Source organism: Pseudorca crassidens, chromosome 8 (genome assembly GCF_039906515.1).
Source record: "Pseudorca crassidens isolate mPseCra1 chromosome 8, mPseCra1.hap1, whole genome shotgun sequence".
Classification (NCBI taxonomy): domain Eukaryota; kingdom Metazoa; phylum Chordata; class Mammalia; order Artiodactyla; family Delphinidae; genus Pseudorca; species Pseudorca crassidens.
In genome coordinates this window covers 83,636,683-83,777,649 of record NC_090303.1, presented here as the reverse complement: position 1 = coordinate 83,777,649, position 140,967 = coordinate 83,636,683, and the positions used below count along the sequence as shown (strand labels likewise).

The window sequence follows — 140,967 nt, the reverse complement described above, 5'->3', positions numbered from 1 at the left end:
TCAAGAACCTGAGTCACTGCAAGGAGTATCTGGTCTAATTTTGTTTTCATTCCATCCTAGCACCTAGCACCATGTTGGAGACTTTCAATAAATATTTGTTGATAAAAGGAATAAATGAACAAATGATTATCTTGCCCAGCATCTTCAGGGAGTCCCCACTGTTCCACCAAAGAAGGGTGGATAGAGCTCCAAGGCAAACCCGCTTCAGGGTCTACCTCCTCCTTGGAAACTGCTAACCAAGGAAAGCTCCATGTGAGGTGTATCCTTATCCCCAAGCCCCTCAAAAGAAGTGATTCAATAGTTGGCTAACACAGGAGTACATACTAAGAATACATTAGCTTCAGAAATTTGATCTTATGCTCCTGGGTCCATTTAAAGAACATGTGTCCACATTGCTGATGAGTATAAATTGGTACACTCTCTATGGAAATCAATTTCGCAATACCTACAAAAATAAAAGAATGCACATGCCCTTTAATCTAGAATTCCACTTCTAGGAATGATCATTACAGGCAACTCCTGCATGTGAAGAATAGAATATGAGGCAGCCATTGCAGAACTTTCTGTAATAACAAAAGATTGGGGGGAAAAAATAGAACAGCGAGCTTATCAGTAGGGGACTGGTTAAGTCTATGACCAGTAGCAGAATTGCATATTCATACAATGGGTTACCATGAAGCCAGCAAAAAAGAATAAGTAGTTTTGCACATATGAAAATGATTTCCACAAAATTCAATGGATAAAGCAAGTGTATATGCTACAGTTTGTGTTAAAACAAACTCACAAGGTAGGATGTACAAAATGAGATACCACCTCCTACCCACTAGGATGGCAGAAAATAAAATTACAAGTGTTGATGAGGATGTGGAGAAAATGGGACGCTTATACGTTGCTCTTGGGAATGTAAAATGGTGCAGCGGCTGCTGAAAACAATTTGACGGATCCTCAAAAAGTTAAACATAGAGTTACCGTATGAGCCATCAATTCCACTGCTAAGTATATACCCAAGAGAATTGAAGACATGGGTTTACACAAAAACCTGTACACAAGTGTCCATAGCAGCATTATTCATAATAGTTAAAAAATGGAAGTAACCCAAATGTACATCAACTGATGAATGGGTAAATAAAATGGGGTACAATGGAATATTACTTAGCCATAAAAAATGAAGTATTAATACATGCTACAATATGGAGGAACCTTGAAAATGTTATGCTACGTGAAGAAGTCAGACACAAAAGGGCACGTATTGCATGATTCCATATACAGGAAATGTCCAGAATAGGCAAGTCCATAGAAACAGAAAGTAGGTTAGTGGTTGCCAGGGACTGGAGGGAGAGGGGAATGGGGAGTGACAGCTTTTTGGGGATGATGAAAATGTTCTAAAATTAGACAGTGGTGATGGTTGCACAACTCTGTAAACCACTGAATTGCACACTTTAAAATGGTGAATTTTGGCATGTGAATTATATCTGAATAATAGGTGTTATTCTTTAAAAAGAAGGACAAATTAACGACATCTTCACAGACTCAGATACAGAGAACAAACTAGTGGTTACCAGTGGTGGGGGTGTGTGTGCAGTATAGGGGTGGGGGAGTGGGAGGTACAAACTGCTGGGTGTTAGACAGGCTCAAGGACGTATTGTACAATACGGGGAATATAGTCAATATTTTGCAATAACTGTAAATGGAAAGTACCTTTTTTTTTAGCTTTTTATTTTATATTGGAGTATAGCCTATTAACAATGTTGTGATAGTTTCAGGTGCACAGGCAAAGGGACTCAGCCATACATATGCATGTATCTATTCTCAGAAAGTAACTTTTAAATTGTATAAAATTATTTAAAAAGATATCTTCAGGGCTTCCCTGGTGGCGCAGTGATTGAGAGTCCGCCTGTCGATGCAGGGGACGCGGGTTCCCGCCCCGGTCCGGGAAGATCCCACATGCCGTGGAGTGGCTGGGCCCGTGAGCCATGGCCGCTAAGCCTGCGCGTCCGGAGCCTGTGCTCCGCAACGGGAGAGGACACAACAGTGAGAGGCCCGCACCCCAAAAAAAAAAAAAAAAGATATCTTCAGATGACAAACAAAAACAGAATTAACCATTATAGAGCCTTTAAATTTTTTTTATTTATTTATTTATTTTGGGCACGCCACACATCTTGTGGAATCTTAGTTCGTGCCTTCACAGGGAAACAGAGTCCTAACCACTGGACCACCAGGGAATTTGCTATAGACCCTTATTAGGGAAACTTTTGAAGCATGTATGTAAGAAGAAAACTGAACATTAGAAGGAAATAGATGCAAGAAAATGTGAGTAGTCATTTAGAAAACATATGAATAAATCTAAACAAATAATGACTATTTAAAACCTTTTTTTTTTTTTTTTTCCGGTACGCGGGCCTCTCACTGTTGTGGTCTCTCCCGTTGCAGAGCACAGGCTCTGGACACACAGGCTCAGCGGCCATGGCTCACGGGCCTAGACGCTCCGCGGCTTGTGGGATCCTCCCAGACCGGGGCACGAACCCGCATCCCCTGCATCGGCAGGTGGACTCTCAACCACTGTGCCACCAGGGAAGCCCCCTAAAACCATTTTTAATGATAATGATTACTTTGGCAAAATAAAACCAGCAAGATGAACTAACAAAAAAAAATGGTAAAGGTTTAAGATAGAACTGGTGAGCAGAGAAAGTTGAGCATGTCTTCTGTAAGAGGAAGGTAGATACTGATTAATTTTAGACCTTTGAAGTCTGTATTAAAATGTTAAGTGTGGCTTTTCTTCAACCTTCCCTTCCTGAACAATTCAGTCTTCAAGCCATTGGGTAGAATAGAGCAGGTGTCTTGCAGTAAAGAGAAGGACCATGGCCCAGGGTGGAAAGTCTGTCTTATTTTCTGCTGTATACTCAGTGTCTAAAACATCATTTGATGTATATCTGTTGAATGCATGGACTCACTCTCTCCCTCCCTTCTGGACCCCGTCAAATGTCATTTCTCAGAGAGGGCTTCCTAATCACCCTACACAAAACAACACTCCTCACCCTCTCCATCTCCCTGACTCTGCTTCATTTATTCTTCATAGTACTCAACACCACCAAACCTATTTTATATTTCCTAGTTAATTGTCTATCTTCCCTCACTAGAAGGTAGCTCCTTGAGGACAAGGACTTGGACAATTTTGTCAGTTAATATATACCTAAACCCAGAGCAGTGTCTGGCCTATAGTAGGTGTTCAATAAATATTGAATGAATGAATGAATAATAATTTTTGTATATCAGATATTTGACATTTTAAAAAAAAGAACAGCTGCTCAATGATTGGTTGTATTTATTTGTATTTATTGTGCAACAACATTTTAACAATGATCATTTCTGGGTGATATGGTTATGGGCTTCTTTTTTTCCTCAAATTTTCTCCCATATGCAACTGTTATTTACACCATTAGAAGAAAAATTTTAACTTACTAACATTTTGTAAATTAATTGCTTATGCAACATTGTGACAATGACACATACGCAATGAGGGGAAAATAGCCGAGTGAGTTTGGATGGGGAAATCAGGGCAAGAGCCCTGGGAGCTGTGGGAAGTGGGAGGACATGGGAGGGCTATGGCAGTGCAGAGCACCAGAGCAGGGTGCCCATGGAGGGGAGAGCCAGCCCTAAAGCATGGGCAGAGGGCACCCGAGGCAAACAGTGGCTTCTTCACCCCTATCTAGGCCAGGGATCTCAATTCGGAGTCAGCTTCTGGCACTGACTACCCACTGACCTGAGGCAAGTCACTTCACCAGGCCTCAGTTTCCTCTTCTGTGAAATGCAGGACTAAGGGAAATGAGCTATCTCTACGTCTTTCTGCCTCACAGGTTTGTGGTTCTAGAACCTGCACTCAGAGGCTGCAGCCTGCATAGTGTGTGTGTATGTGTGTGTGTTAGAGAGAGAGAGAGAGAGAGAGAGGGAGAGTCCTAAAGGCACAATAGACCTCTGTCCCCAATCTCCATTTGGGAAATGCTGGATGAACCATTCACAGTAGGAAAAATTGTATTTAAAACTACAGGGCTTCCCTGGTGGTGCAGTGGTTAAGAATCCACCTGTCAATGCAGGGGATGCGAGTTCAAGCCCTGGTCTGGGAAGATCCCACATGCCACGGAGCAACTAAGCCCAAGCGCACAACTACTGAGCCTGCACTCTGAAGCCCATGAGCCGCAACTACTGAGCCCGTGAGCCACAACTACTGAAGCCCGCATGCCTAGAGCCCATGCTCCTCAACAAGAGAAGCCACCACAGTGAGAAGCCTGCGCACTACAACGAAGAGTAGCCCCCACTTGCCACAACTAGAGAAAGCCCGCGCACAGCAATGAAGACCCAATGCAGCCAAAAATAAATAATAAATAGAATTTATTAAATAAACAAATGAATAAAACTATAGGACTTCCCTGGTGGTGCAGTGGTTAAGAATCCGCCTGGCAATGCAGGGATGCTGGTTCAATCCCTGGTGTGGCAAGATCCCACATACCGCGGAGCAGCTAAGCCTGTGTGCCACAGCTACTGAGCCCACGTGCCACAACTACTTAAGCCTGCGCACCTAGAGCCCATGCTTCGCAACAAGAGAAGCCACTGCAGTGAGAAGCCTGCACACTGCAAGGTAGAGTAGCCCCTGCTTGCCCCAACTAGAGAAAGCCTGCACAGAACAATGAAGACCCAACGCTGCCCAAAAAATAAATAAATAAACAAACAAACAAATAAGTAAAACTATATGGGCCATATAAGTTAACAGTGAAAAATTTATATATGTTGAGAGACTGATAGGATATACTCTTAAATATTAACACTAACAGTATTTTTCACTAAGCAGGGCCTTGTATCCATTAGTCACAACAGGCACAGTGCCTGCGGCCTATAGACTTTACAACAACTCTCAAAAATATTTCAGATGTGAAAATTGGTTGAAGATGGTGGAGTAGAAGGACATGAGCTCACTCCCTCTTGTGAGAGCACCAGAATCACAACTAACTGCTGAACAATCATGGACAGGAAGACACTGGAACTCACCAAAAAAGATACCCCACATCCAAAGACAAAGGAGAAGCCACGATGAGACAGTAGGAGGGGTGCAATCACAATAAAATCAAATGCCATAACCACTGGATGGGTGACTCACAAATTGGAGAACACTTATACCACAAAAGTCCACCCACTGGAGTGAAGGTTCTGAGCCCCACATCAGGCTTCCCAACCTGGGGGTCCGGCAACGGGAGGAGGAATTCCCAGAGAATCAGACTTTGAAGGCTAGTGGGATTTGATTGCAAGATTTTGACAGGGCTAGGGGAAACAGAGACTCCATTCTTGGAGGGCACACACAAAGTGGTGTGTGCATCAGGACCCGGGGGAAGGAGCAGTGACCCCATTGGAGACTGAACCAGACCTACAAACTAGTGTTGGAGGGCCTCCTGCAGAGGCTGGGGGGTGGCTGTGGCTCACTGCAAGGACAAGGGGCAAGGACACTGGCAGCAGAACCTCACAGAAGTACTCCTTGGCGTGAGCCCTCCCGGAGTCTGCCATTAGCCCCACCAAAGAGTCTGTAGCCTCCAGTGTCAGATCGCCTCAAGCCAAACAACAAATAGGGAGGGAACTCAGCCCCACCCATCAGCAGACAAGCAGATTAAAGTTTTACTGAACTCTGCCCACCAGAGCAACACCCAGCTCTACCCACCACCAGTCCCTCCCTTCCTTGTGCAAGGAAGCTTGCACAAGCTCTTAGATAGCCTCATCTACCAGGGGGCAGACAGCAGAAGCAAGAAGAACTACAGTCCTGCAGCCTGTGGAACGAAAACCACATTCACAGAAAGATAGACAAAATGAAAAGGCAGAGAACTATTTACCAGATGAAGGAACATGATAAAACCCCAGAAAAACAACTAAATGAAGTGGAGATAGGCAACCTTCCAGAAAAAGAATTCAGAATAATGATAGTGAAGATGATCCAGGACCTCAGAAAAAGAATGGAGGCAAAGATCGAGAAGATGCAAGAAATGTTTAAAAAAGAACTAGAAGAATTAAAGAACAAACAAACAGAGATGAACAATACAATAACTGAAATGAAAAATACACTAGAAAGAATCAACAGCAGAATAACTGAGGCAGAAGAATGGATAAGTGACCTGGAAGACAGAATGGTGGAATTCACTGCTGCGGAACAGAATAAAGAAAAAAGAATGAAAAGAAATGAAGACAGCCTAAGAGACTTCTGGGACAACACTAACGCAAAAACATTCGCATTATAGGGGTCCCAGAAGCAGAAGAGAGAGAAAGGACCTGAGAAAATATTTGAAGAGATTATAGTCGAAAACTTCCCTAACATGGGAAAGGAAATAGCCACTCAAGTCCAGGAAGCGCCGACAGTCCCAGGCAGGATAAAACCGAGGAGAAATATGCCGAGATACATAGTAATCAAGTTGACAAAAATTAAAGACAAAGAAAAATTATTAAAAGCAACAAGGGAAAAACGACAAATAACATACAAGGGAACTCCCATAAGCTTAACAGCTGATTTCTCAGCAGAAACTCTTCAAGCCAGAAGGGAGTGGCACGATATATTTAAGGTGATGAAAGGGAAGAACCTACAACCAAGATTACTCTACCTGGCAAGGGTCTCATTCAGATTTTTTTTTTTTTTTTTTTAGCGGTACGCAGGCCTCTCACTGTTGTGGCCTCTCCTGTTGCGGAGCACAGGCTCCAGATGTGCAGGCCCAGCGGCCATGGCTTACAGGCCCAGCTGCTCTGCGGCATGTGGGATCTTCCCGGACTGGGGCACGAACCCGTGTCCCCTGCATCGGCAGGCAGACTCTCAACCACTGCGCCACCAGGGAAGCCCCTCATTCAGATTTGATGGAGAAATCAAAAGCTTTACAGATAAGTGAAAGCTAAGAGAATTCAGCACCACCAAACCAGCTCTACAACAAATGCTAAAGGAACTTCTCTAAGTGGGAAACACAAGAGAAGAAAAGGACCTAAAAATACAAACCCAAAACAATTAAGAAAATGGTAATAGGAACATACGTATCAATAATTACCTTAAATGTGAATGGATTAAATGCTCCAACCAAAAGACACAGGCTTGCTGAATGAATACAAAAACAAGACCAATATATATGCTGTCTACAAGAGACCCACTTCATACCTAGGGACACATACAGACTGAAAGTGAGGGGATGGAAAAAGATATTCCATGCAAATGAAAATCAAAGGAAAGCTGGAGTAGCAATATTCATATCAGGTAAAATAGACTTTAGGGACTTCACTAGTGGCGCAGTGGTTAAGAATCCGCCTGCCGATGCAGGGGACATGGGTTCGATCCCTGGTCCAGGAAGATCCCACATGCCACAGAGCAGCTAAGCCTGTGCACCACAACTACTGAGCCTGTGCTCTAGAGCCCGCGAGCCACAACTACTGCAGCCTGTGTGCCTAGAGCCTGTGCTCCACAGCAAAGAGAAACCACTGTAATGAGAAGCCTGCACACCGCAACAAGGAGTAGCCCACGCTTGCCACAACTAGAGAAAGCCCGCACACAGCAACGAAGATCCAATGCAGCCAATAAATAAATAAATAAATAAATAAATAACTGAAAAGAGGGAGAGGGCTCAAATCAACAAAATTAGAAATGAAAACGGAGAAGGTACAATGGACACTGCAGAAATACAAAGCATCATAAGAGACTACTACAAGCAACTCTATGCCGATAAAATGGACAACTTGGAAGAAATGGACAAATTCTTAGAAAGGTATAACCTTCCAAGACTGAACCAGGAAGAAATAGAAAATATGAACAGACCAATCACAAGTAATGAAATTGAAACTGTGATTAAAAATCTTCCAACAAACAAAAGTCCAGGACCAGATGGCTTCACAGGTGAATTCTATCAAACATTTAGAGAAGAGCTAACACCCATCCTTCTTAAACTCTTCCAAAAAATTGCAGAGGAGAGGACACTCCCAAACTCATTCTACGAGGCCACCATCACCCTGATACCAAAACCAGACAAAGATACTACAAAAAAAGAAAATTACAGACCAATATCACTGATGAACATAGATGCAAAAATCCTCAACAAAATACTAGCAAACAGAATCCAACAGCACATTAAAAGGGTCATACACCACGATCAAGTGGGATTTATCCCAGGGATGCAAGGATTCTTCAATATACGCAAATCAATCAATGTGATACACCATATTAACAAAATGAAGAATAAAAACCATATGATCATCTCAATAGATGCAGAAAAAGCCTTTGACAAAATTCAACGCCCATTTATGATAAAAACTCTCCAGAGGGGCTTCCCTGGTGGCGCAGTGGTTGAGAGTCCGCCTGCCGATGCAGGGGACGCGGGTTCATGCCCCAGTCCGGGAAGATCCCACGTGCCGCGGAGCGGCTGGGCCCGTGAGCCATGGCCGCTGGGCCTACGCGTCTGGAGCCTGTGCCCCACAATGGGAGAGGCCACAGCGGTGAGAGGCCCATGTACCAAAAAAAAAAAAATTAAATTAAAAAAAGGCAAAATTAAAATGAAAAAACATTTAATCAAAAGTCTCCAAAATATGACATTATCTCAACTAGACAATTTCAACTCATCTCGATAACCATCAATGTGGGATGTGGGTGTATTTTAATGTGATGGGGGCATCATATGATAGGCATGTTGAGGGCCTGTGGAAGTTCTTAAAGTGGGTGGATGGTAGATTATGGATTCATTTCATAGTTTCCTATAGTTTCCAATTTTCTACTATAAGCATATATTGTATAATAATAAGAAAAAAATCAATGAATGTTTTGAAAAAATGTTAATGAAAAAGCTTAGGAAGGATTTGGGGTGAAGAAACCCTGTTTCCTCATCTCAGTAAAAGCTTGTGGACGGTCTAGTCTTCTCTTCTGTAGGTAGTAAGCATCAAAGGGGAAACTCACTCAAAACATGTATTTAAAAGTGTTTTCTCTTTCTGTGCTATCTACCAAATTATGTCCATCCAAGAGTTTGGGATAAATCTGTGTGTTGACACTCTGCTCTCTCCTTCCTTCATGGAATCATAAAATTATTAAGCGTTAAGACGAAGTCTTTCCCCCTCCTGTCCTCTTGTCTTGCAATCAAGGTGGGCTCTCTGAGAGCAGGGGAGCCCAGGCCAGCTGTGACCAAGCCAGGCATGGAGTGAGCTTCATGCCACCTGGCAAGTGGCAGCAGGAGCCACAGGGGGTGGCAGGTGTCCTGCCATCTTATCAGGGAGCTGGCCGTTGGGATAGAGAACTTGGGAGGCAATGGGGTTCTCCTGATTTCTGTGCTGTTTTCATTCATAGTTACAATAACACTTCCCCCTCTTCTGGGTGTGGCTACACACACATGCCCTGTATTGACATATATGTGCACACATGGGCGCATTCTTCCTCTTCCTGGCTGGCTGGCACCTTTCCCCCAGACACAGATGCCCAGCCATTTCTACTGCCAGCTGACTAACTCCTTGGCTCTGTTCCAAGTCGGCTAGTGAAGATGCAGGCTGCCCTGCTGCCTCTTATCCCAGCCAAGAAGGGCAGAAGCTGCCGTGGGGAAACACTGTCCAGCCAGAATCTGCCCCTGCATTCCCCTCAACCAGGATGGCCCGGTCCCTCCTGAGCCTGCCCCCACCAACCCACTGGCCTGACGGATCCGGAAAGGCAACTAAAACTACTCAGTATCTTAGGCTCCCAGCTCTCTTCTTTGGCCCTGGAAACCTCCCCAGACCACCACCAGTGGTTCTTTTGCATATTCAAGTATTGCTTCCTGATGTCATAGCATTCACTGTTTATGCCTCTCAATTGATAAGCATGTTCCGTCTAGAGAACCTCTTGTACTGTTCCTAAAAATTATCACAAACATTTTGCTTATTCACTTCTCTCCACTGTTAGATTGTAATCACTTTGAGAGGAAGAGTTATTTTAAGACTTAAAGGTGTATTATCTCCTTAGTCTACGCCTTGTGCAAACCAGATGCTCAGTGGTTATCAGTTGATCAGTCTCCTATCACGTGCAAGCACTGAAGATCAGTAAGCCCCCTGAGCTCACCAAACCCTTTAGCTAGACTGAACCTGTACCCTCTCTGCCCGTCCCACGCACGCACGTCACCAAACTCAGGCTCAGCCCTTCCCAGCCCAGAGCAATGGGCCAGTCTCTTTCTCCTTTCAGCCTCAGGGTCCTCACCAGTAAAACAAATGGACCGAGCTCTGTAATGTTCCTTCCAGCTGATTAGATTCTATAACTCAGTGCTTTTATGAGGTCCTGGCAGCCTCCCATTCTCAGCCTTCTGGAATGAATTCATAGCTGTCCCCTGCCTCTTCTCTCTCTGCTAAACAGGGAGAAGTCAAGAAGAAAGAAGAGCAGAGGGTTGTGGAGAATCTCCTTTCACAGCAAAAGAACCAAGCAGCTTTGGCACTTCCTCAAAATGGGGGCTACCCAAAAGAATGAGCTTGGTGTGTAGGGGGATGTAGAGCTCAGGGGGCTCTGAGTGTGCACACCAAGATGGGTGTGTGTGCTTCAGGGCAAGCATGTGCACACTAGGAACCTTTGTACTGTCAGTGGCTCCAGGCCTGTGGATGTTCTCATTGTCAGTGTGACTCCTGATGCCCGGAGTGCCTGGGCATGTAGCTTTCACAGCCTCCTTGTGCAGGTCACTTAGTCAAGGGACATGTGACTATTGGTGATCTGTGTACCTGAAACTATGTGCTGGGCTCATCACTGCAGGAAGTTGAGGTTCTTTAGTTGGATTAGTGAATCACCTGGTAAATAGTGGACATGGGCTGCCTGAAGCTCCCTTACTTCTTCCAAGCCAGGAAAGGAGGGAAGTCCCCCAAGCTCCAGAGGCCAGCACACCTGAACAGCCCCTTTCCCACAAAGGGTGTGCACTGTGAAAGTCACCCTTATCTCCTGGGGATGAGTTCTCAGCTATGAGACCCCTAATGGGAAGGGCATGAAGTCAAAGTCATTACAGGATCTGGGGACAAGACTAGGGCCTGGAAGCAAGCCCAGTAACCAGTCCTGCACTTGCTAAGCCCCTGAGTCACATCGCTTCACCTGGTTTCTCACAAGGAAAAGACATTTTCACATGCCAGACATGTTGCTACTATCATCAGAGCCCACGTTCCGACTCACCCTGCTCCCAAGGCTGGGCTCCTGTGACCTGTCAGGGCAGGACAGAGCTGGCCCTGCCCCTCCCCAAGCACTCTCCCAAAGACTGCTGTCCACCTGCTAGAGTTGAATTTCGTCCCCAGAGGGTGAGCTCACCCTCCAACCTCTTCCCAGTAAAGCCACATTCCTGCTTCCAAATACCTCTGATTTTTCTGGCTGCTTTCTCCAACTTGGGACATCTGATCACCCAGTCAGTCCCCAGAGCAACCCCTCTCCTGCTCTCTCTGGCTTGTCTGAAAGAGGTCTAACCCAGCTCCCCTGTTAAACTCCATGCATTTTCTGATTACTTCCCTCTTCTCACATTCCTGAAGTCCGCTTGTCGTCATATGGTCCCCAATGCTCTCTTGCAAAATTAAGGTGCTGACTTCCAGGAGAGGCATCTCTCCAGTAGCTCCAAGCCAACCATTCGTTCATTCTTCATTTATTTGGTGTTTTCATTTTTCTATTAAAGATTTCATATTTTTTGTATCAGTTTTCCAAGTTCTTGATATATTTGAGCCCTTCTTCATATATTGAGCCCTTTCTTATTGTATTTATGAAAATATTTCCCCATCTATTTGCTTTTAATTTTGTTTATGATTATTTCCTCCTTTTTACACACATTTATTCAACAACTATTTATTAAATGTCACTACGAATAAGCATTGGGTGAAGCATTTTGGAGACTAAACTACTTGCCTTTAGGACTCTACCTCCCTCCTACCCCAGTTATTCAACTTATAGATCTAGAAGTTTAATAGTATAGGCATACTTTTAGTTGATAAGGCTCTGATTTTCTTTAAGGTTTATCACTTAAATTTATATATAGCTCACTTATATCATTAATAAAATTTTGGAACATTAACTTAAAATATAAAGTTAGTTATTATAACTCAATATTAGTAAAACTCACATGAAATTGACATTAAAATACTTATTGACTGATTTCCATTTATTAAATCACAGTGAGGAGTGCTTTCTTTCCTCTGTACGAAAGTCCATTTGGGGATCCAAAACATGACAGATGGTAGCTCGGGGCAGTAGAATCAGAGCTGGGGGAGCTGGTGGGGCATCTCGGAGGTGAGTACCGCCAAGCTCCACCAGCCTGCTGTCCTCACTGTGCCTCCACGAAGAGATACAACAGGACTGGATTTCTCATGTGGGTGTTTCAGGGTTAAGAGCAGTGGCCTCCAGGAAAACTGGACGTGAGTTGAAACTCAGCTCCACTACTCAGTGACTAGGTGACGTTGGACAAGCTCCTTAATCGTTCTGAGGCTCAGTTTTCTCTCAGTGGGATTAATGCTGCCTACTCCAATAAGACTGGGTTTTTTTTGTTTTTCTTTTTTTTTAGGCTGCACCATGTGGCATGTGGGAACTTAGTTCCCCACCCAGGGATTGAACCTGTGCCCCCTGTGTTGGGAGTACGGAGTCTTAAGCACTGGACCGCCAGGGAAGTCCCACGTTTTGAAGAATAAATGAAATTTATGCAGACAAAGCATTTGGTACAGTGTTTGGCACTGATGTGCTCAACTGATGTTAGTTATATTTTGTTATTATTATCCTTATGTTATGTGCCTGAGACTGTACTGGGTGCTGGGGACGCAGCAATGAACAAGACAGGGTGCCTGCCCCATTCTACCCCCAGGGATCTAATACCCTGATTCAACTCCCACTGCCACACTTGATCAAATGAGATTTGAGTTTTCCACACTAAACTCAGATAGCCTCAATTATACACGTGGCCTCGTATCCCTTCCTGCACTGCCTTGTTGAGAAAAGTAACTTTAAATCAAGTAAAAGCTTGAATTATAAGTTCTTTGAGGGCAGAAATTTAAATTACTTGTTCCACTGAAGAGCACAATACATGTTTGGAAAATTAATGAATTGTAATCATCCCTTACATATGCAGAGGACTGTTAGTTGTCAAAGCACTTTCTTTTCTCTTTTTTTTAAATTTAAAAAAAATTTTATTTATTTATTTATTTATTTTTGGCTGCTTTGGGTCTTTGTTGCTGCACGCGGGCTTTCTCTAGTTGTGACCAGCGGGGGCTACTTTTCGTTGCGGTGTGTGGGCTTCTCATTGTGGTGGCTTCTCTTGTTGCAGAGCACGGGCTCTAGGCGTGTGGGCTTCAGTAGTTGTGGCACACAGCCTCAGTAGTTGTGGCATGCAGGCTCAGTAGTTGTGGCTTGCAGGCTCTAGAGCGCAGGCTCAGTAGTTGTGGCACATAGGCTTAGTTGCTCCATGGCATGTGGGATCTTCCCGGACCAGGGATCAAACACGTGTCACCTGCATTGGCAGGCGGATTCTTAACCACTGTGCCACCAGGGAAGTCCTATATCAGGGTTTTTGAAATATTAAAAATAGCCCTGGGGAAATTTTTAGTGTGGATAAGGCTGATTTCCTAATTCTAAAGGGTGAACAGAGAGCAAATTTTTTTTCTAACCTTGTGACCCCTACACAAAGATCACAGACCCTATAATACAAATAAAATAAAAGCAAGATTTATGCCACTTCTCATAGACCTTCAGACCCAGAGGCAATAACAAAACAAAACAAAACAAAACAAAATAAAAAAGAGGATAGCAAGTGTTGAAAAGGATTTGGAGAAATAGGAACCTTCATAAACTGCTGGTGGGAATGTAAGTGATGTTGCTTCTTTGGAAAAAAGTTTGCTAGTTCCTCAAGAAATTAAACACAGTTGCTGTACATCTGAAACTAAGACAACATTTTTAACTATACTCCAATACAAAATAAAAAATTAAAAAAAAGAGTTACTATATGACCCAGCAAATGTATACTTTAAAAGGGTGAATTTAATTGTATGTTGTTGTACCTCAGTAATAAAAACAAGGTTTCCAACCCATCTCTATGCTCTATCCATGAATCTTCCATCTCCAAAGGCAACCACTTTCAACAGTCTCTTGTGCAACCTTCCCCCAAAACCTAGATATCTATGGATATATAGATATCTATAGATAAAGATGTATAGGTACATAGATTTGCAAAGGTGTAATTTAAAAATTCTATTCAAAGGAATATTATTCTGGATATTTCATATGAATGAATCCTGCAGTTGGTGATCTTTTGTGTCTGGCTTCTTTTATTTAGCATAATGTCTTCAAGGTTCATCCATGCTATAGCATGTATCAGAATTTCATATCATTTTTAACTGAAGTATAGTTGATGTACAATATTATATAAGTTACCAGTGTACAATGTAGTGATTCACAATTTTTAAAAATTAGAATTTCATTTCTTTTAATGTCCAAATAATATTCCATTTTATGGATATACAACATTTTGCTCATTCATTCATCAGTTGATAGACATTTGGGTTATTTCCACTCTTTGGCTGTTATGAATGATGCTGATATGAATATTGTGTACAGGCTTTTATATGGACATATGTTTTCAATTCTCTTGAGTGTATAACTAGGAGTGGTAACTCTATATTTACTATTTCCTGGAACTGCCAAACTGTTTTCCAAAGTGGCTGCATCATTTTACAACCCCACTAGCAATGTATAAGGGTTTCTCCATATTCTTGTCAACAGTTTTTTTTTTTTTTTTTTTTTTTTTTGCTGTACACGGACCTCTCACTGTTGTGGCCTCTCCCGTTGCGGAGCACAGGCTCCGGATGCGCAGGCTCAGCGGCCATGGCTCACGGGCCCAGCCTCTCCGCGGCATGTGGGATCTTCCCGGACCGGGGCACAAACCCGTGTCCCCTGCATCGGCAGGCGGACTCTCAACCACTGCGCCACCAGGGAAGACTTCTTGGCCTCTTTTTATTCCATTTTCTCCTTATAGAATGCCAATTCAATGAATATTAGTCCTACTCATTGTGATCATCATGTCCCTTAATTTTTCCTTATTTTCCATATTTCTGTCTCTCTCTACTACATTCTGTGTAATTTTTTAGTTTTTTTTTTTTAGTTCACCAATTTTGTCTTCCATTCTATCTAAATCTTCTGTTTAACTTGCCCGTTTAGTTTTTAATTGTGACTATTATGGCTTTCATTTTTAGATGTTCCATTTGATTTGTTCTTCAAACCTTCATCTTTTTTTGGTAGCATATGGTCCTTTTCTCATGTTTTCAGTTTCTTCTTAGTTTTCTTAAACATTAAAAAAAAGTTTTGGTTTTTTTTTTACTCTGTACCTAATAATTCTATTATCAGAGCTGGAAAGCCTCTTATGCAGCTATTTATTGGGTCTGCTGACATTTGTTCATAGAGATTTTTTCTATGTTTTTTTAGATTTTTTTTGTTTTTCTTTTGGCTGCGCCTTGCAGCTTGTGCGGGATCTTAGTTCCCCAGCCAGGGATTGAACCCTGAGCTCGTAGTCCTAACCACTGGACCTCCAGGGAATTCCCTAGCTTTTTTTTTTTTTTTTTTTTTTTTTTAATTTGAGCTCTGCTTGTCCAAACTTTTTGTGTGGGAATCCTATGTAGCCTGGGGTGAGGGGGAACTCCTCCAGAGAAGCTTTATACAAAGCTCCTTCAAAGAACCACCAATCCATTTCCAATTTTTGTTAATGTTCCCTCTTGTGTCTTCCCAGACCACGTGTAGTATACATTTTACTCTCAAATTCACCGGAAGCGCAAAGTCTCACTGGAAACTGTTTATTCAAGTCAAGAATGCAGGTAGAGACAAACACCTATCACTGACCCCTCCCTTTGCTGGTGGCCAGATTTCTCCTGGCCCACCCTTCCTGGAAAGCATAGCCTTGAGGGCCCTGCTGTACTCCAGGTTTCGGTTATCAGGATTGGTCAGCACGCTCAGGACAGCCACAGCTTCACTGACAACACCTACAACAGCACATGTTTTGTTCTTTGCTTTGTATGTTTGTTTGTCTTTTGCCCCTATAGATTCCCCCCCCCACTTTTTTTTTTCTTCAAGCTCTGCTATGCATGTAAAAGAATCTTTGCTATGTTTTAGGTGTTTTGTATTGGGAAGATTGTCCTATTATCTAATTCTTATGTTTTCTGACATAGAACTCCTAGGGAAAAATGCACAAATTGACAAACACGTGATTTCCAGTGTTCACAGCCCCACCAAAGCCCTTTATGGATCCATTTGCTCCAGAAAATGAGTTATTCAGATAGTGGTCATCTCACTGCTATTAAATATCTAATGTATGACCTCTCTAGGTAGCCTAGAACTTTGACCCACCAGAATGCATCACCTTAAGAAGGGTTTGAAGAAGTGAAATCAGTCTAAATCTTTCAAGCAGTTAGGAGGAGAAAGATTGGAGACAAAGGTTGATCTTTCTGAGACTCTTAAATCAATCACCCTCCACCTAATTCTCCTGTGTGGGGCTCTAGGGGAAGGCATGTGAAACATGATGCCTGGCACATAATAAGTGCTCAATAAATACTTGCTGTCAGAATGTTGAATGTATAACTGAGTCATTGTGTCACAAGACAGCTCCTTGATTTCCTGTAGTAAACTTCCTTCTCTATTGATGTGACCAAGTCCCCAGGATAGTGTTAGAGAATGAGTTTGTTAAAATGTTGATATCCAGAAATGAAGTGCATTTGGGTAGTATGCAACAGATAGGCATTTCAGATTAATCAAAGAGTTTCTTGTATAGGGTGTACTTGGGTTGAATGGTGAAAGAAAAAGATGGGCTGCTCCAAAGCTTACATATGAATTGGGAATAGTAACATCTAACATTTATGAAACACCTACTATGCACCATCACTGTTCTAAGTTCTCTCCATGTATCAACTTATTTAATCATCCCAACAACAACAGGAGCTGGGTATTATTACTATGATTCTATTTTATAGATGAGGCACAAAGAACTTAAGTAACTTGCTAATAAGTAATAGAGCTGGAATTCAAACCCAGGCAGTATAGCCCATGAGTTCATGTGCTACGCTCTTATGCCATAGTGCCTCAGCCGGGACCTAGATTCCTTTACACAGAGCCACATATTATTCCACAGAACATGTCCTGGGAAGCCTCTGAGCCTTGCCTGTGCTCGTCTCAATACTTGAAATGACCTATTCTTCCTTTATCTGATGAACCCTTATTTATCTTTTCAGACTCAGCTGAGATTTTTCGTGCCTCCAGAAAGCAACTCTAGATTAGACAATGGTAAGTTACAAGGACAAATGGGAGGGGAAGAATCTATACTCTATGATTAAAAAACCAAATATCAAGTTCTCTGTTGGCCTAGTGGTTAGGATTCCAGGCTTTCACTGCCATGGCCCGGCTTCAGTCCCTGGTTGGGGAACTCAGATCCCGCAAGCGGCGTGGCAACATAAAACAAATAACAGACTGATTGTAGGAAGCCAACATGGAGACATCTACGTTGCCTCTTGGCTTGTGGCTCTGGGGGACTGGGCTGAGACCTTGTGTGGGGCGGAGGACGGGGGGGGGGGGGGGGTAGGGGTGGGGAGTGGCAGATGGGAGGATTGGTCGTTTTAGGAGTTTTAGGAAGCACTCTAGCTTCCTAGTTCCTAGATGCCTTTAATTAGGACTGTTTTTGTAACCGAACCATACTTAGGTTCGCTTGCCCACGTGCAGTAAAGCCAATCTACTGACCCTGGTTGGTGGTGTAGGAAAGTGCAGCGTTTATTGCAGGGCACCAAGCAAGGAATCCAGGGCCGCTCGCTAGTGCTTAAAAGACCTGAAGTCCCCGAAGGTTTTCAGGGAAAGGTTTTTAAAGACAGTGTGAGGGAGGAGGATTGTGGTGTGTGTGATCAGCTCATGGACAGTCCTCTGATGGGTTGGTGGGAGTGGATATCTTCAACCTTCTGGTTCCAGCCGGTCTGGGGTCTATGTTCTTGTGGGTGGCATACAGTTAACTTCTTCCACAAAGAAGTTTCAGTATCTGCAAAACAGCTCAAAGGACCTGGCTCAGAATATTACCTATTGCCCTTGAGCAGGAACTAAAGGTCCTTGTCTTTCTTTGTCTTGGTTGACAGTTTTTCTTTCTTTCTGCATTTTCTCACCTCTCCGATTAAATTTATTCTTTGACTAGTTTTTCTACAGACGAAAGGCAGGCAGAGGACGTGGGGGGAAAGAGGGGGAGTCCTGTTCTGGGAAGGCCCTATAGGGTCCTGCTCACTTACATTTTATCCAGGAGGGAAACTGAAGTGGCTGGTGGGAAACATGCTGTCGTCTACTCTGTGATTTGGGCGGCCATACAAAACCCGCCTGCTCAAATATATTTTCCTTTTGTGTGAAATCCCCACTCTTTGGGATGAAGTGCTGTCCAATAAAAGGCACATTTTACAACCACGTACTGAGTTGGTACTATGTGCCAGGCACCGTGTTAGGCATGTTCCACGTTTGTCTCCTTTAATCCTCACAGCAATCCTAGAGGAACAGGTGCAATAAGAATTATTATACATTTTGCGGGTGAAAAAACTGGCCTCTGAGAAACAACAGAAACTCACCTTGGGTGACACGGCTCAAAAAATGGCAAAGCCAGGACTCAAACCCAGGTCAGGATGCTAGAAGCCATACTCTTAACTGTCCCTTACGCTCCCTTTCATACTTAAGCCTCAGGTGTCTAGATATCTTTTCCTCATGCTTCTTGAGAGTGGAAGGGGCCATCAGCGGCAACAACTTCTTCCTTTTAGCAACAATAGTTACTTTACTAGGAGAGTCCTGATCGGGGAAATATCACTCGTTAACGCAAACGCCTGGAGGATACTAAGTTTGTCCCAGGTGGGAAGGGAAATCTAAGCAGGGCCCTGACTTGCTGGCGTCAAGGAGTCCCTTCTCTGGCTGGACAGCGCTGGCTTCCGGCAATCCGAGGGGCCCAGGACCCCGCACTCGCCCACCTGCTCCCGACTCCCCTCTAGCAGGCTGGTGCTCGGGGTTCCCCCGCGGCCGTCTGTCCATCCGCCCATCCACCGGCCAGGGGCCCAGGGGCGAGCCAGGGGCCGCCCAGAGCCGGAAGAGGGGAGTGGGCAAATTCCTGCTGGCGAGCCGAGCCCTGAGCTCGCCTGAGCCGCTCTCCCCGCGAAACTGACTCAGCCGGAAACTGCTCTGGGCTGCCCTAAGGGGAAGGAGCCTGTCCTCACCTTTATCCTGAACAGAGACGTCGAGGCGGGGAGAGTCCCGCCCTCACCGACCTACCGCAGGAACCAGTATTCCTGCTTGCTGGGCGGGGCAGGGTAGGAGGGCTCGGAGGTGGCTTGGGGGCACCAGGTCTGCCCTCTTCTGGGGCTTAGCAGAGGGGTCTGTCTGTGAGACCCCTCTGGGTCCAGACTGTCCTTCTCGTGGAGGGGCCTCCAGCAGGCAATGGTCCCAGAGCCCAGTGAGGCAGCTGCTCCACCTTCCTGAAGATGGCCACACAGCTACCCGTGCCCTAGGGAGCCCCCCAAACCTGGGTGGGCCAGAATCATAAATCCCTGTAGGGTGGCAGAGTCCTGTCAAACTCCTGTCCCCTGTCCAGCACACCATCCTCCCCTCCCCCTCTCCAACACACATCAGAGGAGTCAGGCTGTGTGTGACAGGTGTCTGCCTGCACTCTGTAGGGACCTGGCTGCAGCAGGGAAATGAGTGGGCAGGAAGGAGGTGAAAGGTCCTCCTAAGCCTCCACCTGCACCCATGAGGTCAGCAAAGCTGGGCTAGGCAGGCAAGGCCAGAGTGACTCTTTCCAAAAGCTGGGAAGGGCATAGGTCTTTCCTGGCTACAAGTAGGTCAAGGACTGAGCAGCCAGGCCTGAAGCCTTCAGTGGCTTCTCAGAAGCACTGTCTCCTTGGGGACCATTTCTATCCTGACTGATTTTGCTTATAATTTTTTTTTTTTAAAGATGGTGAGTTTGGTGTTTTACAAAAGTGGTGAGGTGTGTGTTTTAGGTGCTTGGAGTCAAGGATGGGGTGGACATCCGGACTGGCCCAGGACATCATGCCAGGAGCTTCCACGTGGACATGAGTTAGCAAGCATGTTGAGATTGGCTGTTCTGACAACACCCAACCTTCTGCCTTGCACAACCTGGGAACGTCAAAGGTTTAAATAGAATAAGCCACGTCCTTTCCTCAGCTGTGGTCAGAATGCTGGCATCCAACCCTCTGCTACTTTTGTAAATATCACCTTTGCCACCTTTCCCTGTGTTTAAGTTTCTGATAGGAGCAATGAGATGTCTCCAGGCCTCTCAAGCTCAGAATGGGTGCAGTGCCACCTTGCTTTGTCCCCTCACTTCTTCTTCTTTTTTTTTTTTTTTGCGGTACGTGACGCGCAGGCTCAGCGGCCATGGCTCACGGGCCCAGCCGCTCTGCGGCATGTGGGATCTTCCCGGACTGGGGCACGAACCCATGTCCCCCGCATCGGCAGGTGGACTCTCAACCACTGCGCCACCAGGGAAGCCTTGTCCCCTCACTTCTGACCCACTGCCTCTGGAAGCTGAGGGGTGAATAAAACAAGCCCGGCCTGAGGCTGGAACTCTCTCATCAGGGCTGCCAGAATGCAAAGCATGTCCATAGGACACATAAGAACCAAGACTCAAACCAGGCCTGCCATCAACGTAGGATGCCAGCCTGGGATCATGAGAGTCTTAAGGAGGTGGTGTCCAGACGTGGCAAGATAGGGAAGGTTAATGTGGGGCTCCTGCTGTCGTGGTGTGTAGGTTTCCTCACATACACACACCCTCCCCACATCAGCGAAGACTCTTTGCACGTGGTGGGAGTTCAGTAAATAGTTGTTACATGAAAATTTTGCCTGGGTTTGGACTTGAAAAGACTCAAAAGCAGGTCATAACCATGTCCCAACCCTTTGCACAATTGTAGGCACCTAATTCCCATTATGCTTTTCTATCCCTGGACCTTATCCTGTGTACTCCTGCTTTCTATACCTGGAATGCTTCCCGCCTTTTTCACTTGGCTAACTCCTTTTCATCCTTTAAGTTTCAATCTAGATCTCACTTCGTCCAGGAAGTCTTTGCTGATTCTCTAAGTCTGGATTCTGTCCCTCTTATGTGCCCCCATATGCCTATACTTCCTTCCTGTATTAACGTATATCACATGGGATTTGTAATTACCTGTTTCCTAGTTTGTGTCCTTTAGACCATAAGCCTTGAGGGCAGTGACTGCACTTTGTTCATGCCCATGCCCCTGTGCCTACCACATAGTAGATGCTCACTAGATGTGTATGAGATGAATGTGTTTGGGACACTGATTCTTCTTTCACTTCCTCCCCAGAAGCTGACGTGAAGTTTAACCACCTGCCAGGTAAGACGTAAGATTTACAGAGAGAGTTCTATTTTATAAAAAGCCTTCAAGCCCAAAGAAATAATATCTGAAGGTGAAAGCTCAGGTACCTCGGCTGGTTGTAGGGTTTTCCTCCTGTGAGTAACATGTTGGGAAGGTGGTCATCTGTTCGGGGGCTGACGCTGCTAAGAACCAATGGCGGGCGAGTGTGTGTGTTGAGATGAAATGGAAGATGTTTTTAGGTCCTGAGCAGCCCTTTGGTCCAGCGTCATGTACAGTGATATACTGGGCAACTGGTGAGGCAGAGTGGCATGGATCTGACTGAGTCTCCATGATACCGTGGGGCTGGCAGAGGATCTCTCCATAGCAGTAGCTATTCATGGAGGCCATGTGGAGAAAGGGGAGTGAGTTCAAGAACTTTATTTGCTTCATTGTTCTGTCAGTTTATTTTGTGCTGATTTAATCGCCAAGGTGCTGTGATTATAGGTATATATGTGTGTATATACAATGTACTTGAGGTTGACGATTGGGCACAGACAGATGGTTAGATTACATGTGTGTGTTTCACACCTCTGTGGACACTGGTGTGTCCCTCTGCCTCCAGGTCTGTCATGGAAGTGAGGAGGGAAGAAAGGGAAAGAACATTTATTGAGTACCAGTTCTATACCAGATGCTTTATGATTTTTATCTTGTTTAATCCTCACAACAACTGTAGTGTAGATGTTGCTATCCCCATTTTACAGATGAGGAAACTGAGGCTCAGGACATTCTGTAACTTGCCAAAGGACATGGTAATAATTTGTGGTCCTGATAGTAATGTTCAATTTATGTCTGTTCTACCATTTCCAGGCTGACTCCTAACTCAGTGTTTAAGGTTTGGCATCTAGGACAGGACACAGAAGTAAAGCACTGACTGAGCCCAGTTAAGAGGAGAGGTTATGGACTTCCCTGGTGGCGCAGTGGTTAAGGCTCCACGCTCCCAATGCAGGGGGCCTGGGTTCAATCCCTGGTCAAAGGAACTAGATCCCACATGCCTGCCGCAACTAAGAGTTAGCATGCAACAACTAAGGAGCCCACATGCCACAACTAAGACTCGGAGAAACCAAATAAATAAATAAGTAAATATTTTTTTAAAAAAGAGGAGAGGTTAAGTGTTCAGGCTCTGGGTCAGTTCAGACTGACCAAATTCAAATCCTCCCTCTGCGTCTTCACTGTGTGACTTTGACATTAGAGTGGATGCCCTTGGTGTGTCAGTGCCTTTTTTCCCAAATGCCACAAATTTCCCTTTATTAAGTAGTCAGGTCCGAACAACTTAATAAATATTTTTGTCCTAACAGCATAGCCATTTGAAAAAAATGACACAAAAGTTGAAAGAGAAAATATTTTAATTCATTCTTAAATTACCACAGTTACTAATGGGATATCTATGACTCTTGGGCATTGCCTTGCTTCTCTAACTTTGGAATCAGAGTGAACACCACCAGACTCATTTCCTGTTTCACACTGATTTCATGTTGAAAAATCCAGTTTTGCAAAAAAAGTGACGTCATTGGAAGGCATGTAGCGCCATCTACTGTAGAAGCGGTGAGTTGCCTTCAGCTAAGTAGTGCACATGATGCCTGACAGATGACGAGTAATTTATCCCTGAAATTTTTCAAATAACTTGTGGAACCTCACTGTGACAACTTGGAGCACCGTGACACACAGTTTGGGAATTGTAGTAATAGGGAATATCCAAGGTGAGTTGGGCAATGGACTTATCCTTTCTGTGCCTTGGTTTCCTCACCTGTAACGTGGGTAACAATACCTAGCTGATGGGATTGTAATGAGGTTTAACTGAGGTGTTTATAAAGTACCTACACAATGGCGCCTGACACTCTACATTGGAGTCACCTGGGAGAGTTAATGAAACTCATGGATGCCTGGAACCCTACCCACAGAGTCTGATTGATGTATTTGGTTGGGGTGGTGCCCAGGCATGGGAATTACTTTTTAAAGTAGCCCAGGGGATTTTAATGTTTAGCCGAAGCTGAGAATCACTGAACTGTCACATCGTAAATAGGCTATTTAAAAAATAAAAGTCATATTTTTATTATGGTTAGGCAGAAAGAACACAAGCCTAGGTAACCAAAGTCCTGGATTCTAGAACTTTTTCCCATTTAGGGGTAGTGTGGTCTTAGGCAAATCACTTGCTGTCTCTTAACCTCTGTTCTTCTATGTAAAATGACAAAAACTTTTGTCCAGTCTTAATTCACAGGGTTATGACGTGTGAAGTAAAGTGCGTGAAACTGCTCTTTAAACTGTACAGCACTACACCAATGTATCGTGGGGAAGTAGAAAATGTGATCGCTTTCTTCAACGAGTAACAAAACCCCAGGAAACTTGAGGGCCACTGTGTCTGCTGTTCTGTGTAGCATGGAGAGACCTTTAGACCCACAGCTGAAATGATGGAAACACATGGGCCCCTTCTCAGCTGGGGTGAAAGGCCCACAGCCTGCCTCTTTTAGGAATCATTACAGTATTGGAAAATTCCAGAAGGGGGCAGCCTTGTCTCAGCCCCAGACGGGTTTGAGTATAACCATCAGACAGATCCATTTTGTTTTGAAAAAGTTGAAGTGAATGTTCACAGATTTTATTTATTTTTATTAGCCACTATACCATAATACATAAAGTTTCAGTAATTACAAACTCGAAAATTAAAACCTGAACAGCAATGTAAAAACTGTAAAAGACATGAAAGCTAATTTTTACTTGCTTAAGGCTCTTTGGCAGTAGATCTTAGAAAAAGTTTCTCTAGATTTCTTTTTAATCACCATTTGGACTTTTGCTAATTACATCTCTATTCATACTGGGCTTATATATCAGCCATGCAAATTAGGTGTGCACATGTAATGAAAACAATAACAGTGAAATAGTTATTTCAATAGTTAGGAGACAAAGCACTAGTTTTAACCAATTAACAATAATACTCCATCCTTTCACTCTAAGCATACCCCAAGGTCAAGGGAAATCAAGTCCCAGGTCGCTAGAACTCACTCACAGCAGAGTCTGACTGAAAATGCACAGAGCTTCTATTTAGCTCTAAGCATCATGGTGATAATAGCTACCTTTATTAAGCAAATACTATGTGCCAGATGCTTCATTTACAAACTATTCCTCATAGCAAGTTAACAGAGGTCATGATCTTCCTCATTTTCCAGATGAAGAAACAACTCAGAGAATTTCTGCTCATGGGCACACAGCTGATGTGGGGGGAATGAGGGAGGCCTTCTGTCTGCCCAGCTCACCGTAATTCACGTGAGCTGTTCTAGTACTCATACTCAGCTGTTCTAATCCCGGTAGCTTTGGCTTGGAGACTGTCTGAGGTCTAGTCCAAGGACTTAGGCAGGACCATGTAGAGGAGGTATCCTTCCCCACAGCTCCCTGCTCTAGCCCACCTGAGCTGCCCTATAGCTTTCTGACCCTGAGGCTCAGAGGGTACCTGGCAGCTACTCTCAGAATGAAGGTCCTTGCCCATAGTCACAAATCAAGGGGAGTTAGGGAGTGGCTGGAATAACAATATGAATCTGAGAAACAAAGTAAGGGGCTGAAGGGTTGGATTTTCAGTCCATTGCTTGGCCTTAATGGAAACTATGTTTATAAGTCATGTGGGCTCTTCCTGAATCCAGGGAAAATATTAGCAGGAGGGCCTGCCTGTGTAGTGGCAGGGCCTCTGCACCCAGCCAAGGCTCTCTGAGGCAACTGTGAAAAGCATGTTGAAAATCTTGGATAAGACTAACCTTTAGAATAATGCGATGCTTTATATGAACCCCTTTTCATTTAGCGTTACCTTGCATCTTCTGAATGATCAACGATTATCTACAATACATACATTAGGTATTAACGCTGTTCACCAGATTTTTCCTCTTCTCTGCCTTCTGACCACATGCCAGGATGGCATTGCCTGGTCCCTGGTCCCTAGTGATTGGGGGTGGCCATAGACTAGGTATGGCCAATCTGGTGGAAGTGGAAGTGATGGTATCACTTCCAGGCTGAAGCATTTAATCGTCTCTGTGAGCCCTTCCGAGCTCTCTTCCCCTCTGCAGAGCAAGTGGTAAAGCTCCAGCTAGTGGCTGCTCCATCAGCCTGAGTTCACAGTAAGGAGGGCATGGAGTAGAGGTCCCATCTGACCCACAGAGGATATGCAGAATGAATGAGAAAGAAACCTTTGTTATTTGAAGTCACTGGGGTTTGGGTTTTGTTGTTGTTCTTACTGCAGTGTGACCTAGGCTGTTCTGACTGGCAGAGTGGGTTTACCAGCTACTTGCTCTGAGTCAAGGTACAGGAACTGGATTATTTAAGGAGCAGTATGTGTAGAGGAAGGGGAATGGATTTTGGAGACAGATAGATTACAATTAAATATCAGCTCTGCCGCTCACTATACGTATGATTTTAAGCAAATTTTAAAACCCTCTTCATACATACTTATTACAATGGCAAAATAAGCAAGCAAGCAAAAACCCCTGACCATACCAAATATTGGCAAGGATACAGAGCAACTAGAACTGGGGGTGCAAAATGCTATGGCTACTTTGGAAAATAGTTTAGTAGTTTCTTAGAAAATTAAACAACACTCGCTGTGTATCCCACTCCTATTTGCCCAAGAGATATGAAGCCTTATGTTTACATAAAAACCTGTAACCCTCGTCCCTCAGTATCCTCAGGGGATTGGTTCCAGGACCCTCAGCAGATACCAAAATCCACAGATGCTCAAATCCCTTATGTAAAATAACATAGTATTTACATGTAACCTAAAGCACATCCTCCCATATACTTTAAATCATCTCTAGATTACTTATGTTACGGAATACAATGTAAATAGTTATAAATACAATGTAAATGCCATGTAAATAGACTCCACATGGCAAATTCAAGTTTTGCTTTTGGGAACTTTCTGGAGGTTTTTTTTTTTTTTCCAACCAAGCTATCTACCGTTGGTTGAATACTGTGGATACAGAAGGCCGACTGCCTGTGAATGTTTTTAGAGGTTTTATTCATAACTGCCAAACGTCCTTCAGATGATAAGTGGATTAACAACCTGTGGTTGAAGCAACTACTGATATAGGCAACAGTCTGGATGAATCTCAACTGCATCATGCTAAGTGAAAAAGGTCAGACTTGAAGGGCTACATATCGTATGACTCCACTTATAGGACACTCTGGGAAAAGCAAAGTTATAGAAACAGAAAACAGATTAGGGGCTGCCAGGGACCAGGGGTGGCAGGGGTACAGCTGGCTACAAAGGGGCAGCATAAAGTAATGCGGGGGCTTCCCTGGTGGTGCAGTGGTTTAGAATCTGCCTGCCAATGCAGGCGACAAGGGTTCAATCCCTGGTCCGGGAAGACCCCACATGCCACAGAGCAACTAAGCCCGTGCGCCACAACTAATGAAGCCTGAGCACCTAGAGCCCGTGTTCCGCAACAAGAGAAGCCACCACAATGAGAAGCCTGCGCACCGCAGCGAAGAGTAGTCCCCGCTCACCGCAACTAGAGAAAAGCCCGCACGCAGCAATGAAGACCCAAAGCAGCCAAAAATAAATAAATAAAATAAATAAATTTATTAAAAAAAAACCCTTCCTCAGACAGTTTCCTCATCTATAAAATGAATATTTCTACCTGATAGTTTGTCGTGTAGAATGATTTAATATAAGTATAGCATAGCGTTGGACGCTCAGTGGACAGTTAGCTCCTGCCAGCATACTAGATCTGGCTGAACCCCTCCATGTGGTCTTGGGAAGACTACTTCACTGAGCCTCACGTTTTTCATCTGCAAAATGAGAGAGTTGGATCACATGAACTCTCAGATCCCTCCGAGTCTGGCAAGGACTCACGACACTCCTTGATGGTTGGAAGCGCTAAGAATAATAACGTGTACGTGCAGCTCTTGACATTTGTCAAACCTCTTTCAAGTAACTTACTTCATTAGTTACCTCACCTTTTGTTTAATATCTTCCGTCACAATGACAATCAAGCTTCAGAAAAACAAATGATGAATTACCGGAAGCAGAAGCCAAGGTGTGATGGGCCGGGGAGTGGACACACACGTGCAGAGAGGCCCTGGTTCAGCGTGGCCGCAGCGGCTCCCACCTGCTCGCGATGTTAGGGACACACTGCCCAGGGTTGGGGCCAGGTGCCAGGAACTCACTCCCCGTGCCAGCCCCATGCCAGGGTGGCAATGGCAGAACTGCCAGTGAGCTCGGTGGTCTTGTCACAGACACCCCGCTCCAGGGTCCCTCCCCCACCTGGCTCAGGTTTCTAGGCTGCAGGTCAGTGGTGATGTAAGCTTTCCGAACCACTTCCTAAATATGCTCTCAGTCTTGGGAGGGTTCTTTTGTTAGCTGGAAGCTAAACAGGGCAGTATCTCCCAGCATTTTAGCACTGCAGATATAACGCCCTTTTTCCTTTCTTCAGTGTACGGAGGGAGAAGGAGCCTAGGGCATCCCAGCACGCTCTCACCCTGGCCTGGGGTCCTCAGGCCCACCTCTGTACCTTTGAGGGGGAGAACTGTTGCCTCCCCACCTCACCCCCAAGCTGCCCTTCCGGGTACTTTGGTGGCTTAGCCTCCCCAGCGGCTCTGGGCTGAGGTCCAGCTGCACCTAAGGGAGGGGAAGCCAGTGCTGTGGGTACAGGGCCTGCCTGCAGGTAACCAGGTGGGGCTGAAGCCTGCAAGGGGCCCTGGGGATTTGCCAAGAGGCCCAAGTCTCCAGCAGGGAGCCTGGGCAGCCCTCACCCTGAGGACGGAGTTGGGGTCAGAGCTGGAGGACTTGGGGGCAGGGGTGGAAACAGGAGAGCAGATGATTCCTCTCCAAGCATCCCCTCATAGTGTCACAGAGTGGGTGGGTGGGGCAGGAGGGAGTACAGCCTGTGGGAGCCAGCAGGGTCTCAAGGCCTGGGAGCAGGGTGGGGAGATGACACTCCCAGTGGTACCCGTGGACGGATTAGGCAAGTGGGAGGCTATGCCTGGGGGTGGAGGGAGGCTTGGGGAGGTGAGGTGGGCCTGGGGCTACCACTCCTGTGACTGGGCCCTCCCCCTCGTCTCCCCGCCTCCCAACATCCAGGCCTTCAGTCCAAGGAGGAGGTGGAGGCCCCATTCACCTCTCTCCACTGCCCTCTGTCCCACTGCCCACTGTGACCTGGCAGGAGGCAAGAGGCAGGGGCTGGCAGGCAGGGAGGGAGGGGGCTCTTTCCAAACTTGGGAAAGTTGATCCCCAATGACCCTCCCTCCCTGGATGGGCACATCATCCCCTTCCCGCCTTCAGTTCCCTCGGAGCACCCTGGGGACTGAGAAGCACCCACAGTAGCCACTCCCCAGGCCACACCATGCGGTGACCAGGGTAGGGGGCCTGCCCTGACACCCTGGGCCCAAACTGGCCCCACCAGTGCCCTGCGTCCCTCTGCTCAAGCCCCGGGCAAGAGGCAGGAGTGGGCTGGGGTGAAGGCCGGGCTTTGCTGTGGCTGTGATGATGTCGGGGCCTGCCTTCGCCCAGGCAGAAGAGTGCAGTCTGCACATCGCTTACATTTTTCTTATGCAGCCAGGCTGGGAAATGGTTGGAACTCAAAGCGTGGGAGGGTGGACAGACTGTTCTCAAAGACAGGATTTTGGTGCCACCTGTGCCCCTGGGGGTGAGGGGAAGGGCATCTCTGTGGGGATCCAGTGCAGAGGATGCTGTGGGCGTGGGCACAAGGAGTTGCTGTGGTCTTGGCATAGATGTTTCCTGGACCAGTGATCTCCACCCACCACCCCAATCCACGCTCCACGCTCACCCATGCACCAACCCTGCATGACCAGAACCTCATCCTCACTGGAGATGCAAAAGCAATCAATAACTGGGCGACACATGGCAAAGCCCTGGAGGCCAGAGCTGGGATAAGGAGGGGTGAGGGAGAAGAGTCATGATGCCGGCACCGGGGTCCCGCTTCCTCCCATGGACCCCATCCTTGGATGTGGATGGCCGGCAGGCGTGGGAGTGAGACCCAGGTTTGGGGCTCTGCCTCCCGCAGGACCTCTCATCTAATCTCCAGCGTGCTCCTTCTCCTCTGACCTCACCCCCCTCCTTCTCAATGTTTAGGGCACGGGTGAATGATTCCTTGACTCTGTGAAGCCTGTAGCTGCCCCTGGCAATCCACTTGGTGCTTTCCCCAAGTCCCAGGCCCCCGCATCATCTCAACTAGCCTAGAACAGCCGCCCTTTGTTCTCCTTTTCACCCTTTTCTGACCCTGTTCCCAGATGCTTTGCCTCTGGGTCTTTTCTTCCCTAAATGTACACTGGAGAGGAAAGACTCCAGGTAGTCAGAACAGACTCAGGAAGGGGGATTTGTGATGGTTCCCCAGGACCCTGGACCCTCCCTCCTCAGATCAGCATTGGCCTTTGTCCTCACAGCACCTTGGTCTAGTCTCCTCGGAGTGTCTGAGTGGGAAACTCCTGGTTCTCCCTTTCCCTCCACCAGGTGAGATTTTCTCCCCATTTCATCTGCTCTGAAGACCTACCTAAGACCTACCTGTCCCCGCTCCTTGCCCCCCGCTTCCCCGCCCCCCCTCTCCCGGGCACGGTGACCATGTGACAGCACCACAGCCAGCGAGAAGCTGCTCTGTTTCTATTGAGCACCTGGCTGCTCTTCCCCCAGCTAGTCTGTTGACTGACTATTAATTTTGAGTTTGTGTTCTTTAGAACGTGATTCCATTTTCTACCAGCCTTTCTCTCCATTTCTGGCTTTAGAAGTGTGTGAGTGTGTGTGTGTTTAGATTTCTACAGGGTGTCCTTTCAGATAAAGAAATAGTGATCTTCCAGAGTAGGACAGCTGGATTCAGGACAGAAGGAAGCTTTTGTTTGGGTGATGCGTCTCATGGCAGATGCCGGTCCAGGGTGGGACCGTGGCTCAGGTGAGGGGGACTACGGTGGAGAAAGCCCAGGGCCTGGGCAACAGGAGGACTGGCTTCTCCAGCTCAGAGACCATCACAGGATCTGCTCTCAAGCTTTCTGTGTTTTGGTTTCCTCATCTGTCACCTGGAGATGTGACACCACCAGCCTGACCCAACCCCCAGACTGTGGAGTGGAGGTAATGCTCCATCCAGGATGGCCTGCTCACTGTTCCCAAAACCTCCTAGTTCACCTCACCCTCAGCACTTTCGCCCATGCAATATTCCCTCCTCAGAATGTCCCCTCTAGGCCCCCTCCCTTCCTAAATCCTAACTCCTTCAGAGACCCAGGCAAGTCCTTTCTCCTCTGTGAAATTGTCCCTGATTCCTCCAGCTGTAGCATTGGGTCTCTTCTTGCAACTTCTCTAAACATAGTTGGCATTACCAGCGAGAATGTAATTGCTTTATATTGGGGATTCTCAGCCTCAGTGCTATTGACATTTTGAGCTGGATAATTCTTTGTTGTAAGGGGTTAGCCTGTGCATTTTAGGGTTTCGGCAGCATCCCTGGTCCCTACCCACTAGATGCCCATAGCACCCCTCTGGCTGTGACAACCAAAAACACCAATTGCATAAGTATTATTCCAGAACACGCAGGAGCATCCCTAACCAAAACATGTCTTCAGACATCTCAAAATGAACCCTGGGGACAAAACTGTCCCCAGCTGGGAACCATTACTTTATATTGTTATTTAGCTTTTAATATTTCATTTTCCAGGCTAGATTCCTTTGTGTGCCCTAATGTGCCTAGCACACTATTATACACCTCAAGTGCTCCATAATTATCTGTTGAACAAATCAATGCACACTTTACAAATGTTAAAAGTGCAAGTAGAAGTTACTATGATAGCTACCTTTTGGCCTAAGTTACGCTTTTATGGGTTGGAGATATTCATATTTGCTTCTAAAAGGTCAGTCCACTTTCTTCCCACCATCAGATCTTGAGGAACAATTGTTGGCAAGGAACTTTGCTCTATCAACTGCAGAAACTTTGTTATAATAAATGGAACCCACAATAAAAATATTTCCACGCTAAACTCCACTTATTTCAAGTGATACTTAGATCAAAATCTGAATCATAAAATAATCTGAACTATCTTTTGAAGTCCCCTGCGATGGGCTATATACCTTGTATTAGATTCTCCGCTGATGGTGTCAGGTTCCCTACGAGGGAAGAGAAGATGAGAGTTACTAGGAAGATATTTAAAGCCTCAGGTGTTGGAGGAAACAGGCCCAGGTCCTTTCCTGGGTCCCACCCATCATTGCTCTCTGCCTGTGGACAAGCTGCTTACCCTGCCTGAGCCTCAGTTTCCCTGCCTGAAAAATAATAAATAATGGGAAGTAGGATTGATGAGAAAAGTATGCCAAGTGTCTATCCTAGTGTCTGATGCATATATACTCAATTAATTTTGGTCTTTGATTTGGTCTTATAGTTATCCTTGCTTTTCCCCCCCTCCTACATTGTAGGTAACTCTAGGGCAAGAGCTGTGTCTAATTCCTCTTTGCACCCCTCTAACACCCAAGCACAGCACCTTGCCCATAGGTGTTCCATACATTTTTTATTTTTTGGCTGCACCGCACTGGCATGCGGGATCTTAGTTCCCTGACCAGGGACTGAACCGAACTCATGCCCCTTGTAGTGGAAGCGCAGGGTCGTACCACTGGACCGCCAGGGAAGTCACATTCCATACATTTTTTTAAAAGATTTTTTTTTATGTGGACCATTTTTAAAGTCTTTATTGAATTTGTTACAATATTGCTTCTGTTTATGTTTTAGTTTTTTGGCCGTGAGGCATGTGGGATCGACCAGGGATTGAACCCGCACCCCCTACATTGGAAGGCGAAGTCTTAACCACTGGACGGCCAGGGAAATCCCTCATTCCATACATTTTTAAAAATGTAATTTAAAAAATTTTATTTATTTTTGGCTGCGTTGGGTCTTCGTTGCTGTGTGCGGGCTTCCTCTAGTTGCGGTGAGCGGGGGCTACTCTTCGTTGCTGAGCGCAGGCTTCTCATTGTGGTGGCTTCTTTTGTTGGGAGCACGGGCTCTAGGCGTGCAGGCTTCAGTAGTTGTGGCACAGGGGCTCAGTAGTTTTGGCACACGGGCTTAGTTGCTCCGCGGCATGTGGGATCTTCTCGGACCAGGGCTCGAACCCGTCTCTCCTGCACTGGCAGGCGGATTCTTAACCACTGCACCACGAGGGAAGGGCAGGAGGATTCTTAACCACTGCTCCATCAGGGAAGCCCTCATTCCATACGTTTTTGATGAATGGACTATGCACCTGACTTCAGGAAGTCTGGAAGGTAAAGAAATGCAGACACACTAGCACCTGGACTGACCACCATCCCTCAATCTTATAGCCCCATGTTAATTGCATCCTAATCCTATAAATGTATTTGATTCATAAACTTTCAAACTGGAAAGGACTTCCTACAAGATCAAATCTAATACTCTCATTTCTCAGATGAGGAGGCCCCGTGAGGATACATAACTCTTTCATGTACAAAAAGCCAAAACAGTCCATTGTCCTGTGGCTTTAGGAAAATTAAGTAGTTTTTCTTTTGTTCCCATTTCTTCAAATAGTTCCTCTGGACCAGAGTCTCTCAATATCAACTACTGACATTGGGACTGGATAATTCTTTGTTGTGAAGGGCTGTCTCATGCACTGTAGGAGTTTAGCAGCATCTCTGGCCTCTACTCACCAGACACCAGTAATATACTCCCTCCCCCACCTTAGTTATGACATTCAGAAATGTCCCCAGACATCACAAATGTCCTGAGAACCACGGTCTAGAAATTACTACAGGTAAAATCCCTTCATATGACACACTGAGGCCCTCAGGTTATGTGATTGTTTTAATGAATAGTTTGCTGGTAAATCTCATTTGTAGCCAACAAACTCTGGAGAAAAGACAGAGCCACTCTGTAAGTGAGACCAGGTCTCAGTCACTGCCGGGGCCCACTCACCATGTATGTGTGTGTCATTTATTTTTCATATTCTGCCTACCTCCAGGGATCTTTGAAGCGGACCCTGACTCATTTATTTCTCAGAACAACTGGCTATGTTCTGTGTGTTGCCCAGGAGTCTGGGCTGTGTGGAGAGGGGTCCTCCCCTGTCAGAACCCTCTGCACATTGTACTCCCACTGCCTGTTTGTCTTCTGCCCCAGGGGACGTTAAGGCCCACGGCAGCAGAGACAATGACCATCTTGTTCAGCATGCACTCCCAGTTGGCACATAGGAGGTGCCCAATGAGCATTTATTGAATGAATATGTAATAGAAATTATAATACATTGCATTTAGTTGTGGGTCAAAAGTGTAGAACTTAGCCACAGCTTACTTAGCTTAAAATAATCATTCTGTTTATTAAGAGCCTACCGTGAGCCGGGAAGTTTACCTGTGTTATCTCACTAATGGCAAAGCAACCTTATGAGATACATATTGTAACTCCATTTGAAAGATGAGGAAACTGAGGCTCAGAGAGAGATTGTGACTTTGGTAATTATATAAGAATTATATATAATATATATATAAGAATTATATATAATATAATATATGTAAGAAACACAGATTTGGACCAAGGCCCACCTAACTGCCAATCCCAGTCATCTTTGATATACTACCTCTCCTGTTTACAGTCATAAACCTGTGTTTTGGCTCTTTCTGTGTCTAGAATGATCAGTTCACAAATAGGGACCAGAAAAATGACTTTATCACTGCATACAATTTAGATTAGTCTTAGTCTGCCCTTGCCTCTTTGCGATACCTGCAGGAACATGGTAATAATCTTTTTTTTTTTTTTTTTTTGCGGTACGCGGGCCTCTCACTGTTGTGGCCTCTCCCGTTGCGGAGCACAGGCTCCGGACGCGCAGGCTCAGCGGCCATGGCTCACGGGCCCAGCCGCTCCGCGGCATGTGGGATATTCCCGGACCGGGGCACGAACCCGTGTCCCCTGCATTGGCAGGCGGACTCTCAACCACTGCGCCACCAGGGAAGCCCAGAAGTGGATTTATTTAGAGAGAAACACACTCCACAGACAGAGTGTGGGCCATCTCAGAAGGTGACGGTGGCCTCAATATATGACTTTTGAGGAAACACAAACATTCAGGCTGTAGCAAAAATAATTGTCTATAATGGCATTCACGTGTGGCTGAGCTGTTAGAGAAATTGTTTTGATCTCGAATCTGGGGAGTGGGTGTGTACATGTATAGGAAAAGGTACCAGGCAGGATAAAATCCAAGATCTTACCATTGTGTAAATTCAATTTCCTTTGTGAAATAGTTGCTGAAAAGTCTGCTCCTTAACTCTGCCTCCTTAAAATGCATCTTAGCCCACAGTCATTTACCATTTGCTCCCTCAGATTGTCAGATTTTTGTGAAAAAAAAATATATAGTATGAGAATTGTCAACTGTTTATTTTCTATCTATTCTGTCTCCTTAAAGAAATTGCCCGAGGGCAAGGACTCTTACTTGCCAACTCTGCTAGGTGCTCAATCACTGTTGCTAGTCATAACAATTATGAAAGAGGAAAAAGTATGCTTTCTAGTCAGTAGATGAAGAAGTTTGAGCACCTGTGTGCTCAACCCCACTCCCTGGTTATGGGGTACCCCAGGCAAGGGAAGAGAAGGCCCTTTTCCTTAAGGAGCCTGCAGTGTTATTTGTTCTTTCCTCACGTAGTGGCAGGTAAGGGCTAAGGAAAATCTGTTTTCCTCCTGTCTAAAGGAGTGTGTTGAGCAGGCAAAGGGGGCAGTAGGCAAAGGAAGATGGATAATCTCCCCGCCTATCTTGCCCTAGCAAGGTAGGTCTGCGGCTGGCCGGTAGGAGGCGATTCAAAGGACCGTGCCTTCGTTCGCAAGAGGCAGAGGCGCCCACACAAGACGCGAAGAAAACTCTGGCCTCTGATAATACTCTGCGCTCTTTTCTGGTTTTCCTTAGAAGAGGCCAGGAGAAACTGGAAGGTCTGGACGGCGGGAAAGGGTGGAGGTCCTCTGCAGTTCCACTTCCGTCTCCCAGTATCCTGTGGCTGATCCGGGGATGGGAGAGACGAGCTGAATCTGGGCAGCCGCGTAGAGTGGCCGGTGGGAGAGCATTGCCAGCGCGGAAAGCCCAGCGGACTCCCTCCCGCGAGCGACCAGGTCCCCGGCACTCGAGTCCCGCCCCCGGCACGCAGGCCCCGCCTCGGCGGCCCCGCCCCTTCCCCGGACCAGACTGGACTGCGCTCACTCCCTAGCCCGGGCCGGGGAGCCTCTAGGCGGAGGGGCTCCCGCCCACCCGCCCTGAGCCGCGGCGTCCGCATGGAGGAGCCGCGCGCTCCGCCAGCCGGGTCGGGGCCGCTCCCACCGCCGCTGCAGGGAGGCGGAGACGCCGATGTTCCGGAGCCCGGAGCCCGGCAGCACCCGGGACACGAGACGGCGGCGCAGCGGTACAGCGCCCGCCTGCTGCAGGCCGGCTACGAGCCTGAGAGGTGACGCCCAGGGCAGAGCGCGCGGGGCGCATCCGGGGCGGGCGCGGCGGCTCTGGGAACCAGGCAGCGCTGCGGGGGAGGGGAAGAGTAGGTCCCACCACCCATGCCTTCTTACCGCCTCAAGCTCTCACTTCCTGAAACCGGGCTCAGATGCCCCGCACCCAGCTTTGGTTGGGGGATGCAGGCGGGCAGTGTGGAAAAGGTTCAGTGCTGTGTTGCACCGGGGAGCAGGTCGGAAGAACAATCCCTAAAATTTTAGTCCTGGATCTGACCTCAACTACACACCTGAGCCAAGTGGCTCCAACTCCTGGGGTTCAAACCGAGCGTATTGGAGTCCATGTCCAACTTTGCTTACTCCTCCTTAGCCGTTTCCTCCTAGAACTATCTTCAGAGTCTTCCTGGCAGGTGTAGGTGTCCAGATGGAGGGCCTCCTCAGAGTCGAGTGAGGACACCGTCCCCTCCTCACCATTCACTGAGGTCTGATGAGGCGGCCAGTGCAGCTCACCCCAGGGTCTCTCCTAAGATTCAAAACCCCCTCTGCCCTTACCCTGCTGGGGTCTGTTAGGGTCACTGGAGGAAGAGTGGAGGTGTTGATCTGGGCCCCAGGGGACTGACTGAAAAGGAGACAGTGGCTAATCTCTGGATTGTATCGCAGCTTGAAATGCAATCCCACTGTCCTTCCGGTCCAGAGGATTTGGACTTCTTTCCCTGTCCCATCTGTTGGTGCTCAGCAGCTTGGGGAGGTGACCTGGAAGCTGGGTTTGGGGGGGTGGGGTGGGCGGTGGTCTGGGGGAATTAGCCCTGCAGCTCTGCCCAGGGGTTGGCCTCTTATGTAAGAACTTTTAACGGCTTAAGGGGCTGCTGGGTGAAGGCTGGCCCCTCCTGCCCCCGCAGGCTGGCTCTCTAGAATTGACAGTGGTTCTGGCAACTGTATCCTTCCTCCCATCCTAGAAATCCAGCTACTGGGGCTCAGGGTCCAGGGCAGTAGAGAGAAGCTACAGGAGGTGAGAGAGTGTGCTGGGGCACACGGGACCTTGATGGAAGCAGTGCCTTGGTTGGAGAAGGTATTGCAAAAGTATCATTTCAGAACACCAGGAGCATCCCTTCTCCAGATTGTACTTCTGCACCTGTACTATCCCCACACCCCCACCAGACTCTGAAGAGTCTGTGTAAAACCTGAGACCCAGCCAGGTGGTGTAATGAGATTCAAAACCTGCTGGCTAGACCTCCATCTGCCATCACTAGCTTAAAGCTGTGGGAAGAGGACAGGGTTCCGTGAGAAGTCTAGGTCTGAGGCCAGAGTTATTGCTCTCTGGCTTGAACTTGGGCAAGCTATGTCCCCTAACCCAGGTCAACAGTGTTATTAGCACTCCCCCACCCCACCTCTCCCCTCGGAAGTGTTTTGAAATCTTGTCCCTTCAAATAGCCCCAGACTAGAAAGAGACCTCTGGGCTCCCTGCCTGGTTATGGCTGCCCCCCCTGTCCTAAGGAAGGGGCTTGAAGGGGCTTGGGTCTGTTCTGTTCCGTTGCCCTCGCAGCTGCTAGGTGTGGAGCCTCAGGGGACCAACAGCCCTTCCTCGAGCTGAGGAGGCCACTGGTTGCCTGGTGTCTCCTCCCCATGGAGGAAGCAGCGGGGGGGGGGGGGGGGAAGATCAGGAAGAGGGAGGAGGAAAGCTGGGGGGGGGATTAACAGTTTCTGGAAGAGGACAGCCTAACCCAGGGCTGAGCTCAGCAGCTTAGAGTAATGAGGAGCCCTGACACAGGTCAAAGCAGGAGGAGACGGGTATGGGGCTGTGAGGTCTGTGGCCGCCAGGAAGAGGACTCTCCCCACAACTCAGCCTGGCAGCCTCCTCCTCTGGTTCTGAGTTCTACGCTGGGGCAGGTGTCATGCTAAGGTCAACTGAGATGGCAGAACCCAGCTGCTGTCCTGGGCCCCAGCCCTGGTGGAACCCTGAATAGTACCCTAGTTGCAGGAGATAGTGGCCCAGGGCAGGTCCCTCAGAGACTCAGGGAGACCACAGGGGTAGCCCGTGTGCTGTGCCTGCAATGCTATCCTAGCCCCATCCTTCTATGGCTAGAAAGGTGCCCAGGACAGCCCTGAGTGGCCAGGTGCTTTCTGTGGCTGCTCTCACTGCTCTGCCTCCAGGTGGCCGGTAGGAGGTCCTAGTGCTGGTCCCCTCAGGATAACCCTCCTCCCCATATGGCTCAGGCCCTCCGGATGAGTCTGTGAGTGCTGAGGGATCAAGTACGTCCCAGGCATCCCTAGCAAGTTGGCCCCAATCCCCACTCAGCAAAGAACCCCAGCAGGCCCTCTCCCCCCTTCTCAACACCAGAGGGCCTCCAGAGGCCCCCATCAGGAGCCTCCTTGGGGCTCCCTGGGTGGAGAGGGAAGGTTGGGCGCCTGTGATTTTTCTGGTCCCCCCCAGTAAGAAAGAGGGCACTGTGGACATCTGTGAGCCCCCTGCAGCACTCTCAGCCTCACAGGCCTCATCACCCCAGCTCTGTGGGAAGCCTCCCCTCCCCTCTGCACACAGATGGAACAGGCTGTGTCTTCCTGGCAGGGTCCCCGAGCGTCACTGGGGGGGCTGGGCATCCCAGGGAGTTTCCCTTGGGCCTGGCTGCCACCACACTGGTGAGAGGTAAACAAACCCAGCCTCGAGGGCTGGGGATGGAAGGAGTACCACAGACAGCCGCCTTGCCAGAGAGAGGACTGTGTCCCTGGCCCGGCTTTCCCTCACTTCACCGAGAAATGAGCCGTAGGGACCATAGGAGGACAGAGGGAGGAGAGCGAGGCATTTGGGCCTGGGGCAGAGGGTGTGGGGGAGGGGTGGAAATCACTTTCTGGCTTCTGGTCAGGCAGTAGCGTTAGTAGTTCTGGTCACGCAAAGAGGGAGGGTCTGCCCGCTGACACCCCACCTCCTCCCATGTGAATCAACTTGCTACCTGATCTTACTACCTTCATGTAGAAATCTGGGTCTTGCTGGGCATCCAGGGCCACCAAATGTCTGCTTTGGGAAATTCTCAAAACTTCCCTAGCCTCTGCCCTAATTTATATGTATACATACTTGCCTAGGCCAGGCCTGTGATCCTCCCTCACCTTCCCACCACGCTACCCTCCCAAATAAAAGCAAACTTTCCCCTCTGGGGTTAAAACCTACGGTATCCACACTACTTTTTGATCTGGGGATGAGACAGGACGTAAGACTGAAGCATTGGATCAGGGGTAGTACCTGTCTCCAACCCCTCCTGAACTGTAGGTTTTGCATCTGTAAAGCAGGGGTGGGGTGGGACACCTAATAATTGGCAATTAGTAGATTGTAGAGTAAATGTGATCATTTATGAAAAACGCCTGTAAACTGCAGAGGGCTCCAAGGCCACCCAAAGGTCAGGGATTGTCATTGTTAAGGGTGCCTGACCCGTAGGACTGATGCCCGGTTGTGGGGAGCACGGGCGGGTGCACTGCCCGGAGGGTACAACCTCAAACTGCTGCGTTGGGGAGCTGTCAGCCCAAACCAGTTCCTCAGGGCTCCAGGCCCTGGTTAAAGTCTGAGCCTTAGTCTTGGGAAAGGTAAACCGTGTGAGAGGTAACCCTGGGGCTGGGGAGTAGGGCCAGGGGAGACTCAGGCCGGCGGGGTCGTATGGCTTGGGGTGGCCCAGGATGCTGGCGGGCGTGGGGGAGGCGCTGCGGGGAGCCTAGGAGGCGGGACGTGGGGCGGTGGAGGGGGCGTGTCCCGGCCTGGCTCAGCCCCCTCCTCCCGTTGGGTCCACACGTCCTCCCCCGCCCCGGTCCCGAGTGGCCGCTGTGCCACTGCAGGCGGTCCTGGGCGTGCGCGCGGCGGCGGCGGCTGGGCCGGGCTCCGCGGGGCTCTTTGTGCTGTTCCGGGCGGAGGAGGCGGCGGGCTCCCGGGGGAGGGGCGGGAGGGGAGGGCGGCGCCCTGGGCCCGCCCCGCCGCTGCCGCAGCCCCCGCCCCCGGCCCTCCCTGCCCGCGGCGGCAGCGTGGCCGTGGCGCGGCGTCAGCAGTAGCAGCAGCGGCAGCAGCGGTAGCGGGGTGGCCCGCGCGGGTGTTTATGTCGGGTCGCGGTGTTTTCTGGCAGCATGGCGGACTACCTGATCAGCGGCGGCACCGGTTACGTGCCCGAGGATGGGCTCACTGCGCAGCAGCTGTTCGCCAACGCCGACGGCCTCACCTACAAGTAAGCGCTGGGGGCCTCGGCCCTACCTGGGTGCGCGCACTAACGCGCCGTGATCCCCCCCCATTCCCGGCCCCTGCCCTGCACGTGCACAGCTCCCTCCTTGGTGACGCCCGCGTCCCCGGCCCGATTCGAGCGACTTGGGCGGGGGGCGGGGGAGGAGGGCTGGGCAAGGGAAGGAAGGCGGCCCGCGCCGAGAGCAGACGGACGTGGCACAGCGACATCGCGGCCCTCGGTGCCATGCCCCGTTTCTGGCTAGATCCGGGTCCGGCCTGCCCGCTTCCTCCTCTCACGGGCATCTTGGCCGCATGGAGGGGCCTTGGGGCGTGTGGGAACGCGAGATGTGGGAGTAATGGAGACTTTTCCCAGACCTTGGTCCACGACACCCTCTCAACTCCCAGCGTCACCACGAGGGCAGAGGGGGCCCTGGAGCCCAGCTAAGGCAGCTGCTTGGGTGTTGCCCCCAGGAGATGCCCAGCTGGGCAGATGGGATGGCTCTTTTTTTCCACCGTCCAGTCCAGCCGTCTTTTCACTTGTGCCCCTGGCTGCCTACAAGTTAGTACTGGTGCCCCTCGGGCATGAGTATTCTTGGACTATCACCCACCCAAGCCCACCTCACCCAGGATTTTTGAGGAGGACAAGACCTATCCATTTGCCTCTGGCGTAACGTGCTTTTCCGTGGGCCCTGGGCCCGTTGTCCTGTTGGCTGCAGGCCTGGCACTAGCTCTTCTGTTGGCTGCAGGACTGTGATGCCAGGAAAGAGCATCAGGACCTGGGACTGGGGTGGAGTGAGGATGCTGGTGAGCCAAGAGCATCCCTGCCCCGTCTCCTGCCAGTTCCTGCCTTTGCCTGTAAGCACTCCTGCTTGGCAGGCGGTTTCCCTGGACACCAGGATACCCAGTCACTCCTGAGGAGTGTCTCCTCCTCCTTGTCAGAGTAGCTGGGGTGTGGGCCAGGTGAGGGGTGTATATAATACCTAGAAAATGCCGAGAGGCCCAGACTCCAGCATTTCTTCCCTGCCTCTAAGTGAGCCACAGAGGCCTCTTCACTGTACAGAAGAAGGGCCGCCAAGGGACAGGGGCAGTGAAGATTCTTTATTTCTTTGGTGGTCTTTGATGAGGGGGGATAGAGTATCTATGATATAGTTTCCGTGGAGTCTCCTAGGGAAATTGTTGTAGGCCTTGGGGCAAATTAAAGACCCCACCCCTCCCGTCCACCCCATAGCTTTTCCTTCCTGCCCTGGGGTGCCCGATGGCTTTGCTTAGTCTGGTTGGGGGTGTTCCTGAACACCATGTGGCATTTGCTTTTGGTTGTGTCTGTCTAGGCCCTGTGATTTCAGGGAAATTGAACGTGTCAGGGCTCCTGGGCAGTGACACTGTGCTTTGCCTTACCCACGCAGGCCTGCATTCCCTTTCCGCGCTAGTGTTGACCACTGCCATGCTTTGGCTGGGCCCCCAGCGTCCTGGTCCTAACTATAAGGCCCCTTCCTCCCCTTTCCCATCCCAGGCCATGTCTGTTGGCTGCTCCCGTCCAACTGGGCAAACCTTTAGCAACGCCTGCTCTGTCAGAACATGCCCCGCACTCAGCCCCTTGGGGTCCCTCTGTGCTGTTCTGAACCGTGTGTGACTCAGCAGCCCTGGCACTGGGCTGTGCAGCTTGTCCTGTGCTGTGTGGTGTTCATGCCATGCTGCCCTACTAAACTGTTCTCAGGTATATTCTGTGTTTATTTATTGTCTCCCTCTCTCAAGATCGAGAAGTTTTCAAGGGCAGGCACCATATCTGCTGTGTGCAGCATTATGGGAACGTCTAGGTTCCTAGACGAACTCTGAGCCCGAAGGCAATGGACATTTGGGGCCCACTGCCTTGGTGGCGCCCTAGGACCACAGAGCTTACGCTGCCTTTGGCTCTAGCTCTCTGGGCTAAAGTCGACAAGATGCTAGCGAGGGGCATGAGGGTGGTTCAGTCCTGACATGGCACGGGGCTCAGAGGCTCTGCCCGTCTCCCCACCCCCGTGCTGCTTCCCCTGGCGTGGCAGGCCCTGCCCTTTTCAGGGACCCCTCCTCACCCAGGAACAGTCACTCTCCTCTCTTCACAGCGATTTCCTGATTCTCCCAGGATTCATAGACTTCACAGCTGATGAGGTGGTGAGTACCTCTTCCACTGATGGGGTAGAGGGGCTGTGTATGTGGTGCCAGAGGCTGATCTCTTGCTCAAGGGCGGGGTGTGGGAGAGACTTTTTCTTTCTTTCTTTCTTCCTTCCTTTCTTCCTTTCTGTGTTGGGTCTTCATTGCTGTGCGCGCGGGCTTTCCCTAATTGCGGCGAGCAGGGGCTACTCTTCGTTGTGGTGCGTGGGCTTCTCATTGCGGTGGCTTCTCTTGTTGCAGAGCACAAGCTCTAGGCGTGCGGGCTTCAGTAGTTGTGGCACGTGGGCTTGAGTAGTTGTGGCTCGCAGGCTCTAGAGCGCAGGCTCAGTAGTTGTGGCGCACGGCCTTAGTTGCTCCGTGGCATGTAGGATCTTCCCGGACCGGGGCTTGAACCCGTGTCTCCTGCACTGGCAGGCAGATTCTTAACCACTGCGCCACCAGGGAAGCCCGACTTTTTTTTTAAAAAGCTACACCTTGCCTCTTTTGCAGCTTGTGGGATCTTAGTTCCCCAACCAGGGATTGAACCCGGACCCTCAGCAGTGAGAGCGCAGAGTCCTAACCACTGGACCGCCAGGGAATTCCCGGGAGAGACTTTTCTTGGGAATGTGGTGGATGTAACCTTCAGTGCTGTCAGAGAAACTGGCACAGTCAGTGGATTATGCCTAATGGGTTAGAGGCAGCTATGGGGATTTGGGGATATCCTGAGAGGTGGGCCTGGCCTGAGGCCAGAGGGCTCACTGACAGAGCCTGAGGTGAGGTTCAAAAAGGCCCAGAGAGGGGCTTCCCTGGTGGCGCAGTGGTTGGGGGTCCGCCTGCCGATGCAGGGGACGTGGGTTCGTGCCCCGGTCCGGGAGGATCCCACGTGCCGCGGAGCGGCTGGGCCCATGAGCCATGGCCGCTGAGCCTGCGCGTCCGGAGCCTGTGCTTTGCAACGGGAGAGGCCACAGCAGTGGGAGGCCCGCGTACCGCGGGGGCGGGGGGGGGGGAAGGCCCAGGGAGGAGGTGGGCATGCACGTGGGTGTGGCTGCTTTATCACTTACTGGATTTTGTCTGAAGTGCTAAGCAAAGACATCATAGAAGCCAGTAAGATTATGGAGACTTTGGAAGAGGTGGACAGACTTGTCTGTGGATCCATGATATATAAGAACTGGCAAGAGGGTTTGAAGAAGTTAGATTGTGGGGCTTCCCCAGTGGCACAGTGGTTAAGAATCTGCCTGCCAATGCAGGGGACACAGATTCGAGCCCTGGTCCGGGAGGATCCCACATGCCGCGGAGCAACTAAGCCCGTGCGCCACAACTACTGAGCCCGTGCACCACAACTACTGAGCCTGCGTGCCAGAACTGCTGAGGCCCATGTGCCTAGATCCTGTGCTCTGCAACAAGAGAAGCCACCGCAATGAGAAGCCCACACACTGCAACAAAGAGCAGCCCCTGCTCACCACAACTAGAGAAAGCCTGTACACGGCAACAAAGACTCAACACAGCCAAAAATAAATAAATAAAATTAAAAACATTAAAAAAAAGAAAAAGAGATGAGGTTTAAAAAAAAAAAAGAAGAAGTTAGGTTGTGGACAAATACAAGGAAACAGTGCCTCCCTTAACTGGAGGGGCTCAGCAATAAACCAGGTGAATGACCAATGTCCTTTACGCAGTTAACATATGACAAACCTACAGGAGCCCAGGGGCTAATACTGATGGGTGTAAGTCGTTTCATGGAAAAGTTAGACTATTCTATCATAAATTAATACACATTAAAAAAAAAGTTTTTCTGTTGCTGTTATCGTTGATATGTATTCAGGTCTGATTCTCATGAAATGCCAGAGGGCCCGAGTGTCCCTGGATCACTTATACGTTGGGGAAGCTCATGTCCAGCCTGTGTAGCCAGTGCTGACCCAGACAGCTTTTTCAGGGGGAAATGAGGACTATTCTGGATATATTCCCCTTGTGACAGCAGCCAGGAAGCCTTCTTGGTTTGGCTGTTCCGTTTCTGAGCACCCTGGCTTTGTGCCAGATCCTGGGCAGGGTGCAAGGAAGAGAGGGATGGGAGAAGCCCCCCTGGCCGTCAAGGGCCTCCCTGTCCTATGGCCTATGTCAGGAGGCTGTGGCTCTTCTCCTGTGCTAGGATCAGAGAGGAAAAGGGGCAGTTTTCTAGACTGCAGGGCCAGGGTTCTCAGCCAGGGTCTGGAAATGGACCGCAGGGGCCTTTGTGTCTCCAAAAAATTACATAGCAAAGTCTGTGTCTGAGAGTTTTGAGGGCTAGGATCCACAGCTGTTGGCCTGAATCTCAGAGGAATCTGTGATCTGGCCTTGGCTGCCACTCACAGGCAAATGCTTCCTGAAACTCCTTGCAGTCCTGAGCTCTCCCTTTAGCTGCAGACCCTTAGTCACCTATTCCCCTGGATTGGATGTCTAATAGACTGCTTCCCACGCCTCCACATTCCCAGTGCCCAGCATCTCCCACCTGGACCTGTCAGCAGCCTCCCTGGTGGTCTCTCTGTTTCAGGCCTGGTCACCTAGAATCCCATCCCCACATCGGAACCCGAGTGACCTCTTTAAATCAGATCATGTCTCTCCTCCGCCTGAGGTCCTCCAGTGGATTCTCATCTCAAAATTGAATGCAGGCTCCTTTCAAGGCTGCATATCCTTGACCTGCCCCCTGCCTCTGAGCCCTCAGCTCCCGCCTCTTTCCCTTCCCTCCACTCTACTAGCTTTTTCTTTCTTAAACGCACCTCAGGGAGAATTGGAATCAGAGGCGGGGTTTCACACACAGCTCCCTCAGCCTGAAACAACAGTCCCTCTTTGGGGACTTTCTCTTGATTAGTTTTCATCTGTCGCCTCCCAGGAAAGAGGTTTCCCTAATCCCCACATTCTTTCTCCAGTGGTCACTTTGCCTCGTTTGTTGCCTTTGGAGCCATCACCCCAACTGGAATCGCCTCGTGCACGTTTCGTGTGTGTCATTTTTTCCTTCCGAGTATAAGCTCTGGAAGAGGTAGCAGAGACCTCAGGCACCTTGCTCACTGCTGTATGCCCAGGGCCTGTCCTGGTGCCAGGTACATATAGCAGCTCAGTAAATGTCTGTCAAATGAATGATAAAACTTTTCACATAGCCTGTGTCTCCACCTTCAGGACCTGACTTCAGCCCTGACTCGGAAGATCACGCTGAAGACGCCACTCATCTCCTCCCCCATGGACACTGTGACAGAGGCTGACATGGCCATCGCCATGGCTGTGAGTTGAGCACCCGGGTGGGGACCCCAGGGCCAAGAGGACCAAGTGGGGTGGGCGTCAGGAGGAATTGGAATCAGAGGCGGGGTTTGCAGAGTGAGGAGGGTTGGCCCCCTGGCTCTGACCATTCTTCCCTTCAACCCCAGCTGATGGGCGGTATCGGTTTCATTCACCACAACTGCACTCCAGAGTTCCAGGCCAACGAGGTGCGAAAGGTCAAGGCGAGTACCAGGCCCGTCATGAGAAAGAAGATGCCCTCTGGCAGCCTCCGCCTCACAGGCCCTCCCAACCTCCCATTGCCAGCTCTGCGGGCCGGTGCGCTCCCTGGCTGGTGGCTGTGGGGTGTTGTCTGCCCTTCTCCACAGTGGGAGCGCAGGGCTCAGCCCTCGTTTCCCCACCGGCCTCTTGCCCCATGGCGGGCCCTGGCTCCCCTGTGGCACAGCCAGGAGACCCTCGGCCCCCTGTGGCCAGACTGTACACACCTCCAGCTTTCTTCCAGCCTTTTCCTTCCCCGTCTCTGCCCGCAGAAGTTTGAACAGGGCTTCATCACGGACCCTGTGGTGCTGAGCCCCTCGCACACCGTGGGTGACGTGCTAGAGGCCAAGATCCGGCATGGCTTCTCTGGCATCCCCATCACTGAGACGGGCACCATGGGCAGCAAGCTGGTGGGCATTGTCACCTCCCGAGACATCGACTTCCTCGCCGAGAAGGACCACACCACCCTCCTCAGTGAGGTACCCGCGGGGCAGGGAGAGCATGGCTGGGGCAGAGAGGACCGCACATCCCGGGGCCTCAGGCCGGTGCCTGTGACCAGGGACCAGAGGGAGGCCTGGCTCCCTTCTCTCTCACCTGCCAACCTGCAGGCAAATGTTCCTTGCCCCACAGGTGATGACACCGCGGAATGAGCTGGTGGTGGCTCCAGCGGGTGTGACATTGAAAGAGGCAAACGAGATCCTGCAGCGTAGCAAGAAAGGTACCAGGGAGGAGGCGGAAAATGCAAGACCCCCCCCCTCCCCCAGCCCGGCTCCCTGTACCCCAGAGCCCCCTGTTCCTTCACAGCCTTGCAGGTTGTCCCTGCAACTAGGCTGGGCCTCAGGGAAGGTTTGAATGATGTCAGGCTGGAGCGTGACTTCTGAGGTCTTTTTCCTGGCTCAGGAAAGCCCATCCCTTATTTGGCATCTTCACAGTATATTTCCCAAAACGACTAGTCCTGTGAAACACTCATGAAAAAAGGGCTCCGTGTTCTTATAAGTCTGAAAAATGCTGCTTTTCTGTATTCCCCATCTTGCATAAAGAATTGTACGTTACTTTATCAAAGGCTCTGAGAAGTCTTGTGGTTAAATTTATTTGACGTTGAGGCTGTTGACATAATATTCATTAGGTCCCTGTGGGACCTACTGGGAAATGCTCCCCTGGCCCGTACTGGATTGTTTTCTGGGGTGGTGTTGGGCAGGACACACGTTCCTCCCTGCAGGATAGCCTCGTGTTTGTGCCCTAGCTAGGAGTTTTTTGACCACTGTGGCCTGTGGCCCTTCAGGGGAAAGGCTGCCAGTGCTCAGGGGCTGCCCACTGAGCCTGGCCAGGCCACAGGGCAGGAAGAGCTCCAGGAACTGGGTTTCTTTGCTTCCTGTTCCTTGGGCAGAGAGCCAGGTCCCTAGGAGCGCTTCCTGGGTGGGTGCTGTCACCTAGTGGTTGGTTTGGGTACTGCAGTGGAATCTCTGGCCTGGTCCATTTTCATTCTCACTATCCCCCTACCCCACCCTCAGAAGCCTGCTCCTTCAATTCACCCCTGCGTTCCTTGTCAGGGAAGCTGCCCATTGTCAATGATCGAGATGAGTTAGTGGCCATCATTGCCCGCACTGACCTGAAGAAGAACCGGGACTACCCTCTGGCCTCCAAGGATTCCCACAAGCAGCTGCTGTGCGGGGCGGCCGTGGGCACCCGTGAGGATGACAAATACCGCCTGGACCTGCTCACCCAGGCGGGCGCCGACGTCATAGTGCTGGTACGGACACTGCCCTGGAGCAGGGGCTGTTCAGTAGAGTTGAGGCTTATGAAGACCAGGTTCACCTCTAATTAAGCCCGGGGTCAGAACTGAGAGGGTCGCTGGTACTCTGACAGCTCAGAACAAACTGGGACCCCTCTGGGGGCCCTTCGCGCTCATAACTTGGCCCTAATAGTTACCACTCACATTCAGTGAGCACCTCCCACTTGCCAGGCGCTGCACTAAGGCGTTTATGCAGATGAACTCAGTCCTCACAACAGCCCCCTGAGGTACGATCACCATGCCCACTTGTCACAGGGGGAAACCGAGGCTCAACAGGTTAAGTAATTCTGTTTGGTTCGTGAGTTGGTGGGAAGTGGATTCGACCGCAGGCACCATCTCTTTGCTGTGAGAACCAGTCCATATTGTGGGTATGAAAAGGCTTTGTCTGCTGTGAGACTGTATGTTAGCGGTGCTTAACCTTTGGGGGAAGGCAGGCCCCTTTGAGACTCGGCCGAGAACTGTCCATTGTCTTCCCAGAAAAAGACAAAGGTGTGTTCTCATGTATCTTTGATACAATTTCAGGATTTGTCCACTTAAGACCCCCTCCCTCAGTGAGGATTATCAGCCCCCAAGCCTAAGCTTTCCTGTCCCCCTTCTCACAGGACTCATCCCAAGGGAACTCTGTGTATCAGATCGCCATGGTGCACTACATCAAGCAGAAGTACCCCCGCCTCCAGGTGATTGGGGGGAATGGTGAGTGCTGGCCCTTGCCCCCTCACTGTGTAACCTTTCTCTGTCCTTTGGCATTCCCTGGTGATGGCATCGCTCTTGGCATGGAGGGGCAGGGAGCTGAATGAATGGGCTTTGGTCACAGTAGGTGAAGGGGAGGTGTAGACTGGGGTCCCAGGAAGCCCCCGGGCAGGGCAGGGGCAACCCATCCTCACACTGTTCCTCCTCTCCCACTCCCCCTCCCCCCCAGTGGTGACAGCAGCTCAGGCCAAGAACCTGATTGATGCTGGTGTGGACGGGCTACGTGTGGGCATGGGCTGCGGCTCCATCTGCATCACCCAGGAAGGTGGGTGTCAGTAGGAGAGTGAGTGACTGCCACTTAGAACACCCCAGTCGCCCTCCACAGGCCCTGGGGCCTCAGTCTCGCTCCACAGATGCACGCGGAGTGCTCACTCAGCCAGGCCCCTTTCTGGGATGGTGGGTTCAGGGGTGACCCAGGCTCAGACTCTGCCTGTCTAGCCCACTGACTTGGGGGGAGGCAGGTGTAAGATGAGGCTACCGTGAGTTTGGGGTGTGTGCCAGTCTGCTTCTCAGATTCTGGTCAAGGAAGTCCAATCTGCAGGCCCAAGACTGGTGTATCTGGCCCCTTGGTCACGTCTGGTCGTGTCTCCCAAACGCTGAATGACCCATTTGGTCTTCTCTGCCCAAAACATCTTCCCACTTTGGTCTCTAAGCCTCTGCTTTTAACTGTCTACCTTCGCATTAGCTGACCCCTGAGGTGAGATGTGGGCCTTCTCCACAAATTAACAGATGTTAATTGAGGACCTACTGTGTGTCGGGCGTTGTTCTAAACCTTGGGGTGCAATAAGAACAAAACAAACAAAGGTACCACCAGAGAAGTCTTCTTTTCTCATTTATCCAGCCTTGCATCCATCCTTAGATAAGTGCTGGTTCCTTAGAATTCTCGCTTAGAAATGTAACACTTAAGGACCTTGGACAATTAAACTTAAAGAAATGCAAGCCAATATCCCAAAGGAGGCTGTGAGTACCTAACTCTAGTAACTTTGTAAGGGAACTAGTGCCTGGAGAGAGGTGAGGCTGAGGCCAGTGCTGATGCTGCCGCCGGAGTCCCCGTAGTGCTCTTGTAGGTGGGGCGGTCCAGGTTCCTGGAGTGCGCTCCCCTGGTGTTATTTGCTGCCACTTATGTTTCTGCCACATTAACGTCCAGCCCTGTCCCTTCTCCCAAGTGGAGGCAGGGCACAAGGAGAAAGGGGCCTGTACTGCACCTGGCTCCCCTTGCTCTTGACGCCTTCATCTTGTGTACTGTCCCCAGTGATGGCCTGTGGTCGGCCCCAGGGCACTGCCGTGTACAAGGTGGCTGAGTACGCCCGGCGCTTCGGGGTGCCAGTCATAGCCGATGGTGGCATCCAGACCGTGGGGCATGTGGTCAAGGCCCTGGCCCTTGGTGCCTCCACAGGTGAGGGGGCAGGTCTGCCGGGGATCGGGCAGGCCGGTGGGGGGGCAGTTGGGAGGGCCATGGGGCTAGCGGCGCTGACCCCCCGACCACTGCAGTGATGATGGGCTCCCTGCTCGCTGCCACCACGGAGGCCCCCGGCGAGTACTTCTTCTCGGATGGTGTGAGGCTCAAGAAATACCGGGGCATGGGCTCGCTGGACGCCATGGAGAAGTGCAGCGGCAGCCAGAAGCGCTACTTCAGGTGCTACTTCGGGCGGATCAGCTCCCAGCCCTGCAGGTCCACCCGAGCCTCTGGCTGCCCCAGGTGGCACCCGGTCTCCATGCCACAGTTCTGGAACCCCAGGCACAGGGCCCGTTGCAGACCTGGGGTAGTGCCGGGGCCACCTGACTCGGAATCCATGCTTATTTATGCTGTAGCCCAGGGAGCGGCGGCTTTGGGGGTCCTTCTGGGTGGTAGCCCCTCTGCTGGTACCCTCGAGAGGTGGGGTGGGGTCCCCTGAGCCATGGTGGTGGGGCTCAGTCTTCCCGCCTTCCGTGCAGCGAGGGAGATAAGGTGAAGATCGCGCAGGGTGTCTCGGGCTCCATCCAGGACAAAGGCTCCATTCAGAAGTTCGTGCCCTACCTCATAGCGGGCATCCAGCATGGCTGCCAGGATATCGGTGCCCGTAGCCTGTCTGTCCTGCGGTGAGTGCTACGACTAGAGGGGCAGCGGGTGGGGGGCATCAGGGAGGCTCCTGGCGCCCCCGTATTTCCCATTTCCTTTCTCTCTCTCTCTCTCTCCTCCACCCTTGGTGCCCCTGACCCGCACCACTTCCCTGCCTGCAGGTCCATGATGTACTCAGGAGAGCTCAAGTTTGAGAAGCGGACCATGTCAGCTCAGATCGAGGGTGGTGTCCACGGCCTGCACTCGTAAGTGTGGCAGCCTCCTTGCCCCAGCTGGCTGGCACTGGGTCAGGCAGGTGGGGCCGTGGTTCAGAGGCTGAGCCGAGGTCTCAGGGACCCCGAGGACCATCTGCACCAGGGATGGAGGCTGCTGCAGGATGACCCCCATCACCCCCTCCTACAGGGCCCAGCCACCCTGAACCCTGTCCTTTAGTCCCCACGCAGGCAGGCCCTCCCATCCCCTCGGGCACCTCCCCCGAGCCGGGCATGGGAGATGCGGCCTCCAGCCCCTCCTGGGCTCCCCAGCCCTTGCTTGCTCAGAAGCTTGGTGGCTGGTGGCAGGGGCTGGCGGTGCTGGGCTCTGGCTGGTGGCGGCACCAGGCAGGCAGGTGGAGGCTGGGGGCATGAGCCCTTGGCGGGGAGAAGGGCAGAGAGACAGATGCCAGGGCCGGCGCTGGGGCGACCGTGGGCGGGGGCAGTGCTAGTTGGCAGCAGTAGTTGCAGGCATGCGGCCCCGCCCTGGTCGAGAGGGCCTGTCCCCCCCTGCATAGGCGGGCATCTAACCTGTGTCTCTTTCTGCCCCATCCTCCCGTAGCTATACCTTTCTGCCGTGTAAGTAACCGCGCTGCCCGGGCCAGGCGTAGAGTAGAGCAGGGGCAGTCTGGGTGGGGCCTGGGCTGGGGCGGGGCGTTGGGTTGGGGGCGTGCTGGGGTGTAATCGTGGGACATGGGCCCTAGTACTAGCATCATGCTGGGGGCAGCTGGCGGTGGCCCCTCCTCCAGAGGAACCGTCCCCTCCCGGGGTGCAGAGAGATGTCCCTGACCACAGGCCTGAGGCTGTCCTGTCTTGGACTGGACCCAGTGACCTCAGGGACCTAGGCCACAGTGCCTTCAGGGGTGGGGTGGAGACGTGGGAAGCAGAGGCTCAGATTGGCCTGACCTTGCTCTGTGAGGATGGGCCGTGCCTTCCTGAGCTGTCTCTCCACCCCGGCACTGAGGACAGTCCACCAGCTGCGGCTGTGGCCAGAAGGAGCATGGCTGTCCCTGGGCCTGGCATGGTTCTTCCGGGAGCCTTGGCCTGAGGCAGACAGAGGCACGTGGCCTGCTTCTCATTCCCTCCCGCCCCCTGTGGCTGACAGGCAGAGGCTTCTGCAGCTCACTGCCTCTCCTGAGTCTGGGGGCCACCCGGCGGCCCAGGGCTGGCCTGGGCAAGGGGGTCTGGGGTGGTGAGGCCACCTTCCCGCATACCCACTCTCAGTTTCCCTCTTGCCTTGTGCCCACAGTTATGAGAAGCGGCTGTACTGAGGATGGTGGTGGAGGCCCAGGCGGCGGAGGGGTCATGCCCCAGGGTCCCCCTTTGGGTACAGCCTCCCTCCATAACTGAGTGGTCCACAGATTTGCACTACTGGTTCCCCAGCTCCTTTCCAGGGAGAGAGGAGGGGAGGCCCTGAGGGTCTGCGGCCCCTCCCTGGGCTTCCCCCACAGAGTCAGGACTGCTCCCAGGCCGGGCTGCCCTGGGAGCCCCCCGGGTTCCCCCTTCTTCAGTCCCCCTGAGCCCAGCCAGCCTGGGCTCTCAGGCCCTGCGCCTGCCTCAGGTCTTTCTTGCTGCAGCCTGCTCCGGCCCGGCTCCCACCCCTGGGACACGTGGCCCCTCCTGGCTTCTCCTGTAGGGCACCTCCCTCCCTAACCCCCACCCCAGAATCGGTGCTCTCCTGGCCCTGCCTCTGGCCCCTTCCTGGGCTGCTGCCCGCTCAGCCATGTGGCACTTCTGGGCTCCTGACCTAGGCCAGAGGGAGGTCTCTGCCCTCTACCCCTGGCCCTGGCCCTGGGGAGGAGGCGGCCCGTCGTTCCTGGCCTGCCCCCACCCCCAGGTGGACCGTCCCTGCCCTCTCCTCTCAGCTGTGGACTATCCGGGCCCTGCTCCTCAGGCCGCCCCGTCCCTGGCCCTGGGGAGGAGGCGGCCCGTCGTTCCTGGCTCGCCCCCACCCCCAGGTGGACCGTCCCTGCCCTCTCCTCTCAGCTGCAGTTGAAGGCTTTAAGTTTGCACACTTTGGGGTCACAGTTGCGTCATTGTATGTTAAATACTCTGAATAAATCAAGAGGTTTCAACGCCTCCGCCATCCTGTCTCTGTCCCTTGTCCGCTGGACAGCGAGCCCCTCCCCTGGTGGTAAGCTGGAGCCCAGAGCCCCATCAGAGCCGAGCCTCCCTGGGAAGGTGGTGAGACTGCTGCGGCACTCCAGGGGGTGCTGGCGCAGGTGGGCCGCGTGGCGCGAGGTCTCCCAGGCCTGCGCCCACACCGGCTTGCCCGGCTGCTGCCAGCTGGCCAGCAGCTCCTGCAGGCAGGCCCTGTCGCAGAGGGGGTCGTCGTGGCTGTAGAAGACTAGCGTCGGGGGCCTCGCGGGCGGCTGCCAGAAAGCGCTCACCGCAGCCTCGTAATGCCGAACGGTGCAGCCCGCGCGCATGGCTGTGGCCCTGACCACCGGGCCCAGGGCCTGCGGTCTCATCAGCTGAGACACACCTGTGGGTACCAGGGAGAGGGGGCTAGTGCCCATTGTCATGTGTGGCTCAGGACCCGCCTTCTGGTGGGGACAGCACTGACACATGGGCTGCTGAGTATCCCTAGAGTTGGGGGTCCTGGGATGTTCACATTGCCTTCTCTGCCTCTGTTGTAGTTGGGCAGCGGGCACCCAGCTGTCCCACCAGGTACAGACACCATTCGGGGCAGAAGCAAGGAAGATGTCCTGGGAATGCTCTGGTGGCAGGAAGCAGAGGGGGCAGAAGGCCCTAGTTGTGGGTAGTGAAGAGCTGGAAACATCCCCATGACTGCCAGGGAGGGGCTCCCTCAGCCCACTCTTGGCATCCTGGGCCAGTAACTGCCCTCTCCCAGGCCCTTCCTAAAAGAGCCACGTGGCCTGGAGTCAGCCTCTCTTTGTGGCATTTTCCAGCTTTGTGGCATCTTCAGGGACAAGAAGGAAAGTGCTGGACTGTTGGGTGGGTTCAGAACTGGTTCAACAATGGCTCCAGGAGTTGTTGCAAAGTGACTGGGTCATCGAGAGTCCCCAGAGGCCTTGTGCCCTGGAATCTGTGGCCTTGGTGAGCACCTAGGAGTCTGAGGTGACCCAGCTGGGTGGGAGAAGGATGTCTGGATACCAGGAGATTGTAAAAGATGCGAGGGGATGGACCAGAACGAGGCCATGTTTCATGGTTTGTCTTGCACACTGCTTTACAGAAACCATCCAGGAAGCAATTTGACCAGGAATTGAGATGGAAAAGATCTAAGGATTTTTAGAGACATTCCCAGTCACTCTGCATGAGTTTTCCTTTTGAACTAGATGTAGTTGGTCAGTTAGAGCTGAGGAACAGAATGGGTTACTTTGTAACAATAACCTTCCTGTACTTGGTATGTTAGCATTAGTTTGGTCCTTCTAGAGGAAGTTAGAGCACAGTGGTCCTCAAATTGTGGTGGGTATCAGAATCACATAGAGAGCTTAAAAACCCAGAGGCCCAGGCTCACTGAAATAGGATGGGCTCTGGGCCTCTGAATCGTCACTCAGCACCAGGTGATTCTGCTATTTACCAAAGTTCGAAAATCACTGTTGTAGAGGAAACCTGTGTGCATCCAATTACAGTTGGCCCTTGAACAACGTGGGGGTTAGGGGTGTTGACCTTCCACGCAGTTGAAAATCGCATATAACTTTATAGTTGGCTCTCCACATCTGCATATCTGTTCCACATCTGCAGATTCAACCAGCCTCAGATCCTGTAGTGCTACAGTACGTATTTACTGAAAAAATCCCCATATAAGTGGACCTGCGCAACAGTTCAAACCCGTGTTGTTCAAGAGTCAACTGTACCCGATTTCTGAGACTCTGCAAAGCCTGTGTCCTAAGAAAATTTCAGGAGGCACAGCACCTACTTCATGGCCTCACTGTGGGGATTATGTGAGTGAGTATGGAAAGTTACAGGCGCTTAGTAAATTAGCCTTGATAGAGGCTGCAGATAAAGGCACGCCAGGCTGGACCCAGACAACACGATCACTCTGCGTTGTAAATTCAGCCACAGTGGGGGAGGCCCAGATGGGACAAAACAACAGATGCTCCGGGTAGGAAGGCCACATCAGGTGGACGGTCAGAGGAAACCCAGAGCCGCATTTGGGACAGACGCAGATCACAGACCCCTTGGTCGGCAGAACTGCCTGTCCGCCTGGAGTCCATCCTCGTTTGTGTGGCCCAGGTGCCCCCTCACCCTTGCCCCGCACACTCACCCAGCGCCATGCGGTCCAGGCTGTCGAAAATACGGCACCTCAGGCACTGGGCCACGCTGCTGTGGCGCCCCAGGTCCTGGCCCACGAGCAGGAGAATCTGTGCAAAGGTGTAGCCACCCAGGGAGAGCGCGTGCATTGCCAGTGGGCGGCTGGCCAGTGCCCCAGGCCCTCACAGCAGCGCCAGCACTCGGGCAGCTTGCCGCAGGCCCCGGTGCGGGCACAGGAAGCAGCTCAGCGTGCTCTCCACGGCCAGCACGTCGCAGCCGCAGGCCAGGAAGGGCTGCAGGTACTTGGCCTGGGCAGCGGGCTGTGCCCCCAGCCATAGCAGGAGCAGAAGCATGGGGCAGGGCCCCCGGGGCCCTAGAGGGCCCGGCTTGCAGTACAGGTGGATGGAGCAGGGGAGTTGGGTCGCCGTCACATCGGTGGGGGTAGCAGCGGGGCCGTGGCTGGTGCACCCTGGAGGACAGGTGAAGAGTGGTGGTTGGCCCTCAACTCTGGCTCCACCTTTCCCCACACATCGCTCTCCGATGGCACGACTGGGTAGCTCAGGAGAGGTCGGATTAGCCCTCTGGGGGCCCTTTAAGCTTCTGTGGTTCTAATGCCAATCAGGAACTGGTCAGCACCCCAGCTGCGTACAACTCAGCTGCCCTCAACCTTTCCCTCCACCCACTCCCCTCACACCCGGAAGTGCAGTCTGGAGAGGAGGCGGGACCAGCCCCGGGGGCTGGTGGGGAGGCAGCGCCCCCCTCCACTCTTATGCAGAGCTTTTTGCTCCTTCAGTATCCCTCCAGGCTTGTAGGGCCACACACGCCCCAACTCCAGCATCTCTGTTCCCCCGCCCTGCTTTACCCACAGGCTGCCCCCCATCTGGAGGTTGAGGGGCCAGTTCTATCCACCCCAGTGCACCCCCAGCAGCCCTTCTGCCTGCAGCTGAGGGGAGTTTGGAGTAAGGGCATCTGGTCAGAGGGTAGTGCCAAGGTCAAAGGATGCAACTTCTCCCGGGCCCCTGCCCTACTACGCCCGCTCGCCGTACCTGTCGTCCTCAGGGCAGTGCCCCTCACCTGCAGGGTTCGGACTCACCTGCATCAGCCTCCTCCTTTACCACCTGGCAGCTCAGCTCGGGAGGGAAGATGGGCGGGGTCAGGGAGACCTTGGTCCCCAGCCTGCCGCTCCACGCCCTCTTAAGCCCATTGGCGGCCTCAGCTTCTGGGCTGGGAGCCAGGGTGTCTGGCTCCCAAGGCATCCACATCCCCAGCTCAGTTGAAGTCAGGGAGGAGGCATGTGGGTTGCAAGGGGCAGTATTACCCTGGGACGGGTAGACACCAGCCTTTCCCTCTCTGTGTGCCTCTGCCTGGGTTTCTCCACTTGTGATCCTAACCGGGGAAAGAGGAGCACCCCCCCCAGGCACCCCAACAGCTTCCTGTCTTTTGACCCCACACGTCAGCTGCTCCACCTCACCCTTCACCTTTCAGGGCAGGATGACCTCAGGATGGCCAAGCACAGGGGCTGCCTCAGGCAGGAATCCAACCCAGGAGACCTTGTCTCTCATAGCAGAGGGCTTTTTGCTTCTCCCTCTTCTGCCCCTCGCGCCCGGGAGTTCCCTCTGAGGCAGGATGATCTGAGGCTCCGAGGGGTTTGTCTGACATGCTGTCAAGGTAGGTAGGGAGGTTCTCCCCAGAGAAGAAAAGATAAGTCAGGACTAGGGCATCAGGGGCTGAGCCGCTGGAAAGGAGGAGGGAGCCAGGAGGGGATGTTGCGTAAGGACCTGGCTGTGACCCTGCACGTCACTCTCCCACCCCCAATTTTAACCTCTTCCTCCCTACTGCTCCCTCTTGGTGGAAAGTGGACTAATGAGAAACAAAACGTGTGTCTGCACTGCGGAGTCCGAGCTTCAGGAAATCAATTAAGGGGAGGGACTTCCTTCGGACCCCGCACTACCAGAGCCCTCCGGCGTCCTCGTCGTTCTCCGGGAAGGACGTGGCTCCCACTCCTCCCTGTGGTTCACAGTGCTTCCAACTCCTTTCCGTGCCTCTGGCCTCTGGGAAAATGTAGGGACAAACAGTAAGAAGGACCTTTTATGGTGGAGATGCTGTGAGGAGAAGAGGGGCGGGGCAGAGAGTGTTCTCTGCTCGGGGATGCGGGACTCCCGGGTCTGGGTGCTTTAGGAGCAGTGCGGCACTGCACCCAGCAGGTGGCGCAAGAACCCAACGACCTGTGGGACCCCAGGGAACCCCGAGTGGGGTAGTTTCCTGGGCGACCGGCAGCCTTTCTGAAAGCCCTGCCCTTGGCAACCATTCCTTGGCTGCCCACGTCCATTGTAAAATTTGGCTTCTGAAGGACAGGATGGGGGTAAAATAACCTAATCTCTCAGAAAGGAGAGAGGCTGGCTGGGGGGTGGGGAAAGGAGTCTGAAAGCCCCGCCACCTGCTGTCATTTATTACTAAGCAACAGCCACTGTGGTAGGTGCATCTTACCCTCAGCAACCCTATAAGGCAGTCACACCTATCCCTTTGCTATGGATGGGGAAAATGAGGCTCAGAGAGACAAAGTGTCCCGCCCAGGTCACCAGCTGATAAGAGGTACACCCGGTTAGGAAGCTGGGTCTGCCTGGATGTCCCCCTCCATTCCACTGCACCTCCTGGCGGGTGTGAAGTGTCCAAGCCCCCAAGGGAAACTGGCATGGGGGGTGCTGGGGGTCAGAACTTGTTGGGAGACCAGGAGAGCATCCACCCCTGCTAGCCCGGCTGTCCTTTCCTGGCCTGGGTGGGGAACCCCTCTGCTCAGGGCTCCCCTCACCTTGCGGGGGCTCCCCTCTGTCAGAGACCACAGAGTTGGGGAGGGGAAGGGATTTAGGGCTTCTGGAGGTTATGTGAACCCTCTGGAGAAGCCAAGGACAGGAGAGCTCTCCAAGCAGGACACAAAGCTGGAGCCCAGGGCTATTCTGGGGAGAAGAAGCAGGAAAGGATTCCACTTTAGCAGTTGTGCAGAGGAGAAAACCGGCCTCAGCTGGGTCAAGAGACAGAGATCGGGAGGATTCAAATTCAGTTCAATGATCGGATCTGGTCTCAGTCCCTGTGATCTCGTGTCTCTGCCTGTTCCATGTCTCCACCAGGACACTGACCAGGATCTCGTGCTGAACATAACCAACACTCGACTTCTGACTCCCTGTGTTAGTCCTCCAGAGAAACAGAACCGGTAGGAGGTAGGCGCACTACATTTATTTATGCCTGAGAACAGGAGAGCCATCCAGTCTGAGTCCAAGTCTGGAAGCAGAAGATCCATGTCCCAGATCAAAGACTTAGGCAAAGAGAGCAAATTCTTTCTTAGCCTTTTTTTGTTCTATTCAGGCCTTCAGCAGATGGCCCACACTCAGGAGGGCAATCCACTTTACCCAGTCTTACAGATTCAGATGTTAATCTCATCCAAAAACACCAGCATGAATACCCGGAATGTTTGACCAAATATCTGGGCACCCCATGGCCCAGTCAGGTTGACACATAAAATTAACCATCACACTCCCTCACTATCCTCCCAGACCTTTCCTCCTTAAATCTACCCTGTCTGGAGAATAGCAATTCCATTCTATAGTAAATTTCCACAGTAAAGCCTGGTAAACTCCAGGCTTTACTATGGCCTGCAAGGCCATGTGTGATCTGGCCCCAACTACGGCAGACCTTGTCTTCTATCCCTCTCCCCTCACCCATTCTGATCCCACCACACCAGCCTTGCTGTCCTCGAATGCTTCCACCAGGCCTGAACCCTCCACTTCCCCAGAAATCCACAGAGCTCACTCCTTCACTTCCCTTGGGTCTCTGCTCCAGCAGCATCTTGTGAGACAGACCTTCCCTGACACCCTGTACAAAATAGCAAACCGCTCCGCTTCCCCCTCCGCTGGCACTCCCTCTTCCTGCTTTGTTGTTTTTCATAACACATCACAAACATACTCTCTGTTTATATGCATACGGTCTGTTTTCCCTCATATGTTTTCATCATCGAAAGCAGTGTTACCCATAAGTACTTGTTGAATGAGTGAATGAATAGGTAAAACACATATTCATCATCTAATACACACCAGTAGTTGTAGCAATGCTGAGATGCAAAGATAGGCAGGACACCGTGTTCCCTGGAGGAACTGGGCACCTAGCAGGGCAGATAAACTTGATGTTCTATCTGTGGGCAGTAGCGTGTATACATGTGATAACACAAAGACCAGCTGCACTTAGAGGGTTTACTCTATGCTGGGCACTGTATTGTGTCATTTAATATAGCCCCGTGAAGTGGAGACTCTTTCCTCAATTCCAGAGGAGAGAACAGGCTCAGAGAGACAAGGAGATTCGCCCAAGGTCACCCAGCTACTCAGCCACTGAACTGAGATTGTGACCCCATCACTTGCTCTCTACCCCCAAGTCCCTCCTCCTCCCACTTTCCTAGGGGAGCCCAGGGGTGGAGAGGGAAAAAGAAGAGAGGAAGGGAGTGCTTCTTGTCCCACAGGAGAGAGGTAGAGCAGGACGAGCTGGCAGAGGGCCCTGGGTGACAGGGCACCTTGCCAACCCCTGCTGGCCTCCCCCTCCACTGCTGTGGCCTCTGCAGCCCCAGGGGCTGACTGAGCTCCCTCCCCTGGCACCAGCCTTCTTTGCTACCACCCCACCCTTGCCTGGGGCCTGGCTACACGGGGATCCCTTTCTGGCCCAGTGAGGCATATAACCTCGGGTTGACAGGCGTCCGGATGCCAGGGCAGCCTGGCTGGCCAAGGGTGAGGTCACGGGCTGAGCACTCCATGCCCAGCCCCTCCTCCCTCCCAATGCAGTCTCACTCCTTGCCCTGCCCTGCAAAACTCCCCCTCCGGCCTCCCTCCTGCACCACAGCCTCGCCCCATCAGGCTCTGGCCTCCCCTGGCAAGGCCTGGTGTATTAGTTTACTGTGGACGCTGTAACAAATGACCACAAATTTAGCCTCTTAAAACAACACGAATTTATTATCTTATAGTCTGGAAGTCAGAAGATGAAAATGGGAACTTCCCTGGTGGTCTGGTGGTTGAGAATCGGTGCTTCCACCAGGGGCGGGGTGTGGGTTAGATCCCTGGTTGGGGAACTAAGATCCCGCATGCCACGCAGTGTGGCCAAAAAAAACAGAAACAAAAACAACCAAACAAAAACAAACAAACAAAAAACCAAAACAAAAAAAGAAGATGAAAATGGATCCTCCAGGCTGTGTTCCTTCTGGAGGCCCTAGAGGAGAATCTTTTCTCTTGCTTTTCCCAGCTTCTAGAGACCACCTGAATTCTCTGGCTCTGGACCCCTTCCTGCATCTTCAAATCCAGCAGGGCATCATCTTCAAATCTCCCTGCCTTTCTGACCTCTGCTTCCATTGTCCCATCTGCTCTGACTCTGACACTCCTGCCTCTGTCTAGTACGGACTCTTGTAATCATTGAGTCCACCTGGATAATCCATAATAACGGCCCCACCTCGAAACCCTTAATGTGGTCTCATCAGCAAAGTCCCTTTTGCCATCTAAGATAAGAGAGTCACAGGTTCCAGTGCTTAGGATATGGGCAGTTGTGGAGGGCCGTTATTCAACTTACCGTGCCCAGCCGGGCCAATGGCACGTTTACCTGAGCCTCGCTCCGCGCTAAAGACCGTTGACACTATCCCACGCCATCCCGGTGAGGCGGTCATTGATCTCCACTGTATAAATGAAGAGACTGGCCAACTCCAGAGCCTGTGGGCTGGCTGTGATCCCAAGGCTGCCTCCTCAGATTGGAAATGAGCCCCTCCTTCCTGGGAACTCCCACATGGGCCCCTCTGCTTTTGCTTTGAGTCCCTTGGGTGTGCATCTTGGTCTGGCCTGCAAGCTCCCAGAGGCAGGGCTTGTGTCTTAGCTCCTGGGGCCCTGGCATGGTGCATGGAGGAGTAGGTAGGTGGGCAATATCGGGATGGGAAGAAGAGAGAGGATTTTGTGGGTTGGGGTTCATGGATGGGCTCTGGCGGACCCCCTGCCATGCGTGTCAGGTTGTATGTCTATTTTTCTGGGCAGCGGGAGCAGAATTTCCACCAGATTCTCAGGAGTTCGACCTCCAAGGATCAAGAAACCCTACTCTGGGGCTGGCCCTCACCCCCCCTTTCCGGGGCTCCCTTCTCTCAACCGGACAGTTGCTGGCGCACTCAGCACCAGGGGCCAAGGCCAAGAAGGCTGTGAGGTGTCGCTGGGACGAGGGGCTGGTCCACGGTGCACACTGTGAATGGCACGGGTTTAGAGGCTCCACCTGCGGTCCCTTCTCCCCTGCAATCAGTCAGTGATTCAGTATTTTTTAATTAATTAATTAATTAATTTATGGCTGTGTTGGGTCTTCGTTTCTGTGCGAGGGCTTTCTCTAGTTGTGGCAAGCGGGGGCCACTCTTCATCGCGGTGCGCGGGCCTCTCACTATCGCGGCCTCTCCCGTTGCGGAGCACAGGCTCCAGACACGCAGTCTCAGTAGTTGTGGCTCACGGGCCTAGTTGCTCCGCGGCATGTGGGATCTTCCCGGACCAGGGCACGAACCCATATCCCCTGCATCGGCAGGCGGACTCTCAACCACTGTGCCACCAGGGAAACCCTGATTCAGTATTTTTTGAGCTTTCACAGTAGGTCTCTCTGCCCTCCTCCCATGTCACTCCCTGCCCCTCCCTCCCACTGGCTGTGAGGGTCTGAGTGGGTGCAGCCCTCCCCTCGGGGCAGAGCGCAGCCTTGCCTGGGGCCGGGATGAAGTGGGCTGTCCTCACCTCAGCAACTTACTGCCCACCTCTGCCTTCCCCTATCGCCTCCCAAGCGCCTGCGTGCCCTGAATCTCCCGGGGGTCTCCGCCCTCCAAGCTTTTCCTGTTCTTGTCCTGCAGACGTGACCTCACCCTCCTATTGGCAGCGGTCAGGCCCTGAAAGAAGAAGGGTGAATGTTCTTCTCAGCTCTGCCCCAGACAGGACTGGAACGCAGGTCTCCCGGTTCCCAAGTGAGGCTGCTTCAGACACATTATTATTACTATTACTGTTATTGGTAGAGTTTGATGAGTGGCTTATTTCACGTAGTAAAACAAGAAGCATGTTATAAGCATCTGCTCCAACCGCCTGAGGCAATAGTGTTTCTGGTTCGCTCCCTCACGCGTGCCCTTTTTCCTAGAAAAGTTTTACAAGGGGCTCCGCCAACCCGCCTCCTACAGGCAACCAGATCAGGTGGGAGTAGGGCCACTGGTACCCATGGCCTGCGCTCCAGGGGGAGGGGATGTGAGGGCGAGGGAAGGGACCCGAGGGCATCCAGAAGGGCAGCCCAGGCAGCGGAGCCCATCCCCTCCCTCATTCCCCGCCCGGCCCAGGTGCTGTGGTAGGTGAGGTAGAAGCGTGTCCCCGGCATCAACTTTGCCATTTACATAACGAAGGCATCAGGTCTCAGGAAACTGGGAAGAGGGCTGAGATGAGGACCGGAGATTGCTGTGAGGTTCCTCCCCAGCCACAGGAGGAGGGAGGCCTGCACGGGTAGCCGGGGGAGCCAGCCCTTCGTTCGGCCTGCTGGCTTCTCCTCTGGCGATAGACGGAGAAGGGGGTGCCTACCCCCACCTACACCCTGACCAGGCCGCACATGGGTGTTGCCGCGGTGGCTTTTGTCATCCTCCCTCAGCCCCGCAGGTCCCTCAGCTGCTCCAGTCTGTCCTTCCAGCACCTGAGGGCTGGGGGCATCACCAGGACGGGGAGGGTGGTGGGCAGAAGCGCTCGGGGCCGCGGGTCTCCGCTCGGCTGCTGCGGGCAACAGCTGGGTTCTCTGGGCACTTGTGGGAAGACGTCAGGTTGTCAAAAGCCAAAGCCCAGCCGAGCTTTGTGTGGGAGGCGGGGCAGGGCCCCCAGTGCAGCCCTCAACCTTTTGCCCCATTCCCCTCTTATCCTGAGCCTGGGTGGTCCAAGGGTCTGGGCAGGATGGGAGGGGCGGGGCAGGGACCTCTGCTCTAAGCAGGGCATGTGCTTTTTCACCGGGATGTGAGAACCAGGACACTTTTCCCTGGGGCCGACTCTGTCCTATAAAACTTAAACAGATCAGCCTTGCAGATGGTATCACAGCTCCTACCAGCCGCAAGCTCTTCACCTCTCTCTACCTGCTGGCTAGAGTGCACCTCGTAGCCCATCCCCGGGTAGGAATCTTCCTCTCCTAGCCACTTCCGTCTCTTACTTATCCCCACCCGCATCCCCTACGAGCCTCTTCTGTACACTGCCCCCAAACTTCACCTCCTCCACTCACCCCAGAGGCTTTATTTGTCACTCCTGGAACCATAATACCGTAGTAATACGGTAGCAGACACTTCCATAAGTATTTCAATGTGCCATTGCTACATATTCAAAGCACTTTGTATATGTGGGCTCATCTAGCGGTCCCAGGGACTCTTTCGAGGAAGGATTGTTATTATCCCATTTTGCAAATGAGGAATCGGATACACTGGAAAACAGTAAGGTAGAGTTAAGTCTCAGGACTGCAGAAAACAAGGAGACAGAGGCCCACAAAGCAGACATTCGGGAACAGCTGCCCTTGTCAAAAGATTAAAGCACCGTTCTTCTTTTTAAAAAAAATTACACAGCAATGTGTGCAGCAGACCCCCCTGACCCTTGCCCTATTCACTCCTAATCTTTGAGCTAAAGCTTTGTGTCTTTGAGCTAAAGACACAAAGAGATGAAACACAGGGACTCCCTGGAGGGACCCTCTGCCAGCCTACCCCAGCTCCCCCACCCCAGGAACCATCAGCAGGAGTGTCCCCATCTCCATTCCTCGAGACTCCTTCCTCTCACCACTCTGCTTCTCATTCACCCCCATTTTTCTTCATCTCTCTTGGAGAGAGCAGGCAGTCACCGGTAGACACTGGCCTTCTGGGTGCTGGGAAGGTGTTCTGACCTCCTGGGAGAGGGCAGCCCCACACAGCTGGACTGAGGAGCCCTCATCCCAGACCTGACGCCTGACTCTTCTCACTGATTCTTGCCATGGCCCTTCCACGCTGCCATTTCCCTCCCTCTGCCTCTCAGGACCAAACCAAACTCCACTCTCAGGTGGCTGGTTCTTGGCCACTAGGAGTATCACTGGAATGTGGCCTCATTCTCAGACCTGGGAGAAGGGGCAAGAAGCCTCAGAGCATGGTTGAGAGGAAGTGAGAGAGAACAGCTGAGCTCAGGAAAGCTAGACAGGGCAGTGGCTGAGGGAAGATGCTAGCCAGGCCACTGGGAGCAGGTGAGGGGGATCCTAGTGTGGGACTCAGGGAGATCATAGGATTCTTGGGTGATGGAGGTGTTTAAGGTGTCGAGGCACTCGCCTGGGTGATGTGTGTTGTGTTGAATCTGAAGAGCTCTTTTTTTTCTGATTAAACAGTAGTATTTGGACAAACCACAGACAGAGAGAAAATACTTGCAAAAGACATATCTGATAAAGGACTGTAATCCAAAATATACAAAGAACCTTTAAAACTCAACAAGAAGAAAATGAACAACTCAATTTTAAAATGGGCAAAAGATCTGAAAGACATCTCACCAAAGAAGATGGTACATAAGCATAGGAAAAGATGCTCAACATCATATGTTATCAGGGAATTCCAAATTAAAACAACAATGAGATACTATTATGCATTTATTAGAATGGCTAAAATCTGAAACACTGACACCACCAAATGCTGGTGATGATGTGGAGCAGTAGAACTCTCATTCATTGCTGGTGGGAACGCAAAACGGAAAGATAGTTCGGTGGTTTCTTATAAAACTAAACATACTCTTACCATATGACCTAGCAATTGTGTTCCTTGGTTTTTACCCAAAAGAGTTGAAAACGTATGTCCATACAATAACCTGCACATGAATTTTCTTTTTGTCCATTGGTTGGTTGGTTTGTTTTGGCCACACCAGGCAGCATGCAGGATCCTAGTTCCCCGACCAGGGATGGAACCCGCGCCTTCTGCATCAAAAGTGCAGAGTCCTAACCACTGGACTGCCAGGGAAGTCCCTGCATGTGAATGTTTATAGCAGCTCTATCAGAATTGCCAAAACTTGGGAAGCAACCAAGATGTTCTTTAGTAAGTGAATGGATAAATAAACTGTGGTGCATCCAGACAATGCAATATTACTCAGCACGAAAAAGAAATGAGCTATCAAGCTGTGAAAAGACATGGAAGAAGCCTAGACACATATTACTAAATGAAAGAAGCCAATTTGAAAAGGCTACAAACTATACGCTGTCAACCAATTGACACTCTGGAAAAGGCAAAACTGTGGAGACAGTGAAAGGATCAGTTGCTGCCAGGGGTTGGGAACAGAAAGCAGTAATCTAGGTGAGACAGTGATGGCGGCAGAGAGCAGTGAAGAGCATGGATGTGAGAAGTCTTTTGGAGATAAAGCTGCCTAGATTTGCTGATGAATTCGATGCAAGGGTGAGAGCAAGAGAGGAATCAGAAACCACAGCTAGATATTTGGTTAGTCAACTGAGTAGGGAAAAGTAGTAGTATTACATAAAATAGGAAAGAATGAGGGAGACTGGAGGAAAAGTTCTTTTGGTGGAGAGGTTGACTGGTTTTTCGTGGGAAATGATTGGGGGAAAGAGTTCTTTTTTGGACATGACAAGTTTGAAGCATCTCTTAGCTAAGCAGAGAAGTTAGGTAGGTGGTTAGATAATATGAGACTGAAGCTTAGAGGTCAGAGTTGGTATTTAAAACCATATTACCAGGTGAAATTGCCTAGACAAGACTATAAGTGGAGAAGGCCAAGTGGCAAAGGAGGGGAGCAAGGCAGGTGCAGTGTCTCCAGAGCCAAGAGGAGTGAGCGATAGAGGAGGGGTAAGTGATGGAGGGCATCTACTGCTTCAGGAAAGTCAAGGAAGAAGATTCACGTCTACTGCAGTTGGCAACCTAAAGTCATCGTGACTTGACACACGGCTTGACAGGAGCTGTTTCAGTAGAGCAAGGGGATGGAAAGCCGGGCTGGAGTAGGGGGTAAAGAAGTGGAGACGATGGTGCAGACAACTGGAGTTCTGCCGTGAGGAGTAAAGAAATGGGCCAGTTGCTTAGCTAGTGCTTCTTCCCACTGCTTTCCCCTCCCATTGATTCTTGTGCCAGAATCACAGTTTAAAAAAATCATTGTGTATCACTTATATGTGGAATCTAAAAAGTACAACACAATAGGGAATATAACGTAAAAGAAGCAGACTCTCAGATACAGAGAACAAAATAGTGGTTACCAGTGGCGGGAAGTGGGAGATACAAACTGTTGGGTGTAACATAGGCTCAAGGATGTATTGTACAACACGGGGAATACAGCCAATGTTTTGTAGTAACTGTAAATGGAAAGTAATCTTTAAAAATTGCATAACAATAGGGACCTCCCTTGTGGCACAGTGGTTAGGAATCCCCCTGCCAATACAGGGGGCACGGGTTCGATCCCTGCTCCAGGAAGATCTCACATGCTGCGGAGCAACTAAGCCTGTGCGCCACAACTACTGAAGCCCGCGCGCCTAGAGCCCGTGCAACTGCAACAAAGAGTAGCCCACGTGCAGCGACGAGGACCCAACGCAGCCAAAAATAAATAAATAAATTTATAAAAATAAAAAAGAAATCATTGTAGCTTTGTACTATATTTTAGTATTTATGTTAATCAATACACACTACCCAAGGAGCAAGTTTTTGCCATACATCCCGTTTGCCACTCTTTCTCTTCCTGTGCCTGTTATTCTTACAGACGGGCAATGGAATAATTATTTCAAATTTTAAAAAATCTCATTGATATTTTCATTGGAATAGTGCTCAACATACGAATCAAGTTGGAAAGAATTAATGATTTTATAAAATATTGAGAGGTTCTATCCAGAAACAAGGTTGGTTTCTCCATTGATCAAGGCTTCTTTTATTTTCTCAGCTTTATTAAGGTACAAATTGACAAAACTGTAAGATATGTAATGTGTGCAATGTGATGATTTGACACATGTATACATTGTGGAAGGATTTATCAAAGTCTCTTATATCTCTCAGTGAAGTTCTGTAGTTTGCATCACATAGGTTCCTTTCATTTTTTAATAAGTTTCTTTCTTTCTTTAATGCATTTTGCCTATATCGAATGGGATATTTCTCCCCATTCTTGTATAGAAAAACTATTGATGGGGATATTTAGCTTTAACCTAATCACATTTTTTTTTCTAATGGCTTTCCAAATGTTTCACAATATAATGATATTTTGGCTTCTCCTTTACTCTTTTTTTTAAAATACATTTATTTATTTATTTATTTAAGGCTGCGTTGGGTCTTCGTTGCTGCGCACAGGCTTTCTCTGGTTGCGGCGAGCAGGGGCTACTCTTCGTTGCAATGCGCGGGCTTCTCACTGCGGTGGCTTCTCTTGTCGTGGAGCATGGGCTCGCGGGCTTCAGTAGTTGCAGCACACAGGCTCAGTAGTTGTGGCTCACAGGCTCTAGAGCCCAGGCTCAGTAGTTGTGGTGCTCGGGCTTAGTTGCTCTGTGGCATGTGGGATCTTCGCGGGCATGTGGGATCTTCACGGACCAGGGCTTTGAACCCGTGTCGCCTGCATTGGCAGGTGAATTCTTAACCACTGCGCCACCAGGGAAGCCCCTCCCCGCCTATATTTTCTATCTCTTTGTATATTTGCTTTACTTTCCAGGGAGATTGTATCAACTTTATCTGCCTATCTCTGTGTTGAATGTTTTTGTTTCTGCTGTCATGATTTTAGACATAATTGTTGCTTTTGCTACAAACATCTTTGGATGTTCCTTTGTAGAGCATCTTGTTCCTGTTTCATGGATGCAGTATCTTTTATCTCTCTAAGGATATTAACTGTGGTCTTTTTGACACTTTCTTCTCCCTGTGTAACCTGTTTCCTCCAAGTTACTTTTTTTCTGATTGTTTTGTGGCTGTCTTCTGCATTAGAAAATTTCCTGGATGTCTGGTAACACTTGGCCGTGATTAAGGTCGTGTAGGTGGGAGGGAGGCTAGTCAGAAACTCTGAGCTCAGAGGTTGGGTTTGCCACCGTAGGGTGGGCTGGCTGGGCTGTTTCTTATGTCAGTATCTTTAGGTCTTTCCTCGTGCACTGGTGAAATACCCCAGAGTGGTGTCTTCCAGTTTCCTGCCTAGGTCCTGCTTCCAGCACTTGCGGACCCTGATGGTGTCAGAAAGCTCAGCATTCAGCATTCCGCATTCCATATGGCGCGATCACTTAATCCCTTTGTTTTCAGTATTTTTCAGTATGGTATCTCCATGCACAACTGTGCTCCAACCCAGACACCTTGTATCTTACATTCTTCAGAGGAAAATCCCCCAGACTCTGGCTGGCATAGGGGAAGGACTGTTGCCCAGAGGCTTGGAGCTGGGGGAGAGATGGAGGGATCTAACTTCTCATCCTGGTCCTTATCTTAGCAACCTCTTCCACCTTTCACCTCTGGGAATCCAGAGGTACCTTGGACTCCCAATTTCTGTGCCTCTGAGAACCTTGCCATGTAGATCAAGTTGGCTCTCAATTTTCGCCACTGCCAGCTGAGATGTCTTTTTCCTTGGGGCTGGTAAGTCAGTAAATAACCAGATGGCTGGTCTGGCATCCTGCTTCAAAAATCTTGTGACTGTTGTCTTTTTCCCTGTTCTGTCTATCCTTGTAGGTTTATCTCTTGATTTAAAAATCTCTTTATGGAAGTTTTAGTGGGGTTTTAGGAGGGAGTGAAATTAGATGTACACATTCAATTACCATCTTAACCCAGAACCCTAGCTTCCCTTTTAAAAAATATAATTAGGGCTTCCCTGGTGGCGCAGTGGTTGAGAGTCCGCCTGCCGATGCAGGGGACACAGGTTCGTGCCCCAGTCCGGGAAGATCCCACATGCCGCGGAGCGGCTGGGCCCGTGAGCCATGGCCGCTGAGCCTGCGCGTCTGGAGCCTGTGCTCCGCAACGGGAGAGGCCACAACAGTGAGAGGCCTGCATACCGCAAAAAAACAAAACAAACAAACAAAAAATATATATATATACATACATATATAATTACTGGGAGGATTGTTATTGGTCATGGAGGATTGTTATTTTAATGTACTGGGGCATGTTTATTTCTGTCTTTTCATTTAGAAGTCTTTAACTGAACATGATTAGCAGGAAATGAGCCTTTCTATGAGGAGGATTCAAGGAAAGCGTCTCTAGTGGGATAACTTTTATTTAGTGGGATATCTTTTATTAAGTATATGAGAGAAACCCAGAGGCTGGATCCCAGTATGCAGCCTCCAGGCAGCCCCTAAATGACTAGGGCGATTTCCTACTAGAGGAGGGACCCTATAGTGATCCCTGAGGGTGCATCCAGGGAAAGCCCTTGGCAATATTTTGTTTAGAGACCCAGAATAAATGCCAGACTTCATCGTTGATGTTTCCTGGAGAGGGGCTCAGTTAGTGGCCTGAGTTTATCTTACATCAATTGGGGGAATTCTGTGATAAGAAAGTGAGTTCTGGATGCCTTTCTGAAATGCAACCCATCGCCCATTTGGGCCCTAGAATCATTCATTCATTCGTTCTTCACTTTGCTAATATTCATTGAGCATGTGCCTGGGCCAAGTGCTGTGCTAGCCATTCTTGAGACAGATCTGCCCTAGGTAACTCTTTTTTTTTTTTTAACGCGGGCTCTGGAGCGTAGGCTCAGTAGTTGTGGCGCTCAGGCTGAGTTGCTCCGCGGCATGTGGAATCTTCCCCGACCACATGTCCCCGACCACAATGTCCCCTGCATTGGCAGGTGGATTCTTAACCACTGCGCCACCAGGGAAGCCCCTGGGTAACTCTTTAAGCACCCTCTCCCCAACCTTGCAGAACAGCAAGGTAGGGGGATCAGGGTAACATCCAAGGCTGTTACCTGGTGACACTCATTTTTCTCTCTGTGTGGCCTATGATGAGGACTAAGTGAGGAGACACCTAAGCATCCAGCATGGTGCTCGGCACACAGTAGAATGTCTGGGATTTTTGGGACAGCTTTGTATGGTGCAAGGAACCGCCTGTGTTTTATGTTCGCCTGATACTTTCAAATACTAACATTTTGGGAGGGATTTATTTATTAGAAATTTAGTTATTTATTTTTGGCTGCATTGGGTCTTTGTTGCTGTGCACGGGCTTTCTCTAGTTGCCATGAGCAGGGACTACTCTTCCTTGCGGTGTGCAGGCTTCTCATTGTGGTGGCTTCCCTTGTTGCGGAGCACGGGCTCTAGGCGCGTGGGCTTCAGTAGTTGTGGCACGCGGGCTCAGTAGTTGTGGCTCGCAGGCTCCAGAGCACAGGCTCAGTAGTTGTGGCTCACGGGCTTAGTTGCTCCGCAGCATGTGAGATCTTCCCGGGCTCGAACCCGTGTTCCCTGCATTGGCAGGCGGATTCTTAACCACTGTGCCACCAGGGAAGCCCTTGGGAGGGATTTAGAGATTCAAGTCAGCACAAACGAGCCAGTACTACTTAAATCAGTCACTGTGACAGCATGATAGGGTCCATGAAATATCCACAGTGACAGCCCTGCTCTTTAGTTATCTTCAACACTGGCCTGCGTGCTCTTATATTCCTGGACTGCACACTCTTTGACTTCATTGTTCTCCTCTTGCCCCTTATTGGAAACAAGTTGTAAGCCACCTCTCACAAGGTGAGAGACATTTCTGAAACTCTTCAGTATTTTTGAGAGATCAGTTTTAGCAAAAAGAAATGTTACACACAAATTGACACTTGGTGGTTCACCTGTGAAGTGTTGGAGGCACTTCCAAATGTTGAAAGCCACCAGGTGATGGAGAAAACTGCAGAGGGACTGGGTTCATGTTGCCCAGCTTTGTAATCTTGGGCAAGTTCGTGAGTTTCCCCACCCACCCCGGGCCTTAATTTACCTGTCTGTGAAATGGGGACACCCACAGGGTTGTGCTGAGGACTAATGAAATAAGGGGTGCAGACGTGCTTATTACACCTTCCACTCACGGCTTAATAAACATAGTGGTTCTTCTTGTCGGGGGTGCCATCCTGGGCAGGCTGCCGTGTGTGCGCGCGCCCGCGCGCGCGTGTGTGTGCACACGAGCGTGCGCGTGGTGCTCTGGCCCGCGGTGTTTCCTGGGGAGGGCGTACGAGTGGATGTGTGTGATGGGCCGCCCTGGGAGAGTGCGGCTGCGGCGCCGGGCTGAGAACGCGGTGCCCGCGCCTGCCGCGGCTGGGCGGCAGCGTCGGGTGAATGAGCGCGCGTGGGGACGCGGGCACAGAGGCGGCGGCGGCTCAGCCCGGCGGTGCGCGCCCGCCCGCCTGCCGCCCAGGTTGGGGGCGGACCGCGGGCCGCGGTCCGGGGGAGGAGGAGGGGAGAGGGCGGGCGCGAGGGGCGGGAGCGCAGGAGGCGGGGAAGGCGGGCGGTCAGAGCGCGGCTGCCGCGGAGCCCGGCGCGCGGCTCTGCCGGGGAGCGAGGCTCGCAGCCTGGAGGCGGCGCAGTGGGAGGGAGCGCGGAGCCTGAGCCGGGCCGGGCCGCCTGCCTGGGGCCAGCGCTGCGGGCCGGGGACGGGCCGCGCCAGACCCGGGGCAGCGCGTCGGCGAAGCCGCGGTGGCCGGGACGAGCCAAGGGGGAGTCGGGCGCAGAGAGAACCGACCAGAGTCGGTGGAGCATCGCCCAGCGGGGCGCCTGGGCCGCCGCGACCGCCCCTTCTCGGGGGACTTGTCGGAGGAGACCCGCCTGCGGGAGAGAGCAAGAGGAGCACGTCTGCCGTCAGGGCAGCGGGAGAGGGAGGTGTGTGCGCGTGCGCGCGCGCGCCTGCCTGTAGGGGCGGGTGGGTGGGTGTGTAGGAATGTGCATGTCGGGGGATGACGGTGTGTGCTGTGTGTCTGTAAGGAGCGTGCGAATGTGTGTGTAGGGGTGTGTATGCCTCTGTGTCGGTATATACTGTGTGTGTCTGTGAGGTAGGGGTGTGTGTGTGTGCCTGTGACACAGAGCAGGCTGCGAGCTCACTGAGCTTGGGTCTGAACCCGTGTAGGAGGGAGGGGGCTCGGCAGGACCAAGTGTGTGTGTGTGTGTGCGCGCGTGTGTGCGCACTTACGTGCAGGGGTGTGTGAAGGGTGAGTAGGTGAGTGTGTCATGGGTGCTAGGTGTGGCCGTGTGTGTGATGTAAGGGTGCTGGGTGCACCTCCGTCCCTGGCTCACCCTCCCCTTCCCCTACCAGATGTAGGCGCCTGGGGGCCGGGGAGTTAGGAGTCTACTGCAGCAGCCCCTTGTCCAGTTTGCCTGCCTAGCCATCTTCCCCCCCTCCCGGAAGCCAGAGATGGCCAAGCTGACCCTCCCCCCAGTACTTCTAGGGTTAAGGGATAGGGAGCCGGCCAAGCCGCAGGAAAGAGGGAAAAGGCTGAAGGGACAGAGCTTCTGCCAGACCAGGGCACCCTGCTTCCCTGGCCAGAGCTGCCTTCTCCATCTCTGCCAGATCACTCGCCCTGTGCTGCATCCCTCCGGGGACCAGTGCTCCCAGGGTCTGAGTGAGCGGACAAACATCTTAGAGGGGGCCGGAGCTGGGGTGGGACTGTGTTGAGGCTCACCTGTGAGGGCTAGCTTGTTCACAGTTGTCTTACCAGAAGGGTGCTCAGCACATAGTAGGCCTCAACAGATATTTGAGGGAGGAAAGAGAGAAGAGAAGACTCAGAAGGGATCTGAGTCTGGGAGCCACGTCCACTCACTCGCTCTGCTGTCAGTCAAGGATGAGGGCAGCTGGATGCAGTCAGACCCGTCCCCAGACTGAGCAGGTGAGGGAGGCAGGGGCTTAGGGAGAAGGAACCTTGGCTGGGAGAGAAGGGAAACTGCAGGGAAGAGATTTGTGCTGGGGCCTGAATGTTCAGGAAGAAGCTGGCAACTCTCCTTGGGCGGAAGCCTTTGTGTCCTGTCCCCACCACCTACTTCTCTGGGATCAGAAGTCTCTCTGGGGCATCAGATCCCAGGCAGCCAGAGCTCATAGCACCTCTCCTCTCTCCAGGACCTTCGTGCTCAGAGGTGCTGAAGACCTGAGTCCCCTGCCTACCCAGGCCGCCTGAGGCCAGGAGGGGCCATGGCGGGGTATGGCTGTCTGGGGCTGGGGCTGTTCTACTGGGTCCTGCTTGCTGTCCCTGTGGGTGCCCAGGCTGCCTCCTCTGTCCCAGGTGCCCATGTCACCACTTTGGCCCCGCCACCTCAGAGTGAGGCCTCTGTGCTGTCTCTGAACCTGGGGCTTAACTTCAAATTCCACCTTCGGAGACCTGCTGCTGCTTGGGGGAGCTCTGTCACGGAGACCCGGGCACTTTCTCCTGGGCCGAGCCAGGAGCCAGAGGAAGAGGTGGCCGGTGGGCTGAGGACTGGCCCCCTTTGGGAACTCCTGGTGGGCTCTCTCGGGAACTCCCCCCCAGAGCGGAGCTCTGCTGAAGGCAGCTCTACTCCCTGGGCCTCCTCCTGGCCTCTGGAGTCCACATCCCTCCTCGCTGGGCCCACTGACCGGCCCACTGCTCCCTACCAGCCCAGGATGGGCACCATGACCTGGGATACTGCTCTGACAGCTACAGCACCTCCATCCAGTGCTCCCAGACTCCACCAGAGTGAGCTGGAGCTGAAGTTTGACATGGCGCTGAGAGCAGGCGTAGCCCCAACGCTTGGACATCGAACACTGCCCCTGCTGCCCAGCCTGCGGGCCAGCCTGGCAGAGATTGCTGGGCGCCTGGGACCCTTTGGTGAGTACCCACCCCAACCCAAGGAGCGCCCCTGCTGGGCAATCTGGCAGGTAGGAGGAAGCTTCAGCCTGGGCTCCTTTTGCAGGGTTCTTTGGCACTACTGTGTCCCCACTCCGGAACTTATCAGGCCTGAGCCCCCCGGACCCAGTTCCATCCCCAAGCTCTGCCTCTGGAATTTCGGGTTCTCCAGGTGAGTGTCTACTTTACCGCAACAAGCATTTATGGAACACCCCTAAATGCCAGCACCTCCTTTTTCCCTTGACTCAAGGGCAGCTCGCATTCCTTCTCCCAGGGCCTGGGATACCAGCCACTGCTCTATGGGGAAATGCCCTCTTTGCCATACTAAGTCTGGTTTGGTCCTTGTAGCTTAGCTTCTGGTACACATGTGGCTACAATCCCTGGGACAGCGGCTCCCATAGGTCAGGCTCTGAGAAAGGACAGGATTTTCTCCAAAGCTCCAGAGGCCAACGCTGGCTGGTAGGATGGCAGTCTAGCCCTATGTGCTCCCTTTGCAGGACTCTTTGGCACCACTCTGTCCCCGCCCCCATCCCCCCAGGAGACAAAGCTCCCAAGTCCAAGGCCACTGGACCCAGCTGCTTCCCTAAGCTCTGCCTTGATTGCAACAGCATCACTAGGTAAGTATCCAATTCATTGAAACTTGACAATTTTTTTTTTTTTTTTTTGCGGTACGCGGGCCTCTCACTGCTGTGGCCCCTCCCATCACGGAGCACAGGCTCCCGACGCGCAGGCTCAGCAGCCATGGCTCACGGGCGCAGCCGCTCCGTGGCATGTGGGATCCTCCTGGACCGGGGCACGAACCCGTGTCCCCTGCATCGGCAGGTGGACTCTCAACCACTGTGCCACCAGGGAAGCCTGACAATTATTTATTGAGCACTTACTACATGCTAGCCACTCATCGGCAGTCTGGGATCCTTGTATTTCACTGTCATCACCATTCTCTTCATCACCACTGTGGAGATATATATTAATGGTCTGAGAACAAGTGTTGCTGAGGATGGTCCCACACAGAGTTAAGTAATGGTCCTCTGGGAGTTTTACAATCACAGGCGGAGCAGGATGTAGACAAATGTATCAGGGGCAGACGGACACAGGAACTCCTTCATGATTTCCACAGCCTCAGCACTAACCCCACCCTCTACTCCAGTCTGCCTGGCCTGCCTCCCTACCCTCCCACTCCGACCTTGGGGCTCTCTCCTTTGCCGTCTGATCTGACATGACATGCTGTCAGATATAGGCAGAGTTGGGCCCCTCATTGGGAAGACGTTAAAGAGAAGACCTTACACAGACAGATGCCATCCTTGTTCAAGGGAGCATTTCAGAACACGCACATAGACAAGCTGGTGGTGCAGAGGAAAGACCAGGGGCTCTGGAATCCTGAGACTTCGCTTTGAGACTTGAATCCCAATCCCCTTCCTAACTGGCTGGTGACCTTGGACAGGCTATTTAACTTCTCTGAGCCTAAATTTTCTCCTATATCTGGAGTTTAATAATAGTGCCTATTTTGTTATTGTAAAGCTTCCACATAATGTAACGGGCACAAAGTATTAGCTCATTAAATAGTGTCTGTTAACTTGCTTCTTTCCCCGGTGTGTCCCAAGTACATTCCAGATCTACCTCTCAGACACGGCAACCGTGGCCCCTAAATGTGGTGGGACAACACATACCACAAAAGGCAGAGGGCATGCTGCTTGGGGAGACGTTCTGGTAGGTGAGGCCAAGGGGGACATGCAAAGGGTTAACTGTGGCTGGGAATCCTCTCAGCCACTCCACACTAGGAACTGGTGCAACAGTGGAAATCGCTGGTCCCCGCCCGAGCTTCTTCCAGCTCCAGACTTAACGCAGCACCTGCCTGTCGTTTCCTCCCGAGCGGACTCAGCACTCCTGGGCGTGTGGGTGGGGAGCCTGCCGTCTCCTCCCCATCGAGCCCAGTGTGCAGCAGTGGCAGGATCTGCTGTGGAGTTGGGGGCAGGCTCTGTGGCCTCAGGGGAAGGATGCTGGGTGGCGGTCTGCCAGCCTTGGTGACAGCGCTGGCCAGGCAGGTTTAATGAGTCTGGACAATATCAGAGGCAGCCCAGCGGCTGGGGGCCCCGCCCTCCTTCCCCCTCCTCTCTACGGCTGCAGGAACCCAGCCTCTTCCTGGCTGTTCCTCTTGGATAAACCCCGGAGGGCTGCAGGCCTCCTGGAGAGAAGGCCAAAGAGCCTTGTTCCTGCCAGCACCTTCTGTGGGGAGTAGTGGCAAGCAGTTAGGGGCTAAAGGGAGTCTCTCTGTGTCTTCTCTAGGAACTTTCTAACCTCGGTACAGTTAACCTTTGGGCCTAGGGCTTCTCTTCTCTTGCATTAGGTCTACTTCACCTCGGACAGAGCTTGCATTCAGCCAGTAAGGGCTGAACAGTTGTGCAGGTCGTTAACATAGTAAAAGACTTCCATACCAGTTGATAACTACCCACTCTCCTTAGCCTCCTGAGCGCCACTCCCCTCCCTGACCACCTGGCTGGCAGCTGTTCTGATTCCCTGAAACAGTGGTTAAATATTTCGAATGTCACCCTTACAAGGAGTACCAATCCTCTGTGATCCTGGAGGTGGGGCTGGGGGGAGGGATGGGGCCAGGCCACTGATCGGGCTGCAGCTTCAGGCATCCAGAGTAGAGAGTGATTCCCCAGCCCTTTGATGTGGGCGCTAGTGGACTTTTCCATAAATTGAGCCGGGCCCTCTTCGCAACTTCTCCCCAGTCTGCTCTGGCTGCACCAGTTACTCACATTGACATCGCATCTCCTCTCTTGCCCCTGAGGTCAAGAGGAGTCACAGGGCCAGAGTGGGACCACCTTGTAAGGGAGGCCTGCGCAGGAGAGGGATCCTAGGAAGTCACTACCTTCTGGGGGAAACCGAGGGCCCCTTCTGTGGAAGCCTCAAATGGGGAGACAGAGGATGAGGTCAAGCGGACCCGTCAAAGACAGAGGCTGGGCCTTCTTCACCTGTCCCCACCCATACCTGGCCTGCCCTGCCCCCTGGGAGCAGTGCTCCTAGGTCAGAGCTCTCTCCTCTGACACTTGAGCTGGGCCTGTACTCTACTTCCTGGTTTTCATTCTTTTTCTGGCTTCTTAGGAATGTTGCAAGTTGCTCTAATTGCCATAATGCTTTGGGCCAGAGGTGAAAGATGGGGTCTTCTGTGGCCATCGAGTGAGAAGTGGAGCTGGAAGAGGGTGAGGTGGGGCAGCTCTCTGAGAGCTGCACTTGTCTGTACAGTGAGCGAGGAGGAGGCATGAGGGGCAACAGGTTGGCGCAGGCTGTGGGCTCCTGGCTGGGGTCTCCTTGCCTCTCTGCAGAGCCCACCAAGACCGGAAAGACCAAGGAGACTCATCCACTTTGCAGAAGTGGTTTGGGCAAGGGTATCTGAGGGGACCAATAAATGAGGGGTGAGGGAGAATGTTTGTTTATTTGATCCCACTGGTGTTAGACTGACCCTGTCCCCCCACCGAATGCCGTCAGTTCCCAGCTGAATGATTCCTCATTTAACTCACGGCTGTGTCTTCAGTAGGTGTTTGGGGATGGTCAGTCCATCCAAATGGTGTTCTTTAAACAGGGTTCACAGAGAGACAATGCGTTGATGTTCACTCATTTGACTAATTGTTGACTTTCTAAGGGAAGACAGCCTTTTGTTAGTTAAATCGAGACTTAGTTTGAGGCCAGAAATGGTCACACTCACACAGACACACACCGATGACTGACGGGTGATAAACAGTAGCCCATAATGATCAGACCAACAACAGTTGTATATCAAATGCTTATGATGCACCAGTCTCTCCAAAGAGCTTTGCACACACTGGCCGTGTATCCTCATAACAGCCCTGTGCAGTAGGTGCTCTTCCCCATTTTAGACTTGAGGCATATGATGGGACAGGAACCAGGGAACATGCTGCCATTGGCAGTAGGCAGCCAGCTGTATATATGTAATTTTTTGGCAGCTCCCTCTCTGCCCTCCCAGTTGCCCAATTCTACCTTCCCCTCCCCTCTCTCCAGGGCTGCTTTCTGGCCGGCTCACTCGTTTTCCTTGTTCTTAGGATTGCTCTGTTTTCCATGTCCCCAGCACAAGCTGGCACTGCCTGGGGTAGGGATGGGGGTGCGCCTCGAGTCTTCCTGTTTTGTCCTGCTGAGGCATGGCTGGGTATGGCCAGGCAGTTGGGGCAAGAGTCTGCTTGTCAGGAGATCCTCCCCGCCTCATTCTACATCTGTCTCCCGTGCATTTCCCCATCGCCATATGGCTCCTCCCATCCTTCTCCACCATCTTTCTCCCTCCATCCTTCCCTGCAGCTGCAGTTCTGCTAAGCCTGCTAGGTGGGGGAGGGAGGTCCAGCGGGAAGCATCTTCCCTTGCTGCCTGGCCATGGAAAATCCTTGGGTCTAACTCTTTTTCACCCCTCTCTAGCTCCAGGAGAGTAGAATTAGGGATCTTAGTCCTCACACTCTCTTACTTGACTTTCCTTTCCTCAAGGGATGTGGGGAAGATGTTAGAGCACAGGATGGGGCTGGGAGCCTAAGTTAGCAAACCCCAGAGCACCTGAGGGGCTCACTCGCTAAGCTATGATCCCCCCAAATGTTCCTTCCTCAGAGTTCAAGGGTAGTCTTGAGACCCAGGGGAGTCCATCTCAATGTCACCTTCTGTAAAAGGGGGTGAGAACCAAAGGGGCATTGTAAGAGCCTCAGACCAATGGCTTTGTAGTTGAGTTAGGATGGGGACCATAGCCATGGGTAGGCCGAGGTTGGAGGTGTAGCAGGCAGGAAGGCCAGTGAATAGGGAAGGCTGTGTTTTCTCAGGGTGCTGGGGATGGGAGAGTCATATCACTCCCCCTGCTGTGTGTGTGTGTGGGGGGCAGTGCGGGGTGGCTTTTCCTGATGAGACAGGGAGAAAGGGGAGCAGCTGAAAAAAGGCAGGGCAAGCTTCTTCTAGCACCAAGGTGGGAGTTGGGAGTCAGGGGTGCAGAACAAGAGATAAGCAAACTAGTATTACGAAGCGCCTCTGAAATCAAGGAGAGGGGCTCAAACTGGTGCTCAGATCTGGATTCTAGTTGCAGCTCTGCCAATGTGTAACCTTGGACAAGTTACTTGGCCTCTCAGCAGAGCCTCAATATCTTCATCTGGCAAAGAAGAGGATTCATTTCTTCAGCGAATATCTGCTCAGTGCCCACTCTGTGCCAGGCACTGTTTTAGGCATGGGTATTCAGATGTGAGCAAAGCGATCCTTGTTCTCACGCAGCCTCCTTCCTGGCTGGAGGATTGAACTAGAGGGGGCTTCTACAGCTCCTTCCACTTGTAAAATTCTGTGACTTCTTAAGAAAAACCCTTTTCAGTGGAATCACAGGGTAATGAACAAAGCAGGGAGCTGGGGGTAGATGGGGTGGGGGGAGGGCATGAGGGCTGAAACTGCAGCCGGAGGAGTTTGATGTGGGAGGGGAGGGTGAGGGGCGGCAAGGTCACTGAGTCTCAAATTTAAGACAAGTCCTTCCTGGAAGCTATGAGGACTCTCCGATTGGCATACAGGCTACTGGCTGTAGGGTGGGCAAGGGAGGGCTGCACGGAATGCCTCACACAAACGTTCTTTGCCCACAGACTCCACCACCTCCACCTCTGGCCTGGATGACCCCTCTCCCGCCAGCCTTGGGAACCTTTCGGTGCAGCCAGAATGTGGGCCAGGGTCCTGCAGTATCAGAGAACTGCCTGAACGCGAAGCGCAGCCTCCTGCGGCCCCACTGCCCCTCTTCTTCCTGACCCTGGAGGCCGACTGGACAGAGGCCAAGGCTCGCTGGGGTTTGGCCTGGGAGGCCCATGTGTACGGGGTAGGCGCGCTCTTCGGCCTCGTGGCCCTGCTGGCGCTGCTGGCTCTGGCCCTCTTGCCCTGGCGCTGTCCGCCCGGCGCCCCCTGCCTGGCGCTGCTGGACCTGCTCCTGCTCTCCGCCGGGACCACCCGGGCCTTCCCGCTCTTCTACGACGCCTACGGGCACCGCGACCGGTTGCCGGCGCTGGCCTGGCTGCTGCTGCAGGACCTCCCGCTGCCCTGCCTGGCCGCCGGCCTGGGCCTGGCCTGCCTGCTTCTGGCCCGGCCGCGCCCGCCGCGCTGTCCAGCCGCCCTGGCCGCGCTGCTGCTCCTGGGGCTGGGGCTGGCTGCCGCCGCCGCCCTCGGGAGCGCCGTCCATCGCCCGCTACGGGCCCTGCGGCTCGCCTCCCGCGGGCTGCACGCCTTCCTCGCCGCCCTCCTTTCCGGGCTCCTGCTGGCGCTGTCCTGCTTGGGGGGTCGTCGTCGGCGGGCCGGAGCGCCCCTGGGAGTGTCCGGCTTCAAGGGCGCCACTCCTTTCCCGCAGGCGCGCAGCCCCTTCGGCCCGCTCGAGTCCTGGCGGCGCGCGGCGCGCACGGCCCCAGTGGCGGGCACCTTCGGGCTGCTGAGCGGAGCCCTGCAGGGCTACGAGGTGCTGCACGCGCTGGGCTACGGCGGCCAACCTGGCCTGGAGGGGCCCTGGCCCTGGTGGGCCTTCCAGCTCGGCCTGCGCCTGGGCGAGGTGGGCGTCGCGCTTCCGTTGGCGCTGCTGGGCCTCTACCCGGCGCTCTGCAGCCCCCGCGTGCCGCCGCGCTGCTGGGCCAAGCTCTTCCGCTTGTCCCCCGGCCACGCCGCCCCTCTGCTGCCCGGAGGCTGGGTCGCCGGGCCCCCCGACAAGAAGCCCCTGGGGAGCGCTATCGCGCGTGGTGACGCGGAGCTGCTGCAGCTATGCGCCCTGGCAGGGCCGGGTCCCGACCTCCTTCTCCAGGGAGGAGGCTGCCGTGGCTTCGAAGGCGCGGCCGCCAACCCGGCCCCTTCCCCGGCTTCCTCCCCCTGCAGCGATTACACTGTGGACTTCCGCCCGCCCTCCCCCATCAACCTGCGGCGCAGCATCGAGGAGGCCCTCTGTAGCGAAGCCCTGCTGAAGCCCGGCCTCTTCCAGGGCCCGGCCTTCGGGGAAGCCCTGCAGGGGCTCGGCCTCTACCGCACCGCCTCGCTGGGGGCGCAGACCGGGGCCGGGCCCACTGGGAGGTCTGGGGAGGCCCCTGGTTCCCCCGCGGCCCCCGAGCTCCCCTCTTCCGGGGCCTGGCCCGCGGGCAGCAGCGCCTCATCCGGCTCGCTGTGCGGACTGTCACGGGACAGCTCGTCCATGCTGCTGTGCTCCAGCCCGGACAGGCCCCCTCGCTGTCCGCTGGTCTGCGTCCTCAGTCCCCCGCGGCCCTCAGGAAGCAGCCCTAACCTCCCGGCCTCAGGATCCTACCAGGCCCTGTCCCCACCCTCCCGCGACTCCCCAGAGCCGCCTCCTGAGCTGCAGGCCGAAGAGGCCTTGCTGCAGGAGCAATTCCTGGACGCCTGCCGACAGATTGACGAGCTGAGCATGGGCAGCGACACCATAGACCTGTGAAGATGTGGGCGCCTCGCCGCCCCGACAATACGCCCCCTTCTGGCTCCTGTTTTGCCCGAGACCTGCACACTGTAACCCTTCCCCAATCCCGCCTGGCTCAGATACCTCTCCCCGCTTCCTTTCCCATCCAGGGACTCCTGGATGGGTGAGTCAGCAGCCAGGTTCTGTTGATTGGGAACTAGTGCCACCTTCTCTGGAGCCCTGGGCACTGATGCCCTCAGCTGCAATTCTAGGCTGGCAGGGGTCCCACTTTTCCTTGGCATTCACCAGCAATAAAGCTCCAAGGTGCTCCACTCCAGACCACCACTTCCCACTCTGGTGCTGAGTGAGAGGGGCTGTCCTCAGCCGACCTCAGGACTGGCCTCAGTCCCCACACCCACCTCTGCCACGCCCGGAAATCCCACCCCTGCGTGAGACTCCCTGTGCTCCACACGATCCTTCCCCATAGAAGGGTCCACGGCCCATCTAGGAGACTCTGCAGCAGTAGGGTGGGAGGTAAGCGCTTTCAGAGTTAATTTATCAATAAAATATTTTCAGAGGAGAAAGGTCTCACCTTCTTGGAAAAGCTTAGATGAGGCAATAGCAGCAATGGTTCTGCCAGAACTGGAAGAGAAGCAGTGTTTGGGTCGGGTGGGTCCATCCCAGACCCCAGTGACCTTCACTCCTGACTGCAAGGGGTCTTGTCCTCTGCATGACCTTTCCCCATAGACGGGTCCATGGCCCGTCTGGGCTGAGTGAGGGTCCTGGGAGTGGCCCCTTGAAGACCCTTCTGACTCCCTGGGAAGTGGCTTTTCAGAGTTGGATCACTGCCCTGAGAAATGAGGTGGAAACTCTACAGTCGTTGGTGGAAATGTCTGCATTCCTAAGAAACTGGCTTCAGGTCCTGATGGACAAGTGGTTAGGGACTAGCTAGTGTCAAAGTCCTTCATGGAAATGTTGATACACAGCTCAAGGGCTTGATCACTTTGAGCTGGGTTTCGCAGCAATCTCCCTGCCACGTACCCAGAGGAATTCACAGAGGAAACGACTTGCTCCACCTACCAGCAGGATCTCTTCAAGTTTGGACTAACAACCCCCTTCCCCTGGAGAACATTCATTTCCCACAGGTGCAGATCCTCCCTGGAGAAAGCCTGTCTTCCCCAAACCCCAGCCCCATCCTACCCACCAAAGCAGAACTCACAGTGCAGAGACCCATGAATACATCTGGCTACCAGGCATCTGTAATCCCTCCCTTGTCCAGAGCATTTGGCTGTAGTGTGCATTTGTCGTTTGGCTAAAATGCGGTAAGTTCAGAGTGGCACTAAAACAGAGTCATAGATTTGAAAACTAAGTTTTGGCAGTGTTTTGGCAGATGTCCTGCACATCACAGCGAAGCCTACAGGGGCACACCTACTAGGCTTGAAGTGGAAAAACAGGAATAGGAATGGTTTTTCTTCCAACTCTGCCCATCAGCGTGTGCGGATTTGAGAAGGGAAGCAAGGGAGGCGAGAGGGAAGCAGGGAGGCCGGGAGGGGAGGGGCCTCACCAGACCAGGTCCAATGCACTAGTGGGAGAATTAAAGCACTGCTCTCCTCACGCATGAAGCTCTGTCTTAGCTGAAAGGAGCACCCAGAGCCTGGAATCTCAGAAGGAGGAGGGAAGCCAATGATGCTTGGGGCAAGTGAGGGTCATCGTAGGGGAGAAAATGAGAGGAGCCTGGGGCAGGCACAGCTGAGGAGTGGGACTGGAGTGGTTCTGACTGTGTCTCCTCCATCACCTGGCTCAGCTTGGCTCAGAAATCTTGCTGCATCGTCACTCTGGGCTGAGGCCCAGAGAACTGCCATCCTCCTAGTTACAGGCATTTCTCACTGGTGTCGTAGTGGCTGTAGCGGCCCCAGCACCAGAGCTGCTCCGAGAAATTGTTTCCTTTCTTGCCCACTTACCCTTCCATCTGCCTCTGCTCACACTCAAGTCCTCTCTGCCATCTCTTCCTCGTCCTAAACCTTGCCAGCTCCTCTCACTCACTCACTGTCCCCATCAAGGGTCCTTGGGTTCAGGCACACAGCTCTTAGCAAAGCAGTCCAAGCCCCACGTACCCCCAGTCAGTCTCTCTGTATGTTTGTCTGTCCGCCTCTCTCTCACAGAAGCAGGCACTGGCGCGCATACATACACACACACACACACACACACACACACACTCCTTTTCTGTTTGGAAGCTCTGAATGGGGCTGGTGAGATGGGGAGCGGGCAGGGGAATACAGCTTGTTACTCACCAGCTCCAGCACTTCTTTGATTTTCCTCAGCAAGAATCGCCTAAGCCCTTTGACTTGATCAAGAGGCTGAGACTTTTGTGAGACAACCCTCCCCTTTTGTCTCATGCCTCAGCCCTTCCTTACCCAAAGCAGTTTCCCAGAAGAGCCCGGGTAGACCAGGGTGTAATATATACGCCCTCAGTTCCAATTCTTAGTACTGTAGGAGACTGAGAAACAAACTCACCTTCATTCATTCAATCTCTTTAAAGCATTTTATTGGATGCTTACAATGTGCTAGGTGATGGGGGTAGACAGGTGAACTAGGTGGACAACAGCCCTGAACTTATGAAGTTGAAGGTCTTTGGGGGAAGGCAGACATTAAAGAGTTAATCAGATAAATAATTACAGTCACACAAGTAATTAATTACATTTGCGAGAAGTGCTAAGAACAAGAAGTATGCGGTATTATAAGAAGGTTTGGCTTGAAAGCGGGAATGGAGCCAGGGGGATGGGGCTTGGGAGAGGCTGGCTGAGCACAGCCCACGCCTCTCTTACTTCCTTTCCAGGCTCCTGCAAGTGATGGATGAGAAGAGGCCAGCAGTTTATTTCCCCTGGAAGCCACGTTGCCGATGTGGTGCAGGGTACCACAACTCCTGCTGTTTAATAAAGAACGCTGCATGTGTCCTGGTTAGATGGATGAGCAAATGTTCCTGATTGAAGAACCACATGGCTTCCCTGTTACAAATGGATGGGAAGGGATGGGGCTGAGGCTGAGGCTGGGAGACTGAGATGGGGAGCCAGGTCTGAAAGTAGGGAAGAGTACAAAGGGTCAGCTGCATTGCTACACTCCCCTAGGGGCAAAGAACTCCTCCGTACTGTGGGTGGCTGCTGCCCTCTGATGGGCACAGGGACACAGTTTCCTTTTGTTCTATAGGGAAGGTTTTGGTCCAAAGTACTTCCAACTGAGCATTGTAGGGTGTGTCCCAAAGGGATGTCAGAGCAGCCTTCTCAGGATTCTTTCCCCAGTGCACACTGCAGCCAGGACTGGGCAAGCCTCCATATAGCTAGGGCCCTGAAGCTTCCAATTTAGACTTTGGGTATGAAATTTTGATTTCTAAGGTGATGAGGGGGCAAGAGAGGAGGAGAAGAAAAAGAGAGGAATGTGGAATTCCAAACCAACTGTATTCAAATGATCCATCCCATTTCCTTTGTCTATTTGTCTCTCTTTCTCCTGGATGGAATTAACCCATGGCCTTAAAAATCTGTTTTTTATTTCCATACTTCCTCTGCTGAGTTGTGTGTTTAAAACTAACTGTGCCATTTTCTTTTAAGCGTAGAATAAATGCTTAAAAGCTAGGGTTTCATAAATCTGATGTTAAACGTTCTCCCTTTCCCCCTGTCACTATCAACCAGACATCCATCCAACCAAAATGTGCTGAAAGTAGATGGGGTTTGAGGAGAAAGGGAAACACTTTTCATTGTACCTTTTGTACTTTTTGAATTGTCTACCTACCCTGTGTTCAGGTTATGCCATTTAAAAGTAATTATTAAAAAAGGCATTGGGCACTTCTGTTCTGTACAAATGTTCTTCAGGGTGCTGCAGTCCTGCACACAGGTCAGTTCCTGGGCCCAATGGGATGGCAAACACTGTCTGTGTTCCAGGATCCAGGAGCGCCCAGATCTCCTGGCCAGTGAGATTCCTCAGCCTTGGCTCTGTCTGATAAGCTGACCTGAGGAAAGATCTCTTGTCTCTGGGAGGACCTGGGTACTAGGTCTGTGTGTGCAAGCTGGATGTCATGTTTGTTCTGGGTGTGTTCTCACATGATCTTGCATGGTGCAGGCTATGATTTATTTGTAATTTTTAAAATAAATCTATATAGTTTTATTAAGACAAGAACTGACAATGTTGGTATGAAGTTAACATTTAAACAAAAGTTTTCACAGAAACCTAACCCCTGCCTAAAAAGATTTTACAAGGGAGTTCTAGATGCAGGTCTAGACGATGTCAAGAACTGATGGATCTCATGATTCAAGACAGCATTTTGGGTTTTAGTTAATTCTTAGGATTAAAAAAATTTGTTTTGTTTTAAAGTGAACCACTGCCCCAGTATGAAAATTTAATCTTCTCCTGAGACCAGGGCTTCTGAAATCATTCAATTCTTGAAGTGATTCAGTGAATTTGTGCTGTCAGTGACTGAACCCTGCCACCAATGGTTTCAAAGTTCAAAAAACAGAGGCTCCAAGAGTTTTCCACCTAAGAGCACCAGACCTTGTCTTTGCCTCCTCTCCCACCTCCTATACCACCCTCTGCCCTTCCCCAGATACTTCAGCCAGTAACTTGGATGGAGAAGCTGATATTTATAACTTCATAATTGGAAAAAAAGGGTCTTCTTGTCAATTTCAAGAATTAGCACCTCAAAGACAGAATGATCTGTCTGTGTATACACTCCCATAAGACTTTTCCTCCTCAACCAGTTTCCATCCCTCAAATGGCAGCTTTGGTAACTTCTTAACAGGCTTAGTCCTTTGTTGGGAATAGCATTAAGCTCAGGCAGGGAACACCTTGGCTTCTAAGTTTCAGGTATTCACAGCTTTCTTTTTCTATTTTTTTTAACATCCTTATTGGAGTATAATTGCTTTACAATGATCTGTTAATTGCTGCTTTATAACAAAGTGAGTCAGCTATACATATACATATATCCCCCTATCTCCTCCCTCTTGCGTCTCCCTCCCACTCTCCCTATCCCACCCCTCTAGGTGGTCACAAAGCACCGAGCTGACCTCCTTGTGCTCTGCGGCTGCTTCCCACTAGCTATCTATTTTACATTTGGTAGTGTATATATGTCAATGCTACTCTCTCACTTCGTCTCAGCTCACCCTTTCCCTTCCCCGTATCCTCAAGTGCATTCTCTATGTCTTTATTCCTGTCCTGCCCCTAGGTTCTTCAGAACCTTTTTTTTTTTTTAGATTCCATATATATGTGTTAGCATACGGTATTTGTTTTTCTCTTTCTGGCTTACTTGACTCTGTATGACAGACTCTAGGTCCATCCACCTCACTACAAATAACTCAATTTCATTTCTTTTTATGGCTGAATAATATTCCATTGTATATATGTGCCACATCTTCTTTATCCATTCATCTGTTGACGGACACTTAGGTTGCTTCCATGTCCTGGCTATTGTAAATAGAGCTGCAATGAACATTGTGGTACATGACTCTTTTTGAATTATGGTTTTCTCAGGGTATATGCCCAGTAGTGGGATTGCTGGGTCGTATGGTAGTCCCATTTTTAGTTTTTCAAGGAACCTCCATACTGTTCTCCATAGTAGCTGTATCAGTTTACATTCCCACCAACAGTGCAAGAGGGTTCCCTTTTCTCCACACCCTCTCCAGCATTTATTGTTTGTAGATTTTTTGATGATGGCCATTCTGACTGGTGTGAGGTGATATGTCATTGTAGTTTTGATTTGCATTTCTCTAATGATTAGCATTCACAGCTTTTAAACAGTCTCTCACAGTCCTCATTTAGGTTGCCAATGACATTTTTTGAAAGGATGAAATATTCTGGACACAGAACCAAATCATTATTAGTTGTTCTTTCCTTTGTTTCACCATTTCCCCCATCAGGTTCCAAATTTTAACAAAAATTATCCTAACCCATCTCCCTTCTTTCCCACCCCATCCCTCCCACCCCAAATAATACACCAGTAATAGCCAAAAACTACATATATGCTACGCTGTAAAAATGCAGAGTTAACACTATTGGGAAGAAGGTTGTGGGTTGTGGAGATGCTCTTTTGAAGAGCTACAGTATCTTTTGCTCTCCCACATCCCATTCTGCAAGTTTTGTCCTTCATAGAAGGCCCTTAGCTTTTCTCAGCAAAGTTCAGAATGGGTTGCCTTGAAACACTGACCCTTCTTCCCCTCCACTGGGATGGGTGTGCAAACCAGCATGGAGTGACTTTAAAGCACTTGGGCTGCTGTAGGGCACAGAAACTATACTGGCTCTTCAAAGGACATCTTCTCAAGCCACCTCTATGGTGTCAAGACAAGTAGAACTCCTTTCCCCACTTGAAACCCACAGTCAGATGTGACAGGGGCTGGTACTCAAGAGAGTTAATTCTTGTCATCTTTTTTGTCATCATCCTCCGAGGGGTAGGAATGCCACATCAGCCTTCCCTCATAGAAGGATATGACAACCTGTGGGCACTTGACATTGGCTTCCTTGGCAGGGACCAGGTCAACCTCCTCAGAGTTTTTCCATTTCATCAGAAACATGAGTTCTCCACTGGAGTCTGTAGCTCCAATAATCCACTGCGGTTCCAAACCCTGGGCAAAGCCTCATGCCTTTTCTGACTCTTCTTTTCTTCTTTGGTTCGCTCTCCTCCCCCTTATCTTCCGAATCAGAATCAGCTTTGCGCTTGCCTCCCTCTGATTTATCTGTCTCGTGTGCTGTTTTCTGTGATGCAGGAACTCGGCAATGAGGTCGGGGCGATCCAGGTTTTCTTCTGGCTCCCATGTGTCGTCCTCATCTGAGAACCCCTTCCACTTTAGGAGGTACTCCACTTTGCCCTTTCCCTCTCGATGGTCGAGAACTTTTCCCACCACATATTCTTCTTCCTCTTCTTCTAGCACCTCCTCCACTTTCTTCTTGTTTTGTTTTTTCCCCATAGTGCCCGCCAGCTTTCTGGTATAAAGGGTGACGCTGCTCAGGGCAGCGCCCACGAGCCCAAGGGAAATCTGTTCTGCGCTCCAGGCGCGTCTTGTCGGGCCGGTCGTGGGAGTGGCGACCAGTAAAGCAACAAGACGGTTGACTGTGGTTGAGCCCCTCACTGAAGCGCGTACTGCAGGCCCCGGCCAACGGCCCTCCTTTCTTTTTTTTTTTTTTTTGATTAATGTCTGTCTACCCCCACGAGACTGTATACCCCATGAGGGTAGGGGTCTCATCTTTTTTTAGCTCACCAATTTTATCCTTAGTGCCTAGCACATAGTAGGAGCTCAGTAAATATTTTTTTGAAAGAATGTGTATGATATGTGCCTATTTGTACTTTAGTAGCTATAATTTGTCTGCGAAGTGTTAAAGGCAGAGTTGTAGTTATCTGTTATAGTGTGACAGATATCTCATATTCTCTGAGAACATGAGAATAGTCCGAATGATGTACGTGACGTACTTGTGTTGATGTGTATTCTGGCTGTGTTTTATGCACGTAATCTGGGAGTCTGTGGTGGCACTTCACAAAATATTTATTAAACATCCATTATATGTTAGATCCTGGGTTAGGGCCAGAGTAAAACCAACTTCTCCGGCCTGCCCTGCTGAGTTTGGTATCGATCTCCAGGAGGTTAGATTGTAAGCAGTGTAGGAAAGAGCGAAGCCAAATTTCTCTACAGCGGCGGGGGCGGTACTTGGAGTAGGGGTGGAACCCTGCTCAAGAAGCTCCGCCCCCTGGCGTCACGATTTTTTCCTTCCGGGATGTTTTTCCCCCTTCTACCACGTTTTCCTCCGGACTCTTTTGAGTGAAGAGCACTTCCGGAGTCTCCCGGCAACTTGGCGTGGTGCTCTGACTAAAACCTGTCACTTGACTCGCGTGCGCGAAGCCGCGCGCTTCTGTTTCTCGGCCTTATGGCCGGGCTGACCCTGTTTGTGGGCCGCCTCCCGCCCTCGGCCCGCAGCGAGCAGCTGGAGGAGCTGTTCAGCCAGGTGGGGCCGGTGAAGCAGTGCTTCGTGGTGACTGAGAAAGGTAGGGGGAGGGGCGGTCGAGGACAAAGTTGGGGTTCCTGGGAGCCGGATGGGGGCGAGGACACCCAAATTTAAGCGACCCGTATAATCCTTTACCTGCCCCATAGTGAAAGGACTTAGAAGTTGAATTTCTTTTCTAAACGGATTCTGCTTTAGGTGAATCCATACGGGCCGTTTCTGAAAGTCAAATCAGTCCCTTAAGTTTATGTAGCGCTTTCCGTTTATTATGCGCGCTCATATATAAGATCTTATTTGGTAGTAAATAACTAACTTTTAATAGAACACCAGTAAGGCTTATTGAGAATCAACTGATTGCCACGTGCGGTGCTTGAGTTCTACGTGTTATCTCATTTAATTTCCCCATCGGTCTTGTTGGGTGGAGAGTTAACTCCATTTTACAGACGAGGAATCTAGGGCTTAGGGAAATTTAGTAATTTCAGCTTAAGTTCATACAGCTAGTAAGTAGTGGATTCAGAATTTGATCACCAGACCGGGAGCTCTTAACCAGTGTGTTATTCATTCACCCAGTTATTTATTCCGTAAATATTAATTGAATGTGTATTTTGTGCCAGGCAACTATTGTAGGTCCTGGGGATACAGCAGTGCACAGAACCAAACCAAAAACCTTGCTCTTGTGTTCCAGATGGGGAAGACAGCCAATAAGCACATAAGCAAAATATGTAGTGATAATGGTGATAAATGTTGAGGAGAAAAATAAGGCAGAGAAAAAGGATAGGGAGTCTCTGTAGATGTGTGTGTGTGTGGTGGTGGGGAAGCTGTAGAGGGGTGAGCGGTAGCCAGGGAAAGCCTTTCTGATGTGAGAGAGTGAACATGTGTTTCTCAGTGGGAGGAGCAGCCTAGGCAGAGGAAGCTAAAGGATACTGAAGAGGAGTGTGTGTACTATATTGGAGGAATAGTGACGAAACCAGGGTGACTGGAATGCAGTGAGTGAAGGGAAGAGAATTAGCAGATGCGATCTGGTGCTACCAGATCATGTAGGACCTTATAGGCGGTTGCAAGGACTTTGGCTTTTACTCTGAGATATGAAGCCACCGGTTTTGAGCAGGGAGCAGTAGATATGATATGGCTTGCATTTTGGAAGATTCTCTCAGGCTGCTGTGTTGAGAATAGGCTGCTAAGAATAGGACAGAAGCGGGGAGACCAGTTATTAGGCTCTTGTGGTAATCCAGGTGAGAGAGAGGTCATGGTGTTGGACCAGCTGTTGTAGCTGTGAAGGTGGTAAAAAGTGATTGCAATATGGATATTTTTGAGAGTAGAACTGAAAGAATTTGCTGATGGATCAGATGTGGGGTATGAGAAAAAAAAGAGTGTCAAGGAGTCAAGTCTGACTCCAAGGGTTTTGGCTTGAGCCGCAGGAGATATTTACTGACTTGTGGAATACTGCCATATGCTTTGCATTCTGTCTGATGATTATGGCATCGCTATGAAGGAGGGTTAGCATGTATTAGACTGAGGAAGAATTGTAAGGGTTTTAATTGTAGAAGCATTTCTTACTTTTACCTAGACTGTGTCAAGGGGCACCTGATGTTGCCCAGAACATAAATTTAGCTTCCTTCCAAGTCATCAGTGTGTCTCTGTAGGTGGCTACCTCCTTGTCTTTCAGGAGAGCAACTGGAGGGAAGTAACATCCTGTGTACCTCTCTTTCCCCCCGTGGTGTCCAAGTATGTGATGAGTAGGCAGGCTAATAGTGTGCTAATAATCACTCTGTCCTTATCTTCTATTTTGTTAGTAACAGAAATTAGAGTTAGGATTGTCGACATGGCTCTGATTGCTATACAAACCATAGCAGCTGCCTGGTTCTTTGTCATTTTAAGTATAGATATGGGCGAATGAGAGAATGAGAACGAGTGCTGTATAGCAGTGTTTCTTAAACTGCAGATCATCGTCCATTAGTGGGTCTTGAGTGGGTGGGTCATGATTAGAGAGATTTTTTTTAATGAAATAGGAGTATATCTATACATGGTAAAGGAGAAGTTTTCATAAAACTTTTTTTTTTCAGTTTTGTAAAAAACTGCATCCTGGATCCACTATAAGTTACGTTTGTTACTGTGGGTTATCAAAACAATTGAGAAACGCTGCTCAACAGTGGTTGGTTGTGTTCCGGGGAGGAACAGGCCTTTGAATGGGAATTCTCCTTTTGGGTCCTCAGAATATAGGCTACATGTAACCTTACCTGTAGCTTGTGTATGTAGTCTACATCTTTAACAGAAGCTGCTATTCCCTTTTTAAGAAAAAACGTGCTTTTCTGTCCAGGCAGCCAGATGTACTGAATGCTGTACTTAGTGGGATAGGAGGGAGGGGGTGTGGGATGAGGTCTTACCAGTAGTGGTGACCTGGACATGCCACTTAACCTCTTTAAGATGGGAATAATTTCACAGGATTGTCGTAAAGATTCAAGTAAATGTGTGAGAGTGCTTTGTGCAGACATAAACAATGCATGGTGTGTTTGTGAGCAACACGCTTCTGTTTTGTCGCTGAACTCCTTCACCTTTCAGCTGCTTCGTTTTTGGTTTTACTGATCAGGAAGGGCCCTGATTTTTCTTGTTCTTGTTTTCTGAAAGGTGAGTGGGCAGGCTTTTGTGAGAAGGAGTTTCAAGAGAAAAAGAGATCACCAGATCATAGCATGCTTTCCTAGTGCCAAGTGTCAGCTTTAACCAGTTTACGTGGATCAGCGTCCTGTGTTAGAGGGCTTGTACCCAGAAGCAGATTGGGGTGTAGTTGTAAAAGGAGAGCGTGTGAGCTCTGTTTCTTCTTTGGGTAGTAAGCAGACTACTTGGTCTGTCCTTTTCTTTTTTGATGCAGTAAATTACTTAAAATTTTACTACACAAAAATATTAAACTGAAAAAAACATACCAAAAAGGGCAAAGGTGGGTTGCAGTTGATAATTGCAACTGTTTGTCTTAAATGATTCGTTTGGAAAAAAGCGATGATGATATTGGCTTTTCCCTTCTTGGTGTGTTCTGACAAAATGAGATAAGAGATTTACAGCCGCTTTAGAAAGGTTTAATTTGATATTGATTTCTAGGGCTTGGTAATAATTGTAATAGTGTCTGCAGGCTTCTGAAGCAATGTTTATTGTTTGAGGTTCTTTTTTCAGGGCCCCTGGTGTTCATTGCTGATCTGTTCTGTGGAGCGGTGGCTGAATTATTTCTTTGTAATTTTTGAAGCTACCATACTTACCTTTCCTACCTTCTCTGGTGATGTTTTGTTCTGTTTGACGTTGAGTTCTTCTTCGGAGGTGTAATGCATATCATGGGTCCTCCATATTCTTGAAGTTATCAGGAAAGAAGGAAGAGAGGGAGCTAACAGCAAAGACACCACATTAGAAGAGGAAGCCTAACAATTTCTGAACAAAGAGGGGACAGGGGCCACTCATGCTAACCTTGTCTCTTTCTCTTTTGAGAATTTTGGCAGACTGGCTGGCCTGGCTGTATATTTGCTAGTTTAGGGCTGTGAGAATTTACTGGTTTAGGGATCTTGCTTACTGTTAATCCCCCCTCCCCCCATCCCCATACTGTTCCAGGGAGTAAGGCATGTCGAGGCTTCGGCTATGTCACTTTTTCTATGCTGGAAGATGTTCAGAGGGCCCTCAAGGAGATTACCACCTTCGAAGGCTGCAAGATCACCGTGACTGTTGCCAAGAAAAAACTGAGAAATAAGTCCAAGGAAAAGGGGAAAACTGGTGAGTTTCTAGTGGCTGAAGGGAGTTTTCCCCCAGGATTGAGGGGGCAGTGGATTGGCTCTGGGAGTAGTGTCTAGGCCTAAAAGCTTCCTGAATTTCCTCTTGATGTCCAAAATCAACCAGTGTATTTTGTTACTAGTTTTAGTCTTTTGTTTACTTCTGAGTCTGGAAAACCTGGTGTCCCTGGGCATTGCCATACTTAACCCTGTGTTCAATGCCATCTGTTGCTAGTAGCTTCTTTCCTGTGATGTTCTGGGCCGAGGAGATCACAGATTTACTTCATTGCCATTTATTTTTTAGAAAATTCAAAGTCCCCAAAGAAGGAGCTACAGCCTAAAAAAGCCAAAGTGGCAGATAAGAAAGCCAGATTAATTATTCGGAACCTGAGCTTTAAGGTAAGAGACAGAGAAAACTAACAGTGAGTGTTCTGAAAGCTGTTGGAGCCAAGGCATGCTCATTGGTCAGGATGGTATAATTGGGCTTAATTCCTTCTGGGAATGAACTTTAGCCTTGTTGAATTCAGAAAATGGGCCTGTATAAACAAAAACTTATTAAGGACAGAGACTGTGCAGATGCCTTGGGGAAACTACTGCTGAGAAAGGGAGGGAAGGAAAAGCTCTCTGATATCTGTCCTTTTTGCCTGTATAGGTACAAAGCAAGATGTCGTCTATTTTGAAATGTTTGGTGTCCTAGTCTCAAAATTTAAAAAGGAGTGCAAATATTCAAGCTCTTCCTAGTGAACTAATTGAATAGTTGATGTTTTGTGTTCATTTGCCGTGATAGTATCTCTTTTTCTTTCTTCACTTTTGGCTTCAGTGTTCAGAAGATGACTTGAAGACAGTATTTGCTCAGTTTGGAGCTGTCCTGGAAGTAAACATCCCTAGGAAACCAGGTACTGGCAAACCTTTATTTTGTGTGGATTAGAATAAGGTTATTTTACATAATGGTCTTTTTCTGTATCACCTTTGAACTAAGCAGAAACACAAGGTTCGGGTCATACTCTGTGAGCCCCAGATGATATGATATGTGTAAAGTATCAGGCACAGTGCTTGACAAATAACAGTGTTTAGTCCCCTTACGGTATTGCTAGTTAGATCAGAACTACTTTTAGAAGACAAGTTACAGTTTGAGAAAATGCATTGCTCTCCCCAAGCCTGTGTCAGGGTAACCTCAGCAGGATATAGGCTTGTGCTTTGGGCAAGGGGCTGACCGGTTGATAGGATTTGGGTCTTCTTGCCAGTCCAGGTTGCTGTAACATCCTTCTTAGTGTCTGTTGGTTCCCTACCTGCTACTTCTAACTTCTTTGTTGTGTTTGCACACAGATGGAAAGATGCGTGGTTTTGCTTTTGTTCAGTTCAAAAACCTCCTAGAAGCAGGAAAGGCTCTCAAAAGCATGAACATGAAAGAGATAAAAGGTGAGTTTTCTATGCCCATACCATTGACTCAGATATTTCTGGTGTTTAGGCAAATTAGCACAGTAACCCACTTTCTACATTTTCAAAAGGTGTTTGCCTTGTTGAGAGTCTCATTGCTAATATTGAAGCTTGTTTTGGTGAAATATTCCTAGTACCTGATCTTAGGGTTAAACTTGAAAGGACCCATGCTGTCCTTCTCTTTTCTTTTTTTGGTGATGAGTGTCCTTTTAAATCCCCAATGAAAAACTGTCCCTGACTGATAGAGGCAGGTTGCTGTCTAGAGGATGTGGGATTAGCAGGTTCCTCCCTCTTGGTTATGATCACTATTCAGCATCTGTGGGCTTTTTTTTTTTAATTATAAATTTACTTATTTATTATTTATTTATTTGGCTGCATTGGGTTTTCCTTGCGGCGAGCGGGGGCTACTCTTTGTTGTGGTGCATGGGCTCTAGGTGCACAAGCTTCAGTAGTTGTGGCACACGGGCTCAGTAGTTGTGGCTCATGGGCTGTAGAGCACAGGCTCAGTGCTTGTGGCGCACGGGCTTAGTTGCTCCGTGGCATGTGGGATATTCCCGGACCAGGGATCGAACCTGTGTCCCCTGCATTAGCAGGTGGATTCTTAACCACTGCGCCACCAGGGAAGTCCACCTGTGGGCTTTTAAACTGACCTTGACGTTACTCTAGGTATTGATTTACCAGGTACAGTGCCTAAAGGAGGGATTGGCTTGGAGACTTCCTAACTTCTGAGTGACGCGCAGTTATTCCAGAATGTCTATTTTCCCTCTTGTTAGTATAACTGGAAACTTGGTCTAACTGGAAACACTGTTCTGATTCTTACTCTATCTTGTTCTAGGTGTAGTGGCTGTGTAGAAAGGCAAAACTTCTGTTCATTGATAAAAAGGTTAAGGGTTAAAAGAATAGACATCTACCAGGAGTTTTATTTTAGGACCAACAGTCTCTGAATCCGCAGTTTCTTCGTCTCTTTTGGTTCCATTACTGTCTTTGACGATTAGGAAGTCATTTATAGGAAATAGGAATGTTAAAGAGAAGGCCTTTCTGATGCTACTTTTCTGTCTGACAGGGCGGACAGTGGCTGTGGATTGGGCTGTGGCAAAGGATAAATATAAAAATACACAGTCTGCCTCTGTCGCAGGTAAGATGCAGTGGTGTTGGGTAGGAGGGGTTTATGTCCTGTTTGTCAGTCTGTATTGTACCATCTGGTGATCTGGTCCCAAAACAGGATCTTTTGAATATAAGCCCACTCCTTGATGTGGATGTGAAGAGTGGGGCTCAAGTTCATTGTCCCTACTACTTGCTGTACTTTCCCAGCTTTCATAATAGGGAGTGATGGAACATTAAAAATAGGGAAACTTAAAACTTGATTTTTATTTAGAAAACAATTGGCTTTTAAGCCACCAGGAGCTCAGAGAACAGAACTCACAGAGATTAAATTTCATGGCTGGGCTCCAGAGCATGCATTGTGCTGGCCATGGTGCACAATGATAGGCTGTTTGCAGAGGCTCAGTTGCTGAGCCACGTTAACCTTAAGGCTTCTGATGAATGGGACAGCCTCCGAGGGAATCTCAGTGATGAGGGGTTTTTGTTGTTTTGCTTTTTTTTTTCCCATACTTTTTCCTATTATGTACAGTAAGAAAAATATGTGAGCTTCTGTAAAACCAAAGGAACCGGGAACTTCGGGTATTAGTTACTCTTGTTTAAATAACCTTGTTTTGGATACTAAATGAATTCCTGACTTTCTTTACCAACTATGTATGTAGGTGAGAAGAAGAGGCCTGAACCTAAATGTCAGGAATTAGGTCAAGAGAATGGCAGGGAAGAAGAGGATATGGAGGAGGAGGAGAATGATGGTGGTTATGATGATGAGGAAGATGATGAAGAAGAGGAGGAGGACGAGGAGAATAGAGAGTCGAAGCTGACCAAGCCTGTGCAAATTCAGAAGAGGTAAGTGGCTCAGTGTGTTCTGAGACAACAGAGGAAGATTCAGGGTTGTCCGTGAGAGGAAAATGATATCTTTCCCTGCCCCCATCATTGCAGAATTGACATGTGCAGTGAAGTTGGAGAGGCAGGCCCCTCTCTCATCCCAGAACCTTAGTTCTGATCTGTGCCATTGCAGAGCAGTCAAGAGGGCAGCACCTGCAGAAAGCAGTGAAGAGGAGCATTCTGATGACAACAGCGACCTGGAGGAAACAGACAGGATCGATGGTGGAGAGGACCTGGGTCAGAGTGATACCAACACTGAAGAGCAAGAGGAGGAAGGTTTGCCTTAAATTTAAAATAAGTCACCGAGAAATGTGCATCAGTTCAGCTCAGTCCTCTTTTTAAATAGGACCCTAAGGTGTCCTGTCAAATTTATGTTTAAATGCTGAAAATGAAACCTTTATATTCCTTTTTTTTCTTTAATAAATTTATTTATTTATTTATTTATTTTTGGCTGTGTTGGGTCTTCGTTGCTGCAGGTGGGTTTTCTCTAGTTGCCGTGAGCAGGGGCTACTCTTCGTTGTGGTGCGCAAGCTTCTCATTGTGGTGGCTTCTCTTGTTGTGGAGCACGGGCTCTAGGCGCACAGGCTTCAGTAGTTGTGGCACGTGGGCTCAGGAGTTGTGGCTTGCGGGCTCTAGAGCTCAGGCTCAGTAGTTGTGGTGCACGGGCTTAGTTGCTTCGTGGCAGGTGGGATCTTCCCGGGTCAGGGCTCGAACCCGGGACCCTTGCATTGGCAGGCGAATTCTTAACCACTACTCCACCAGGGAAGCCCCTATATTCCTTTCTTTTAAAGGTTTTTTGTTTTTTTTTTAATGAGTTTGGAATAGTGTTTGAGGATTAAGATTCTTAGGGAATTTAAAACCTAGCTTAATGCTGAGGCACTGCCTCTGTCTCTTTCAATTACCCAAATTGAATGAATAACTGGATAAACAGGATATTGCATCCTACCACCAAAATGGGTTCTATTTAATTAATTAAATTTATTTACTTCTGTACTAAAATTACATTTTATTAAATGTAACAAACTCAGGAAGGAAACACTTGTATTTTTCCATCCATGCTGTTGTCTGTAAACAACAGATAATACGGAGTAGGTTTGAAAGCCCAAAGATGGTGTTTTTTTCCCCTCATTGATTAGAGGTATTATTTTAAGCGTGTCTGCAGTGTTAGCAAACCCTAGAACATCAGCTTAGTATATTCTACTCAGAATCAGAGGTACTTGAATCACTGGCACCTTCCAGGATGAAGACTGACAATAACAATAAAATAATCCATTATGATAGTAACAAACTACTGAACTCAGAATTTCTTATCTGGAAAAGCTCAGTTCTTTTTTTTTTTTTTTTGCTCAGCTCTTTTAAGCAGTCTTTTCTGCCTTTTATCATGGGCTTAGGAGTCAAATCATGTGGGTTCAAGTCCTGGCTTTTTCATTTTTAATTGTCTGGTTCTGGTGAAGTCCTTGCCTCTAGTTTCCATATTACTTCATCTGTGATTGGATGTTAGAGGTCCCCATCTCCTGACATTGCAGAGAGTACCTTCCCAACAGTATTAGTTGCCTTTGTTGCTACTAATCTTATTTGTATGTGCCCCCCTCCCCCCACCCCCTCCACCAACAATCTTCTAAAAAATGTGTGAGTCTCATTAAGTTAGATGTAACTTGGCTGCTGATAAAATCTTCTGCCTTTAGTGGTCACTGGGAGGGAGGCGGAGGCAGTCTGAGCGTTCCACTACTCCATTCAGTTGAGCAAATCAAGTCTCCTTTCCTCATCATTCACTTAAAAAGAAACATTTATTGAACACCTACTAATGTTAAACTTTGGGCTGAACAGAAAAAAGAAATCCTTGTTCTCTAGGAGCTTTTGATCTGGTTCCACTACTTTCAGTCACAAAGGATTGGCAAGAAAACAAGCAAAGACCAACAAAAACACTTCTGCACTTTCATCAGAGTTTTTTAAAAATGTAGATGAACCAATTTGGACCTGATGAATGAACACTTCTGTGCACACCCTTCCCATGTTGTATGTAAATGCCCATGTGTTTGCTCTTTGGAAAGGTTGGAATAGATGCTTCGTGTGACAGTGATATTTAAACCTGTCATGAGAGAAAAGTGTACTTCTTTTTTTTTTTTTACTATTACTACACCTTCGTTTATTCAGACAACAAATATTCAGAGTGCCTGCAGTGCTAGACACTGGGTGAACAGGAGTTAAAAGAAAATAAAATGCCACATTTCCTAGAGATCACAATAATAGCTTGTTTGGCAGAGGGTTTCAAATCCTGTCTCTGCTCCTTTCTTAAGGTATGACTTTGGGGCAAGTTACTTAACCTCTTTATACCTCGGTTTCTTCATCTATAAAATGGAGATAATAACCACATAGGGTTGTTGTGAAGATTAAATTATTTGTGTGACTAATGCCTTGTACTACTAGTATTATCATTGTTACTGTTCTGTGGCAGTGGTGGAGTATAAACAACAATTTTGAACTGAAATGGGGATAAAGGACCTCCTGGGGCATTTTGTAAAACTGTAACCAAACCATATTGCTACTTTTATCAAGAAGGTTGGGTTTAAACTCAACTAGTTTATTGAGGGAGGCAGGTCATTACAGAATGAGGAGCAGTCAGTAAGTGGTCCTTTAGTTTGTCTGGGTGGAGGTTTTTATTCACTTATCAGGTCTCCCTTCTCCCTTTTCTGTAAGTCTGGCATGTTGATTTGACCATATGAGAAATCTGAGGAAATAAGCCTTTTCTGTGAGGAGAGAATAGTAGACACCTTAGAAGCAAAGAAGCTTTTATTCTGAAGGAACTGAGAGACCTTGCATTCTACAACCAGATTCAGCTATCTCTTACCATTCTTTCACTTGAAAAAATTATAAGACTGATGGATAATAATGAGAGAAAATTAATTAAGAATACAGTACAAAAAATATAAATAGTGCAGAAGGGTATAATATAGAAATTTATGTAAGATCTTAATTTATGTAAGATCTTCAAAAGTTCCTCACCAGTCCTCCCAATAGTCCCCCAAAGTAATCTCTGTTATTTCTTTTGTATCCTTCCAGAAATTTTCCGTGTATATATAAGCATATATGTCTATTCTTTTTTTTTTTTTTGCGGTACGCGGGCCTCTCGCTGTTGTGGCCTCTCGTTGCGGAGCACAGGCTCCGGACGCACAGGCTCAGCGGCCATGGCTCACAGGCCCAGCCACTCCGCGGCATGTGGGATCTTCCCGGACCGGGGCACGAAACCGTGTCCCCTGCATCGGCAGGTGGACTCGCAACCACTGCGCCACCAGGGCATTGTCTATTCTATGTCTATGTCTATTCTTAAAATGTCTATTCTTAAAATCAATGAGTCTATGTCTATTCTTAAAATCAATGAGTCTCCCTTAAACCCAAATCCGCAGCCACTTAGGGCCCCTCCCCAGAGACAACCGGTGTTTCTTGTGTATCTAAGGGTAGTTAATGCTTTTATAAGCAAAAACATGAATGTATATGCACTTACATAGAATATAATGTATATTTGTGTATGCGAATGTAGATATATATTTTTTCTCCTCAAATGTTTACATTTTGTATTTCCAGAAAGTTTACACTGTCACAACAGTATATGGGAATCTCTCTTTTTCCCCACACCCTTACCACAATGGATTTCATCTGTCTTTTTTGTTGTTTGCCAATCTGTTGGTGATAAATAGTATCTCATTTCTTGTGCTGTGTTTTTCTTTAATTATGAGTGCATTTGAGCATCTTCATATATTTTAGTTGCATATCCTTTGTTCATTTTTAATTGGAGTTCTTAATTTATGTAAGATCTTTATATATTTAAAAGCCTTTGTTGTAAGGCTTGTACTAGTCTTTTTCAGTTTGTTGTTTTTCTTTTTACTTTGGATACACAAGTCTCGAAAAAGAAGAAGAAGAAGAGGAAATTACCCTCTGATGTGAATGAAGGGAAAACTGTCTTTATCAGGTATGACTTTCTATCTTGAGAACTGCTGTTTGTGTTGCCTTCATAGGTTTCTTTTCTTCCCTTCTTCCTCCCTCCCTTCTTTCCTTTCTTCGTTCGTCTTCTTTTTGCACTAATTCTGTTAGCTAGGCCAAAAAGTTAGATGTATCGAAGACCATTAGCACATCTGCCTAGGAACATAGCACACAATGAGAAATGTGTAGGAGAATCAGAACTATACACAGAAGATAAATAGCAGGGGTCTTTATAGCTTGTCCTCATTTAGATTTCATTCTTTGTAATTGGTGGGATCATTTGGAACAAATCAGTTTTTCAACTATTAGAACCATCTTGCTTCTGGCCTTTGTTTTAGGGTGAGTGCTGGGGAGGGGTGATACCAGTTATCCCAAACGAATTCTCTCTTCATGCTTAACTTAATCTTCTACAGTCATGTCCAGAGTATAGTGAGGCATCCCATCTGTTTCCTGGAAAACTGAGGGAGGGAGATAGGTGTTGTATCATGTTGCCATTGCTGTTTTAGTCCTACTGACTGCAGTAGGTTGGTGTTTTCAGGAGGTTGGGATATCTTCGGCATACCTCAAGCATGCCTTCTCATCCTTTCTTAAGTACCATTGTGCTAGGGCCATTTGGGTCTTATTTTAAAGATGTCTATTTTATTCTCTTGTATAGTCTTTTAAGATTGTTTTCATTATACAAGTAATTTATGTTTATTGTGGGAAATATAGGAAATGAATAAGCAAAAAGTTAACCTTATCACTGCTTGGGGAACACCCACACACATGTTCATAACATCATAAATATTTACAAAGATGATTTTAGCCTATACATGCTGTGCTGTAGCCCATTTTCTTTCTTTCTTTCTTTTTTTTTAATTTTTTAATTTATTTTTTTTATATAGCAGGTTCTTATTAGTTATCCATTTTATACGTATTAGTGTATATATGTCCCATTTTCTTTCTTTATAGCATGTCTTTCCATGTTTTTTTAATGTGTTATTTGTAATTTCCATATAATTTTGTATTTGTAGAGGATTCTGTGTAACAGGAAAGAAGGAATGTCACACTTAGAAGCCTGTGACCTCAATACCAAGGATACCATTCCTTATACATCTTTTAATTAAAAAAGAACTTAGGAAAGTAAAGGATGGAAGAGAGAAAACTATGTCCACGATGAGGCAAATTAGAAGAAATAATGTAGCTAGGATATGTCTTATTCCAGAACATCTCTTTTATCTTGGTTATTCCATAAGGTAGAGCTGTTTATGGGGTTGTTAACTAGCATAAGAGAAGTAAAATTGTAGATATTTATTTGGGACTGTTTTTCTTACCCCTGAAAGGCTGTGCATAGCTGGGAAAAGAGGAATCTTTACACTGTGTTGAAATTTAGTAGAACAAAATCTCCTTCCAACATTTTCTAATCCCATCGAGAGAAATAGTAGGTTTTTTTTTTTTGCGCTTAGCTAGTAAACTTTACCATGTTTGGTTTTGAGTTATTATTTTGAAGGATTTTCTGACTTCTGTAAAATTTTAACTGAAACCTGGATTTCATAGGAGTACAGAGGAGACATTGAGAGACATTTGACTTTTCATTAGCTGTCTGTGAGTCTTTTGGTTGTAGTAAGGGAAACTAAGTTTGGCCAGTTTAAGTGAAAAGGCTGCTATGTTGGATGAACATTAGGGTGGCTCATGGAATAAAAGTTGTCAAAGAGCAGACCTCAAGAAGGGGATGAAAATCTGGGTGGTTCTGGGACCCTGGCTGCAGAAGGCTATGTGGTCTTTTTTCTGAAGACGCCCATCCTTTTTTCTATCCCTCGTTAAGGTATAACATGTATTCTGTAAAGTGTGTTTAATGTAAGTGTACAATCAGTGACATTTTTCATGTATATAACCATCTATATACATATACCTTTATACATGGATATATGTATATCCGTGTAACCATCACTCTGATCAAGATACAGAACATTTTCAGCTCCCCATAAGCTTCCCTCAAGTGGGACACTGCTGTTTTGAAGTGAATCTGTATCCAAAACTTCTGGTCTTTGTATATGTCTGTTCACGTTTTATATTCCTGGGAAGGAGAATTTGATTAACAGGAAGGTCAGTCGGTTACAGCCTATAGGCAGAGTCATACACTGGAGGCCTGGCTAGTGGGAGCCACCCCCTGGTGCTGTCCCTGGGAAGGGTGGTTATGAGTAAGAGAACCACTCCAGTTGATGTCTAACTTACTCACCTTGTACTGGAACGTAGGATCTCACTTTTGTAATTGACCTTTCTTGTGACCTGATTGTCCTCCATAGAAACCTGTCCTTCGACTCAGAGGAAGAAGACCTTGGAGAGCTCCTCCAGCAGTTTGGAGATCTTAAATACGTCCGCATTGTCTTGCATCCAGACACAGAGCATTCTAAAGGTATTTGCTGTCAGCTGGTCAGGCCCAAAAGGGTTGAGACCACTGCCATGGGCACTGACTAGGTTACATGAGAGCATAGCGTGTGCCACCCTGAGGGGTCCACCATTATCCAGGTTTCTGTGATCCATAGAAGCACCAAGGACATTCTGAGGTTGTCTTCCATGTTGTCAAGCTCAGCATCTGTAATGGTGCTGCCGGCCATAATTTTGTCTCAGCTTTTTAAGCTCTTGCTTATTTACTTTAGGGTAATGAATTTCATTTGTTGTTCTTTGAATTTCAGATGTGATAGCATCTCATGGGTATTAATCATTCCACATTGCTTGAAATTGCTGGGATATTTTTCAGTTGCTTTTGTTAGAGATGGAAGCTGACAGAAACTTTGTTGCAGTGGCAACAGTCAGAAGGAAAACTATGTAGCAGGAGTGCTGCCTTAGTTTTTTTTTTTTCCCCCCCTAAAGCTATTTCTTTTGAGCTTAAAGGTTGACCGCTCCTCATTCTAATATACTGTTGTTAGGTAAGCACCTTTTCAACCCGTTCATAATCTTTGATTTTATCAACTGCAGTCGTTCTACTAAAGCAGTGAATTCTTAATTCATTCTGGTTCTTGATTCCTTTGAGATCTAGCAAAATCTCTGAACCCTGTCCTCAGAAAAATGCCATTTCTGAGTGTTTTGGGGCTCTCTGGAGCCTACCTATGGATTAATTGCCTCCATTCTGAACCTTCTTATTTTCCAGTTTGATGAAACTTGATCATTTTTGGTTTTTACTCAGCTATGAAAGATGTAAATGAGGTAGTATAATGGAAAGAAAACTGAACTGCTTCCTGGAGATGAGGGATCTAATCCCAGCTAAACCATAGACTGGCTGGGTGATTTTTGGCAATCATTTAACCACTGTGGGCTTCAGTTTCTTATCTGTAACACGAGTGGGTTCAACTAATCAGTTAACGTGCGTTCAGCTCTGATATTCAATTGTGCTTCTTGGACCTTCTCCATTTCTAGTATATTTTTCTGAAAATGGGCAACTAGGATTGCATAAAATGTTACAAGTACTGTAGGATATTGCTTGACTTTGATGATCTCTTTTGTCTCTTTCTGGGTGCAGTAGTGTATTGGGTTGACATTTTCAGAACGGAGTCTGTAGTTGACTTGCTCAGTCTCTTTCTTGGTCTGTTAATGTTAGCTGAGAGTTAATGGTCTTAATAGGCATAGTTTCCATTATTTTTTTTTCATAATGCATTGTCTTTCCTGAGCTCATATTAAAATTTTCTGGCACTTTTTCTGCCTCCTCACACAACCTCCTCCTATACCTCATTCCTGTCAGCATGCTGTTTCACTGCCTGGAAGGGCTAAGTATTGTCTGAAGACTTTTAGGAAGGTGGTAGGATTTAACCCAGTAGTTACCCTGGAAATTCCAATGGTAAAATTCTTACCCATTCAGAGAGAAGAACTCATCCTATTTTCTTCATATTGGACAAACAGGCTAATCTGCCTGTTAGAAACATTTCCCCCCCCATATTTCTTTCTTTATTACTTGTTTCTTCCTATTGAGTATCTACTAATGCTGAACATTATGGTAGGTGCTACAAATGTAGAAATAGCCAAGAAACATGGCCCCTCTTCCAGAGACCTTCAGGTCTTTTGGGGAAGATGCCACCTGACCAGTGCTGTAATAGAGATGAGAGTGGAGGACCGGCGGGGGTTGGTGGGGGGCACTTGGCTCTGCCTGGAGGAAGCAGGGAAGACCTCACTAGATGGCGACCCTTGGGTTGGCCTGCCACAGGTGTCCTTTCAGTTAGTCTGCTGCCATTCATTCTTAGAGGGGCAAAAGATCAGTGCTCCACTAGCTCCAGGAAATATGGCATTATTTTCATATATGAGGGAATAATTAAAGTTTAAAGGAATACTAACAAAATATTATGGAACTTAATTCTTTTTTGTGTGTGTTTACTGTAAGGTGAACATTTTTTTCTTACATAAGCTGCTTTTTATCAAGAGCAGAAAATTAGGATGGGTTGATTGGCCCTGCCTCTAACCAGTGAAAGGTGTGGAAATTCTACAGCATGAGTCGAGTTGAATCCATGAAAACAAAACAAAACAAAAAAGAGTTGAGCTCACGGCTTTCTGGTTCACAACTGTATTCATGGGGTAGAGGCCAGGGACTTTTACTCTAAGAGCTAGATCTGTCCTTATATAATGCCTCCCAGTGACTGTGATGACAGTGAGATCTGTAATTTAATTTCAGGGTTAAGTGGTTGCTGCCTCATTTTTTTAGTCCTCTGATAGGCACACAGAGAGTGATACTGAATTAAATGTTAGGCTGGAATTTCTCTAGATTTCTTGTGGATATTTCTTATTAAGGAGTGGAATGGTGAGACTAAAGTTTCTAAGAAGCCTTAGAAAAGATGAAGGAAGTAATAATAAAGGTTCATTGTGAGCAAGTGTGCTATCTTACCTGTCTTTGAACCTCCAGTGCCTGACACAGTGCTTCTTAGTTAAGTCTCATAGTACTAAACGAAAGGATGCTGCTACCCCTCCACTTTGTGTCAGGCTGCCACCATTTGTATTGTTGTCTTTGGGTTCCTGGTGGGCCATGGGTGTTTGGGATCTACTTAGTTTTTTCTCTCTGTGCAGGTTGTGCATTTGCCCAGTTCATGACTCAAGAAGCGGCTCAGAAATGCCTTGAAGCTGCTTCTCCAGAGACCGAGGTAAGGAAGACATTTCCTTTACTCTGTAACTTAGGCAGTAGTGGCTCCCAGGGGCAACGTCTGTTGTTGGCACAAAGCCTTATTATTATTATTGTCAGTGGTATAATAATAATAAAGCGAACACTTGTTGAGCATGTAGTGTGTGTTAGGCACTGAGCTTTACATGCATCACTTAATCGTCACATCAGCCCTGTAGGTGTGTATAAGGTAAGTACAATCATTCTTACTTTACAGGTGAGGAAACAGGTATAATAATCTATTTACGGTTCACTCTCTGTATGTCAGTCTCTATCCTAGGCTGATGACATGAAACACTGGGACAAGAAGGGATTAAGGCCATCTGTGAAGTGGAGTAAATGTTTGAGAGAGAAAGTGTGGGTGATTGAGAATTTTTCTGTGATTTCTATAACCAAGTATAAATTGTTTTGAGATAAGTTACTCTGTATTGCCATTGTCTCTTAAATTCTCCTGAGTAGAGTTAATACTACCATTTCATTAGCTTTCTTTAGAATACTAAAAATTTGCCAGTTTACAGATCATTTTCCTCAATTTGGGCCTACTTTGGGACTAATCAGCTCCCTTAAAACAAACGAACATGTGGCCTTTGCACAGCTGTGCTAGATACTGTTAGGCTCAGTGATCTACTTGCAACCAGCTGGGCTAAAACATCCTGGGGGTTGGGTTCCACAGTATAATTGGAGTTTGCTGTTTCCCTTTCCTTGGTGTTCCTTGTCAGGTGCTTAGTTTCTACTCGTCATGAATTTTAAGAGAGGTTGCAATCTGTTACAGAGTGGTGGGCTTAAACTGGATGGCCGGCAGCTTAAGGTTGACTTGGCAGTGACCCGTGATGAGGCTGCAAAGCTCCGGACAAAGAAGGTGAAGAAGCCGACTGGGACCCGGAACCTCTATCTGGCCCGAGAAGGCTGTGAGTGGTGGCAGGGAGATGGGAACCAGGCTTCTGAGTAGCTGGCCCCTTGCTGTGACAGTGACCTGGCAATAGTATGTTTGGGGCATGTTTCAAATTAAAAACCCTATGTCCTCTTTAATAGTGATATATTGTTAATCCACTTTAGTAGATGTGGCTTTCTGTTAGGAAGGCTTCACCCAGTTCATGGATTAAGGAGTCCCGTTCTCCTTTCTGCCTGCTTGCCTTTAGACCTTTTCGTCAGAGGATTAGCAGGGCAAAGAGGGAGGAAAAACTCAAATTACCTTTGCCTTTTGTCATCATTCCTGATAGGTTTTCTGAAGAAGTTGAAAATTATGACGAAAATTACTCTTTTGGATTACTCATGGGTTTTCAATATGCACTGAGTACCTTTCCCTTAATGTGAGAAAGATAATCAGGAATTAGCTTTAATTAAGACAAAAGAGAATCCTTTCCTCTAGGTCACACAATATTCCCACCTGCTGCACAGCTGCACAGCCTGGACTAGCAAATGGGAGACCATTAGCCTTTGAGACTAGGCCCTGTGTTACGATGTAGTTGTTTTCTAGGTTGGCTTATCTCACTGCTTAGTAATGGCTCCCAAATACATGCGCATTGAAGTTCCAAGGACAGGTTATAGGTAGAGCATTTTTGCATTCTAGATGCCTAAAATGTACTTATTTCCAGAATTTCCTCTAGGCCTTTCCATCTGACTTTGGGCATGTACATGAAACTCTTTGAGGGAAAGGAAGGAGAGGAACAAAATCACAAAATGTTCAGAGTTTTAGTCCTTGAGAGCAGCTCATAGACAAGAACTTAGCCCTGTAGCCTATTTCTGGACCTACCCAGATGCCACTATGTCCTGGCCAGCATAGTCCTCTGGGCCCTGTACAGAGAGCTTGCATCATTCAAATCACATTCCTCTTATTGCTCAGTGAAAATTCCCTTGCTGATGTCTTGGCCTTTTTCCCTCTTTCTGCAGTGATTCGTGCTGGGACGAAGGCTGCAGAGGGTGTGAGTGCTGCTGATATGGCCAAAAGAGAACGAGTGAGTAGATTAGGCACCAGTCTTCATGTTCTGCATGACTTAATAAAATCCATAAATAATAATAATTGAATGCTAGAGATGCTCATCAAAGAGCCAAGCAAGTATCGGTCACAGGTGCTGCTTACACTGTTGTTAGAAAACAAGCACACAGGTGAAACAGCAACTAAGCCAGCATTATACATAATATCATGTCAGCATTATATGCCATTATAGGAACTGGGTCTTATTCTTTATTTTCCTAATGCTCAGCAGTAAACGTTTGCCACATAGTTTGCTTCTGGATCATGGAGTAGATCCCTAGAGGCTCGGGCTGTATATAATTAGGTGTCAGTATAAATGCAGAATAACATAAGAAAGGAAGGTCAGGGTGGCTAGAGTTAGTAGGGAAGGAGGTGTAGATATGGGTCTTGGAAGGGAGAGTTAAGATGTCTGTTTTGATGGGGGGAGGGTGGTGTCTCCAGTAGGAAGACTCTATGTTATGGGATTTCCACTGATAACTGATGCTATTGAGTTCCTTTGCTGCTCAGTAATATTTGTTCGGTAATTTTTACTTTTGCCCGTATAGCTTACTTTCAAAAAGCTAAGCCAGCCTAGAATGATAAAGATGCATGATCATTAACAGAATTAACTATGGAACCTGAAAGTGCAGAAGATGACGGACAGAGATGAGAATTAGTGACAGCAAGAGGCAGCATGTCTTTTCTCTGTACAGTTTCTAGACTAGTGTTCTCAACTTTTTTTGGTAGTGAACATCTGGAAATCATGGTTATTTGGGGGGCATTGTATGCCCTTTTCTGATCACAATGTGATAGTGACACATTTAATTCTCCCTTAGAGTGAATTTTTCTAGCAAAAAGCTCACTAGATTATACACATTGTAAGTCACAGCAGGCACAGTTTTTCCTAGGAGAAAAATTAGACTGTTCAATTTAAGCATGATAACCCCTTCAAATAGCCCTTTTAATATTCATTTCCAGGGTATTTGTTTATTTTGTGATTTGTTAGTACCTTTACCAAACAAGAAGCAGCAGGAATGAGACTTGATAAAAGAAAAAATTTAATTTCAAACTTTCTTCTACTGAGCTAATTTTAACAAACAAATCAGGGGAAGAATGTCATCCTTTCACTTTAGAGACAGGTTGCCCTGGGACCAGTGCTTTGTGTAGCATAGTTGAGGCTCTAGACGCAGTTTGTTTCTATGGCCATTGACGTTTCTTTGCCTCAAGGTGGCAGAGTTGAGACGTTTCTTTGCCTCAAGGTGGGAGAGTTGAGACGTTTCTTTGCCTCAAGGTGGCAGAGTTGAGACGAGACAATATTCTATCAAGAATTCTTAAATAAATTCCATTTCCTTTTGGAAGGACTAAGTAATTAGTTTGAGTTGATGGGTAGATAAGGGCTTGGCATAGATGTTAACTACAGTATTATTTTTTATTTGCTCTGGGCCGGGTTTGAGCTTGGGATTTTATGTGTATTACCTCATTGCAGCCTCACATCAGTACTGAAAGATTGGTCTTATATTTTGATCTACAGTTCTACTCTGTAGGTGAAATTATTGAGGCTTAAACAATTTTATGTAGCTTCTCCAGTTAGAGATGGATTTCTAATTCAGTCTGACTCCAGAGCCCATGATCTTATCACCTCTCCACCATCATCTTGCTTCCCTGACCCTTTCTTTTCCTGTGCTGAGTATCATAAGGCTGCAGGGTGGGTGGTTTCCCTCCTTTTTTCTAGATGTGTGGTTATTGGATAGGCATCATGATTCTTTCCTGTTGGAGAATTATGAGCCTGTATTTTTAAAGGGTGGATTGTATTGTTAACAATTTATTGTTCTTTCAGTTTGAGCTGCTGAAGCATCAGAAACTCAAGGACCAGAATATCTTTGTCTCCCGGACCAGGCTGTGCCTGCACAATCTCCCAAAGGCCGTGGATGACAAACAGCTCAGAAAGCTGCTGCTGAATGCCACTAGAGGGGAGAAGGGGGTGCGCATCAAGGAGGTGAGAGTTGGCCCTGCCCACTCAGAACTCAGGTACTCATCCTGGGTCAGATCGAGTATTTCGTTCAGGCTGTGGTGCTGGCAGATTGACAGATTTTCTTTTGGACACAGCAGACAAGGCTGAGTTTGGTGATTTTTGTGGTTTTATGGGGTTGAAATTTTTTTTTTTTACCTCTTCTAAGAACTACCTTTCACATCTGACCAAATTGCAGCAGAATGTGAGGAAGTCTCTGCCCTCATGAATTAATTTAGCAAGCATTTATTGAATACCTGCTGTGTTCTCAGCATTATACCAGGTACTGTAAGGTTAATTTTCTTGCTGAGAAAATAATCTGTGTGCTTTGCTCTTTAGAAGGGCATTTCACTACCATGTAGGCTCTTACCCTGTAGTAAGAGTCCTCAGTGCCCTGTGGTGAGCATAGAGAGCCACCCGGGTCTTCAGCAGTTGTGTTAGACAGACTCTGGATTCACACCAAGACTTGGTTAGGCTCTGTGTGCATAGAGGCCTCTCCTCTGCTCCCACAACACCCCTGTGTACCTGTGTCATAGTACTGACTACTACATGTCCTGTGATGGTCTGCCAGTCATTCCTCCCCACCAGGCTGAGCCCTTAGAGAGCGGGCGTTATCTCATTGTTCCCAGTTCTTGGCATAATACCTGGCACATAGCCATCTCTTGATTAGTGTTTATTGAATAAGTAACCTAGCCAATATTATGAATCTGCTTTGCTCTGATTCATCACCATAAACTATTTTCCTACTCCTGGAAATCCTCTTCAAAATGTAAGGTATTGGTATTCAGGGAATTCCAGGAGAGGATGTGAACATGTCAGCACGTAGCCGACACCACTCTTGGTAAAACTTGGTAACTGTTCAACTGTTACTGGCATAAGGGTGAGTTGTGTAATTTCTCATTAACATCCACAATGCTTAGTAAGAGTCTGCACATTTAACACCTGCCATCATTTAGAGAAATGTATGTGTGTTTTACAATATTTGCATTATATTGAATTTTTAATTCTTCCGTATGTGTAAACATCGTGTCTCAGTAAGATAGTAAGCCTCTTGAGGATAGGAGCCTCATTTTATGCTTTTCTTGATTATCCTACAGTACATGGCACAGTTCTAGGCACAGAGTAGATACCGGACACACACCAAATGCAGCATCCATGTGTACCCAATGCCTAGACTTCTCTGTTACATGATAACTACAGCTTCCAGCAGTAAAAGCACGTAAACTGTCAGTTTTCCCCAAATATCCTACTGTTCCTCGGTGCCCCAGGATGCCTATTACAGCTTAAGGATTTAGGGAAAAATCGTGCCAGAGAGGATCTGAGCTCTGAGCCAAGACAGCTGAAGCTCCTTCCTGTATTTCTGAGGCTATATGTTGGGCAGGATCTTCCCCATACCTGAATTGTCTTTCTTATCTAAAGCCATCAGGCCCTTATCCTTCCCTTCTTCAGTAATTTCCTTTCTGAGTGGTTTCTTCAGTGAGGAGATCCACAGATGGCTTTTTAGCCTCAGTGCTAACTTATACAACCTCAAGTACCACGTACCTCTCAGCTTGTGTGTATTGTCATGTCAACAGTTAGCTATTATAGTTTTTCCTTGGGAAGTTTATTTTATTTACATGCTTATTTGTAGGTCTGTGTTGATGTCTGTAAGCTCTTAGAAAGCAAGAGAATATCTGTTTAACTCATTTTGTGCTCTCTGTAGGTGTATTCTAATAAAACAGACATTCGTAAGTGCTATTCCAGTAAAACTCTTTTGATGGTGATATATATGAAAACTGTTCCAATAACCTGGTTTCTTGTTGAAGCTGTTAAGGATCTTTATCCTCTAATTACTGATTCTTTTTCTTGTTCTACTCGTAGTGTCGGGTAATGCGAGGCCTTAAAGGAGCTCATGGGAAAATTAACGGTCAGTCCTTGGGCTATGCCTTTGCAGAGTTCCAGGAGCATGAGCATGCCCTGGCAGCCCTACGCCACATCAACAACAATCCAGAAATCTTTGGGCCTCAGAAGGTGAGCCTCATCCTTTGGGGGGGAACATGTTCCTCTGAGGGCCATTTGCGGAAAACCCTCTGACGTTTGTATGGTGGGTAAGAGTGGCAAGGCGTTGGAGGAGTGATCAGTGATTCAGGTGATAAGATGATTAGAAGGAACACTAAACTGGATAGACTGCTTGCAGAACTGGCCCCTTGCATTTAAGTAGAGTGAAGTGAGTAGCATCCTCTGACTTGTAAGAAACAGGGTAGTGGTGGGGTGATAGCTCATTGCATGCAGAGATTAAGAAATCTAATGAATGACTTTCTGTCCCCTTCTGCCACAGAGACCAATAGTGGAGTTCTCTTTGGAAGATCGAAGGAAACTTAAAATAAAGGAACTGAGGATCCAGCGCAGCCTGGTACAGAACTGAAATGTTTTTTCTGTCTTTGTTTTTTTTTTTGTTTGTTTGTTTTTAATTTTTATTTATTTATTTTTGGCTGTGTTGGGTCTTCGTTTCTGTGCTGGGGCTTTCTCTAGTTGTGGCGAGTGGGGGCCACTCTTCATCGCGGTGCGCGGGCCTCTCACTGTTGCGGCCTCTCTTGTTGCGGAGCACAGGCTCCAGACACGCAGGCTCAGTAGTTGTGGCTCACAGGCCTAGATGCTCTGCGGCATGTGGGTCTTCCCAGACCAGGGCTCGAACCTGTGTCCCCTTCATTGGCAGGCAGATTCTCAACCAACTGCGCCACCAGGGAAGCCCCTGTCTTTGTTTTTTAAATTGTAGTAGTATACACATAAACTTTACTATTTTTAAGTATACAGTTCAGTTAAAACTATTTTTTTTAGGGCCATATTTAAACTGTTTTGTGCAGTTTGTGGTTCTGCTCCCTTAAAGTAGGTCTCTTCCTCATTAGGTTCTTTGTTACCCTTTACTCTTAGTTTCCTAGAACTCTGCAGGTCATCTCTCCTCTGCTGGCCTGGCTTGTGATAGCTCCACAGAACGGGGAGGAAGGAGAGAGGAGAATCAGACTGATGTTATTACCAATCAGCAGTGCTTGTACTGCAGTGTTTGGTGATGGTACGTGTCAAAATTAATAGCCAAGGTTAAGTTTTACATTACCTGTAGATTTCAGCTCTTTCTTCCATAATTCTGTTTTCTTCTTAGATGGCTCCAGAAGTGTGGTGCCTGACAGTTTTAGTACTGTTTTTAATCTAGTGTGGCATAGAGGAAAGAACGGGGACTTTGGGAACAAGAATATTCATGTTCAAACTCAGGCTCTGCCCCTTTCTGAGTTCCTTGGCAAGTTATTACCTCTCTCAGCTTCAGTTTCTAGTTTGTAAAAATAGGATTAACATCATCTATGTTACATGGTTGATGAGGATTAAATGAGGTAGTGCGTGTAAGTTGTCTCGCATACTACACAGTCAGCACACAGTCGTTGCTCACTCTCTTACCCATCCTGCCGCAGGACATAGAAGGCCAGGTTATTCTTGACACCATAACTCTTACAGATCTCATTGATATTATACCTTAACTTGCGTATATACCAAACATTTGCAAGCTTTGATGTCTTTATGGTGTATATCACGAGCATGACTTTTATTTATTTATTTTTGCTGCGTTGGGTCTTCGTTGCTGCACACGGGCTTTCTCTAGTTGCGCCGGGCAGGGGCTACTCTTTCTTGCAGTGCGCGATCTTCTCATCGTGGTGGCTTCTTATGTTGTGGAGCACAGGCTCTAGGTGCGCGGGCTTCAGTAGTTGTGGCATGTGGTCTCAGTGGTTGTGGCTCGCGGGCTCTAGAGTGCAGGCTCAGTAATTGTGGCGCACGGGCTTAGTTCTTCCGCAGCATGTGGGATCTTCCCAGACCAGGGCTCGAACCCGTGTCCCCTGCATTGGCAGGTGGATTCTTAACCACTGCTCCGCCAGGGAAGCCCTGAGCATGACTTTTAGAGGAGCAGTATCAGTGGTTAATTCAATGGCCCTGGGTTGGAAAAACCTGAGTTCTGGTTATTATTCAAGGCAGCTTTATTATTGTAGTTATAGAATTATTTACTGCCTAAGTCAGAGGTGATTCTGTAGCTACTGGCTTAAAAAAAATTCAGGTGGCCTTATTTGTTGCCTACACTTAATGTACATACTGATCTCTCTGTGTGAAAGTGTTCCTCTCCCCTGACTCAAGGATACTTCTACTCAGTTTCCATACTCATATTCCACAAGTAGCATTTCCCCACCTCTCTCAAGAGATAAGACTTTATTACTTGTACTTCATGAAGTTCCTTAAACTTTTTTTTAGTTTTTTACTTTGTGAATGTCTCTTTTCTCCACTGGACTGTGAGTGCTAAAAGGTAGACACTTCATTCTGTCCATCTGTACCCTTACCACTTAGAGACTGGCACATAAGAGGCATATAATAGATCTTTGTTGTGTCAGTGTGCCTGTCTAGATTTCTGAGGTGAAAAGGACAAAATAACATTGTTATTACTACATTAATTTCACATGAATCTTCTTTTTCTTCCCCCACTTCAGTGCAAAATCAATCTGTAACATACTTTGTCTTCCTTCTCATGGCATCTTTTCCTTATTTTCATTTCAGTTATCTTTTCTCTAATGTTTTTCCTTTCTCTATATGGATTCAAATTTCTGACGTGTCATTTCTTTTCCCTTAATACATTCATGTAGTATTTCTTGCAAGGCATGTCTACCAGTGATAAATTTCTTTAAAGTTTTTTTTTTTTGGCCTCACTGTGCGTATTGTGGGATCCTAGTTCCCCAGTGAGGGCTCGAACCCGGGCCCCCGGCAGTGAGAGCACTGAGTCCTAACCGTGGACTGCCAGGGAATTCCCAGATTTCTTTAATTTTTGTTTGTCTGAGAAAGTTTCTGTTTTTCCTTCACTTTTGAAGGATAATTACACGGGTAAAGCATTCTAAGTTGGTGATTTTTTTCCCCCAAACTTTAAATATTTCCTTCTATTCTCTTCTTGCTTATATGGTTTCTGAAGGGAAATCCAATGTAATCTTTTTTTTTTTTAATCCAGTGTAATCTTAACTTTGTTCCTCTGTAGGTAATGTATTTTCCCTACCTCTGGCTTCTTTCAAGGTTTTCTCTTTGATTTTCTGCTGTTTGATATGATATGCCTAGGTGTACTTTTTTCTTTTTTTTTTAATATCCTGTTTGGTTTTTGGCCTGGATCTGTGGTTTAGTGTCTGTCCTTAAGTTTGGAAATCCTTAGCTCTTATTACTTCAAATATTTCTCTTCTTTCTTCTCATTCCCATTATACATTTGTTACACCTTTGGTAATTGTCCCATGCTACTGGCCTATTTTCTACTGGCTTTTGCGTTTTGGACATACCTGTACTTTTCCCCTATTTCTGCATGTGGAAAGGGAAATGGTTGTTTTGTGTCCCCCACCCAGTAACCATCTGTTACTATTTCAGGGCCTGTGAACTACTTGCATTCACTTTCCTATAGTCTCGAACTATTTGGGGGAAGAATTCCCCTTCTCTCACCAGCTCATTCCTCTTCTGAATATTTCCAGCAAATAAACCTCACCCAGTAACTAAATGCCATTCCCTTGTCTTATACAGCAAAAAGTGAAATCCATGTCGGCAACTGGTGAGCAGCCCCAGCAAGAACCACCAGAGCTTGGGAAAAAACAGCAACAGAAAACAGCTCAGAGCCACATGCCTCAACAAAGCAAGGCACCCGTGGAGCAGAAGGAGAAGGCAGGATCTGTCTCGTGGACAGGGTTCCAGACCAAGGCCGAAGTGGAGCACGTGGAGCTGTCTGATGGGAAGAAGCGAAGAAAGGTCCTGGTGCTCCCCTCACACCGAGGCCCCAAAATTAGGTGAGAGGCAGGATGGCGGCTCAGGGGGTTTGTCTTGCTTCGCCCTTTTTCCTCTTTGTTTGGATGAAAGGGATGCTTAGTGTGCTCCAGTCCCGCGTGAAGTATCTCTACACCAGCAGAGTCACTCTTGGACCAAATGGAGGCCGGAACAGGACTGGCAGAGGGGGCCTCGGAGGAGCCTTCCAGTGCGGGCTTTCATGATTTTTCTCTTCTGAAGAGCTTCCTCCTGTCCTGATGGCGGTCTCTTCTCTGTCAGCTGAGGCCCGTCTACCTGAGGTTTCTGTTTGGGACAACAGATTAGTGCTGTCAACAGAAGTCGATCTTGACACAATTTTTGTTAAGTATATGAAGGTTTTTGAGATTTCCTTGAGGTTTTAAGCTAAAACAAAAAGAGAAGTATACAGATGTTGAGCCATAGGACATTCTGTTGCAGTATCCCTTTTTAGCATGATTTCTCATGGGCTTAGAAAGAGCCAGAGTAAGAAAAGGCATTTTATCTTTTGGGCTGAGAAAAATCTCAGGGGTCCCAATTAGAGGAGGAACTCAGGGTGACACTTGACCGTATTGTTTCAGGTTACGGGACAAAGGCAAAATGAAGCCTCTCGCTCCCAAGAAGACAACCCCCCAGATAAACCACTGGAAGCAAGAGAAGCAGAAATTATCTTCCAAGCAGGTAAGTTCTGGAGGCCACGAGGCTTTGGCACGGCACAGCTCTGCTGGGGTCGGCAGCCGCTTGTGCCGTGATTAGTTGTGCAAAGGGAAGGGGCTTCAGGACTTCCCTGGTGGCGCAGTGGTTGAGAGTCCACCTGCCAATGCAGGGGACACGGGTTCGTGCCCCGGTCCGGGAAGATCCCACGTGCCGCGGAGCGGCTGGGCCCGTGATCCATGGCCGCTGAGCCTGCGCATCCGGAGCCTGTGCTCCGCAACGGGAGAGGCCACAACAGTGAGGGGCCCATGTACTGCAAAAAAAAAGGAAAGGGCTTCTAGATTGCACTTAGGTACAAGATTGCAGCTTTTTAGAGGATGTGGAGGTACACGGTCCTAAAAGTGGGGAGAATAATAAAACGAACCCCATGTATTGGTTACTCTGCTTCAACAATTATCTTGTTTTACCTACCCCTCACCCCACCCCACCCTGTGAATATATTAAAGTGAATTCTACTTCACTTGTAAATGTGCCTCATGTGGAAATGAGGTATATTGCTCAGAAAAATATCTCAGAATTCATCTCGAGCTGATCAGGCCTTAAACACACATATACCCAAACACATATTATGCCATCATCACATCTAATGATATTAATAAGCTCTTAATAGCTAATATGTAATCCATATTAAAACGTTCCCAGTTACCTCAAAAATACATTTTTTAAGTTGGTTAGTATGAATCAGGTTCCATGCTATACTCGTAATTTTTTTTTGGCCATGCCCTGCAGCTTGTGGGATCTTAGTTCCCTGACCAGGTATTGAACCTGGGCCACGGCAGTGAAAGCGCAGAGTCCTAACCACTGGACCGCCAGGGAATTCCTTATACTTCATTTTTAAATCTCTTAAATCTTTTTTTTCCCCCTATAATATCCAGTCTTCCTTACATCCACCCTGCTTTTTTCCATGCAGTTAATTTGTTGGATAAGCCAGGTCCTTAGCCTTAGAATGTATTACATTTTGAATTTAGTTGCTTTCTTCCTTGTGCTGTCATTTAACTTGTTCCTCTAACACCCCATGTTGCCTACAAACTGGTTGTTAGATCTAGAGGCTAGATTAGATTCAAGTTCAGTTTTCTTGGCGAGAGTATTTCATAGGTGGTGCTGTGTGCTTTCTGTTGCATTGCACTGTAAGGTGCATAGTGTCTGGTTGCCCCATTTTTTAGTGATGCTGTGATTCATCAGTAAGTTTAGGAATTGTCTACCTTATCCCTCCATTTGTAAAGTCCCCCATCAGCTTCCCACCTAAGGGTCTTAGCACCCACTGATGATTGCTATCTAGATCCGTATTTCAATACGAGTTGCAGAATGGTAATTTTCTAATTTTGTCAACGCTTCTGTGTTTTTTAAGAAGAATTCTAGAAAAAAAGAATCTTCCCTCGTCAACTGTTTGGTTCCCATGAAATATCATTTGTGTAGGAAAGGCAGGGTAAATGCTTGATTTTGTTCTTTTCCTTTTATCAGATTCCAGAGTAATGAGTTGTTGCCCTACCAACCTCCTCAGATGACAAGTACAATTTTTTTTAGTATTGTGAATTCCTGAGTCTTTATGTACTTGATGTGTTTCAGTCAGATGCAGTCATTATTCTTGTCCCATCTGAGGCCAGCAGAAGCCCCTTCAGGTTGACTCCTGCCTGAGTCCTTCTGACATGATCCTGTCTTTGATAGTGTCCTTACTTCCTAGTACAACTGGATGTCCCAACTTATCTATTTCTTCGTCAACCCTGGCATTAGCTTCCAAGGAGCCCTAGTTCTTTTTTTTTTTTTGCGCTATGCGGGCCTCTCACTGTTGTGGCCTCTCCCGCTGCGGAGCACAGGCTCCGGACACGCAGGCTTAGTGGCCATGGCCCACGGGCCCAGCCGCTCCACGGCATGTGGGATCCTCCCGGACCGGGGCACGAACCCGTGTCCCCTGCATCGGCAGGCGGACTCTCAACCACTGCGCCACCAGGGAAGCCCGTAGCCCTAGTTCTTAATAGAAAGTGGTGGTCCTACATTCTTGATCATTTGAAGTCAAATTTTCTTTTTTTCCTTGCCTAGTTCCTTTCTTTAAAGGGTACAAGAGTATTAGCTTCTCATCCTACTCAAGAAATCTGTGTCTCTGGAAAGCCTCTGACCCATCATACTATCTTATAGAGCTCTCTTTGAAACCCTGTAATTCTTGGTGAGGGAAAGGGCAACAAGCAAGACCATCCAGACTTGGGGCTGTGACTCATCTTGGAGGAGATTCGTGTGAACATTTGGGAATTGAAGGGGGAGAGGCCTTTGAAACACGGTACTTTAGTGGGGCCCTTCTCTTAGGCACTCCTGATCTGATTTCTTACCAATGGATGATTCTTGTGGGGTCATTGCCTGGAAGTCCCTCTTGTGGTGGACAGGATTTCTGAACCTACTTTCTCCCTTGGCTGGCCTAAGGGTAAGGTAATACTTAATGCTTGAAACCGATTATCTTACGTTTCCTTGCCTTTCATTTGTAGGTACCTAGGAAGAAAGCTAAGGGAAATAAGACGGAAATTCGCTTCAACCAGCTGGTCGAACAATATAAGCAGAAGTTATTGGGACCTTCTAAAGGAGCTCCTCTTGCAAAGAGGAGCAAATGGTTTGACAGTTGATGATGGTAGCAGACTGGGTAAGAAGCTGGATTGTGTGCTTCTTGGTAAAGCCTCCCCGCCTCCCCCATGTCATTTACTGAGGGAAGGAAACTCCTTGAGTGCACTGCCACTTTGGGGCACTGCGACTGGGGCACATCTGAACTTTGGTCCCTCCCTCGTGTGTGGTTAAATAACCACAAAGAGGAATCTCAGAAAAACGTGATGCTTCTTGCATATTTTGTGTGAAGTTGTGTTTATAATTCTTATCCATGTTAATTCTCTGTTGCTCAAATGGAAACAATTATAAAAAGCATTCTTGACTGCTGAATTTTTAAGATGTATATTTTGTTAAGTGTCTTCTCTAAATGAGATATTTTGTGGCTTTTTGAATAACAGACTCTCCTTTCTAATATATGGGAATCCTTTATTATTTATAAACATTTTTGATATTCCTAACTCTAATTCAGGTATGTAGTCCTACATACTGCAGGAATCGATTAAGAAAGAGCAGAGAAACATGATTTCCAACCTAGTCTTTGAGGATGGGAGAAACTTGGAAAGTAATTGAGGGCGTGGGGCCTGGCCAGGAGCAACACCTGATAATTGTTTGCCAAATGAGTGGGTAACTGTTGGTAGTTAACTAGAAATCAGTTGGCAGTGGCCCACAGACACTAGCCTGGGTGGTGCTAACCTGCATTTCCTGTCTTCCAGCACCTCCTCCTGAGGACTCAAGAGAGGTGGTCGGTGGTGGAGAGAGCAGTGAGCATGGCCAGAGAAAGAGTTGGAAATACAGCACAAAGCTCTTAATTCCCCAGTCCAGTCTGGTGCCATAATAAGTGATGCTTTCTTCAGAACCATTGCTGACCTAGGGATATGGCTATTTCATTGCAGTATCTTGGGAAACCAATGAATGCTCAGAAATGCCCTTAATTGGTTTAAAGATGGGTAAAAGAGAGACCATGAAAATACTGAAACCTTTTGGAGAGAACTAAAGGACAGAGGCTGTATCTCCAGAGTTACCTTGAGACAGTGCGACTTGGGGAGTTCGAAGTGTTCCGGCAGCAGCTCGGCAACCCATCAGCCCTAGGATGGCCTGTATTCTGTGGGGGAGTCAGACACTTTATTAAAGGTGTAAATAGAAGATCCACAGCCTGCCTGGCCTCTGATCTGCTTTCCCTTGGCCAGCTGTCTGCTCACCAGACACTTTTTCCTGTAGTGTACAAATATCTATAAATTAACATTTAAAAATAATCTGAACATTTAGGATAGATAAAAATTGGGTTCATTTCAGATAGCTTTGCCAGATTTTCTTAGCTCCAGCTTTTTCTTCTGGCAGGTGTAGCAGCCCAGTGTGTTTAAAACATCATTCAGCTGCTTGAAATGTTACTGCACAGTTCTGTTCTTTTTTTTTTTAACCTTTATTTTATTTTATTAAATGATGTTTGAATCACTAAATTAAAAAAAATATATTGCTGAACGTTTACAATGACAATTTTGCATTTCTCCGTATACTTTTATCATATAATGATGTCATGTTTTCTAAATTTCTTAAATCTGTATTTAAGATGCAACTATATGATAAGAATCCCAAGGAAAACAAAACTTAAACCTCAAAATTATTGTTCATCCCATTACTATTTAAGCTGCTAATTTTTGCCCATTAAAACTCCATTTTTTATGCATATTTAAAAATCCACATACTAGTATCATTTTCATTTAAAAAGTCACTCCTTAATATATAACTTTCAGCATATGGTTATTTGTGAATATAATTTTGCAAAAAATTATCTTATGTCTGATAGTTTACTTTTGAAACTATTTAGAAAGCTTAAAGATGCAAAAGAAAAATAGCAAATTGGATTATATAATCTGCGCACATAAAGGATTTGCATTGAACTAAATCACAGAGGCAGTTTTGGTGAATTCGTGTTCAATATTGTCTTCACTTTATTACTCAAGAATATATCTGAGCTGGATAGTGTGCCAGAACCCCTATCAGTTTTGTCAGTGAAAAGAGACAAGAGAAAATGTAATTCTGCAGGCAATGTAATAAATAAATATATACTTTTAAAGAAAAAGGACAAAGAAAATGTAAATTTGGTCTGTCTTCTTACCTATAAAGAAGGTAGGCACAGGAGTAAATTATTTTTTATGTAACATTTATTTCTAAAGGTTTACAAGATATGATTTTAAAATGGGTATATTTTATGGTTTTTATATTAATTGATACAAACATAGCCAAATACCTATGTGTATAAATTATTTGGCCAGTATCCACTCACTTCATACCTTTAAGAAAGAGAATATAAGGTCATTTGCAATAATAATAATTAACTAGTTAATAACATAAAACAAGCTAAAATAATGTTTAAAGAATGTTGACCTGAAAAAGTGTAATGATTCTCAGTGTAGGCGTTCCTATGTGGAACAAATTAATGTGTGATTTACAATACAGTTTAAAAGTACACACACTGCACAGTTCTTTAAAAAAGTAATAAGATGAATCATCCACTTACTCAACAGCCAGATTGCTTGTACAGTGTCCTCCGCTGGGACACCACCATGGGTTATCTGGGCAGCTTCTTAACGCTTGCCTCGCGAGTATTCATGCAAGGAGAATCATGCTCATTTCTTCACTTCAGAGCCTGATGTTTCATGAAATGGAGTTTTCTGAATTAGACGTGAAAGTGGAGTTACAGACTGCTTGGTTAAAAAGCAACAACAATAACAAACATTTCATTAACATCCAAGACTGAAGGCCATTGATCAAAACTCAAGTTTCAGTAGATTTTCCTGCTTGGTTATACAGCAGCCTGACTCAGAGATACTTTTTTTTTTTTTTTTTTTTTGCGGTACGCGGGCCTCTCACTGTTGTGGCCTCTCCCGCTGCGGAGCACAGGCTCCGGACGCGCAGGCTCAGTGGCCATGGCTCACGGGCCCAGCCGCTCACGCGGCATGAGGGATCTTCCCGGACCGGGGCACGAAACCGTGTCCCCTGCATCGGCAGGCGGACTCTCAACCACTGCGCCACCAGGGAAGCCCAGAGATACTTATTTTAAATAAAGAGTCTTAAGATTGTGTCCTGGCTGTTTCTTTGCTTTTTTGGTGGGGGTGTGGGGTGTGGAGGGGGGTAGATGGGAGACTTGGTAGTTTTGAAGACTACTTTGATCCAGGGTGTACAGTCCCTTGCTCTAGACTTCACCTGCAGCGAGGATTCTGCTTCAGCTGTCTTGAAGTGAGATCTGCAGCTTCCTGTTACAAAGTTAGTGCATGTGAATTCGTTCTTCGAAATACTTCCAAATGTCCTTTGCTATGTTTTTGCCTTGAAAAGAGGTTTTCCAGCTAAAAATTCAGAGTGCAGAACCTCAAGTTTCCAGAGATCCCCTTCTCACCATGTATTTAATCTTCAGTCATCTGAGGAAGCAGGAGGTCAAATATGCCTCTGTGAGTGCTGGCCACCCAGAATCATCAGTCATAGGCCCTTTGGCTGATCCACGTAGCTAGTTCTTTGCTTAATATTCCTCCCACTCACTTTTTGAGAAGTGACTGACAGGCATCTGCCAATTCTGTCATGTAAGTGGCAACTCTGCCCACTCAACTTGGAAAGTTCCTGAAACTTCTCCATGGACTGCTCCATCATGGTAGTAGCCACATCATCAGACTGAGGATGCCCAAGATAAGTTTGTAGTTCAGGTTGTCTCAGATGTTGCTCAACTGTGCTTTCTCTCACTCAGTCCTAACTGGCGCTTAAAGGGCCAGGATGAGGTTGCTTTGTTTCTCTCAGGCAGAGTGAAAATTTCCAGACCTCCCTTTGCCCAAGGTTGACTGATTTAGAAGTTGCATGCATGCATTGTCTTATTTTGGTTCTTTCTTTCTTGTCCCGATGTCTCGTCCTTTCCAGGATTAATTGCAGAGTCTGAGACTGCTCATTGATTGGGGTGTTATTCAGTGGTCTAGACATGGATGAGTTATAGGTACATCTGCAGTTACTTTAGCTTTTGATTCTGAGCTGGTGTTTGGCTGCAGACAGGCTTCTGTGCTTATGAAGTAATATAGTGGGAAGAACGTGAAGGGCACAGACTGATTGAGCCTGGTAACCAATTCTGAGAAGGAAACTGCAGAGTCACCAGAATACCTTTTGGACAACCCCCAAATGGAGCATCTTGATAGATGGCAAATCCAGTTTTCCTTAGGCTCGTCCATGCTGTCCAGAGCCTGCTGCCTTTTGTCAGACGAATACTTCACTGCTGCAGAGTCACCCCGGAATCTCCTTCCCTGGCCGTTTGATGGAAGGAAAATCCTTTCTGTCCTTGAGGGCAGGGACTATATTTTACACTTTTCTATGTACCCTGCAATACTGAACAATGATTTACACATAGTAGGAGTTCGTTTAATTCCACTGAACTCACTGGAACAGAAGGCCATCTGGTCCAGGGAGCTGCGTTTGTGAAGGACAACAGAGTCATTTCCTGAGGTGATGTATGTGAAAGGGTCCCAAAATACAAAGTGATAGAAAAAGAATAATAAACTGCTGGTCACAATCCCTTGAGCACACCACCTGTGTTCTTTTTGCTGTGCCTTGTCCACACCAATCTGTCCTTCTCCACTCACGTGCTATCCAGCATTTCTCCCTGGGAACCTCATCCAACCCAGGGCATTGTGGTCCCTCCCTTGGTCCCTGACCCTTTCTGGTTGACGTCTACTCACTTGACAGCATATGCGACTGTGGCTTACTTGTCATTTCTTTAGATCTTACTTCCGCAAGTAGATGGAGCCCCGTGATGGCAATCCCAGCCCCAGGGTGTGGCCGATGGTGTCCTTAGTGATTGGCTGTTGAGGATGATGAAGATGAGGGGTGTAGCAGACAGTCACCTGCTGCAGTGAATTCTCCCCAGCCTGTAAGGCCAACTGGCCCGAGGCAGGGGAACACAATCAGATTCACAGGTTGCATCAGACCGAAATTCTCCGGACCACCCAGTTCCAGAAACTGCCCTGGAGACATTCCGGACCACCCAGTTCCAGGAACTGACCTGGGGACTTTGCACCCGGCCCAGCCTTCCTGCCTTTCGAGGGGCGGGACAAACGGTCCCCCAGGATACCCGAAAAGACCACCAAATAAGGAATACCCTGCGCCCTCCCAGATTCACCACACCCCTTTCCCTTCTTCCCCTATAAAATCTTGCCCAACCCTCGCCCGGGTGCGACTTCTCTGGCCCCTTTCTCTCGGACCAGTGAACCTCGCCCGGGAGCGCTCCCTAATAAAGCTCACTTGAAGCTTTTCTCTGTTTCGCGGTGCCGTTTGTTAAGATCCGACCTTACACAGCCTATCATTTAATGTATTTTCTTTTCTCTGTCTAGTTCAGCCTCGTTCCTCATAGTAGGTGCTCAGTTAATGTCAGTTCCTGTCACTCCTTTTCTTTTCATCTTCCCATCACTACTGTCTGGGCCTCAGGCTACCAGCAGCTCCCCTCATATATTGCTTAATCTGCCTTGTGGCCAGAACCCATCGCATTCCTGTCCCCCTCTGCCCGAGGGACTCCCAGCCCTCATGCACAGGGCTGGACGTTAAAGGCTGTATGTGCAAAAACCCTAGTAAAAGCAGCTCATTTTCAAGCGTTGCCTTCTCACTCTCAACTTCTCTCCATTTTTCCCTCTCCTCTCTCCTCGGTCTGACACTCCATTGTCTGCATGCACTTTTCAACAAAAAGATACTCAAATACTGGGCTTTTGATGGGGTTTTCCCTTTGGAAGCTACTGCAGGAAAGATGCTTTGTATTCTAGCCCACACTGGGAAAGACCCTATCATGGCAGTTGGCACCTCAGATGGAGGAAGAAGTCCAGAACATTGTTCCTACACTACTTGCAATGAAAGGACGGGATTTAGATGCACCCTTCTTATAAGATAATGTACTATCGTGATTTACAATAAGAAATATATATATGGCCTTTGTCCCTGTTCCTGGAACAGAGCTCCTAAAGCGCTTGGAATTTCCTGTGCAGAGTAATAGGGGTCTCTTTTGTTATGTTAAATAAGGTGACTTTTGGAAAGCCCCTAAGGATGCCATTGGAGCCAACCCAGCGATTAGACGGTTGGAATTTATGGCCCTCCCAGCCCCCCACCCCATCTCCCATGCAGGGAAAGGGGCTAGAGATTGAGTTCAGTCATCAGTGGCCAATGATTTAATCAATCACCTATTTGAGGAAACCTCCACAAACCCCAGAAAGAACAGGGTTCCAAGAGCTTCTGGGTTGGTGAGCATGTGGAAGGAGATCTGGGGGAGTAGCTCACTTGGAGAGAACATGGAAACTTCCTGCCCATTCTCCATACTTTTCCCTGTGCACCTCTTCCATCTGGCTGGTCCTGAGTTATAGTTAACGGGTAATCTAGTAAGTAAAATGTTCCTCTGGGTTCTGTGAGCTGCTCTAGCAAATTAGAAGGGGGTCACTGGAACCTCTGATTGGTCAGGAGCACAGGTAACAACCTGAACTTGTGGTTGGCTTCTGAATTTGGGGGGTGGGGGTCAGTCATGGGGGACCCAGCCCTTAACCTGTGGAATCTGACACTATATCCAGGTAGATAGTGTCAGCATTGAGTTGGAACATAGGACACCCAGTTGGAGAATTGTGTAGCGTGGGGAAAAACACACACATTGGGGTTGGATGCAAAATTGTAATTGGTGTCAGAATTATAGATAATATTCTTTTAAAAGCGCTCCAACAAACATCCTTCCTCCAGTAGTGTGGTGGCCATCAGTTGCCAGACTATGTGAGTTTGTCCAGCCCTCATGGCGCTGCCACCAGCTCCGCCTCAGGGCCCTAGGGAGCAAAGTAGGCCTGTGTTACTTCAGAGGTGGGTAACGCCACAAATGAAAGGAACAGCAACTTAGAGGCAGAGTGTTCCGGCTCCTTCCAAGCCAGCGGGGTCTGCTGGCAGTCCGAAAGCAACCTCCCTCGTCAGATCAGACCCCAGACCCACCTTATTGTAAGGCCAACTGGCCCGAGGCAGGGAAACACAATCAGATTCACAGGTTGCATCAGACTGAAATTCTCCGGACCACCCAGTTCCAGAAACTACCCTGGAGACATTCCGGACCACCCAGTTCCAGGAACTGACCTGGGGACTTTGCACCCGGCCCAGCCTTCCCGCCTTTCGAGGGGCGGGACTATCGGTCCCCCAGGATACCCGAAAAGACCACCAAATAAGGAATACCCTGCGCCCTCCCAGATTCACCACACCCCTTTCCCTTCTTCCCCTATAAAATCTTGCCCAACCCTCGCCCGGTTGCGACTTCTCTGGCCCCTTTCTCTCGGACCAGTGAACCTCGCCCGGGAGCGCTCCCTAATAAAGCTCACTTGAAGCTTTTCTCTGTTTCGCGGTGCCGTTTCTTAAGATCCGACCTTACATTTGGTGCCGAAACCCGGGAGGGGTACCAAGCCCCTCGGGTTACGGCGCGGGCCGCTCCTCCCCTCCCCCAGGAGACAACCAGGGAACCTCTACTCATCCACCGGACTCCCTGTCCCTAATCGCGGCCGAGTCAGGGACTCCTCCGTCCTCTCTCCGGGCCTCGGGCAACTGTGGAGACGTCCCAATAGCCTGACCGCCCTCCGACCTGTCGTGAATTGGAGACTGAGACCAGGGACGCCTCTCTCCCTCTCCATTCACTCAGGGACAGACTGGGGGTCATGGGAACCTCACAATCGAAACCAGATCCCAAGACGCCCCTGGGGTGCCTCCTAGCCAAATTTACAGCCCTCGGTTTTTCCCAAGATCTCCATTGCTGACGGCTTATTTTCTATTCCACTGTGGCCTGGCCACAATATCCTCTAGAAAATCAATCCTGAAGGGACTTTCGATTTTAACATCCTCCGTGATCTAGATAATTACTGCCGCAGGACGGGCAAATGGTCCGAGGTCCCCAATGTTCAGGCCCTCTGGTATTTGCGCTCCCGCCCCTCCGTTTGCGTCAATTGTTTTACCTCTCAAATCCTCCATCCAAAACCTCAATCCCCTTGGATTCCTCCCCACTAACCGACCCTCCCAAATCTCTCGCCTCTCCCCCCTACCCTGAAGCGGTCCCTCCTCCTCCCGAACCCGCTCCGGCCCCTCCAACCGTTCCCCCACCTCCTCCCTCGACGGTTTCTCCTCCCACGCCCCTTGCTTCGCCAATTAGTGCACATACACGCTCTCACGACTCCCAAGATTCAAATCTCCTCTGCCCTCTGAGGGAGGTAGCAGGAGCGGAAGGACTGGTCAGAGTCCATGTCCCTTTCTCTCTCTCCAGGACCTCTCTCAAATTGAAAAAACGATTAGGCTCCTTCTCTGCCGACTCCTCCCACTACATCAAAGAATTTCGCTACCTATCTCAAGCTTACGATCTAACCAGGCACGATATCTTTGTGGTTCTGTCCTCTACCTTAACCCCTGACGAAAGGGAAAGAATTCAAACTGCTGCCCGAAACCATGCAGATCAGGTTCACCTTACCGACAACTCCATGCCTGTCGGAGCGACTGCCGTACCTGGCACCGATCCAGGCTGGACTTCTCAGGATGGCCAAGATGGCCGTCGTAAACGCGACCTCATGATCCAATGCCTCCTGGCTGGCATGCAGGCTGCCGCTCATAAGGTGGTCAATTTTGAAAAACTAAAAGAGATAACCCAAGAGCCTAACGAAAATCCAGCTATCTTTCTCAATCGCCTTACAGAGGCCTTAACTCTCTACACCCGGCTGGATCCCGACACCCCGGCAAGGGCAGCGGTCCTAGCCACCCATTTTATCACCCAATCAGCCCCGGACATCCGAAAGAAATTAAAACGGGCAGAAGACGGCCCTCAAACCCCTATTCGAGATCTGGTAAAAATGGCCTTTAAAGTCTATAATGGTCGTGAGGATTTGGCAGAATCCAGCCGACAGGCTCGGATGCACCAGACGGTGGCCCTCCAAACCCAAGCTCTTGTAGCCACCCTAAGGCCGGCCATCTCCCATGGATCACAGCATCCACGGGGTCCGCAAAAGGCAACCCCGCCGGGGGCCTGCTTCAAATGCGGAAAAGAAGGCCACTGGGCTCGCCAATGTCCCAATCCCCGACCTCCTTCTAAGCCCTGGCCCAGCTGCGGGCTAACGGGCCACTGGAAGCGTGACACGCCTATTAATCGGAAGCATCTTCGCCGGATTCATCCTCTCCAACAGCATACCCCCAATAACTACCCCTCTAATAACTATACCTTTATACCTAAAACTAACAGCCCTTATAGTAACAACTCTAGGCTTTATTCTCGCATTCGAAATTAACACCTACTCAAAAAACCTAAAATATCCCTATCCATCAGACTCTACTAAATTCTCTACCCTGCTAGGTTACTTCCCTACAATTATACACCGCTTACCCCCTCACCTAGTCCTAACAATAAGCCAGAAATTCGCAACCTCCTTGCTAGACCTGGCCTGAACAGAAACCATTCTACCAAAAACTATAGCTCTCATTCAACTAAAGGCCTCCACACTAACTTCAAACCAAAAAGGGCTTATCAAACTCTACTTCCTATCTTTCCTCATCACTATAACCCTTTGTATGCTACTATTTAATTACCCCGAGTAATCTCCATAATAACCACTACACCAATAAACAAAGACCATCCAGTAACAACAACCAACCAAGTGCCGTAACTATACAACGCAGCAATCCCTATAGCTTCCTCACTAAAAAATCCAGAATCCCCTGTATCATAAATGACTCAATCCCCTAGCCCATTAAACTCAAACACAACATTCACTTTTCCACCCTCTAAAACATACACCACCACTAAAAGTTCTACCACCAAACCTAAAAGAAATCCCCCTAGTACGACTTTATTAGAAACCCAAACCTCAGGATACTGCTCAGTAGCTATAGCCGTTGTATAACCAAACACAACTAACATTCCTCCTAAATAAATCAAAAATACTATTAGACCTAAAAACGAACCCCCAAAACTAAAAACAATTCCACATCCCATAGCGCCACCCACAATCAACCCTAAACCACCATAAATTGGTGAAGGCTTTGAAGAAACCCCCACAAGACTAATTACAAAAATAGTGCTCATAATAAAAACAATATATATTGCCATTATTCTCACATGGACTCCAACCACGACCAATGACATGAAAAATCATTGTTGTAATTCAACTACAAGAACCTTAATGACCAACATCCGAAAAACACACCCACTAATAAAAATTCTCAATGACGCATTCATTGATCTTCCCACTCCATCTAACATCTCCTCATGATGAAACTTTGGCTCCCCTACTAGGCCTCTGCCTAATCATACAAATCCTAACAGGTTTATTCCTAGCAATACACTACACGCCAGACACCTCAACTGCCTTTTCATCAGTCGCACACATCTGTCGAGACGTTAACTACGGTTGACTCATTCGCTATTTACATGCAAATGGAGCCTCTATATTCTTCATCTGCCTTTACGCCCACATCGGACGCGGCCTATACTATGGCTCTCATATATTCCAAGAAACATGAAACATTGGCGTACTCCTACTATTAATAGTTATAGCCACTGCATTCGTAGGCTATGTCCTACCCTGAGGACAAATATCATTCTGAGGCGCAACCGTTATCACTAATCTCCTATCAGCAATCCCTTATATTGGCACTACCTTGGTAGAATGAATCTGAGGTGGGTTTTCCGTAGATAAAGCAACACTAACACGTTTCTTCGCTTTCCACTTTATCCTCCCATTCATCATCACAGCATTAGTAGCTGTTCACCTGCTATTCCTACACGAAACAGGATCCAATAACCCCACAGGAATCCCATCCAACATAGATATTATCCCATTCCACCCCTACTACACAATCAAAGATATCCTAGGTGCTTTACTATTGATCCTAACCCTGCTAGCACTAACTCTATTCACACCTGACCTACTAGGAGACCCCGATAACTATACTCCAGCAAATCCACTAAGCACCCCTGCACACATCAAACCAGAATGATATTTCCTATTTGCATATGCAATCTTACGATCAATTCCCAATAAACTAGGAGGAGGACTAGCACTACTACTTTCCATCCTCATCCTAATCTTTATTCCAATACTTCAAACATCCAAACAACGAAGCATAATATTCCGACCCTTTAGCCAACTCTTATTTTGAACTCTAATCGCAGACCTCCTAACCTTAACATGAATCGGAGGCCAACCTGTAGAACACCCATACATCATCGTAGGCCAATTAGCATCTATCCCATACTTTCTCCTAATCTTAGTGCTAATACCAACAATCAGCCTTATTGAAAATAAACTCTTAAAATGAAGAGTCTTTGTAGTATAACAAAATACCCCGGTCTTGTAAACCGGAAAAGGAGAACCCCATTCCTCCCTAAGACTCAAGGAAGAGACATTAAACCTCACCACCAACACCCAAAGGTGGAATTCTACATAAACTATTCCTTGAAAAAGCTTATTGTAGAGTTACCATAACATTATAGTACTATGTCAGTATTAAAAGTAATTTGTTTTAAAAACATTTTATTGTACATATCACATACACATATACACATGCATATTAATATTTTAGTCTCTCCTTGTAAATATTCATATGTACATGCTATGTATTATTGTGCATTCATTTATTTTCCATACGGTAAGTTAAAGCTCGTATTAAATTTCATTACTTTTACATATTACATAATATGCATACTCGTACATATTATATGTCCCCTAACAATTTTATTTCCATTATATCCTATGGCCGCTCCATTAGATCACGAGCTTAATCACCATGCCGCGTGAAACCAGCAACCCGCTCAGCAGCGATCCCTCTTCTCGCACCGGGCCCATACTTCGTGGGGGTAGCTAACGGTGATCTTTATAAGACATCTGGTTCTTACTTCAGGACCATCTTAACTTAAAATCGCCCACTCGTTCCCCTTAAATAAGACATCTCGATGGACTAATGACTAATCAGCCCATGCTCACACATAACTGAGGTTTCATACATTTGGTACCTTTTATTTTTTGGGGGGGGGGCCTGCATCGACTCAGCTATGACCTTAGAAAGGCCCTGTCACAGTCAGATAAATTGTAGCTGGACCTGTGTGTATTTTTGATTGGACTAGCACAACCAACAGGTGTTATTTAATTAATGGTTACAGGACATAGTGCTCTATTATTCCCCCCGGGCTCAAAAAACTCTATCTCATAGGGGTTTAAACTCCCCTTACCCCTCACAAAACTGATCGTCTGCTTTAATATTCACCACCCTCCTACACTGCTTCGTCCCTAGATCTACGCGCACTTTTTAAAATAAATCAATACTAAATCTGACACAAGCCCCATAATGAAATTATACAAATAATTTTCTACTCCACGGGTTAATGTAGCTTAAATTTTTATAAAGCAAGACACTGAAAATGTCTAGATGGGCATTACTGCCCCATCAACACAAAGGTTTGGTCCTAGCCTTTCTATTAGTTCTTAGCAGACTTACACATGCAAGCATCCGCATCCCAGTGAGAATGCCCTCCAAATCATTAAAGACTAAAAGGAGCGGGTATCAAGCACACTACGCTAGTAGCTCATAACGCCTTGCTTAGCCACACCCCCACGGGATACAGCAGTGACAAGAATTAGGCTATGAACGAAAGTTTGACCTAGCCATGCTAACTAGGGTTGGTAAATTTCGTGCCAGGCACCGCGGTCATACGATTGACCCAAATTAATAGACACCCGGCATAAAGAGTGTCAAGGAGCAATACAAAAATAAAGCCAAACCTTAATTAAGCTGTAAAAAGCCATAATTAAAATTAAGTTAAACTACGAAAGTAACTTTACCATAAACTGAGTACACGACAACTAAGACCCAAACTGGGATTAGATACCCCACTATGCTTAGTCGTAAACTTAAATAGTCCTAAAACAAGACTATTCGCCAGAGTCCTATCGGCAACAGCCCAAAACTCAAAGGACTTGGCGGTGCTTCATATCCCTCTAGAGGAGCCTGTTCTGTAAACGATAAACCACGATCAACCTCACCAATCCTTGCTACTTCAGTCTATATACCGCCATCTTCAGCAAACCCTGAAAAAGGAACGAAAGTAAGCACAACTATTGCACATAAAAACGTTAGGTCAAGGTGTAACCTATGGATTGGGAAGAAATGGGCTACATTTTCTATAATAAGAACACCCCTTAAACCCACACGAAAGTTTTTATGAAACCTAAAAACTAAAGGAGGATTTAGCAGTAAATTAAGAATAGAATGCTTAATTGAATAAGGCCATGAAGCATGCACACACCACCCGTCACCCTCCTCAAGTACCATAGAAAAGCCCCAGATCACTAACCCATGCTAAGCAAGCGTACAAGAGGAGACAAGTCGTAACAAGGTAAGTATACCGGAAGGTGTGCTTGGATAAACAAGATGTAGCTTAAATAAAGCATCTAGTTTACACCTAGAAGATTTCACAACTTGTGCACATCTTGAACTATATCTAGCCCATACCCCTCCCCATCACTACTACTATAAGTTAATCAAATAAAACATTTACCACACATTTAAAGTATAGGAGATAGAAATTTAAATATCAATGGCGCTATAGAGAAAGTACCGTAAGGGAAAGATGAAAGAATTATTAAAAGTAGAAAAAAGCAAAGCTTACCCCTTGTACCTTTTGCATAATGACTTAACTAGTAATAATTTAGCAAAGAGACCTTAAGTTAAATTACCCGAAACCAGACGAGCTACTTATAAGCAGTAACTAGAACAAACTCATCTATGTGGCAAAATAGTGAGAAGACTTGTAAGTAGAGGTGAAAAGCCTAACGAGCCTGGTGATAGCTGGTTGTCCAAGAAAGGAATTTCAGTTCAACATTAAACAATACTAAAAACCATATCAAGTTTCAACGTATGTTTAATTGTTAGTCTAAAAAGGTACAGCTTTTTAGAAATGGATACAACCTTTACTAGAGAGTAATATAAAACTTAAACCATAGTTGGCCTAAAAGCAGCCACCAATTAAAGCGTTCAAGCTCAACAACAAAAATAAGTTTTAATTTCAACAATAAATAAAATAACTCCTAGCCTGACTATTGGACTAATCTATTTAATTATAGAAGAAATACTGTTAACATGAGTAACAAGAAAAATTTTCTCCTCGCACAAGCTTATATCAGTGACTGATAATATACTGATAGTTAACAGCCAATAAATATAACCCAACACTAAACTATTTATTAAACATACTGTTAACCCAACACAGGTGTGCACCAAGGAAAGATTAAAAAAAGTAAAAGGAACTCGGCAAACACAAACCCCGCCTGTTTACCAAAAACATCACCTCTAGCATAACCAGTATTAGAGGCACTGCCTGCCCAGTGACAATCGTTAAAAAGCCGCGGTATCTTGACCGTGGAAAGGTAGCATAATCACTTGTTCTCTACATAAGGACTTGTATGAATGGCCACACGAGGGTTTTACTGTCTCTTACTTTTAATCAGTGAAATTGACCTCCCCGTGAAGAGGCGGGGATAACACAATAAGACGAGAAGACGCTGGCCCTCCCTCAGCGTCTCCACGCGGGGGGCAGGCTGACCCAACGGCATTACCACTCGAGCTGCTGGGATTGGCTGATGACTGACGGCGCCTGGACTCGAAGACCCCCATCACCCTCGCCGAGCCCAGGGTAACGCTACAGGTAGCAGGTAAGTCCATCTCATTTCTGGTGGACACGGGGGCTACCTATTCGGTCCTGCCTACCTATTCCGGGCCAGTTTCTCCTTCCCAGATCTCGGTCATGGGTATTGATGGCAAATCATCCTTCCCACTCCAGACCGGTCCACTCCCATGTCATATCGAAGGACTCCCTTTTACTCATTCCTTCTTAGTCATACCACCCTGCCCAGTTCCCTTGCTAGGCCGAGATGTCCTTTTCCACTTAGGGGCCTCCCTCCAGCTGGTTAGACTTGACCCTAAGGTCCCCTCCTCCCAACTCCTGCTTCCTCTTCTCAGCCTGTCTCTAGAACCCTCCCCCTCCTATCCCCCTCTTCCAATCACACTGAACCCAATCAATCCCCAAGTCTGGGATACTTCTAAGCCCATAATAGCAATACACCATTCCCCTGTCTTCATCCGCCTAAAGGACCCCTCCAGATTTCCATCAAGGCCCCAATTTCCTATCTCTGAGACTCACCTTAGGGGCCTACAACCGATCATCACCAGACTCCTAAACCAGGGACTCCTTATCCCCACGGACTCTCCCTGCAGCACCCCCATCCTGCCTGTCTGCAAGGCCTCTGGGGATTATCGCCTGGTCCAGGACCTCCGACTAATCAATGAGGCCATAATTCCTCTCCACCCAGTAGTACCAAACCCATACACCTTGCTCTCCCATATCCCCCCATCCACAGCCCACTTTACGGTTCTGGATCTCAAAGATGCCTTTTTCACTATCCCCCTACATCCCGACTCCTATTTCCTCTTTGCCTTTACCTGGACGGATCCGGATACTCATACTTCCAGTCAGCTCACCTGGACAGTTCTTCCCCAGGGCTTCCACGACAGTCCTCGCCTCTTCGGTCAGGCGCTGGCACGGGACCTCACTTCCTGCTCCCTTACCCCCAGCACACTCCTTCAATATGTAGATGACCTCCTCCTTTGTAGCCCATCTCTCAGCCTCTCAAGACAACATACTGCAGATCTCCTCAATTACCTTGGCTCTCGCGGTTATCGGGTCTCCCCAGCCAAGGCTCAGTTATCTGTATCTTCTGTAACCTACCCGGGGTTCCACCTTACCCCTAACACAAAAGGTCTAACAGCCGACCGCACCCGGATTACCCGTGAACTCCAGCCTCCGGAAATAGCGGAACAAATTCTCTCCTTTTTGGGCCTTATAGGATTTTTCCGGCACTGGGTCCCTAACTTTGCTCTCCTCGCTAAACCCTTATATCTAGCCGCTAAAGAAACCCCTCAAGGACCCCTCACCTCTCCTTCCGCCGTTCCGACAGGCCTTTCTCACCCTCCTTAACGCTCTGATATCTTCTCCCCTTTCTCTGCCCAACCCAAACCGACCTTTTCACCTTTTTGTGGATGAACGAGCTGGAATAGCCACTGGACTCCTTGCCCGGCCTGTAGGGCCTTCCTACCGCCCCGTGGCTTACCTCTCCAAACAGCTAGAGCCAACCATTCGGGGATGGCAACCATGCCTTCGGACCACACAAACACTCAAACTGACTCTGGCCCACCCACTAACCGTGTTTTCCTCCCACCGGCTGGCCGACCTCCTAGGCCACAAGTCTCTCTCCCTCCTGGGCCCCTCCCACATCCAGGAGTTCCACCTGCTGTTCATTGAAAACCCAGCTATTTCTCTTGATCTCTCCCCTCGCCTTAACCCGATTTCCCTCCTGCCTCCTTGATTGAAAAACTCTCACCATCTGTTACGGCAGCCGCCCAAATCTAGCTGATACTGGGTTTCTTTGCAACTCATCCCTCACGGTAAACACATCAGTTGAAGCACCACCAGGCATGTTTTTGTGGTGCAATGGTTCCCTCACAAAAGAGATCAATTCTTCCTCCCCCTTCCCATGTATCCCTGTTACTCTCGTCCCACAACTCACACTGTATAGCCAAGCCGAATTTTCTTTGCTAATCATGCCGCCCTTTACCTGACGAAAAAGAGCCATCTTTCTTCCTCTGGTCGCAGGCATCTCTCTCGCCTCCGCCCTGGTCGCTGCAGGCCTCGGCGGGGCGCGGGGGAGCTCTAACACATAGTGTTTCAACATCCCGCGACTTAGAACATAAACTCCAGCTAGCCATTGAAGCCTCCGCCGGCTCCATCTCCTCTCTCCAGCGCCAGATCACCTCAGTAGCCCGAGTTGCCGTCCAAAATCGACGAGCCCTGGATCTCCTGACGGCCGACAAAGGAGGTACCTGCCTCTTCCTACAGGAGGAATGCGGCTATTACATCAATGAAACAGGACTCGTTGAAGACAACGTAAAACCCTCCATCGCTTAAGAGAAGAACTCCAACGCAAACACCAACAGTCTGCCTCCCCAATTCCCGACTGGTGGCGATCCACCCTCTATACCTGGCTAACACCAATCTTAGGCCAATCATCTTAACACCAATCATCTGTATCTTGCTCATGCTTGCTCCCTGTTTTCTTAGGTTCCTTCGCAGGCGCATGGAGGAAGTCTCTCGGGTGGCCACAACCCAAATGCTCCTCGGCCCTTACACCTTGCTTCCGACAGAACCCCCCCACTGGCCTCCCCTAAGCCTCGGACCTCTGGTCGCCCGACTCCCCTTTCGATGCCCCCATTCAGCAAGAAGTAGCCAGAGATCAGAACGCCACCCCATTACACCAAAGATGTCGGGATGTAAGGCCAACTGGCCCGAGGCAGGGGAACACAATCAGATTCACAGGTTGCGTCAGACCGAAACTCTCCGGACCACCCAGTTCCAGAAACTACCCTGGAGACTTTGAACCCGCCCAGCCTTCCTGCCTTTCGAGGGGCGGGACCAACGGTCCCCCAGGATACCCGAAAAGACCACCAAATAAGGAATACCCTACGCCCTCCCAGATTCACCACACCCCTTTCCCTTCTTCCCCTATAAAATCTTGCCCAATCCTCGCCCAGGTGCGACTTCTCTGGCCCCTTTCTCTCGGATCAGTGAACCTCGCCCGGGAGCGCTCCCTAATAAAGCTCACTTGAAGCTTTCCTCTGTTTCGCAGTGCCGTTTCTTAAGATCCGACATTACACTTATGTGTTACGCGGGTCAGAGACCACGATCTCTTTCAGAGACATGGCAAATTGAGGTCCAGACAAGGAAGATGGCACGGGATGAGGCTGGGATACAAGCCCAGGTCTTCTGACACCTGGGCCAGTGCTCTGTCCTCATCTGATCTCCGCTGCCACCTGGCCTGCCCCCCTCAGGGCCTGTTTCCCCCTTTGCACAAAAGACTGTTCCCTGGGCTTCCCTGGTGGCGCAGTGGTTGAGAGTCCGCCTGCCGATGCAGGGGACGCGGGTTCGTGCCCCGGTCCGGGAGGATCCCACATGCCGCGAAGCAGCTGGGCCCGTGAGCCATGGCCGCTGAGCCTGCGCATCCGGAGCCTGTTTCTCCGCGGCGGGAGAGGCCACAACAGTGAGAGGCCCGCGTACCGCAAAAAAAAAACAAAAAAAAACAAACAAAAAAAGACAGTTCCCTGAAGGAGTGTGGGCTTCCTTTGCCCTGCCTGTCACCAGCTCCGCGATGTTGTGGCCTAGAGAGTCAGAGCCACAGCCATGGCCTCTGGATCAAAATAGCGGAGTGTGGGCAAAGGCAGGGCTGAGGGGCTGCCAATCAACTTCAGCCTGGGGTTCCTGGGGCCGTCCACCCCATGGGAAACGGGAGCCAAGACCCATAGGGGTGAGTAGGGGGAGGGATGGTGGGCTCCTCCATCCCCTCCTGGCTTGAAGCTTTTCTCAGGATGGGAGAGACAGAATGAAGAAAAACATCTCTCCCCTTCTCATTTCCCTTCCTGACCTTTCCCAGGCAGGGTGGCGACAGCCCGGTCATTTGAGAAGTGGATGAAGCTTACCTGAGGGAAGGTGGTCTGGCTGTGACAGGTTTTCAATCCAGTTTTGCAGCATTGTGATCGTGGTGCCTCCTTGGGGGCCTCTGGGTTTGGACATTGCTCCTTTCTTATGAAGACTGGCTGGGCAGGGCTTTCCTGTCATCTCAGGTGATCTTCATAACAATCCTGGCTTAGATCATTGAGGGGCAATTGTTCCCACCCTGTCTCACAGCTGATGGAAACAGGATGATACTCCTAGGATCCCTTGGCCGCTGAGCTAGGACCAGGGCAGGGCTCCGACTTGGCCCAGGGCTCTATCTCTGGGGCCTTTTATGGAACTTTTATTTGAACCCGCTTTTTGCCAGGTACACCAAGTGTTTTTAGGGTAAAGAAAGGTTTCTCTTTTTCACATTACGTAAGAAAAGGAAGGGCATTTTCATCCTCACGTGGTCTTTGGATGGCAGTGAAACATTTTAAAACTTCTCGCAGAGCGAAACCAGCACCTGCCTCGCAGCAGCAGCTGCGCTGCGGCCGACCAGGGTTTCTCTGGCCAGAGTTGCTCCCACGGGTCTACGGCGTGGGGCATATCTTTGCAAACCTCTTCAAGGGCCTTTTTAGCATAAAAGAAACGAGCATTCTCATGGTGGGCCTAGATGCTGCGGGAAAGACCACCATCCTGTACAAACTGAAGCTGGGTGAAATCGTGACCACCATTCCCACTACAGGCTTCAACGTGGAGACTGTGGAATACAAGAACATCAGCTTCACTGTGTGGGTGGCCAGGACAAGATCCGGCCTCTGTGGCGCCACTACTTCCAGAACACACAAGCCCTCATCTTCGTGGTTGACAGCAACGACAGAGAGCGTGTGAATGAGGCCCAAGAGGAGCTCATGAGGATGCTGGCAGAAGACGAGCTCAGGGACGCCATTCTCCTCATGTTTGCTAACAAACAGGGCCTATGACATCTCTTGGAAATATTCCATTCTTTTTCATGGCTGCATAGCATTTGATTATTTTGGAGCAAAATTCCTTTTCATTCCTCTTCAAGTTTTTTCTTAGCTACTCTTGCATATGTATTTCTTCTGAGTAAACTTTAGTACAACTGTGGCATGTTTAACAAGAAAATGACAAACCCCTTTGGACTTTTGACTGAACTGTGTTTAATCTATAGTTTAACCCTCCAGTACATTCACTTTTTTTACAGTTTAACCCTACAGTACATTCATTTTTCCTAGGAATATGCCATGCCTTTCTGTCTAATTAATTATTTCATGTGTGTTAGAAAAGTTTGTACATTTTTAAGATCTAGTTTTCCTGTTTCCCACACTTGTTGGTAAAATCAATCCTGGGTATTTTTGTTACTGTTAATTGTTTTTTGACTATGTTCTCCACCCTCCCATCCACCCACCCTCATTGTATTTTCTAATTGGTTATTGGTAGTTGATGAGGAAGCTATTGAATTTTGCATGCAGACACTTTATTAAATTCACCTGTTCTAATAGCATTTCAATTTATTCTTGTTGGCTCTCTGGAGCCTTTTGCACAGACCAGTTCAGATGAATAATTAATTCTCCAGCTGAGTCAATGACCTTCCCTAAATCAGGTCTCTTAGGAGTTTGGCTGAAGGAGAATGCTGTGTAAATGCAGTGTGAATAGGGGTCTTGGAAAGTTCTGGTAGCCTCCAAAAAACTTACAGTCTTTCATTCATAATTGTTCAAAATCTGTGCTAAGAAAGTGATCAGAACTGTGAACAAAAGAACTTAGGAATCAAGGCATGTATTGCAATGCTTTTTATTTAGAACAGTGAACATTGGAGACAGCCTAAGTGATTAACATTAGCGGATTGGTTAGGTCAATGTTTACTCTGTTTTCACCTGTTTCCTGATCCTCTCATTCTACCCACTCCACCCCGGGCCTCGACTTCTCCCTCAGATTGCAGCGTCACAAATCCCACTGCCTGCAGAAGGCTCTGATTTTATTTCAGAGTCTGCCTGCATGGCTACTTGCCCCAGTCAGAGCTCGGCCTCCTCTTTCTCTGACTAGGTCAGGTTGGTGGGAAACACTCTGAGGCAGAGATCTGTGTCTGGTTATTAGGGAGGACTTTGAGAGCAGCATCTGTCAGGGAGTGAGGGAAGAGGATTGGGCAGCAGGAGAGTTGAACTGTGATGTAATCACAACAGAGTCACCAGCTGATCCCATGAGGAGATCTAAAGCTGGGATGGCTCTTCAGAGTTGTCCCAAATAGAGGTAAGGGGGCTGGGCTCTGGAACCCCTCACATGACCAGCTGTGCTTTGGGAGGGAGCTGTGCTTTGAGGGGGGTGGAACTTTGGGAGAGGACTGTTTCTGCGGAGACACCCAGCTGTGAGCAGCCAACACTGCCAGCAGGGAAACAAATGCCTTCATCTGGAAGGAGGCGCTGGATGACTGATGCTTCATTTTACGTGTCAGCTTGACTCACTCGCGGGGTGCCCAGATATTTATTTATCTATTATTCTGGGTGTGTCTGTGAGTGTGGTGTTTCTGCATGAGATTAACGTTTGAATCCAAGTAGACTGAGTAAAGCAGATTGCCCTCCCCAGTGGGGGTGGACCTCATCCAATCTGTTGAAAGTGGGAATAAAATAAAATGTTGCGTAGTAAAGGATTCTTTCTCTCTGCCTGACTGTCTCTGAGCTGGGGCATCAGACTTCTGCCTTCAGACTCAGACCAGGACTGGAACTTACACCACTGGGTCTCCAGCATGCTAACTTCAGATCTTGGACTTCTCACCCCCATAATTGTATGAGCCAATTCCTTATAGTAATTGTAAATGAGATCTATAACTGTATTTGTATCTATATCTGTATCTCCTATTGGTTCTGTTTCTCTGGTGAACACAGTGGTGCACCATAGCATTCACACACCTGCTGTGGTGGATTAAAGGTGGCTGCAAATTCTTTGCTAATCCATCCATGGAGAGGTGGAAAGTATTTCTCCTTTCTTATATATGAGGTGGCTCAGTGACAGCTTTTGCATTAGTCAGGGTTCTCCAGACAAGAGATGGATCGATTGATCTATCTATCTATCTGTCATCAAGATATATGATGGAGAATTGGCTCATGTGATGATGGAGGCTGAGAAGCCCCACAGTCTGTAGTCTGCAAGGTGGAGACCCAGGAAAGCTAGTGGTGTAATTTAGTCCGAGTCCGAAGGCCTGAGACCCAGGGGAGCCACTGGTGTAAATCCCAGTCTGAGGGCAGAAGAAGATGAAATGAGATGCTCCAGCTCAAGTAGTAAGGCAGAAAACAGGGTCAAATTCCTCTTTCTTCCACTTTTTGTTCTATTCATGTCCTTTACTGAGTCCGCTGATTCGAACGCTAACCTCATCCAGAAACACCTTCACAGACACACACAGACATAACGTTTAACCTGGGCACCCATGGCCGGTCAAGCGGACACATGGAAGTAAATGAACCGTCACAGCTGGCCTTTAAAATAACATTACGAAATGTTTAATGTCATCGAGAATGGCTTATCACCTACTGTTAAGAGAAACAAGCACTGCACAAAATTAGGAGTACAGTATGAGCTCAACCACGTGAAGGAGAAGAAACAGCAGAGAAGATTGGAAGACGACACGCTGACGTTTTACTAGTGGTTGCTTCCAAGGGAATGGACGCTTAGTAATCGTTTTTCAACATCTTTATAGTTTTCTGCATTTTTCATATTTTCTACAATGAGCATGTGTCATTGTGATAAGGAAAAGACTTGAGAAAGTAAACCATGAGGGCTCAGACAGTACTGGGATCTCCTGGCTCCCAGAAAAGTCAGTGTAGGGCGCCTGGGCGCCTCAAGCCTCAATCACCCGCTTGACCCTCAGCTGGGCCAGCGGCCGCCTTCCCCTCCTCAATGTGGAGCAGCCCCTGCAAACGGGAGAGTCAAACTGCTGCGGGGCCAGGCGGGGCTGCTGGGGACTCCTATAGCGTCCCCCACCGTAGGAGCACTGGGTGAGACAAAAAGGAGGCAGCGGGGGGAAAGGACAGGCACCTGAGAACGGGGCCTTGGTTCCCTCTGTGCCACCGCTCCTTGGCCCTCCGTCTCTCCACACAGCCGAGGCGGGCGCCGGGAGCTGCCGGGTCCTTTCTGTGAGCGCACCTGGGGACACGGCCCCATCCCGTGCTCCTGTGCAAGCTGGGGGAGAAGCAGAGAGAGGCATGGAGGCTGGGGTGTGTGGAGGAGGCTGACTCCGCAGGGGAGCCCGTGCAGCAGGGGAGGCCCTTGCCTGTGGGTGGGTTCCTGTGGCCGCCATGTCAAGGCCAGGCTTCCTCTGCCTCCTGCAGCCCCTCTGATGGCCAAGGGGAGCTGCCGGG

General features: G+C 48.6%; 3 protein-coding genes, 1 long non-coding RNA gene and 2 pseudogenes across 14 annotated transcripts in view; 5 read left to right on the top strand and 1 right to left on the bottom strand.

Annotated features, from left to right (window-relative positions):
* The window catches only part of LOC137229276 (uncharacterized), a 20,360-nt gene extending 2,846 nt beyond the window's left edge, over positions 1-17,514 (top strand). The window contains exon 3 of the long non-coding RNA XR_010945617.1: positions 17,218-17,514. This is a non-coding gene — a long non-coding RNA (uncharacterized lncRNA). The remainder of the gene's footprint in view (positions 1-17,217) is intronic.
* Positions 17,515-35,552: 18,038 nt separating this feature from the next.
* Positions 35,553-61,642, top strand: IMPDH1 (inosine monophosphate dehydrogenase 1). 7 transcript variants are annotated; one of them, XM_067746920.1, is made up of 16 exons: positions 35,553-35,752; positions 39,848-39,946; positions 42,039-42,087; positions 45,214-45,315; positions 45,459-45,533; positions 45,840-46,046; positions 46,198-46,285; positions 47,118-47,317; positions 47,962-48,052; positions 48,279-48,374; positions 49,362-49,505; positions 49,601-49,745; positions 50,045-50,188; positions 50,330-50,413; positions 50,982-50,998; positions 51,389-52,505. In XM_067746920.1, exons 1-16 carry the CDS (start codon positions 35,583-35,585, stop codon positions 51,613-51,615), a joined length of 1,938 nt encoding a protein of 645 aa, XP_067603021.1. In that variant the 5' UTR covers positions 35,553-35,582; the 3' UTR covers positions 51,616-52,505. The 7 variants fall into 7 exon arrangements, 6 of the variants coding, with proteins under 6 accessions (XP_067603021.1, XP_067603022.1, XP_067603023.1 ...); XM_067746921.1 differs by having other exon boundaries at positions 35,562-35,752; positions 51,669-52,505; XR_010945616.1 differs by lacking the exons at positions 50,982-50,998; positions 51,389-52,505 and adding exons at positions 54,128-54,327; positions 61,524-61,619 and having other exon boundaries at positions 35,565-35,752.
* A 9,404-nt stretch (positions 61,643-71,046) lies between these two features.
* PRRT4 (proline rich transmembrane protein 4) lies at positions 71,047-81,957 on the top strand. 5 transcript variants are annotated; one of them, XM_067746915.1, is made up of 5 exons: positions 71,047-71,389; positions 72,618-73,341; positions 73,427-73,531; positions 73,857-73,976; positions 78,966-81,956. In XM_067746915.1, exons 2-5 carry the CDS (start codon positions 72,690-72,692, stop codon positions 80,789-80,791), a joined length of 2,703 nt encoding a protein of 900 aa, XP_067603016.1. In that variant the 5' UTR covers positions 71,047-71,389; positions 72,618-72,689; the 3' UTR covers positions 80,792-81,956. The 5 variants fall into 5 exon arrangements, with proteins under 5 accessions (XP_067603016.1, XP_067603018.1, XP_067603019.1 ...); XM_067746917.1 differs by lacking the exon at positions 73,427-73,531 and having other exon boundaries at positions 78,966-81,957; XM_067746918.1 differs by lacking the exon at positions 73,857-73,976 and having other exon boundaries at positions 78,966-81,957.
* A 5,132-nt stretch (positions 81,958-87,089) lies between these two features.
* On the bottom strand, positions 87,090-87,842 carry LOC137228641 (chromobox protein homolog 1 pseudogene; annotated as a pseudogene).
* Positions 87,843-88,537: 695 nt separating this feature from the next.
* On the top strand, positions 88,538-121,136 carry RBM28 (RNA binding motif protein 28). Its single transcript, XM_067746914.1, has 20 exons — positions 88,538-88,766; positions 92,312-92,470; positions 92,771-92,865; positions 93,287-93,362; positions 93,793-93,885; positions 94,967-95,038; positions 95,664-95,847; positions 96,020-96,162; positions 99,784-99,853; positions 102,150-102,259; positions 104,893-104,966; positions 105,756-105,891; positions 106,874-106,938; positions 108,775-108,933; positions 110,806-110,955; positions 111,263-111,337; positions 114,505-114,764; positions 115,338-115,437; positions 117,945-118,096; positions 118,770-121,136. The coding sequence occupies exons 1-19, from the start codon at positions 88,649-88,651 to the stop codon at positions 118,077-118,079; spliced, it is 2,274 nt and encodes a 757-aa protein (XP_067603015.1). The 5' UTR covers positions 88,538-88,648; the 3' UTR covers positions 118,080-118,096; positions 118,770-121,136.
* Positions 121,137-137,074: 15,938 nt separating this feature from the next.
* Positions 137,075-137,580, top strand: LOC137228726 (ADP-ribosylation factor 1 pseudogene; annotated as a pseudogene).
* The last annotated feature ends 3,387 nt before the right edge of the window (positions 137,581-140,967 follow it).

Bases quoted from the DNA above. Each gene is read 5' to 3' on its own strand.
- IMPDH1 (XM_067746920.1), top strand. From the start codon at position 35,583: ATGGAGGAGCCGCGCGCTCCGCCAGCCGGGTCGGGGCCGCTCCCACCG. The intron at 46,047-46,197 runs GTACCCGCGGGG...CTTGCCCCACAG, and splicing joins ACACCACCCTCCTCAGTGAG to GTGATGACACCGCGGAATGA. The intron at 46,286-47,117 runs GTACCAGGGAGG...GTTCCTTGTCAG, and splicing joins CCTGCAGCGTAGCAAGAAAG to GGAAGCTGCCCATTGTCAAT.
- PRRT4 (XM_067746915.1), top strand. From the start codon at position 72,690: ATGGCGGGGTATGGCTGTCTGGGGCTGGGGCTGTTCTACTGGGTCCTG. The intron at 73,342-73,426 runs GTGAGTACCCAC...CTCCTTTTGCAG, and splicing joins TGGGCGCCTGGGACCCTTTG to GGTTCTTTGGCACTACTGTG. The intron at 73,977-78,965 runs GTAAGTATCCAA...CTTTGCCCACAG, and splicing joins GATTGCAACAGCATCACTAG to ACTCCACCACCTCCACCTCT.
- RBM28 (XM_067746914.1), top strand. From the start codon at position 88,649: ATGGCCGGGCTGACCCTGTTTGTGGGCCGCCTCCCGCCCTCGGCCCGC. The intron at 110,956-111,262 runs GTGAGCCTCATC...CTTCTGCCACAG, and splicing joins AAATCTTTGGGCCTCAGAAG to AGACCAATAGTGGAGTTCTC. The intron at 114,765-115,337 runs GTGAGAGGCAGG...GTATTGTTTCAG, and splicing joins CACCGAGGCCCCAAAATTAG to GTTACGGGACAAAGGCAAAA.